The 144179-nt window shown below is 37.3% G+C and overlaps 3 protein-coding genes across 3 annotated transcripts in view; 1 reads left to right on the plus strand and 2 right to left on the minus strand.

Moving 5' to 3' along the window:
- LOC149844986 (AT-hook motif nuclear-localized protein 20-like) overlaps window positions 1-5898 on the plus strand; it is a 9462-nt gene extending 3564 nt beyond the window's left edge. The window contains exon 4 of the mRNA XM_089986708.1: window positions 5716-5898. Coding sequence (XP_089842834.1) covers window positions 5716-5898 — 183 coding nt within the window. The remainder of the gene's footprint in view (window positions 1-5715) is intronic.
- Window positions 5899-52413: 46515 nt separating this feature from the next.
- Window positions 52414-113096, minus strand: LOC149844987 (Methyltransferase family protein). Its single transcript, XM_089997410.1, has 7 exons — window positions 112782-113096; window positions 80219-80328; window positions 65450-65658; window positions 65237-65370; window positions 53804-53906; window positions 53471-53613; window positions 52414-53238 (listed from the first exon to the last, which is right to left on the minus strand). Exons 1-7 carry the CDS (start codon window positions 113031-113033, stop codon window positions 53140-53142), a joined length of 1050 nt encoding a protein of 349 aa, XP_089853536.1. The 5' UTR covers window positions 113034-113096; the 3' UTR covers window positions 52414-53139.
- Window positions 113097-122714: 9618 nt separating this feature from the next.
- LOC149844988 (ethylene receptor 2-like) lies at window positions 122715-126555 on the minus strand. The gene is made up of 2 exons (XM_089997411.1): window positions 124737-126555; window positions 122715-123566 (listed from the first exon to the last, which is right to left on the minus strand). Exons 1-2 carry the CDS (start codon window positions 126504-126506, stop codon window positions 123027-123029), a joined length of 2310 nt encoding a protein of 769 aa, XP_089853537.1. The 5' UTR covers window positions 126507-126555; the 3' UTR covers window positions 122715-123026.
- Window positions 126556-144179: the final 17624 nt, after the last annotated feature.

Below are 144179 nucleotides of genomic sequence, written 5' to 3' on the forward strand. Positions count from 1 at the left end.
TAAATGTGATCTATAGGTTTTGTTTAGTGGGAAACAGCTTTTGGATCGCCCAAATCTGACCTGTATACAAGTTTTTCCTGTGATCCAAAATCAATGGCTATGAAGGTACCAGTTTTTCCCGGCTCATAAAATCATGTTTTTTCATTGAAAAAACATGATCCAAGAGTCGATTACCACTAAATCGATCATGTTAAACACATCTAATGTTTCAGATCTATCATAAAACACTTAAAACCTATATGACAGAATGGGGCAGAACGAGAAATGGGGTCTAATATGTTCAGTTCTCTTACTAAAATGCATAGATAACTTTTCAACATTAATAAACTCGTGCCTATAAGGGATTTGCACACCTAGATAGGTGAGTCAGCTTAAGGCCTTCAAGTTGGAGGAGGCCTAGGCCGAGACTTCGATACCTGGGTGAGCATCCTTTGCCACAAGTCCAAAGCCAAATAGGAAACCATCCCAGTGGGCAGGGGGGGCATCCAAACCATAATGTTGGTTTCTTTACATTGAATAAAAATAAATAAAAAGAGCAACATAAACTTGATAAATTTGAGGATTTATATATAGCTTTATACGAAATTGGCTTCTAAAAAGCATGACTAATATGAAAATTACCTTGGTGCAAATTAATTGTTTTCTATTACTTTTGAAACCTTATGAAAAGCTATCACATCCTCGAGTTATTTACATTCTAGACTTTACACTGCATTTTTGCTTGGTGGAATTGAAGGTTGATTTCCATAGTTTTGTTAAATTTGTTTTTATCCACTCCATGCTCTACAAAAGATGAGGAAAGGGCGTCCTTGAATAATTCCTACTGATTTTATTTAATTATAAACTTCCAATTCACGACTCTGGGATGACACCTCCAGTTCCACGAAGCAGACATTCTTAGTAGAGTATACAATGTAGTGAACATATATAATCTTTTAACTATTTAATTTAAATCGAGAAACCTTCAGCCTTCTTACTGGCATTGTCTCAAAGAATGTTAGCTGGTCAATAACGTAACTAGCACAAAGGCTCCATTGATAAATGTAGAAGTTACTGATCAGCTTTTTCTGTTGCGCTCATTTCCTCTACATTGCATATAACTGTCGTGATTTGATTATCCATAACTTCTTACCAATCACCACACACAGTACAAACGAAGACACACACATGTATGTGGTTGTGATTGATAAGTTATGGATAATCAATTCAGACAGTTATAAATGTGTGTGTGTAGAGAGAGATTCACAAAAAAATTAAATTCATGAGCTGCGGGACCTACTTATGGCATTGGATTAGGTCTAGTTTATATGCAAATATAAAAAAAAAAGGTGAATAAGCATCCAATTATGTCATTATTGAGAGAGAGTATTCTTTGTTTCATCCGTACGGTGACAATACATTGTCATTAGAGAACGTGGTAGTTCTAGTTATTTCGACCTCCAAGTATCTATGTTCCAGAAAGAAAAAAAAGATCACAATACATTGTTATTTTGCTTATCTATTGTTGTCAGAGAACGTGGTAGTACTAGTTATTTCGATCTCGAAGTATCTATGTTCCAGAAAGAAAAAAAAAAGATCAATAAATCTCTTCTGCCGATATTGATATATGGGAATTCACTTTCAAACAAGAAAAGATAAATGTGAATTAAGAAAAAAAGCATCCAAATATTATGCCGATCATCTTTCTGCTATTTGGAAGTGATTTTTATGTTGCCCTGTGGTCTGCAATTGCGAGCTCTCTCTCTCTCTCTCTCTCTCTCTCTCTCTCTCTCTCTCTCTCTCTCTCTCTGACATGCATGTGTGCAGGGTTCGTATGTGTTTGCTGCGAAAAAGTTTTTTTTGCAAGTAACCTGAGAGTAATTTCTTGAACGATTATTGTTAATATTATGCCTGTTTTGAAAAGAAAAAAAAAACAGACTCTCTTGTAGCGTGCGTATAGTTGAGTGGCCATCTTTTATTATTCCATGAGAACTAATGGCACGTCAACAAGAGCATCACTCTTCTTGGTAGGGTGTTTGGGAAGAAAATATGAAATGACGTATGAATATTATTTTTTCATCATATTTTATCTTAAAGCACTTGGTATTGGATTCATATAATATGCTTTAGCATGATTTTCTTATATAAAAAAAAAAGAACACCTCAGCAAGATAGAATCCTGGGTGATTACAGGATTCTCGAATCAAGTAAAATGCTGGAGCTTACAATTCTTCCACAAGCAACCTGTTGTGCTTAATTAAGTTAGCTGCTGTCTGACGATGGCCACTGATGGGTGAAGATCATAACATATTGTATATAACGGATCATTGGTTATATTTTTTTGAATGAGGATCATTTGTTATATTCAATCCCCACCACAAACCTCACTTGAGAATCGTGCATCTCACTTGGAAACTCTGAATGTGGGGCCTACGCAGGTCTCTATTATCAAGTGAGATGAACCGACTCGATTCATTATAGCCGACAAAGCATGTTTATACAATATGACCTGATCTGGCCTTGCATCATTAGACAAGGATGGTTTCAAATTAACCTGACTGTCTTTAGCATTCCGGGCTTGTTAGGCAATTAAAAGCCTAAAACCAACCAATTTTTTTTAATGCCATTGTGACCACCATAAAACCAAAAACATGCGGAAGCAGATCAGGTCATGCTGAAAATGAGCGTTTTTGCTCATGCGGACATCGTGGCCGTCTGTTTGCATTTTGGATGAATGCCACGTGGTTTTGTTGACTTTTGAGCTTTTTAAAATGCAAATCGGATGGCCACGATGTCAGCATGAGCAAAAACGCTCATTTTCAGCATGACCTGATTTGCTTCCAAAACATGCACCCATAAAGGCTTCATTCATCCAGTAGGGCTGACTCGTGAAGGTCACCAGGTTGAAAGAGCATCATGAGTTTGAAGCCTTGTGTGCCCTTTGCCCAGGCGCAGAGACCTAGCCGTGCTGGCTCAGCCTGCCATACTTATGGTCGCTGTCCATGTTGGCATAAAACTCTGAGGGCTTATCCCTCAACAGCATAGAGTCGCCAAGCTTCGGCTTCTGCAGGGGATGACACCCATAGAATTTGAACCTAGACTGCCCGTCAAACGGTCTAGGTCCCATCCCACTACGCCAAACCCCTTGGGTCTATGCAATCCTTGGTAGGCAAGAAAAAAAACTGAGTTTTTTACACCAATAAGCTCACAAGTAGGGATGGCAGTGGACCGGGAGATAACGGGGCCCCACCCAGCCTCACCCCGTTTGGACCGGGGATGAAGGGCATGAAACGGAGATGGAGGCGGGGATGAAGGTTAAAATCTATCCTCGTGCAGGGATGGACTTACGCTTTCCCCCGCCCTGCCCCATCCCTGTCTCAATCCCCACCCCGCCCAGTCCCCAATCCTTCAAAGGATGACTATAGACAAAGGTGAAACGGGCCCCGCCTCGCCTCACTCACATTTGGACCGGGGATAGAGGACATGAAACGGGGATGGAGGTGGGGGTGGAGGTTAAAATCCATTCCCGTGTGGGGATGGAGGCGGGGATTGTGGTTCGGATTTTGAAATGGGGCGGGGGTGGAGATCTTGTCCCTTGCCCCCGCCCCGGTCCACTGCCATCCCTACTCACAAGTGAGCGAGGTGGTTTTTTCTAGTTATCAACAAAAGAGAAAAAAACAAAAAACAAAACAAAAGCATGCAATGGTGGTGGCAACAAATGCATTGGTTTCACTCATCCCGGCACAAAAGTCATTCCTATCTTCATACCCCTCATTGAGCTTAGTTGTTTTGATCAAATTGGACTATAAAGATGTGATCTAAATCATTCATTTAGTGAAGATCAATATTTAAATGGCTGAAATCTGACTTGTGTTCAGGATTTTTTGGCTACTTAAAAATTAATGATTGATAAAACACAAAATTTTGTGATTTAAAACGTCATATTTTTTGTGAAAGGAATACCATCCAAGGGTCGATTCTTATTAAATCGATTGTGCTGAATCCATCTAAAGGGTCAGATTTGATCAAAACAACCTGCATTATACAATTTAAGAGGGTTATGGGGAAGGGGGATGATATAGGGGATGACTGGAACCGACCAAGTGTTGTTACGACCATGTTACCAATATTGGATCTGGATAGGCATAGATTAGTTCTGATAAATCAAATGGGGAAAGCTAGTCATTAGCTAAAAGTCAAAAAAAAAAAAAAAACAAAAGTTACTTCTCCTTGAGATAATAAATAAAAATTTTAGTAGTGCCTGGGAATGAGGAAAAACAGCATAAAGGCCCAACTTCACGTGAAGCCACATGGACTAAGCTTCTTAACCCTAATATTTAACCAGTAAAATAACCCACCATTGGTAATGGCCCAATGTGGACGGACCCCTTGGGTGCAATTATTACCACTTTAACATTAAAATATCCATAATCTTACATCACATTAACGAGTCACCTATATGTTACATTACTCTAATGCTTCTTTAGGTCCCTAGTGTTTATCTTTGATTGACATAATTGGCACTTTTGATAGATTCTAAAGCATATATAGAGGCCGTGAAGAGTGAGAAAAGTATGATGCCAAGGTTCCTTGGCCTGAGTGCATATTCCACTAAAGCAAGCTCCCATACAAAACTAGCAAAGGGATGGATGATTTTGGCCTCTTATGACGACAGCTACTCCTCTATTCATCATTGGAATACTGGGGCAGCAGCAGGAAGACCACCAAAAACAATAATAATAATAGTAAATGCCATTATCACCAACATAACCATTCATACTTGTAAAGGGCAGAGGGAATTTTTTCAATAAATAAATATAGTAAATACACTGATTATGAGGCAAGCAATACCAACCCCCCCCCCCCCCCCCCAATATGTATCTAAATCAGACTCTTAAAAGCCATATAACACATTAAGCGACTGCTTAGAATGGACATTTTAACGTTTCTACTTCTTTCCATCTCAGTTTACGTTGCCTCTTCCAAGGTATTCAATCTTCTTAAAGCCACAAATAGGAAAAAGAGCCAAAGAATCATATAGACTCTTGAAATAAATAGAAAAAATTATATGAAGATATACTGAAAATGTTTGTCTCAAAAAGATCTATAAGCCCACACGGGCTTCTCTCATTTGGTAGGGGTGTCTCGTGAACATCATAAAGTTGATAGAACGTTACAAATTTAAAACCCACTAAGGTGTCCTTTGCCAAGGTTGAAGATGGGTATACTCCCAAAGTGGACCTCAAAGGTTTTACCAACCCAAGGCCTACCAATATGCCATTGGTGGGGTTTCTCTTAACCTAGCTTAAAAAAAACAAAGACAATTATAAAGAGCTAGATTTGGGATGTCTTTCTCAAATAGATGTGTGTTATGTTGTAAGGCAGGAGAGGACCACAATCACCTATTTTTCTCTTAGATCTGTGATGCAATCAATATGGCGTGTTATATGCAGTAAATTTGGAAAGAGGAGGGTGCCTCGTACCTCAGTTCAAGAGTTATCTTGGCATTTTTTCGTTAATTAAGTTTCAGCATGTGTGATTGCAAAAGTGCTGGAACTCTGTATTTCATAAAGTTTTTTGACAGGTATGAAAAATACAGAATGCTATCCTTTCATGATGATGACATGTTTCCCAAAGAGAGAATTCTCCATGTTATTTGGAGTGCGTGTGCGGATCAGATGATGTATTTGGAAGGACTTCCGAAAATGTTCTCAACCATCAAACATTTTGTGCTAGACGGCCCAGCGTGTCCCTTTGGTGCAACCTGTTGGACAACAGATTACTTTCTGGTATGCGATCTCCAGCTTTGGTGATGTTAGATTGCTGGTCTTTGCTGCATTAGATTTCCAGCAGTTTCTAGTTGTCCAACCGGTTGCACCAAAGGGACACACGCTGGGCCTTCTAGCACAAAAAGTTTGATGATTGAAAACATTTTCGGAGGTCTTTCTAAACACATCATCTGATCCGCATACGCACTTCAAATAACATGCATAATTCTCTTTGGGGAACATGTCATCATTATGAAGGATAGCATTCTGTATTTTTCATACCTGCCAAAATACTATATGGAATACAGAGTTCCAGCACTTTTGCAATCATACATGCTGAAACTTAACGAAAAAATGCCAAGATAACTCATGAACAACTGAAGTACGAGGCACCCTCCTCTTTCCTGGTGGAGGTAAAGTGCACCATGTTTTTCTTGAGCTGGATTATGGGTCTAAGGTGTCTCTCATCTCCAACAACCCTCATTGGTGTTCCCCGATCAGCTTGTAGAGGCCATGGTGGAAGTGCAGCTATTTCACTTAGGTTCTAGATTGTGGTGTGCACAGCAAATGAAAGAGGAAAGAAGAAGGAGAGATTTTTGATAAATGGCCTGTTTCAGAGGAGATTTCGTTGATGAAATTATCGATCTCTATCTTCGCAGAGGCAAAAGATGGGTTACTTATCCTTCTTTGAGTAGTTGTTACCCAACTATAATCTTCCCATTGAATTCTCAAACATGCTAGGAATCCAATGTGTTGTGGGGCCCACCACTATCTTAGTGATTCTAATTCAATGACCCACTACCTAAGCGAGTTATTAGATTCTTAGCGCACTACTCTAGATCATTGGATCTAATACCTAGATCCATATTTTAGATTCACTACTTGGATCTAACTTTGGATCCAACATATGGATTTCATGTGTGAGACCCAATGATCACACTATATCTATACCAAGATCTAACATCTCTTAATTGGTCATATAGGGTGAACGTCCACATTATATCATAACTCGTGCATTATTTATCATACTCCTTTCGCATAATTATATAGGTTTTGCCATGAGATCATGAGGTTTTACATACACTAGTTCAATTTCTCCTTCATGATATATTTCTATCATGAGATTATTCATAAACTAGGTTATTTTTCCATCATATCATAATTTTGATCATAACCCTTAATATGCAATAATTTATTTCAAGTATTCACCATTTACTACATACTGAGCTATGTAGTCCATAATTTTAAAGAAAAAAGTGAATACATTATAATGTGGGTCTCATATAGCTATAGAGTTCTTTTAGCCCTTTCATGATCATACCATAGGACATCATCATATTCACATATACACTAATAGAGTACTATAAAATTTATTAATTCATGAATCCATGATTTGCCAAACATAGTAAATATTTTCACTATCCATGTGCATTATCACATCTTTATCATTACCTAATCATTTTAGATCAGTATATCCAGATCCAAATAGTCATAAATGTGACTGATTAATACCATGTTGCATTTTATGTATAATCTTGTAAAGCATAAAAAATATCTCTTCATGCATTCATACAAGCATTATTTATTATGATTATTTATCATTGTATACAAATAAATGTTCATACATGCATATGCAAAAATTATAATTCAGCTCCCACTATTTTAATGTATTGCATTAATGCAATATTTGCATTAAGACATGACATCATAAGGTTTTACATACACTAGCTGGACTTTTCCTTCATGATATATCACTATCATGAGGATATTCACATAATAGGTTGATTTTTCATGTTGAAGTAAAGCATAAACCCCCATATCCAGATCTATATCCAATGAGAGTTATTTTATTACTATTTGGATATGCCAAACATAATAAGCCAATTTATAAGCTTTAATCAAACCACAGGCTTGCGAATATTTAAATTTAGATCTATTATCGAATCCACTCAAAAAATCTAGATCCAAATCTATTGAATTTGTATAAGACCATATCCAAATGCGACTTAAGATATTCGCATCAAGTCCAACATGATCCATATTAGAATTCAAATTATAAAACCATAGATCATAAAATATTTGACCATAATCCAAATCCATATCTTTATGTTCTAAATTCAAATGGATTCTGACCACATATCCAACATCATACTTATCTAGATCTAACCGGGTCAAACTAGGACCCATATAAAATATATGTCATTATTAGGTCCAAATATTTGGCATGATACTATCCAAATTCAACATAAAACCTGAATCAAATATCGATCCATACAATATGTTAGACAATATATTTTTTAGATTTGTCTCTGGATCAAATCTGGATCCATATCCCATATCTTGACATTATACTTATCTGAATCTAATCATAAACTGGATATCCCATATCCAAAAATTATACTATCTGGATACAACATTAGATCCATTCAATAAGAGACTATTCATACATCAAATCATAACTGGGTAGATATCATATTATTAACTTTGAGTCAAAACCTATTCTAAACTATCTGTTCATTTTATTTTTTTTTTCTTTCCCCTTTTTTTTCTTTTCTTTCCTTTTTCCTTTTTCATTTTTTTTTACCGTCTCCCGTAAAATGGAGAGACCATTAGAGTTTCTCCCTTTTACGAAAGGGGGAAACTTACAGAAGAAAATGGGAAGGTGGGGCGATCGCCAACACCACCTTTGTCGAGGTTCCTACAACCACCGATAGTGGGTTTCGACATAACCGCCATTGTGATTTTTGGTTGGTGGGCCTCAGGCAACTCCGAAACTGTCGGTTTTGGCATAACTGCTCGACGGGGGGTCGCCACCACCGTCTGTCACCAGCAGCTCTACTGATTTTCATAGAAACATCACCACATCCTGATCATCAGTTGATGGTTGAGCCGCCTATGACAATGGAGTTGGCGACCACCACCCTCCGCTAGATCTTGATCACGTCCCTTGCCTAGGCCGAGCCACCTTCAGACCTTGACCCTCTAGATCTCTTCTTTTGCCTCCACTGCAACTGCACGTCCATGAAGTTTTGCTGTTGTCGGACGGTGATGGTGCTCGATTAACAAGTTGTGAGGTGCTAGAGTGGCACCACTTGCGAGCTCAGACCGCCCCTCTCCTCCACCATCGTGGCTTGGGTCTTTGTCGGTCATCTAGAAATGGATTGCTGCCATAGGAATCTCTTCCATCCGTGACACTGGCATGAGCTCTAAGGAGAGGGACCGCATGCGGTGCTTGGGTTTTTCGGTAATGAGAGTTGAGTCGACCTCGAGCACCACTGCATACACCATAACCTGGCTTTGATACCACTGTTAGGTTCTGGATCATGGTGTGCATAATAAAGGAGAGAGAAAAGAAGAATGAGATAATTTTGATAAACAACCTGCTTTAGGGGGGATTTCCTCGATAGAATTATTGAGCTCTACCTCTGCAAAGGCAAGAGCTGGGTTACTTATCCTCCCCTGGGTAGCCGTTACCCAACTATAATCATCTCATTGGATTCCAAAACATGCTTGGAATCCAATGTGTTGTGGGGCCCATCACTATCTTAGTGATTCTAATTCAATAACCTACTACATAAGTGAGTTATTGGATTCTTGGCCCACTACTCTGGATTATTGGATCTAATACTGAGATTCATATTTCAGATCCACTACCTAGATCTAACTCTTGATCCAACATATGAGTTTCATGTGTGAGACCCAATGGTCACACTGGATCCGTACCAGGATCCAACAATTTCATCATTTGCTGAAGCTTTTTATTTTGTTTTTTCTTTTCTTTTATGAGCCCTTATGCCGCTTAGTTATACATTTTTGCTTTTGTGCAAGCATAATTCTTTATTTTGGAAGGATATGCCATTGGATTGGCTACCTCCCTTAGGTGAATCGATGTAAATTAAACTCTTTATTTTGCTTATTTAATCGAAGCAATGCTACCATGTTTTCATTAAAAAACTATAAAGAGCTAGATCCACCATGGAGCCAATCAATAACTATAAGGTATTAAGAAATTTACATTAGTTTATTTGAAGAATAACCATTGACAACCAAAAAAATTTAGGTTCCCAACCAAAACACATGTTGGTCTCAACACATTAGAGTCACTGGGATGACTCACCCGAAATGAGATGATTTGTTCACATGCCAAAGACCTTGGATGTGAACTTGAAGTATTTTTGTTTGCAAGAAGCGAAATACTTCATAAATGGCATCCTTTGTGTAAGTTGACGAATTATTCCAGACATAAATTCCATCAAAAATATTTTTTAAGAGCTGAGAGAAGCTTTTTCACAAGAAGCTCAAGACATTTCAAACTAGCTTGCTTTTCCAAGATGTTTCGACACATTTTCAACCACAATTCATTTTTTTGCCATATTTTTCCTACAAAACAACATCTTCTAAATATTTGTATAAAAAATTAGAGGTTTTAATCTTTCCAACCAAGCAAAAAACACTTCAATCCAATATCAGAGTGAAGAGATATAATAAAAACACATTCATTTTTCTAAAAAATAGTTTTAAAAAGTAGGGTATACTTCAAGTATATTTTTAACCAACCAAACAACAAAATTTAGATTTACACCTAAAAAAGGATTTTATAAAAGAGGATGTTATCTTTTCAATGCATCAAACCATACTATCTTATGCACAATTTGTAAGGTATGCCCAAAACACCAACCTTGTTGAAACCAAGGGTTCATGACCCCAGCCCCCTTATTTTTGATCCTTGGTGCATTTTAAGAGTTGGAGGGGCTTCAAAAACCTATAAATACCCACCCCCTCATCTCCATTTTCAATCATCTTCACTCATTCTCTTTTTGAGTGCTTTTCATTATAGTTTTTTTAAGGTTTTTTTTTTGGGGGGGGGGGGGGGGGTCATCAGTTGGGTTTCCAAACCTCTCTCTCTCTCTCTCTCTCTCTCTCTCTCTCTCTCTCTCTCTCTCTCTCTCTCTCTCTCTCTCTCTCTCTCTCTCTCTCTCTCTCTCTCTCTTCCATCCTTTTGCTTGAAGTGGCACCCAAGCTTGAATCATGCAACCTATGCATACTTTGCATCCACAAAGGGGCATCAAGTTAAACACTAAATGCTTCAATTTTCATTAAAATCCTTGCTTTTTTGAATTTTTTTCCTTAAGATTTTGCCTTTCATGGAATCTTTATTCCAAGAAACCCTTTTTTTTGGAATATTTATTTCAAGAATTATCTTTCTTATAAGAAAGTTCTTTATCTCTTAAGAAATTCTTTGATTAGAAGTCCAAAAATTCTATTAAAATCATGTTGGATCGAGACCGAGCTGCAATTATGCTACCAGATCGCCATCAAGAAGGAGCTAGGGTTTTTCAAGAAACCGAATTAAGTTTTCTTTCCTCTCTTTTTCATTTATATTTCTTATATTTTTAATATTTTCTATATTTCTTGAGAATCTTGATTAAACATTTGTTTTCCCTAACACATAAATACATATTTCTTGTTTCCGATATTGATTGGGTGGGTCCACCATCCATGCTTATCCCATATGTAAACTAAGAAATTAAAGTTCAAGAAAGGATTTTCTTAGGTAAAGATCTCAACCTTGATCGAGTTACACCTTGTCACTTGAGAGGGAACGACTTGATCTCGTATTAAGCAAACATATTTCATTACCTTTTAAATGGAAGTGAGTTTTCAAAAATATTTTACATTTTTTTTCCTAAACACTTTCAATTTTTCCTTGGTGGATTTTCCCATCAACAATAACCTTTTGAACAATTAGAAGTACCCATTTACCATATGAAGTAAGATCACCCTATAGTCTCATGTATGAAAAACAAGCCGAACAGCTCATCATTTGGCTTGGCTCAGCTTGTGAAAAGCTCAGCTTGGTTCAAAAATTGAGCTTGACGAGCCAAATTACAAGCCAACTCATTTAGGTAAATGAGCCAAGCATGAACATGATAAGCTCGGCTCGACACATATAGGCTCATTTTACATATTACATACTTATATATTTTATATAATATATAGTGTGTGTTTTATATATTATCAAGCTTAAAAAATACTTAAAATAATTATTTTTAAAGAAAAAGAGTTGTCTCTTGATCAGCTCATGAAGCTGGGCTAGTAACGGGCAGGGGATCGGCTTGACTCATAATGAGCTCACGAGCTGAGCTCGAGCTGGGGTGCACCCTTAATGAGTCGAGCCCGAACAGCCCAAGCTCAGCTCCTTTACCAGCCCTAGTCTCATGCATTGACCACCAAGAGTACAAATCAGTGCCAAAGCATTTATTTTCTCATTAATTATCTTTTTTTCTTGCCTAAGTAAAAAAAAAAAACATCTTATATAAGCTATTTGATCAAACAATAGTTAATTAATGAACTAGTCTTAACTTGACCCACCTATGGATAAAGTAATGAGATGCAAAGATCCATCAAGCTAGCCAAAAACAAACAAAGAGGGAAAAGACATTATCTGCAATAAAAACAAAAGACGATATGACATTGGAACTTCATTAGTCGTCATCTTAACGCCACCATCACCAGTTTGCCTGCCATTCGCTTCTTAAGAACAATCTAGCTAGTTTCATCTTTCATGGCCCCAATAATAGACACAATCAACTTTATGGTTTAAAAATATTTGATAATATGTGGACATTTTTTTTACTTTGTGTGAACCCTTGTAAGATCTTAGTAAATCAAATTTAATTACGATTTTATCAATCAAGTGAGTTTTTTCCATATTATCCCAATAGTAACGATCTCTTGACTAGCTCATATGAGCTTGTTGGAGCCACATTCAACGCAATGGAAGTCTTTCTCCAAAATTACCTCCATCTTTTTATCTTTCAGAAAAAGACTGAGTTTTTCAAGAAATCATGGCAGCATAAAATATGGTGATTTCATGTTTCACTTCCAAGTCACCTTATAAATCACGTCATATCTATTACATATATAAATTAACTACTGCCTTCTTATGTTAGTTGTGATTAAAATAAAAATAATGGACAATGAAATAGATGGCACTAACTTTTGGCATAATATCATAACTGGCCTTGAACTAGAAAAATATGATACATCTAGCCAATTTACCTTTTTCTTGTTGCCCTTTTGTTGTTTGAAAAATCAGGTGCCTCAGTCGAATTCATGGTACTTGATTTTTTCTAACGAGGTGTTTGATCTTTTTAGGTGAGAACTTAATAGCACTTAATTTTTTGATCAAAGAGCCTGATTTTTCTTGTGAGAGCTTAGAAAAGTGGTTTTGAACAAGATAACTATTTTTTCAAGTTTCAAAAAGGAAAAACCACAAAAAAAAATCATATTTTCTAATTTGCAAACAATCTTGGTATTGTGCCCAAAAGCTAGTGTCATCTATGTCTTTATCAGTAAAAATAATCTTGACATTTTTGTTAGTATACTAATCTATTATATAATACAACATAAGTGATGCTGATTCCTTCCAAATCTGTATTTGTTTATAATTCCTAAGATGTTCCTGATTAATAAATATACAAGTAATTAAAAAATAGCAATTAACAAGGGATTTGCCTTCTTGGGTGGGGGGGGGGGGGGGGGGGGGGAGGGAGACCATGGTTCAAAACTCATAAACATTCTTTGCCCTAAGGTTAAGCTTGGATGTACTCACCCGTGAGTAGGGGGGAGACCTCAAGGGTTTTATCAACTAGACATCTGTCTACTGGAATCTAAAGATAAAATGTGGGCAAGGAAATTGGGTGATGAGATTTGATAAGGTGTGCAAGGACCAACTGAACATGGCAGCTATAAAAAGCAAACATCGCCAGTAGCTAGTTTTGCCACTGATGCAAAAGTGTCATAAGAATCCAACCCCTTTTTCTGTGTGTACCTAGAGGTGGGCAATATGCCAGGCGGCCTGGCCCAACCTTCCACCGGCCGTGCCGTTTAGGCGTATGGGTGGGCCGTGGACTGGAGTTTTCCCAATGGAACGGCCCAGTCCGGGCTGGTCAATTAGCGGGCCAGGCCGGCGCATTGCCCACCCCAGTGTACCTTTTAGCCACTACCCGTGATAGTCTTATTTGACTTGTACTTGATTTTCAAAACCCATTTTGATCAAATGGCTTTCTTTCTTGGAAGTAACTCCATGATGGCCCAAGTGTTGTTATTTTCGAAAGCCTTAATTTCACATTCCATTTCTCATCACCCATGGTAAATAAATAATCTTTAGGTTTATCATGAGAAGAAATAGATATAAGAAAGGATTGTTGTTCCTTTGAAAATTGTAAAAAAGAACGATAATGATCACAAAGAAGGAAAGACGTGCCTCTTGAATTGGAAGGTGATGTATGCGTGTATAGGCATTCATAATCCTTTAAATATGTGGGCATGGATTTAAGCTGAGTCAACCTTCAAAGATTTTCTCTATTTTCAACAAACTCAAAACTAGGTTCAACTTTGGAGGAAGAGAATTGTTGTTATTTGGTTCAAAATATACTCTTTGGAACCAAGGTTTTTCACAAAATAACCTTTTCTTTTGCTTAGTTGTTAGATAAAAGCTTTTGGAGGGAAAAGCCTATTTTATGAAAAAATGTTTAGTCCCATATTAATCAATGTTGGAAAACTCCATGAGTTTAAAATGAGAAGAGTTGCCTTACAGGGCAAGACCCTCAAAGGGGCATTAGATCTTGAGCTTGTCATATCATTTTGAATATTAATATTGATATTAATTTAATCTTGATTTGATTTATCTTTTCACCACTCTTTTTGGATAATTTTGTACCTCATTAATAGGTTTGTTGCTTGACCAAGATAGTGCGAAATTCCTTTGTGACTTGCAAAATTCTTTTGTGCCTTGCAAATTTCCTTTTTGCGACCTTATTAGAGGGCAACACCTAGCTTTAATGGCTAGCCTCAACGTGTCCAAGAATATTGGGACATTAGTAGGCACAAGCAGTCCATTGAAGGTAACTGTTTGAGCCATTATGGGTGCATGTTACCCGTTTAGATCTTAATGGGTGCATGTAACCCGTTTAGACCTTAATGAGCCTTTATGGACCCATGCATTATGGGTCTATATAAACCCCAACCACTTGTTTATGTACCTAAAAGGATTATATGCATATGTTGATAAACTTTATTTTTTTAAGGTGGTCTAGACACTTACTAAACAATTCTTGGTTTAAACCCCTTTTTGGTTATGTTTGGATCTTAACCCATATTCAAATTTGTGGATCCAAGTATGGTTTTAGATCTATATTTGTGAATTAGATCAACTTTTTTATTAATTTTGGCTATTTTGATAAATGAATGGTATGAGAGAATTATTTGGGTATGGATATATGGATGCTTTTATCTTATTGTGTATAGATGATATTCTTATTATTATTGAGAGAGACCTTTATTTCATATTTCAAGAGTTCTTTGATGTGTATATCTAAAGTTTCTCTTAAATGATAGGATGATTAACTTAAGAGTTCTTTGATGCAAATATCCAAAGTTTCTCTTGAATGATATATGACATGGTGGCTTCTTCTTTAACCCACCAATATAGATCTTAATGAGGCTCTCATATGCTTATATGCTAATCCAAAAGAAAATAAGATATTTATTTATTTCTTGAAAATGGCTCATGATCCTAGTATTGGTTTTTCATGAATCTCGATGTTTCTTGTGTTGTAAATTATTATTATTATTATTATTATTATTATTATTATATATTATTTGTTTATGATAACTCTTTGGCCTATTGTGAATTGAAATGAGATTGTTTGAGAGACACATATAACATGTGCATGCATTGAAACATGATATGACTTAAACTGTGCACATGCATTGAAACATAAGATGACTTAATTGGGCATATGCATGTATTGAAACATAAAATGATTTATTGCGATGATCCAATTTCAATTTATATCAAAGATCAAGAATGATATATTGTTTCATGTTTTATATTTTATGTTTTATGTTTCATGTGTTACTCTCATTTTTTGGTAAGCTGGTTAGTGCTGATTGGGTGTGCCAATTCAGATTATATTCATGTGACATTATACCCGATGACATACTAATGGTAGACATATGCAAAAATAAATTTTTTATTCAAAAAAGGGTGAAACATAAATTTGAATCTTTAATTTATTGTTACATGTACAAATTACACTTTATTGTGGGGGTAGACATAGTCTTTATGAAGACTATTGTGAATCCAAATAATGGCAATATGGGCATGAGATATATGTACATGTCTTACCCTTTGAGTTTTGTATCATGTATTCATTGCGGCGAATCTGCCCATCTATTTATTGTGTATGGTTTATAAGTTAAACCTATTCTTGATGTTTTGAGAGAACTAATTATTGAAGATTAGTATGACTTTGTGAAATCTAATTTAAATATTAAGTTGATGATGTTTGGCTTTCACATTTAATTTGAGAAATATGTTTATTGTTGACATAAGATCCTTAGATGCCTAGAAACATTAGTATGTTATGATTATTTATTGAATCTTTATCAAGCATGGATTTGTGTGAGACATCATAGACAAAGTTGTAAAATAATTTCTCAGTTATAATTGGTTTATTTTTTGCTGGGTCGTTAAACGAGTTAAATGAGATTTGTCATACACTCCAACTCATGAAGGTAAGAATTGATTTGATAATATTTATAATTGATTTTTATATCTACCATGCTTGAAATTCAAAAGGGATCTTAATGTTCATATACTTTTTTAAAAGGAGAAATCTTTTAAAAATTATTTTATGAATTGTTAAAACCTAAAGATCGATAATTTATTGATCTTGGGAATAAGTTTTTTAACCTTGAGATATCCACTATATTTATATAGTGATGAATTTGAGAATGGTTCCTATTAGGCAATTACATATCATTTGAAAAAATGAGTTTTGTATCTTAAAAAGACAAACTTTATAAAAAATATATTTCATGATCCTAGCATGCTATACTTGAATTTTAATATATTTCATATAGGTGATATGTTGTTTATAAGCAATACGATGGATTGCAATGTGGCTTATCATAAAATTTTCATGTTATGAGATCAATTTAATGTATGCTCTTATAACTGTTTTATTGAAAAGCTTCAGAAAAAAGTCTAATCCTTAATGTATGGTGTGGTCCTAATGTTGTTTTACACTATAAGATATTGGTACCAGCTAAAGTGTGAGATGTTCAAGTATCTTGGACATCTAAATACATGGTGACAACCTACTCTATTCTATGAATTCAATTGAGGGTACTAGTCTTTGTTAGTATGAAAGTCGTATTTTATATAGTTCAATATAAAGGTGAAAGCAAGGAGTAATGTTTGTTGATTAAGAAAAGATTGTGCAAAAAACTAGGCAGATCGATGAATAAAAGACCTTTCATAAAACAATTTAAGTACATATGAAGGAATGAAATTAAAACTCACTAAAGAGATTACCTATGATGGAAACCTAACTGAGTGACTCAGGTCGCCTGAGTTCTTGGTTCAATGGAAAGAACAAGTCACTGGAGTAATTGGGTAAACACTATTATATATGTGAAGATAAAGAGTACCTCCATGTCCCATTCTGAATTAAATGCTCAAAAAATCTATGACATTAGAATGAGTCTCTTACCTCTTAATGAGATCTGTAAGCCAGATTGGCTAAGGTTGTTGAAACATGTTTTCACTTTTGACATACTCACCTATATCAGTATGAAGGTGTGGGTTGTCTTCTATGAGATGGAGGTTGTCTTTAGAGCACTTATGAAATGGGATACTATATAAGACCCTAAATAAATATAGCCTTTACATATTGATGATACATATAGTTACTTGAAAGAAGTATGCGTGTGAATAGGCATGAGAAATCCACATTAGGGACTAAGTTCAAAGTTGTTAGCTACTTAGTTTATGAGACTATCTGAATCTTGTTCACACTAAGTGTATGTTCAAACCTAAAGGTACCTTCATTTATGTATATGAGTTTCACGAACAACTTCGCCTTTTCCTTCTATCCTATATTTTGACTCACATAGGGGATTGTTGCTATTAGGTTCAAAATATAGCTCTTTAGAACCAAGGTTTTTGGCAAAATAACCTTTTATTTTGCCTAATTGTTTGAGATAAGCTTTTGGAGGGAAAAACCTACTTTATGAAAAATGTTTAGCCTCGTATTGATCATTGTTGGAAAACTCCATGAGTTTAAAATGAGGAGAGTTGTCTTAGAGGGCAAGGCCCTCAGTGGCATTAGATCTTGGGCTTGTCATATCACTTTGAATATTGATATTGATTTGGACTTAGGTTTGGATTTGGATTTGACTTTGGATTTGGATTTGACTTTGGATTTGGATTTGGATTCAGATTCGGTTTTGTTTAAGTCTCGGTCCTGAACTTTAATTTGGATTCGGCTCAGTCTGGTTTGGTTCAATTTTTACTGCTCTTTTTGGATAATTTTGTACCTTGTTAAAATCTTTGTTGCTTGACCAAGATAGTGTGAATTTCTTTTGTAACTTGCAAAATTCTTTCGTAAGTTGTGAACTTCCTTTGTGACTTACAAAATTTCTTTGTGACTTGTGAATTTCTTTTGTGACCTGCAAAATTCCTTTGTGACTTGTGAACTTCCTATGATTTGTGAAATTCTTTTGTGGCTTGTGAATTTCCTTTTTGCAACCATACTAGAGGGTGATACCTAGCCTGTTGAGGGTAACCGTTTGGGCCATTATGGGTGCATGCTACCTATTTAGATCCTAATGGGTGCATGCAACCCATTTGGATCTTAATGGGCCTTTATGGACCCATGCATACTGCGTCTATATAAACCCCAGCTACCATAAGTCAAATGATTAGCGAACTTCCTCTTCATGTGCTCTCTCTCTTCTCCTCTCTCTTTTTTTTTTGTTTTTTCTATGAGTTCTCTTCTTCTCCTTCTCCTCTCCCCGTCACTATGAAGCTCTTCAGGGTAGCTATGTCACGGAGGCTAACCTACCCAGTGCTAAGGGTGGATAGTATAGCATGATAAGGTGCATGTTTGGTTGTATCCCAAAAGCGAAGTTGTGTACAACCTTACTACACTTGGTTTCATTCCCAGTAGGGCCAATGTCACTTTTAAGACAACGCCATTGTTGCGCACCTCCATGCATCATTCTCACTTATTAGAGCAGAAACTTTCAGATCTCCTATAATAGTTGCCATACAAATCATGCAAAAATTTTCTAACAAGAAATACAAGACTCTTTAAAAGGAAGAAACCTGACATTCAAAATGTGCTATTAGCGATATACTTTGATATATTTCACTCTGCTCATGTGGTTTGGCCGAATGAATATATTTTGTGGTTGGGAGCTTTACTGTTGGGGCCCTTTGTTAATGTAGCCGTGGTGGCTACCTCCTTTATGTAAATTCTTGTAACCTAAGACAAATCCTCTTCGTCTATATTGATTCTTTCATTAATAAATTTATTCATCTTCTAAAAAAAACTATTTGATTAGATTCATAATTTTCGTTTGTCCAGGTCTGGTTGGACTCCATACTAACTATAACTTGATTTGGATTTGGATCCTCAATAGTGGGACTTGGATTTGATTATTCAATAAATAGAAATGGGTAGAATAAAATCATACAAACCCTGATCAATATTGGATTGAAAAGTAATTTTTTTTTATGAAAAATCACATCTCGACTTACAAATATTGATTGGGTTTCGAGATCAAAGTCTTTAGATCCATTTGACCAAAGGGATATCCATCAAACAGTTACTTATGAGCACGATTATCAAAATTATGTATAGTGGATATTGTGGGTGTAGCATAAACACCCAAAAACTCTCAAGTGTTTATACTTTGGTTTGGAACCATACAAAATATCACCAGGCATTTTCCCAATTTTCTCATCTAGAATAGATGTAAAGAACCAATTAATCAAGTATGCTACAATGATAATGCATCATCTCTAAAATTTAATAGGAAAATTGCCTTGAAATTGCAAAGCTCTCGCAACTTCAGGCAAGTGCCTGTGCTTGCACTCAACAATATCATTTTATTAGGGTGTTGAAACACAACTATACTGGTGTAAAATGATGTTTTTATGCAAGAAGGGTTGGATGTCATTAGAGAAGAATTTTGGATCCTTTGATGTAACACTTTCAACTTGCAAATGAAACTGTGTTTTGATCATCATGTCCAAATTTCACAAAAAAACCCTTTTGTGATTTAAAATGCATAAGGAAAACCCATGAGGCATGACCGCAGTGATGGATGATGTGGGATAATCACCCCAAATATTGAAATGCACCAATTCAAATAGGTTTAACAAATGAGATTTACTATAAGGAAAAGGCAAGCGAGTTTGCTTTGCTAGTGGATAGATTTCACTGTGACACCTGAGAAACAATTGAATCATCAGTTTGAGACAAGGCCTTAAAACATTGAGTTGAATGCATCCAATGTATTGCATTAGAAAATGCTAACCAATATAAATACAAAGTGTTATCATCCTTTGAATATAGGATTTGATAACAACTAAATAGGAAAGAAAATCTTGTACAACATTTACAAAAAATATAGCAAGATAAAACAGGCCAAGGAATTTTGTTGAGTGAAAAAGCCGTATTCAATTGACATGCTATATGGATTTTTATTGGGCTAATTGTCCATTCACAAGGCCATCCACTGCAAGATATTGGTATTTCTTGGATCAAGTTCCATTATTGGAAAACCAAGAAGCAATCCATTGTATCTAAATTATCAACTGAGATAGAGTACGATTTATGGTTGCTGCTATCAGTGAAGCCACATCGTTAAAATACTTATCAATGATTTTGGTCTTCAACACCCCCAACCAATCATGATCAATCGAGCTTGATTGCAATTTTATCCAGAAAAAATTGCAGCAAGGGATCAATTTTACAAAATGTGTCTAGTAAGCATCAACAAACCGATATACTTATGAAGGCACATGGGTGAGGCCAATTCAATTTCTTCGTTGGCAAGTTCGACATGATTGACCCAAGGGGGGTTGACATAGTGGGGTGGGGCCTTGGCTGCTAGACGGGCAGTCAAGGTTCGATTCTCATCGTTGTTATCCCTCTACACAAGACAACATGTAGCATAGGCCCCGGACGCAGGGGTCCTAGGCTCGAAGTTTTATGTTGTCGGCATGATGACCGTAGGTGTGGCAGGTTGAGCCAGCACGATCAGGTCTTCATGCTGGGTGAGATTTCTTCGAGTTATAAATCCAAAAAAAGAAAAGTTTGACATGATTAACCTACATGCTTTAACTTGAGGGAGAGTATTAGTGTCACGAGCCTAATTCTTCAATAGGTCAGTGCAATGCAACTTCCTTACCGTTGCAAGCCTTCTGATTGCTTGCTTACATCAGCAAAAACTTTGATAACTGAAAGTGCAAGAAAGAGAGAGAATAGAGAGGGAGAGAAATCACAATCAATTGAAAGCAATCACAATGAGGGTGAACAAAAGAAAGCTCTTCGCATTTACATTCATTCATATTTTTGCCCAAAGGCTCGTTACTGTTCAGATCTACGGGCTGACCCTTCAGGGTATTTATCAACCTGAACCAAAGTACATGGGTGGCCCAGAAAAAGTTGCAAGTGACTCGACACTTTACATCAAGACTCAACTAAAGCAAAATAGACTCTAGGCACAACTGTACAAAGTAGGTTATAGGAAAACAAGCTCCCCCCTTCAAGTCATGCATCGCCCGCAGTGCCATCTGCTTTGTGGTAGGCCCTGAATTTGTCCAGATAGCGGCTCTTCATCTGTAATGCTTGCTCCCACGTCAGCTTCGTTGTCTCCTCCAACTACACCAAATACTTCTTTGCTTCGCCCAAGTAATTAACCTTGTGGCAAAGGATCTTGTTGAGATGCTTCTTGGCCCATTGTGCTGTCGGGGCCCTCTACAGGATAGGAGTGCATTGTGACACACTACATTCTGTATCCCCCTTGCCTGCATGGAACGGTTTTAGGTTGCACATGTAGAACACTTGGTGCACCTTGAAGTTTGGGGGCAGGTCCAGATTTTACCGTAGGTTGCCTACTTTCTTGGTGATGGTGAATGATCCCTCGTACTTCCTGATCAGTCTATGGTGCCATCCACAAAAGATGTATGTGTGATTCGGGTAAAGTTTCACCAACATCTGGTCCCCAACACGGAACCCAGCAGGACAACAGTGCTTGTCTGCCCACTTCTTAATCCTCTTGGTCGCTTTGTGCAGAAACGCCTTCTTCAGCTCGATTTGCTTATGCCAATCTCAAACAAACAGATAGGCAAAGGATGGCCTTCCCTTCTCCTACATGGTTAGAGTGTGTGGGGTTAGTGATTGTTGTCATATGGCTATCTCAAACAGGATATGGCATGAAGACTCGCTCTTCTGAAGATTATAATAGAATTGGGTCACATCTAGGAGCTTTACCCAGTTCTTATGATTGGCGCTAACAAAGTTCCTGAAGCATTGCTCTAATAGTCTGTTGATGCACTATGTCTACCCATCGGTTTGTGGGTGAAAACTTGTTGAAAATAGCAGATTGAAGCTGAGTAGCTGAAACACTTCATGCCAGAATTTTCCCGTGAAGCGAGCATCATGATCGCTCATAATGCTTTTTGGTACACCCCAGTGCTTCACCACATGCTTGACAAATAGCTCTGTCGTCTTCTCTACAGCGCACTCTTTGGAAGCAAGGATGAAGGTGGTGTATTTAGATAAATAGTCCACCAACACCAGGATGCAGTTAAATCCATCTACCTTCGGCAAGCTAACAATAAAGTCTATGAAAATGCTTTCTCAAAGACATTCTAGGATAGATAGAGGCTCAAGGAGGCCGACAGTCTTCTGGTTGGTCCTCTTATCTTACTGGCAGATGGGGCACATTCGCACATACCCCTTCACATCATCTCTCATTTGCAACCAATAGTAACCATGCTCAAGGAGTACTAAGGTCCATTCCTAACCTGGATGACCTGCCCATAAAGTATCATGGCACTCCTTAAGTAATTCACGATGAAGGCTTCCCCACTGTGGCACAAAGATGCGTCCCCTTTTAGTCACGAAGAGGTCGTCCCGTAGCCAGAATCATCGAGTCTTTCCTACCTGCGCTAGAGAGATAAGGTATTGCACTATCGTGTCCTATTGCATTCATTAACGAATGTGGTCTAGCAATGCGCCCTCCAAGTGAACTTTGGAAGGCTCTGCCTGCACAACTGTCAGTTCTACCTTGCAACTCAAGGCATCATCAACAACATTAGTCTTCCCTACCTTATACTCCAAAGCGAAGTCAAACTCAGCTAGAAATATTTGCCATCGAGCTTGCTTGGGTGCCAGCTTCTTCTGCATCTAGAAATGGCCTGTGGCGATGTTCTTCATCTTGATGATGAACTAAGCACCCAGAAGATAGTGTCGCCAGGTCCTGAGGCAGTGCACGATGGATGTCATTTCACGCTCATGCATTGTGTAGTGCCTTTCTGCATCCTTTAGCTTCTGGCTCTTATAGGCAATTGAATGACCAATAACTCTGTTGATGGTAAAGTCTGAGACGTCTATATAAACTTCAAAGGGTCTGGAGTGGTCTGACAACCACAACACTGGTTCCCTCACCAGGACCTTCTTCAAGCTGTCAAAGGCATCTTGGCAGGCTTCTGTCCAGAGTCACACCTGATTCTACTTTAGCAAATCTGTGAGGGGCGCATCAATGAGGAAGTATCCTTCGATGAATCACCGATAATAGTTGGCCAAGTCAAAGAATAATTGTAACTCTAGCACTTTGGTTGGCAGATTCCATTCCTAAATGGCTCTTATATTATGCTCGTCCATGCACATCAAACCACGCCCCACGACGTGGCCAAGGAAGTTGACTTCCTCCTGGCTGAAGAGACTTCTCTCGCTTGACATAGAGGTCATTCTCCTTCAATACCTAAAACATTGTTCGCAAGTGCTCGACATGTTCCTCGATGCTGCTGTTGTAAATCACGATATCGTCGAGATAGACGACCACATACTTGTCTAAGTAAGGGTAGAAGATAGTGTTCATCAATGACGTGAATATAGTTAAAGCATTAGTCAACCTAAATGGCATCATTAGGAATTCATAGACACCATAGCGAGTGACATGAGTCATTTTAGGCTCATCACCGTCAGCAATCTTCACTTGCCAGTAATCTGATTGTAGATCTAGCTTTGAAAAGACACTGGCACCGCCTTGCTGGTCGAACAAGTCTGCTATCAGTGGCAACATATACTTATTTTTCATTGTGACCTTGTTCAATGCATGGTAGTCCACACATAGTTGTTTAGAGCCATCATGCTTCATCTTGAAGAGTACTGGGGTACCAAAGGGTGCTTTAGAATGACGAATAATGCCCGCCTCCAACATCTTGTCTGGCTGTCTGCGCAGCTCCTTTAATTCAGTCGGCCTCATGCGATAAGGGACCATGACAGGTGGCTTTGATCCAGGGGTCAACTCTAACTTGTGGTTGATCTCGCATCTCAGCGGTAGATGCTTCGGCAGTTCTGGGGGCATCACTCCCCGAAACTCAACCAATAGTGGAGCAAGGGTTGGCAGCACTGCTGTTTTCACCTTCCATTCTTTGGTGCACACATAGACTAGGAATATCGGATCTCTATGCTTGACACTCTTCTTCAATTGCATAGCAGATAGCATTAAAGACTTACCTCCAAGAGTAAGACATTGCACCGTGTGTGAAAAGTTTAGCCCCATGATTGTCAAGGAGTTGAATTTCAGCAACAGCATCACATTCTAGCTGCAAAAAAACTCTATGCCTAAAATCATTTTGAAGTCGTCTAGGGACACCACTGAGAAGTTGGTTTTGCTGGCCCAACTCCCATTTTAGATAACCACATCCCTTACTTCACCAAGGATTGACTTGGCCTCAGAGTTCACCGTCTTGATGGTCCTTTGCTTTGGCCTAGGCTTCAAGCCCAACTGCTCTGGCTCTTCTCACAAAATGAAGTTATGCGTGGCCCTGGAGTCTACCATTGTCGTAGTAGACTTCGCATTCGCAATGACTTCCAGATACATGAGCTCTTTGCTAATCAGCATATTCTCGGCTACGTAACTTTTAGCTGCGTTGATCATCTGCATGGCTTCTATCCTTGGTTGCACGACCTCGACATCACTACTCTTCGCCTGCATTGTATTGGCTTGCCCGTCATCTTTCACAAGACGCTTTGGACATTTCCTGGCAATATGTCTCTCGCCATAGAACCAACAAGTCACAATCGTCCATTTGTTATCGTTATTGTTGTGGTTTTTATAATTCTACTTCTTGTCAGAATGGTGCTCGATCGATGACTCACCTTTATTGTCGCATCGATCCTCCTTCTTGCCTCTATGGTCCAACTTTTTCTCAACCTTAGTTGATGGAGTGAAGGACTTGCGTTGTGTATCCACTAGTCGCTTGACCGTCACATACGCATCTTCCAAAGTCTGAGGATTGCTCCTTTCCATTTCAGATTGTACCCAAGACTGTATCCCCACAATAAACCAGTTGAGTTTGTCTTCATCTGGCATATTAGGTACGTCTAACATGAGCTTCTGAAACGTCCTGATGTAGTCTTACAAGATTATAGTGTGCTTGAGTTCTGCCACCATCTGATAAGCTTGTCATTGTGCATTTCTTAGCATAAAGTGGTTTTGTAGCTCACTTTTGAAGGCTTCAAAGGTATCAATCACGCAGTGGCCCCTTTCCATGTCGCTACACTTCCATCTCCATCAGGCTATAACATCTCCATCGAGTAGAGCTGTTGTTGCCTTCACCCTGAGGTCTTCGACCAATACATTTTGAATGTCCACGTAGTCTTTCACCTGGAATAGAAAGTTTTCTATGGCCTTGCTATCTCTTGAACCATTGAATTTAGCTGACCTCGGCACATCTATCTTTGATGGCCTATCATCATTTTCTCCATTAAGGGTAACTGTTTGTTGTAGAGTGTGATTCTTCAACTGAAGCTCCTCAACTTCAGACGGAAAAGTGGTCATTGTCGTAGTCAGCGAAGTGACTTGTCCAATCAGCATGTTTACCTGCTCTCACAAGCTTGTCACCTTGTCGTCCAGTCCTCCGAATGACTCAACTATGTGTGAAATTGCTTCCTCGTGCGAAGTCACATCTGCCACCAGTCTGTTGACGGTCGCGACCATCTGCTCAAGGCCCCAAGGTGAACCTATGTCCTTGGCCTCGGCAACTGCTTTTCCTTTGGTGCTCTGCAAGTAGTAACAATACTCCATGATGTCTTGCTCACAAATTGCAGCTTGTCGATGCATCTCTCAACACCGACTTCTAAGTCCCTTCTCCAGCTCGAGAACGGGTTTTGGTACCACCTATCACGGGCCTAATTCTTTAATACGCCAGCACGGCATGACAGTCCTTCCTTACTACTGCAAGTCTTTCGATCAATCGCTTGCAGTAGCGAAAACTTTGATAACTGAAAGTGCAAGAAAGCGAAAAAATAGAGAGGAAGAGAAATCATAATCACTTGAAACCAATCACAACGAGAGTGAACAAAAGAAAGCTCTTCGCATTTATATTCATTCACATTTTTGCCCAAAGGCTCATTACAGTTCAGATCTATGGGCTGACCCTTCAAGGTATTTATCAACCTGAACCAAAGTACATGGGTGGCTCAGAGAAAGTTGCAAGTGACTCGAGACTTTACATCAAGACTCAACCAAAGCAAAACAGTCTCTAGACACAACTTTACAAAGTAGGTCGCAGAGGAACAATTAGAATCTAAAGCTAAAATGTAAGCAAGGAGATCGATGATGAGATTTGATAAGGTGTGCAAGGCATGAGATAAGAAGAATGTCGACAATCAAGGGGGGAGAATCTAGGTAGTTTTATCTTTCTTGCTACATTTTTCCGTAAATGTTGTTCTATAATATTTTCTTTCCTATTGAGTTGTTATCAGATCCTACATACAAGGGATGATAAGACATTGTATTATACATTGGCTGTAACCTTTTCTAATGCAATACGTTAGATACATTCAACACAGGTTTCTGTTACTTTACACTGTCAATGTGCAGTTGATGATTGGGAGGTTTTCCCTTGGCCTAGCAAAGAAAAAGAAAAAAAACTATGCCTAGCCCCACAAGATCCATCCAATGGCCTTCTCAACAAATTGGGGCTGGATGGTTAGGTTGTACTAACATAATTGATGGGTCTTGTGTTCAAATCTAAGTGAGGCTTACCCCTCATGTGGGCTATCAAAAAAAGAAAGAATATAGTCACCAAATCTAATTTTTTTAGTCTAAGGTCAGAACCACATGGATGATCCAAACTTACTTCCAACAAGTGTAGTTGATCTGGGCTTAGATTCATCTCATATGGGCCTGATCATCCTGGATACACTTGAGCCCTACCTTGGTCTAGCCCAAACACAATCAAGTCCTACCAAATTCCAACCTTGTTAGCATCCTAGTTTCCATCAGACTTGGCGTAAATCATCCTCTTAATGACTCAAAAACTTGTTTTGTAACCAAGGGATGTGTCATGCTACACTGGTCTGGTTCCAACACGAAGCAAGATCAGTTCCACATGGGTCAGCCCATAAAAGCTTGGAGATGTACTAAACCCATATGTGACCCTAACAAACATACTCTTAAGAGGGAAACAAAACTAGAATGGTAAAGGCCCTTGACCTGTTGGTTTTACGGCTATACAAAACATATCAACTATAGGAAGTTACAAACATAAGGAAAACATGATACAAGAATTAAGGCACATCTTGCCTGCTTGGGATGACCTCTTGCCTTCATTTGTTGAAGTCTTTGATTGGACCATACCAGCATTGGATGGATCCTGAAAATGAATCTGCTTGGGGAAAACGATTTGTGAGAGCATCAAACACTTGATCTTTGGAGGATATGAAAGGAGCTAATTTTTGTTTACCGGATCGCAAACAAAATGGACAGCAAGATAGAGAGCACCTTTGTTGTCACACTTAAGTGTGAGAGATTGACTAGGGGTAAATCTAAGTTCTTGCCAGATTAAATCTAAAGCAGCACAAGCTACATATTTATATTCAACTTCAGTATTGGACCACCAACAAATAACATTGGATCCAAGATAAATAATGAAACTGTCAGTAAACTTGTGATAATTTAGGCAACCAGCCCAGTCAACATTGAAATAGGCACACAACTCAAGAGATGTTTTCTTGATCATAAGACCATAGTGAATGATGTGTTTTAAGTACCTAAGGACCCATTTAACGGCTGCTCAGTGTTCTTTCATGGGTTGATGCAAGAATTGATTTACCTTGTTAACAACAAATTAAGCAATGCACCAAGGGTGCTTCAATAAAGAGTAACATAAAAAAAATGGATCTCCTTAATACTTTGATAGCTTAACATGTTGACTCATTGGAGTGGACACTGGTTTGGCATCTTCCATAATCACACATTTAAGAACATTGAATATGTAGTTCTGTTGCATCAATAGGAGACCTGAATACTAAGGAATGGGTTTGATGCTCAAAAAATAATGTAGCTGCCCAAGATTCTTTATAGAGAGGGCCGATCCAAATTCCGAAAAGAGTTAAGAGCTTGTGATGAATTACTAGTGAGAATAAGACCATTCACATAAACTAACAAATATATATAACTTGTGATCTGAAAGATAAATAATGGCGTATTTGATTTGGATCCATGAAAGCCTTGATCAATTAGGTAGTTGCTAAATCTTTGGTACCAAATTCAAGGAACTTGTTTATGACCATAAATGGCACAATTGAGCATGTAAACATGATTTGAAAAATGTTCATTTATGAAGCCAGGTAGTTGTCCATGTAGACTTGTTTGAAAATAAAAAATCATTTAAAAAGATATTATTGATGTCACATGCCTATTTCCTTCAATGGGCCAGCGCGACACGATGGTCCTTCCTTACCACCGCAAGCCTACTTGTCAGCTTGCTTGCCAGTCACGGAAGCTTGTAATCAGAGTGCAAGAAAGCAAGAGAGAATAGATGGAGAAGAATTGCAATCACAACGAGGGTGAACAAAAGAAAGCTCAACGCATTTAATTCATTTACAATTTTGCCCGAGGGCTATTACAGTTCAAGCATACGGGTTACCCCTTCGGGGTATTGATTCACCTTAACCGAACAGCTTACATCAAACTCAACAAAAGCAAAACAGACTCTAAGCACAACTTTATAATGTAAGTCACAAGGGAACATGCTCCCCCCTTCAAATCATGCCTCGACGCCATTTGTTTCATGGTAAGCCCTGACTTCAGCTGGGTAGCGATTGTTCATTCGGAATGCAGGCTCCCATGTTGGTTTCGTTGTTTCCTCCCACTGCACTAGATATTTCTTTGTTTCGCCCAAGTAGTTGACCTTGTGACGAAGGATCTTACTGAGGCGCTTCTCGGTCTGTTGTTCTGCGATGGCCCTCTGCATGATGGGAGCGCTTTGTGGAATGCCTCGTTCTGGATCTCCATTATCTAGATGGAACTGCTTGAGGTTGCACACGTGGAACACTAGGTGCAACTTGAAGTCTGGGAGCAACTCCAGCTTATACGCCAGCTTTCCCACCTTCTTTGTGATGGTGAAGGGTCCTTCATACTTTCTGAGCAGTCTGCGATGTCGTCCGCGGAAGATGCATGTGCGCCCAGGATATAACTTCACCAACACTTGGTCCCCAACTTGGAACCCAGCGGGTCGACAATGCTTGTCCGCCCACTTCTTAATTCTCTTTGACGCCTTGTGTAAGAATGCCTTTGTCAACTAATTCTGCTCGTGTCAGTCGCGAACAAACTGACAGGCGAAGAATGACCTTCCTTTTTCTTGTGCGGCAAGAATGTGTGGGGTCAGTGGCTGTTGCCTCATAGCTATATCAAATGGGTTGTGGCCTAAAGACTCGCTCTTTTGCAGATTATAACAAAATTGTGTCACGTCAAGGAGCTTCACCCAATTTTTTTGATTGGCACTAACAAAGTGCCTAAGGTACTGCTCAAGTATCCTGTTGATGCGCTCTGCCTGCCCATTTGTCTACGGATGGAAGCTTATTGAAAACATCAAATCAGAGCCAAGTAACTGAAATACTTCATGGCAGAACTTGTTCGTGAAGCGAGCATCACAATCACTCACAATGCTCTTTGGTATGCCCCAATGCTTCACCACATGCTTTACGAACAACTCTACAGGGCACTTTTTAGAAGCTGGGATGAAAGTAGCATACTTTGAGAAACGATCCACCACAACCAAAATAGAACTGATGCCATCTACCTTTGGTAAACTAGCAATGAAGTGCATGGAGATGCTATCCCAAGGACGTTCTGGAATTAGCAGAGGCTTAAGGAGACCAACAGTCTTCTGGTTTGTCCCATTATTTTGTTGGCAGTTGAGGCATGTCCGCACATACCCCTCAACGTCGTCCCTCATCTACGGCCAATAGTAGCCGCGCTCAAGGAGTGTTAAGGTCGGCTCCTGACCAGGATGGTCAGCCCATAGTGTATCATGGCACTCTTTAAGCAGTTCTCGGTGGAGGTTTCTCCACCGCAGCATGAAGATGCGTCTCCCTTTTATCATGAGGAGGCCATCCTGTAGCCAAAATTGTTCAGTCTTCCCTGCCTGCGCCAGAGAAACAAGGTGTTATGCTGTCGGATTCTGCTGCGTTCCTTCGCGTATGCGACTCAACAATGTGCCCTCCAAATGCACTTCAAAAGGCTCCACACGCGTAGCTACCAGTTCAGCCCTGCGGCTCAGGGCATCCGCAACAACATTAGTCTTTTCAACCTTGTACTCCAAGGCAAAGTCGAACTCAGCCAAAAACATCTGCCACCAAGCTTGTTTAGGCGTCAGCTTCTTCTGTGTCTGAAAGTAGCTCATGGCCACATTGTCCATCTTGACGACGAACTCGGCACCCAGAAGGTAGTGCCGCCAGGTCGTAAGGCAATATACAATGGCGGTCATCTCATGTTCATGCACCGTGTAACACCTCTCTGCATCCTTCAGCTTCCGATTCTCATATGCAATCGGATGACCCTTCTGCATAATAACTCCGCCAATGGCAAAGTCTGAGGCGTCTGTATGGACCTCAAAGGGTTTTGAGTGATCAGGTAGTCGCAACACTGGCTCCCTCATTAAGGCTTTCTTTAAGCCATCAAAGTCATCTTGGCACGCTCCTGTCCAGAGTCATACCCGATTCTTCTTTAACAAATCTGTGAGGAGCGCAACAATAAGAGAATAACCTTCGATGAAACACCGATAATAATTTGCCAAACCAAGGAATGACCGCAATTCTGGCACTTTGCTTGGTGAAATCCATTATTGGATGACCCTTATCTTCTGCTCATCTATACGCAGCACATCATGCCCCACAACGTGGCCAAGGAAGCTGATCTCCTCCTGTCAGAAGAGACACTTCTCTTGTTTGACACAGAGGTCAATCTCCTTCAGCACCTGAAACACTGTTCACAAGTGCTTGACATGTTTCTCCATGTTGCTGTTGTAGATCACGATATCATCCAGGTAGACTACCACGAACTTGTCTAAGGGTAGAAGATCTGGTTCATTAAAGTCGTGAACGTGGCTGGAGCATTTGTCAACCCGAATGGCATTACTAAAAATTCATAAGTACCATAGCGAGTGATGCTCTTTGGCTCATCATCTTCAGCAATCCTCATCTGTCAGTAACTTGATCGCAGATCTAACTTGAAAAAGATACGGGCACTACCTAGCTGACCGAACAAGTCTGTTATCAATGGCAATGGGTATTTGTTCTTCACCGTGACCTTGTTCAAAGCACGGTAATCCACACATAACTATTTGGAGCCGTCATGTTTTATCTGAAAAAGAATCGGGGCACTAAATGGGGCTTTCGATGGATGAAAAATGTCTGCATCCAACATCTTGTCTAACTGTCTATGCAACTGCTTCAACTCAGTTGGCCCCATGCAGTATGGAACCATTGTGGGAGGCTTCGCTCCTGGGGTCAACTCAATCTTATGGTCGACCTCATGTCTTGGTGGAAGACGCTTTGGCAATTCCGGAGGTATCACCCCCCGAAACTTCTTCAACAGTGAGGCTAGGGTCGGTGGCACTGCTGCTTCTACCTTCCCTTCTTCTGTTCACATAGCAACTAAGAATATATGCTCCCCATGCTTGACACCCTTTTTCAGCTGCATCGCCGATAACACTAAAGACTTGCCTTTTTTGCGTAAGGCACTACATTGTGTGGGACAGGTTTGGGTGCGGTCAACCCGCACCCAGAGTTTTATTTATCCAAAACAGACTCGATCAACTTTGACCAAGTCCATTTTGGACCATTAAAAAATTGTGACCCTTTTTTTATGTCGATAAAATAAGAAGGAAGAAGAAGAAAGCGAAAGAGGAAGAGGAAGAAGAAGAAGAAAGAAGAAGAAGAAAAAAGAAAGCGGAGAAGGAAGAAGAGGAAGAGGAGGAGAAGGAAGAGGAGAGAAAAGAAGACAAAAGAAGAAGAGAAGTAGAAGGAGAAGAGAGAGAGAGAGAGCATATCAGTCAACGTGTTAAACTTTGACAGCATCATAACATTCTGGCTTCGCAGAAACTTCATACTCAAAATCATCTTGAAATCGTCCAGGGGCACCATAGAGAAGTTGGTTTGCCGATCCAACTCCCCACTTGGATAGCCACATCACCAAGAATGGGCTTGGCCTCAGAGTTTACCGTTTTGATGGTCCTCTGCTTTGGCCCAGGCTTCAAGCCCAACCACTCTGCCTCTTCCTGCGAGACAAAGTTATGTGTGGCTCCGGAGTCTACCATAGTTGAAGTAGACTTTTCATTCGTAATGACTTCGAGATATATCAGTTCTTTGCTAACCTACATATTCTCAACTATACAACTTCTAGTTGTGTTGATCAACCGCATGACTCTCATCCGCGGTTGCATGGTCTCAGTGTCACTGCATTCAATATCACTACATTCTTTCTGCATTGTATTGGCTTGCCCGTCGTCTTTTATGAGGTGCTTGGGGCACTATCTGGTGATATGTCTATCACCACAGAACCAGCATGTCACAATTATACCCTTGTTGTTGTTGTTATGCTTTGTGTAGTTCTGTTTCTTGTCGGATTGATGGTGTGTCGATGCCTCACCTTTATTGTCACACCGCTCATCTTTCTTTCTTATGTGGTCAGGCTTCTTCCCGACTTTGGTTGATGGGGTGAAAGACTTGCACTGAGTGTCAACTAAGCACTCGGCCACCACATATGCATCTTCTAAAATACGGGGGTTGCTCATTTCCACTTCAGACTGTGCCCATGGCTGAAGTCCCATAATGAACCAGTTGAGCTTATCCTTTTCTAGCATGTTAGGCAACTCCAGCATAAGCTTTTAGAACATTCTGACATAGTCTTGTAACAAACCAGTATGTTTAAGCTCATGAACCATTCGATACGCATGCCTCTGCGCATTTCTCGGTATAAAGTAGTTGTGCAGCTCTATTTTGAAATCGTCAAAAGTGTCTATCACGCATTGACCCCTTTCCATGTTGTTGCGCTTTTGCCTCCACCAAGCGATAGCATCCCCATCCAATAATGATGTTGCAGCCTTAATCCGAAGATCTTCAAGCGTCACATTTTGAATATCCAAGTAGTCTTCTACTTGAAACAAAAAGTTCTCAATGGCTTTGCTGTCTCGAGAACCATTGAACTTTGTGGGTTTTGGCACATCAATCCTTGATGGCCTCTCATCATTTTTGTCATTTAGGATCACTGACCATTGTAATGTACGGTTTTTCAACTGAAGCTCCCCTACTTCAGTCTGTAAGTCAGCCACTATTGTCGTTAATGAAGTGATTTGCCCCATCTGTAAGTTCATCTTCTCTTGCAAGCTCGCCACCATATCATTCAGTCCACCGAATGAATCAATTGTGCGCAAAATCGCTTCCTTGTGCGAAGTCACGTCTTTCACCAGTTTGTTGATAGTTGCAGCCATCTCTTCTTGGCCCTGAGGTGAACCCATCTCCTCAGCTTCGGCAACTGTCTTGCCTTTGGTGTTGCGCAGATTTTGATAAGGCGTCACGATGTCTTGCTCACAAATCGCAGTCTGTTGGCGTGTCTATCGACACCGACTCCGGAGTCCCTTCCTTAGCATGAGAACGAGATCTGGTACCACTTGTCACGGGCATATTTCTTTCAATGGGCCAGCGTGGCGCGATGGTCTTTCCTTACCACCACAAGCCTACTTGTCAGCTCATTTGTCAGTCGCGGAAGCTTGTAATCAGAGAGCAAGAGAGAATAGAGGGAGAAGAATTGCAATCACAAGAAGCAATCATAACGTGGGTGAACAAAAGAAAGCTCAACGCATTTAATTCATTCACAATTTTGTCTGCGGGCTATTACAGTTCAAGCATACGGGCTGCCCCTTCGGGGTATTGATTCACTTGAATCGGACAACTTACATCAGACTCAACAAAAGCAAAATAGACTCTAAGCACAACTTTACAATGTAAGTCGCAAGGGAACAATTGAAATCCAGTTGATAAATGGGTTACCCTTATGCAACAACAATAGTCAAAACTACCTGTATCGTAGGGAAGCAGATCAGGTCATGCTGAACATGAGCGTTTTTGCTCATGCCGACATCGTGGCCGTCTGTTTGCATTTTTGGATGAATGCCATGTGGTTTTGTTGACTTTTGAGCTTTTTAAAGTGCAAATCGAATGGCCACGATGTCGGCATGAGCAAAAAATGCTCATGTTCAGCATGACCTGATCTGCTTTCCTATTGTAGTGGGTTTTATCACCCAGCTGAAGGTCTTAAAGAAGTCCACCCCTTAAAACCCTTTGGCTACCAACCGTGGTTTGAGCCATCAACATGATGGATATTTGCCCACTGTGTTATGGTTGGATTTTTTGGGTACTAACGCCAATGTCTGATGCTGTTGAAGCGTTTAAAATTCTTTGAGGCTTGGGAAAAGGTCGTAGGTTCAATTTCAAGTAGGTTGGTGTTGAGGCAAAGAAAAGAAATAGAATGACGGGTTGATATGAATGCCTTAGGTTTGAGAGTTCCGGTAAGAGACTGTGGTCATATGATGAACATGACCGGGTGGGAGGGGTGCCACGATATTTGGTTCAGGTGATGATGTATTGGAGTGGTTGGAAGAAATAGTTAGGCCAGGTGTCTTGGCAGTTTGATCATGGGACAGTCAACAGGTTGGATCTATAGTAGACATTTCAGCTTCGGGTGGTGAGCTAGTGGCCATGGGAACTGGATCTGAAATTGACAAGTTTGGATCTGGTTCTGGTGGAGGCAGAACTATGGGAGATGGGCGTGAATTAGGATCAGGTGAAGGCAGCACTGTGGGAGAAGTGGGTAAACCCCAGGTTGGTAAATCCGTTGGGATGGATGTAGGATATTCAACCCTAGGAAGATGATTCATTAAACACATGGCATGATATATAGGTTCTTTGAGTTTTAGGATCAAGGCAAATGTATCTCTTGTGGTGTGACCCATATCCTACTAAAATACAAGGCTTGATTTTAGGTTGGAATTTGGTATCGTTATAGGAGGTTAACCACGAATAGCATGTGGACCCAAAAACTCGAAAGTTGATTATATTTAGGTAGCCGATTGAATATGATTTCAAATGGTGACCACTTCAAAACAAGAGTTGGCGACCTGTTTGACATACACAACCGCACTTAAAGCATCAACCCGAAATTGTGGTGGTAGATGGGCTCCATTGAGATGAAATTGTGGTGGTAGGTAATATGTTTTGTACAATTGGTCTCATAATCTTGTTCACACACACACGTGTGTGTGTATATATATATATATATATATATATATATATATATATATATATATATATATATATATATATATATATATATATATATATATATATATATATATATATATATATATATATATATATATATATATATATATATATTGGTCTTTTCTTACGGTGGACCAGTGTTGAGGCTTAGCGAGGCACTCTACTAAAAACTAAGGCTCGGTGTAAAGCGTAAGCCTAAAAAAAATTCAAAACTTAAAAAAAAACTATAAAAAATATCTAAAAATATAAATAAATAAATAAATACTTTATTGATGAAGCAACAACTAATAAGAAATAGAAAATCTCAAATAAATACTAAAACTAATTACATAATATGTAATATCCAAAATACCCCTAATGGGTTTCACTTATTTCATATATATATATATATATATATATATATATATATATATATATACTTTTAACATTTAACAACAACAACCTCTATGTTGACTGCAAGATCTATCTTCTGTTCTTTTGTTTTTTCTTGCATGTGATTGGACTGCATGCAATTCATGAATCACAATTTCATAAATTGGCCTTCTTCTTCTTCTTCTTTCATGCCTCAGTCTGGCGCCTTGAGGCGCAGAGGGCCTCGCCTCAAGGCGAGGCATGCCTTTTTCGCCTCAAGGTGTGCTTTTAACAACAATGATAGTGACACAGACCAAATCCAATATGAATAGAATTATGAGGCACTAATTTCAAATCTATTTTTTAGAGTACCATAGAGGTAGCTTGGGTTGGTGAACAAGTTTAACAAAATAAACCGAGGGTTTTCATGCCTGGCACATTATTGTGGTGAGCATAACTGAGCTCAAAGGTCATGGCAAGCCCAAGTTAAATGAGCCAACTTCGCACGGGTTCATTTACAAAAAAGATGCATTATATAAATTATAAATCATAAAATTTGAACTATAAACCTACTAAACCAGGTCGAAAGTGGCACATTTACAAAATAAAATGCATCATTTCAAAGCTGTAAGCAAAGAATTAGAACTCCACACTTATTATTTGCAAGGCAAACACTTTTACCATTTACCCTCTAGGATATAAAATTTATGTAAAATATACGAAAAATGATCGTACTGTACGGCAAAATGATGCATTTTTTAAAAAACCCTATAATTTTAAAAAAATTGCTTGATATCCAAAAATGCAAATGTTCGATATTAAAATGATCAGTTTAACCTTTACATAGTGAATTTTATTCAGATATGCAAATTTTCTTTTAAATATATGCCCAAGTATTGCATTCAAGATCTGTAATAGACTTTGTCGACCTAGAAAATAAAGAATTCTAAAAAAATAAAAAAATTAGACAGAAATACATTTTCAATGATACTTGATTTGCTGAAAAATGAAGAATGGGCACTGAGATACAACACCGACAACATTCTTAAAATAGGAGATGCATAGGCGCAGCTATGCCAATCTCAATTATTTTATGCTATTTTTTGGCTACCTATGTTAGAAATTCAGAAAAATAATAAAAATGATAGATTTGGACATTCGCTTTTCAATGCTATCAAATTCACCTAATCTGATGAGCGGTTAAGAAGAAACATCCTTTGAAAGATGGATTGTTGAGTTGTTCCAATCTGCAGAGTATGTTTCTATTTCAGATTTAGAACTAAAAAAAAGGAATCCCAAAGGGGTTTTCGATTTTGACTCAAAACAAAAAAGTTATAGGCCTATGTCTTAGCTTTTTAGTGACTATAAAAACATAGATTTTTGATGTTAGATCAAAGATATACAGATCTTAGAACATAGAATATTCTGCAAAAGAATATGAATACATGAATTTTCTTCTAAATATCTGTGAATTTTCTCCTATATATATAATTTTATTCTCAAATATAAAATATTTCTCCTAAATATGTGTTCTCTTAAATATATGTGAATTTCATCCTAAACATGTAAATTTTCTCCTATATATGCAATTTTTCTTTCGCATATTTGAAAGAAAATTTGCATATTTAAAAGGAAATTTGTATGTTATTTAAGAGAAAATTCATATATATTTAAGAGAAAATTCACATATTTAAGAAAAAATTTGTATATTGAGGATGAAATTTTTATATTTGAGAGTAAAATTGCATATATAGGAAGAAATTTGCATTTATTTAAGAGAAAATTAGCATATGTAGGAGAAAAATTACATATTTAAGAGAAAAATCATATTTTTAAGAGGACATTTTCATATTTAAGAGTAAAATTGCATATATAGAAGGAAATTCATGTATATTTAGAAGAAAATTCACATATGTGCATATTTTCTATAAAAAAAATTTTATTCTCATAATTGTATCTCTCTAATTCGACATCAAAAACCTATGTTTTTATAGTCATTGAAAAGTTGAGACATAGGCTTATAACTTTCTTATTTTTAGTCAAAACCGCAAACTCATCTAGGGTTCTTGTTTTTTAGTTCCAAAATTGGAATAGAAACATATTTTGTTAAAACAACCGAACAATCTATCTTTCAGAAAATGTTTCTGTTCATTATATCAATGTGATCTTGGTGGGTTGGAAAGCTAATGCCTTCTTTTGTCTATGTACATTTTATTGTTTTTCTAAATTTTTGGCACAGATAGTCAAAAAATAGTATAGAATAATCGGGATTGGCGTAAATGTGCTTGTTCATTTTCTTTTGTAGGAATGTTGTTGGGGATGTATCTCATCATCGTATATTCGTTGTTTTCTAGTGAATTAGGTAGTCAAAAAAAAATTCGTTCTAGTTTCTTTTCTTTTCTTTTCTTTTCTTTTCTTTTCTTTTCTTTTCTTTTCTTTTCTTTTCTTTTTTGAAATCCTTCATTTTTTTGGTAAAAAATCAGTGACAAAGTTTGTCACAAATATTGGATGCAATACTTGGGGCACATATTTAGGAGAAAATTTGCATATGTGAAAAAAAATCACTGTGTGAAGGTTAAAATAGTAATTTTAATGTCAGACATTTGTGGTTTTGGATATTGGGTTAATTTTCAAAAATTCTAGGGTTATTCAGGAAACCCATCATTTTTGTCGTATAGTACAATCATTTTTCGTAAAATATATTTGTTACTACCTAATCAGCCTATATATAAGTCAAGCGATCTGAAAACCCGCTTTCTGTATTCAGGTTGATCACTAGTTCAAATAAGTTCTTTCAAACTGAACACAAACCGAGCCACAAGCTGCTTGTCTCATTTTCCAGCCTTACATACAGGTTGATCAATCTTGGGGACATAGATGAGAGATCCCACTTATTCAAACAAAGCTCCATGCATACTCATTGGCCCAATTAAGAACTAACCTACCTGGGTCAAATTAATCTAGGTCTGAGTTGATAAATCTGGCGAGAACTTTTGTCCAACTTAAATTAAGTTAAGAAACTATCTAAACGTTCTTTGATCCATATTGATCCAATCCAGTCAAACTGAAGTGTGCTTTAATTTGATCCATGTTACACTAGACGGAACTGTTTATGATGCGTACTGAGCTAAGCTAGGCTGTTCATCTTGGACCCCAATTGGTTTGTGGGGAAATCAAATTTGGACACAATCAAGTCTAGTTTAGGCACAAGTGGAACCAGGATGGACAATGTGGTTTAGGCTTGAAACATACATGTGTCAGACTCTGATTGGATCTGTATAGATTAATACAATATTAGGTTGGAACGAACTGGTTTGGGGTGGACCAAAGTGTGAAAGTTTGGGCCAGGAGGATCTGCAATGGTTTGTGGGAAATCTAATTTGGACACAATCAAGTCTAGATTAGGCACAAGTGGACCCAGGATGGACAATGTGGGTTAGGCTTGAAACATACATGTCAGACTCTGATTGGATGTGGATAGATTAATACAAGATTAGGTTGGAACGAACTGGTTTGGGATGGACCAATGTGTGTGAAAGTTTGGGCCAGGAGGATCTGCAATGGTTTGTGGGAAATCTAATTTGGACACAATCAAGTCTAGATTAGGCACAAGTGGACCCAGGATGGACAATGTGGGTTAGGCTTGAAACATACATATGTCAGACTCTGATTGGATGTGGATAGATTAATACAAGATTAGGATGGAACGGACTGGTTTGGGATGGACCAAAGTGTGAAAGTTTGGGCCAGGAGGATCTGCATTGGTTCCATGTAGGAGGCTCAATTAGTTCTTAATTGAGATGAATAAGCTTTAGTTTAGTTAGTATTTGGACTAGATCAGACACATCTAGCGACCAAATGCACTTAAGCCAACAGGTCGGAGCCATATGCAGCCGAGGTTGGAGATTTACATGGATTGGATAAGGGGTGGATCATGCTTGATTAAAATCTGAATCCGAATTGTAGTCAATACATATGAGACCAAATTTATGTGACATCTTCTGTAAAAGAATTAAGGGAACAAGCTTCTAACACAAAAAGTACAAAAGTGTACCGATCTAAACATAAATCCAACAAAAATTGTGTGATTCAAGTCCTATCTGTATCCTAACATTGTCCCACTAAGCAAATCCAAATCTGATCCAAATACAAAGTTTGCTTCCTACTTTACGGCCCATATAAAAAAATAAAGCATTGGATTAAGATAGGATGTCCCCGATCCTTTTGCACCCTCAGCTTAGGTGATTCCAAGTATGAAGGCATTGCCGCCAAATTGAAGTACAAAATAGAGATTGATCAAGAAGAACACTATATCCCAAATTCAGCCCCAAGGGGTTTGGTGCAGTAGGATGGGCCTAGGCTGCGATCAAGGTTATAACCCCAAGAGCGACAGCCCTTTGCGTTATAGCCAAAGCAAGGTGACTCCCTGGGGGTGAGGGTGTCCCACGATTTTACGCCACCGGAGAAGCGACCCTAGGTTAGCAGGCATTGACCAGCACAACCAGGTCTCTTACTCCAATGGTGGTTTCTCAGTTCCTCAAATGGAGAGAAAAAGAAAGGTATGGCCTAAATTGGTTACATTAGGTGTTTGTCACTTTTATCTCACATGCGGAGATTGACAACTACCAATACTCAACGGGGTGAGCATCATGGGTTTGTGATCAATAATCCAGGTGAAGCCTCTTTTTAGGTGAAGTTGATCACCTCATGGTGGTAATGAGCATTTAAGTAAGTTTGATTCTTTATCGGATCATAAAAGCCTATTTCTCATGATCTCTTCTTTTTATTTGGGATCTAACATCAATTGTAATGATTCCACGGGTCATAGAAATGTATAAGTTATGGCTAAAAAAGATTACAAATTATAGATAATTATCAAGTTTCAAACCTTACCATCTTTCCCTGTTGCATGACAACAATATCTTTTGGCCTTAGTGAGTTTGAAATCTTTACATGTCAAAAAGCACCGATTTTGTTCTCTTTTATCTCTCCTATAAAGTTGGTAATTCTTTCAAGAATGTCAAAAGGTTAGGCATATCATATGAAAGATGGCAGGGCCTGTATACCACCATCTGTCTTTATAGACCTGCACTTAACTAACCTTCAAAGTCGGTTGGTGGAATCTATCTGTCAGTATGACTTAAAATATGAATGGGGATATGTTCTTAGACGTAGTGGGAGGTGGGGGGGGCATTAATAAGGAAAGCCAGCTGCTTATCTTTGATTGACCCGGTTTGTTTGTTTGATACCTGATGATGACATTATTAATTTTTTAAATAGTCACTTTGGCACTAACAGACCACTCAAATAAAATATATATGACAGTATTAAGCAAGGTTATCAAACTAAAAAGTGGAAGCGAGAAACGATACGGAAAGCGGTAGCCAGAAAGCGAGGCATTTTACAATTTATAGGAAGCGAAAGGCGAAGTATCAATTTGAAAACCAAATAGAAATAAAAAATGAAGCAATATGATAACTGAATAGAAATCCAACAAGAATCAAATAAAAATTAAAATAAAATTAATTATTCTTATATTTCATGATTTTTCAATAAAAGAGTTAATTTTTTGTTAAAATCTAACAATAATGGTTACCAATTTAGAGAAAGTACATGAGAGTGAGTGGAAGCATGAGAATAAATACATAAAAAACATGAGAAAGGCTTATAAAAAACATAGATCATGCATGTGGAAAGCATAAAAAAGCTTGAGGAAATCAAGATTCTCATAAAATTTTGGAAGTGAGGAGTATCGTGCTTTCAAAGGGCACTTTGAAAGTGCTGCGTGTTTGATTGGAGACATAGGTCTGAGATGCAGCACGGCTTTACTATATTATTTTAATTCCTTGTATGTGCTCCTCATTCCTCATCTCAGATAACAGTTTGGCACGCAAAGTCGAGATGTGGATCAGTTTATTAAAAAAATAAAAATAAGATCTTTAAAGCACACATCTTTTCACTAGGAAATCTAACAGGTTGGTAGCCATAACAATTGAGAATTTCTTTAATTCTTATTTTCCAGTCACTGCCAAGTCTGCCAAACCAAGTTACTGGGTTTCTTTAGTACATCAAAGCATGGTTTTAGTAGGTTGTACTTGAGGCTTTAAGGGCACCTTTGAAAGTGAGAATGGTAAGGAAAATGTGAGTGAAAAAAGAAAAGGTTCAGATTTTTTCATTTGTTCCATACAAGAGAAAATTATCCACGTTTGGGGATGGAGAATTTTTTTATATGAAAAGCTACCCTCTCTATTCAATTTTCACATCACAAGCAAAATAAATTTTTATGTGTAAAAATTCTTGTATAAGAACTTCTCACGTGGCCCCAAGGGTTTTGGGGCAGTGGAAGGGGCCTTAGCCCCTAAACAGGTGGTCAGGGTTTCATTCCCTTGAGCATCAGCCCTTTGCATTAATGAGGGTAAGGGATAAGCCCTTGCTCAACCGAAGTTTAGTGACTTCCTAGGGACAAAGGGTGCACTACTGTCACGACAATAATCGTAAGTGCAGCAGACTTAGCCAGCACTACTGGGTCTTTAATCCTGAGGGTGGTTTCCCAATCCTGTATGAAAAAAAAAAAAAAACTTCTCAAGTTAATTTGTCCTCTTATATGAGATTTTTTGTCACTTCCAAAAGTGGCCTAAAGGTTTAGGCCTTTAACGCCTCTTGGCCTCACCTCTTTTAAGGGCTTGAGCCTCTTTGGCAGGTAAAGAGGTGCATGCCTCTTTACTAAAAAGGAATTTTTATTGAAAGTCATGGTATATATATGTATCCTACTTATTTTAAATTTTAATTAAAAATAAAGTTTTTCCAAATATATAAAACATCTTAGGTGGTGAAAAAAAGCTTACACACTAAACTTAAGATTAGAAAAGAAAATAGAGACACTAAAATAGGTCTACAACAGAACTGTAGAGGAAAAGAAAAAATAAAAGGAGACAGGAAGTTTTTCTCCTCCTTGAACCTAGAACTAACTTTTTATTCAAAATAGTCCTTAATTATTTCATTTTCTTTCTAAGTACATCCCATGTTATGTGTGTGTGTGCATGCGTGTATACAGATGATCCTTTCCCAATATGATTATAGAGAATTGTGCACCCATTTAACTTTATAACCTTACATGATTAAAGAAAATAGGAAATAAATTAGAGAATAAAAATACAAAAGATGAGAACAACTGCAAAAGTGGACAATGAATTAGAATCTAATGTTGTTTGAATTACTATTTGCTTTTGTAATAATGTATCGAAAAATGATTGTACTGTATGGAAAATATGACCTATTTTAAAGAATGCCATGCAATTTTTGTTATTTCTTTGATGTCCAAAATCGTAAATACCTAACTTCACTATGACCTTTTTAACTCTCACATGTGTGAAACTGGTGAACTTCACACGATATATCACTATGCTCCTCAGTTAATGCAAACAACCACTTAAAAGAAGTTTTACACATTTTTTCTTGCGGATATCACATAAGTCACATAAAATTTATGTGCGAACTTTCTGTTAATCTAGAACTTTGTAATATCGCACATAAAAGTTCACACATATGTCATGAAGTTGGCAAATAATTTTATGTGCAAACTTAGTTCAAACTTCGAAACATTGCATATATTTCATGAAGTTAGCAAATAATTTATGTATGAATGTCGTGAGTATGAAAACTGAAACACCGCCACCCAAAGTTTTTAGGGTTTTTTGTGATCTCCAACCAGTAGTCCCCCAGCTTCCCTACAGTGACTATTCCGTCAGGGCTTCATCCTCAAGTATTCTGGAATCTTCGACATTGTTTTTTTTCTAGTAAGCACATATTTAACTATTGAACTAGTTTTTTTTAAACAATTTTTTTGAAAAACGATTTAACGATGACATGTGGATTTTATTTGTATATGTTTATTTGTGTTTGGTTGTTGTTGATCTTTTTTGTGTGTTTTCATATGTTTACCGTTTAGGGTTTATTATGTTTATGGTTACATATATATGTGTGTGTGTGTGTGTGTGAGAATGTCCTTTTTCTACATGCTAGTTTCTTAAGATAAATGATATATGTTGTGTGTTTGTTATAGGATTAAAATATATTATAATCATCCTACTTTCTGAAGATCTATATTGATCTCCAAAAGTAGTAGTTATAAAAAAATTATAGATTTGATATGTTGTGTTTTTGTTATAGGGTTAAAATATACTACTATAGCAATGATCACCCTACTTTCTGAAGATCTATATTGGTCTCTAAAAGCAGTAGTTACAAGGAATTTGTAGCTTTGATGTCTCTTAAAACCAGGTACGTGGAAGAGTCAATTACTCATCGATATAGAAGAGATGCCAAATTAGATGGCCAACATTTATGGATAGATGTCTTGGATGATGACGATGTAAAATTCACATTATTTAGTATTGATGTTTACGTAGTTGCTCGCAAAATTGAAGAAAAAGTCATTGATTTGGGAGTTGAACAAGAAGCGATTAATGAATGGAATGATGGGGATCCTTTGGAAAACATACATCTCTCTCAAGCACCATCGATCGAGCCCAGTCCTTTGAAAATTTTGGATCTTTGATGTGCAGGCAATGAAGAATAAACAATTGGTATTTGTGCACAATCAAAAGATCACTGCAGAGGATGGAGGACCATGTGAGCAAGTTAGTGTCAGTGAAAAAGCTAGGTACAAGTTTTAATTTATGATTGAGATATATGCACAATTATTGTATTTTTGGCATATATGCTTAATCTTGAATATTGAAAATGCAAGAATGTTGAATGATTGGATGGTTTGAAAGCAATAGATATGATGAATCTCAACTTAGTGTGTGCAATTGAATAGTCAATTAGTAGTGGTAGTGGAGAATCAGATGATATTGATAATGATTGTTATACCATATTGATGGGAGAAGATAAAGACATGCATGATTGGCATTTGAGAAGTTGAAGCCTTAGTATGCTATAGAAGTTATATAAATATTTGTTGGCATAAAAATTGTTTTATATTTTTACACTAACGAGACATTGAATAGTTTTTTGTTCAATGAATTCTCATACAATGAAGAGCAATTGAAAATCATTGAAGTGAAGACATCTCATTTATATGCGCAATTGCATAATGAACCACTTAATGATTATAAAAAAATTCAGTGGCTAACAACAAGCTCAAACGATTGAAAAAATGCTATCGACAAAAGGTTCAATGATTTCCAGCATTGTCGCTAGTTTCTAAAAGCACATGTCATCATAAAAATTTATAAAATAAAATTTTTAAAGAGCTGCAATAACAGAGTCATTGTCATATGCACGAGACCAAACCCACATACCATAGTTGTTTGCCTATGGAAGATCCATTGCACAAAGGTGTGTAGAGCAAAGTTCTTTCAAGTGAAGAAGTATCAAAGCAAGCATATATGTGGCGGATCACTGGGCAACCTTGTAGTAAAAATGTGTCTTCCAAGTAGATTTTAGATGTTATTCATAAACGTATGCATGATAACTCGAAGATAGAGAAATCATGAATAACATTAGTCACGAGGAAGGAGTGGAGGTCACTTACAAACAAGTATAGCATGGACGAAAACAGACTAAGGAGGCGCTTTATGGATCATTTAAAGAGTCCTTCAAGATGTTTTTTATCTATTTAGATCATTTGATGAAGGTTAATCTAGGATCGCTAGGGTACATTCAAACTAATCAGAAAAATTGATTTTAGTATATATTTTTATCCTTCTATCCAAGTATTGATGTGTTTTTTAAAGGATGCCCTCTAGTTTTTATAGTCAATGACACTTTTCTAAAAAGAAGATACGTCAGTATATTGTTGTCGGCCCATGATATTGATCATTTTGGTGAGATGTTTCTGGTAGCATTTGCAGTTGTTGATAAGGAATTGAAAGATTCATGGGTATAGTTTTTGAAGCATGTAAAGGAATAACTCATACACTGTAATGAATATAAAGAGATATTAGAGTTTATAATTATCTCTAATAGGCATGAAGGTTATTTGTAAAAAGACTCCAATTGGCCTACAACAAGGGCATGAAAAAAGGAATGGCACTATCGAAGACCTTTTTCCTTACCCCATATTTCTTTATGAGTTAGAAAAGCAAGCTTTCTGTCATTTTTATGCTAATTAATTCAAACTAAATAGTATATGACATTTCTTTCACAATAAATGATCACAACTATAGGGCAGCAAGAAGGGACAACTACGTGCTTGGAGAGGAACGACTTGCCATATCAATTCTTTGATGTTAACAAGGTATTCGTTCGACAACTTTGCATAATTTCATAATACACAATGACCTTAAACTATATTTATGTTGCAAGTCTTAATTTCTACCAACTGGGACAAATACCACTGGGTCATATGGGAAATGAACATGCATGAGAAAGTGTTCAAGTTGTACAATTTCATGGGTCCACATACCGTGCAAATATTAACATCATACAACTGGTATATTTTTTTTGTATGTTATTTGTTATTGCTCTATGTTGCACATTAACTCGCTTGTATGTTATGCACTTTTTACATGTTACAATTTTTGCTTCACCATTTGGCGTGAACTATTACAACGATTTGACAATTGAGGTCATGAAAGGTATTGCTCAACAGAAAAGTGGGTAATTTCTTTTCATATCTATTAACTTCTATCATGTGGTGTTCATGACTTTGTATGTGACTGTTATATGATTGATTGTGGTATATTCATCATCATGTACATGAAGTATATATCCAAAAACTAGGCATTGAGCTTGAAGTAGGTACGTGTTTATATGTCATGTTGTCTTCACTTCTTTAGAATGTAATCTATAGTTAATTGTTTTCTAATAATTTTTTTCTTATAAAACTGTGATAGAGTCTTGCCGGCGTATAATAAAATTATATCACATGAAGAAGAAGGATGAGATACCATAATAAAGCGAAGATGGTATGGCCAGTGAGGTACCGCAACAGAACAAAGATGATATGGAAAGTGAGGTATCGACTGATGAGGTTGTAGACGCTAAACTATATACACTTATGTTGTTATTTTGAATTGACAATAAAGAATTGCAATTTGTATGAATTCAATGTTAGAACACAGTCTGTAAATTTCATAATTGATTTTTCATGAATTTAAATTTGATAAGATCTGTAATTTAAATATGTTAATATATATTCACAATTCTGATGATATGTTATATAAATATGTTCTGTAAATATGTTGCATGTTCTATAAATTCTGAGTAGTTTTGTTTCTATATTATGAGCTTTGATTCTAAAAAATGAAATCTGTAATAAATTTATGTTAAATCAGGAAGTTCGTAACAAATATATATGAAAACAAGAAGTTCATGACAAATTTATTGTGAATAAAAAAAAGTCTGCAACAAAAAATATGCAAAAATAGGAAGTCTGCAAACAAATATATGTGAATTTAGGAAGTCCACAAACAAATTTGTTGTAAATAAAATGAAGTTCATAACGTATATTTTATTTGTAGATTTGTTCTATTCGCAACAAATTTGTCTGTGGACTTTTTTTTATAGCAAAATGGATTTGAATACGTTATAAAAGAGACAGGATTGCTGAACAAACCCAAATTGTCGAAAGACTCGACTCACCATTTGGCACTCAACTTAATTCATATTATGCAACCAAATGTTCGTCCTCGCAATATCATTTGTCCTCTCAACCATATCAACATTCTCTTCCTCCACTTTCTCATCTTCAAAGTGGCACCACTTTACCTATAGAATCTCAAATAATTTATGGTTAGTCATATATCACATTATATTTCAAAAAGTAAGAAAAATTGTCAACAAAACTTATATCTATCATGCTCGACTTGCGCAATAATTTTCTAAATTGGCCACATGACATGTGATGACCCATCAATCTTCCATCGGTCATCTCTTCACCACATGATAAACAAAATATTGCAACACATAAAAATTTATATATAGAATCATGCAATGAAGGCCTTGGAGTGATTACGTGCTCTCATATTCAAACCTACAAGGATAATACACAGTATAATAATCAACAATTTAAAATAATGATTGATTAATATGCAAAAATAAATACCTCCAACAACACCATCTCTAGCATGTTTTTTTTTCAAGTCTTCGCGTTATTCAAACTTGCATATGAGTGTGCAAGGTTGCTCCCCATACATATTGATCGATGCAATCTAAGTCTTGCTAAAATTGCATGTATGGTACATAGATCGACTTTCCACCAATGTTGATAAATAAGCATATCCTAAAATAGTAGAGCAAGATTACTCTCACTTCATTCTCCACCCTACTACCAACCTTCCCTCCCACAACATAGTCCATGACAACTTAATACTTTATCTGTGGAATGCATCCTCCTTCACTGCGAAATGAATATCACATAAATGTTTGAAATCTCCATACCAATGTCCATTCACTGGCTCCCCATGACACTTCAATATGGCGATTCATACTACGTCCAACAACATGATGATCATCTTAAAATCTTTGAAATAGAATGTATTGGTTGTTGGATTTCAGAACTGCACAACGGCCTCTAAAAAGGGGTAACTGATGTTCCATAGTGTGATCTCAAAGAATTATTGAAAATGCATCCTATATAGCAACTTCTTTTCTTCATCTGTTAGTCTTATGCTCCACTGGTGTGCTTAGAACCAGTAGAACCATTGAAAGTGGGATAATGGATCTTTTGAATCTTTTGGTTATAAATCATGTAATCACAATTAATTTTATATGAATCTGTCAAATAAATTATTTTACGGAATATATATAGCAGTTTACATATTGTACTAAAAGAATCAAACTAGTTATCCTAACATGTTTCACACATACATGAATCAATAAGAAAATAATAGCTCATGATTCACACACACACACACACACACACACACACACACACACACATATATATATATATATATATTATTTTAAACATTGAATCAAACTAAAAGATAAATATATAATTGATACACATCTAGAAGCATTAGACCTTGTTTTTTGCTGCAACATTTTCTTTGAAGCTTGTACTTTCTCCTCTGTGATTGGATGCTCTGACACGTGTAGTTGTTCTCCCTTGTGATCGCTTAGTGCATTTTCCATCTTAATTTGATCATCTCCCTCAGCATTCAAAATAGCCACATGACCCTGAGATATATCTACTTTTTGAAACTCAACCTTGGGTTTCTCATCATCCACTTAGTGAGGTACCTTTATCCTTATCTCTCCAGTGCCATGACAGTTGGCAGCATCTCTAGCCTTATCTATCTGAGCATTTAGGTCTGCAACAACATCAGAGAGAGCCAATAAGCCACTCTTCTTTACTGAGTGACCCTCCCACTCTTTAGATACTTCCAGGATAGAAGACAAGATTGTAGCCACAAACCCTTCAACTTTTTTCTATACATTTTTTCTTAGATATGGGCATTGTGAAACGGCTAGCTGTTATTTGGCCAACTTGCTTTTTATTTCTTGTTGAGTGTTTGAATGCAGTTTTCTGAGTTTACAAAGGGTGAATTTTGCATAGAAAATGTCGAACACCCAAGCTCTTGGCATTGGATGTGGCTCCCTCTCTATCTACGAGTCAAACAAGCTCCTTGTTTTATAGTACCATTCATGAGCCAATTCATATTTTTTTTGTTAGACAGTAGAAGATAATCTGGGTGTGGACCCCTCTGACATAGTTCTCTAAGTTTGCATATTGTATTAAATAAATTAAGAATTTTCTATAATACCAAAGCATGAAATATAGGTAAACAGACATGCAATAAGTATATGCAGATAAAAAACCCAAATTGTTAAGGAAACAAAAAAAAAACCATTGTTCCAATATACCATGTTTATTGTACAAGATCTGCAAAATATAAACAAGAAGTCTGGAGTATAGAATAGAAGCATATAAATCATTGAAACAAATGAAAACAATTTGTATTTAAAAAATATAACTAGTTTAGCAATTAAATATGTGTTTACTAGAAAAAAAATACTATAAAAGATTCTGAAATACTTGAGGATAAAGTCTCGTCAGAATAGTTGCTGAAAAAGTCATTGTTGAAAAGCAAGTTGGGGACGACTGTTTGGGGACAGGAGGTAACCCTAAAAAAATTTGTGAAAAGATTCTAGGTTGCGGTATTTAAATTTCTATACTCACGACGTTCGCACATAAATTATGCGCGAACTTTGTGAAATATGTGTGAACTCAGTAAAATATGTGCAATGATCCAAAGTTTGAGCAAAGTTCACACATAAATTATTTGTGAACTTTGTCAAATATGTGTGATGTTCTAAAATTATTTGCAAACTTTGTGACATATATGTGATATTCTGAAGTTTGTACATAAATTTTATGTGACCTTCGTGATGTTCGCAAGAAAAAACATGTGAAACCCGTTTTAAATGGTTGTTTGCATTACCCCAAGAGCAGAGCGATATATCACTCAATGTTTGCCAGTTTTGCATATGTGAGGGTTAAAAAGGTCATAGTGAAATTTGTTACTTGCGATTTTGGACATCAAAAGAATAGCAAAAATGGCAGGGCATTTTTGAAAATAGGTCAAGTTTTCGTACCGGTCAATTTTTTATAATTTATTCATGTTTTATAGATAAAACAATATTTTTATATGTTTAGATTTTCAATATTTTCAACTTTTTAGGCCATAAAGCACAATGAAGCTTATATCGTATTTTTTATTTCTGAAAACCTATGTCACAAAGATATGGATAGGACTCAACAAGTAATGTTGTTTGATGTGCAAGTTTGGGTTTTTCTTTTGGAAAATAGAACACTCATAAATTTTCTTATTTTTAATATTGAAAAATGTTTTCATTGAAATGATATAAAAAAAGTATATAAAATTATTAAAATGTAATAAAAAAATAATATCCTTGCATACCAGTGACCCTCAGCATGTTTGGTCGTGTCCCTAGCGACATACAGTCAAAATGGTGTGTCCCTATCACAGCTCAAAACCCTCATTATTGTAACTCTAATGGCATGCAGCCAAAATTGAATGTCCTAGTTACACCAATCACATACTTCGAATCATCTACCAATCAAATATACTTTTCAGAAACTCCGAGTATTGGTTTTCATAGCTAGGAATCATCTACCAATCACATTGTTCAGCATGTGGGCCTATGAAGGAAAGGTTTCTGAGTAGACCTCCATAAGATCAAAGCACAGATTAATTTTTATGCTAGTAGTGCACGAGGAGGCCCCTTTTGCGATCTTCCAGGTGATGACAATTATAAATTTAATTCAGGCTCTGTTTGGGAGCTGGCAGTCGGAGGTAGTTAGGTAGGTAACTAAGAAATCCACAAATGCTGGGAATTTAGCATTTCCAAGTCACTTGTTTGGGAGCACCTTAAAATTTCCGGCCAAGGATTTAACATGTCCATTCTCAGCTGTTTGGAAAGGGTCTGGATTTTGCTGTTGCCTCCTCAGCTACGGGTTCCCAAACAGATGTTCTCATCATGGTATTTGTGGATTTGGACTTTGGACTACGTTTTGGATCAAATGTGGTCTAATGTTGACATAAAAGTGAGCTTGGTTTACCAAAAATTCTCAGTCTGAATGTGTTCTTAAACAATTCAGAGTAGTTTTTATATGGGTTTTCAAAATTTTCATAATAAATCTTCAAAGTTTAAAAAACATCGCCAATATTTGTAACTCTGCTAAACCCAATCAAAGATGTTTTGGATCAGGTTCGCTTCAACTCATTGGATTGTTCAACCAGCATGATGGCCTGACCAACATGAACATGAATAAACAGACACAGAACATGAATAATCAACAAATTAACCCACACACAATAAGTGAGATTCTCCTCATTATTACATTTACAGAAGACAAAAATCAATTAAAATACCAAATAAAATGAGAAGGGGAAATAATAAATCACTGCCATCTTCATTTGCAGCAAAAAAGGTCAATAAATGAATAGAACATCTTTTGTCATTTATGCAGGAGAGAAAAAACTGTATTTTGTGAGGGGTGAAAGCCAAAATATTTTTGTTTGTTGAAAAATAACAGCAAAGTCCCTAAAAAGCAAAATAAATCTTCTTTTTCACCCTTTATGGATGCGATCTTTAGCTAGTGAATAAAAGTTAAGGACATTTTATTTGAGTAAATCATGATCACCTGATTGGCTTGAGGTCAAGGTGCATCTTTGTGACGACGAAAATCCCATGCAGTAAGTGAACTAACCAAAAAGTTGACTGGTGTTAAACTGTTAATAAGTTACTTTTAACACCAAAAGGGAAAATTGTATTTTGCATATTTAAGGACATAATAATAGTGCCATGTTTTTTAGAGTAGCATGCCAAATGCAAAGTTCATGAGATCCAACTTTCCTAGTAGAGCTCGACATGCTGGTATTCCCAAGCCTATTTAAGGACATAATAATAGGCTTTTGGAGTACTCGAATGCCTAACAATGATTGGAGCTTTTGGAGTATTTAAATGCTTAAAAATGACTGGAGTAATCAATGATTTTGTTCAGAGTGTGAAGTCACAAAGAAAAAGAAAAGCAATATGCAGTTGGGAAAAGGAAAAAACAGAAAGCAATATCCAAGTTCCAAAAGGATAAAAGTATCAATAGATAGCTCAATCTTTATGTTGAAACCTGATGTAATAATATTCATGTTCGTGGAAACAAAAACCATAGAGATGCAAATTTGGAAAAAATCATGACGTGCTAGAAACTATCCTGAGAACTTACATGAATACAAACAGGATAAGAAAATACAAAAAATCGAAAACATGAATATCCCAAAAGGAAAAAAACTTAAATCTCTCTCTATCTCTCTGTCTCATCAAAAGTGTGACAATTATGAATGTAGTGTACAGCAGAAATTGAGTTACAATTCTCCAGTCTCTCTATCTCTCTGTCTCATCAAAAGTGTGACATTGATCGCTGACACCACAGGTTGCATCATAAAGTACAGATTACCAAGATATGATCTCGGGTAAGGCTTAAAATATGAAGACCGTAGATCCAATAAGCCAAATTGGTCAGCTTGTCAACTTTGATTTCTTCATATGGTGTTCTAAGAGATGCTAAGCATATATGAAACATTTGTCATGGCTGAAGTTTTGCCCTTGCAATGAATGTTGTCCTTGCAAGAATGTCCAGCCAGCCTACCAATCACAAAGATATGCTCCATTCACCAACCAAACGTTTCCTTTACAAGATATCTCATAAGAATATAAAGTGCATCTTATAACAATTTGGAGAATGGCCTCATGTATTTGGAAGATATCAGCCCAACATCCATTGTAAAGCTTATCAAATTCTTCATTCTTTTTGTTGGTCCAACACTTCAAAAATTCCTCATTCAAACTGGTTTCTGAAACTTTCCATGGATCCAAACTCTTGGCATGATCTTGCCGTTTCGCCGGTTTAGCAATCTGACACAGCAGAACTCAAGCTCCAACTGTGTGGAATGAACAAATAAGCCCACGTGATGACTAAAAAATAAATAAATAGCTCTATTTCGACTTGGTTCTAGGATATGAGCACAAAGAATAAAGGGATCAAAAGGCTCAGTGGTTGCTGACTCCCAAAGTCAAATCAGACAACAAAACTTCTTTTCTCATCATATTTAGCAATTCATCCTGTGAAAAAAAAATGCCAAATGACTTCAAAAGATCTGTATAGAAAGATACCACAATGAATCCAGCATCAGAGAATAGCTCCTTTGCTTGTTCAAGAGAGAAGAAATATGAGAGAGTCCCATCAGCCCTCATATATGAACGATATCCAACTCTTTGAATTGGTAGAAATCTGAGCATAGTCATATCATAAAGGCCTGAAAACAAAAAATGAATTTCTAAATTGCTACTTTGCAAAGTAGAGGAAAAAGAAGGGATAAAAACAAGTTTATTCATTTTCCAGAAATTGATTGTCAAGAAAGCTGATCATGTGAATCCCCTTATAATAAAAGACAACAATTTCATACAAATTTTCCAGTACAGTTTTCATAGTTTGGGCTAACATACCATAGTCCCTGAAAAAGAGCAGTCCCCCAGGCTTTAGAGCTGAGAAACATTCCTTGATAACAAATGGCATTCGTTGGAATGGGATGGATGACAAAGTGAATATCTAAAAACAACAATGAAAAAAAAAGGCATTTATCTATTTAACATTTCAACACAAATATTAAAAACTGAATTCATTGTAACTAGATTAGATAACTGAAAATGAACAGAAAACAGAGACCAAATTCACATTTAGATAGCTATTCAAACAAAGAACAGCAGATTGCCAGATCCTAGAATGAAAGCAAGAAGACTTTTTGGCTTGGATCATGATCTGCAGCCAGTTATAGTGTGATACTGTCACTAAATAAATATTCTGTATGCACACAGATCAGTTCACAGTTAAAATGCAAGTGCCAAATGCGCAGATGCAGTTGCTTCCATACAATCTTTTTCATTGAAATCTTCTATGGAAAGTTGTGTCAATAACATTAAGTGATTGTCCTTCACAGGGTTACAAAGAATTAAAAATGAAAACAACAAATGAAGTAGCAAAGAATGTCGCATTACCCAACAATCATTGCAGTGTTAAATAATCAGTGCAATCAATCCAGTTATCACAAAATTTTGGTTCAGCACCCCACTTGATGGATAAGAAAGCTAGAGGAAGCTCATTGATATTAACATAACCATAGAATGTTCATGCAATATATTAGCCCTTTATAATGTTTTATTTACTTATTTTCAATTGTCTTCTATTGTTTATGAGAATTTCATCCGCAATCACATAGTTTACACCATGGTTGCCAGTTGAGGAAGCGGGAGCGGGAAGCGATACGGGAAGCGGAAAGCGTGGCACTTTCAAAATTTTAGGAAGCGGGAAGCGTGGGACGACTTAAAAGCGAATCAAGAATCGTCTCGGAAGCGACCTAGGAAGTGAGGAGGAAGCAAGGGGAAAGCAAAAAAAATAAAAATAAAAATAAAAATAAAAATAAATAAAGGGGGGAAGCGTGGGGGAAGCACATTTCCTATAAATGGGAAGTGTGTTTCCCATAAAAGAGAAACGCGCTTCCCATAAATGGGAAGCGCACTTCCCAAAAAAATGCCGCTTCCCAGAGCGTTTCAGAAGCGCGACGTTTAGCGCTTCCGAAACGTGCTTCGGGGAAGCGCACTTCCCCACTAGGCTAGGCGCTTCTGGTAACTCTGCTTTACACATCAATTTCTTAGGATATTCTAATGCAGCTTGACCATACACCAGGGCTCATATCCTTCGTCCAAAGCACTGAATGAACCTGAACCACAGGTCATTCAAGTCCATGACAAGCATATTTGAGTTAGAGTTGGTTGGATGAAGTAGAATGTGTATTAGTTATGGTGTAATATTATGCTTTAGTTTCATGAAAAATCACATTTCTAGATATGTGAATGCAACTTTTTAAAGGAACACAGCATAACTATCCGGGTATTCAACAATTCTGCACACTGCAACCTTATTATCAAATTTGTTCCGAGACTTTTGTCAACATGCACATAACAGGTACACCCATATGCTTTCAGGACATCATAATCAAGATAAATGTGGGTATGGGTACGGAGGGTACAACACAGCAAATCCAAAAAATGTGGGTATGGGTATATATATATATATATAGAAAATAAATTCAAAATAAACTGAATATAATATATTATATACTGGAAATATATATTATATACTGAAAATATAATATAGGACACACAAAATGGCATGTCCAGTACCCGTACCCGTGTCGACATGGGTATGCCACCTAAAGTGGCGTGTCCTGGTAACATAGATGTAGGGAGATAAGAGAATGGAAATTGGAGGGAAATTTTGGAGCTTGATAGGAAATTCAAGAGGAACGGCTGGATAGGTAGGGATAATGGATGGCTAGGACGGGATCTTGAGTGAGATGAGTGGCTTAAGTGAAGTACATTCATCTAAATCCAGATGTTTCTAGTGTTTAAGAGCCCAATTTTCTTGTTAGAGTAGGGGGCATTAGAGAACTCTATGTGAGAACTCTGAAATAAAACTTCTATTAGATCAAGAATATCTCAACTACAAGAACCTTCACCTATTCATAGTGAGGCCAAGTACAAAAGGATGAATCTTACTATCTCCTGCTTAGATTGAATCCATAAGCAAAAAAAGTAGGTATGGACCAAAGTATAAGAGACCCAAGCCCACTGCATGAGACGTCCCAGAGGAAAGTGTGCTCATATCATTCCAACCTCCATAATTTTGGCTTTGTTCTAAAGGCAAGGGTAGGCCTCCCATGGTAATACCCGAAAGGCATGAGTAGAGCAATGGAATTCTGTCCTAAAAATTTGCCAGCTTTGTTTCAACTTTTTGAGCTATCCAGGAATTTGAATTTGATGATTCAAAAAGTGAAACTCAATTTTAGGATGTGAAGAACTTGTATCTAAATTTACAGAATTTTCTGGCACAGGAATTGATCGGTACAAGCTGATCTTTCCCGGTGCTTCTACAGGAAATTTTTTGCAACAACAATGCTGAACTCCATTTCAAGTGTGTGCATGCTGGAATCCAGTGATCTACTGTCAGAATCTGATGCCTCATGTAGAATAGGAGATGTCTAGAAGTGATCTATGAAATAGTAGCTCAATCTGACCTCTAGAGAGGAAAGAGCACTCCGGGTTACACACGATCTCACTATAGAATTCTAATTGGCTGAATTTGACAATATCACCAAAAATAGCTTCTATGAACAAATTTTCAATGGTTCAACTCTCAATTCTTTCAATCTCAGCTATAGATGATTCACATCAAACTCCCAGAGGTTCAGATCTTCAATAATCATGACCAAAGTGGCGAATTATCTGAATTTTCTCCAAACAATACACGTCTTCATGGATTTGTTTGATCTATCTCAATTCCAATCAGATCGACCTCAATCAGCCAAATTCTACTGAATTTCTCACGAATCTTCTGATGCTACTCACTTCTAATGGCCAATCTACTATCCGATCTCAAATTCAACATGAATTACACCGTTAGAATGCAGAAACTCCTTAATAGCTGCTCCCTAAGGTGCCGATCTACTTATTTGATGTTAGATTTTCTTTAATTCTTCATGATCTAGCCTGTTTTGATGTGTTTCATCTTTGATCCGATTGATCTGATTTGAATTTTGAAAAAGCTGCAGTTGACTTCATCAGATCTTGTCGAACCTCTACTCGATCATATGCCAGAATTGTTGTCGGAGATTACTGGTCCTCGTGTCCACTGGCAGATCTGGTTCTTCTCTTTATTTTTCCTTTTTTTGGTAATTTTGATCAAATGACAGATCTAACAACTCTGATACCAAATGATGGTGAAACACTATACTAGGGAGATGAGAGAATGTAAATGGGAGGGAAATTTTGGAGATTGATAGGAAATTCAAGGGATCAGCTAGATAGGCAGGGATAATGGGCTGCTAGCATGGGATCTTGAGTGAGATGAATGGCTTAGGTGAAGTTTATTCTCCTATACTCCAGATGTTTCTAGAGTTCAAGAGTCCACTTCCCTTGTTAGAGGTAGGGAACCTCCCATTAGAGAAATCTATAAGAGAACTCACAAATGAAACTTCTATTAGATCAATGATATCTCAACTATAAAAGCCTTCACCTATTTATAATGAGGACATATACAACAGGATGGATCTTACTATCTCCTACTTAGATCCAATCCATAAGCAAAACAAGTATGGACCAAAGTATAAGAGACCCAAGCCCACTACATGAGATGGCTGTAATGAAACTAGCGGAAGCCCAACAATGCAAAGCACTCATTAAATGAGGAGCCAAGAACACAAGCACTTAAAGTGCATACCTAACCCACTAAGGGGTAAAGAGCCAAAACGGCAAAAACAAACATTATTGAAGAAGAGCAGAAGTGGGTGAAAAACCCATACAATGTAAGAGGAAGAGCCCTCTTTTTATAGAGGAGAAAAAGGTAGAGAGAGGGACCACATAGGGGCTCCCTTCTAGTCGTTGGGAGCCCCAACGGTCATATTAATGACCATTGGGGCCCCAACGACTAGAAGGTGGGGCCCCTAGTGGTCCTATTACAATGATAAAAAAAGAAAAGGAGAAAAGGAAAAGAAAAACCTAAAAATAAAAAGTACATGAGGAATTACAAAAATACCCCTATCGGGTATTTGAATTATATATATATATATACATATTTTAACACGCCTCAAACTTTACGGGGAGAAGACCGAAAGTTTGCCAAGGAGAAACAAAAAACACGGAGTTGGAAGCGCTTTGGTGAAGAAATCCGCCAACTGATATTCTGAAGTAACATATGGTAGTGTGATTGTTCCTTTGAGAAATTCATCTCGAACATAGTGACAATCCATTTCAATATGCTTGGTACGCTCGTGGAATGTATGGTTGCTTGCGATGTAAATTGTGTTCTTGTTATCACAACACATCTTGGTGGAGGAAGAAATGAGGACGCCCATATCACAGAGGAGACTTCTAAGCCACCCAATTTTCATAGTTGTCATCACCATGGCTCGATATTCAGGTTCAGTGGATGATAAGAGGGACTTTTTGTTGCTTCTTACATCTCCACGAAATAAGAGATTCACCTAAAAAAATGCAAAAACCAGTAGTTGAGATACGATCATTGGGATTATGGCAGCAATCCCATCAGCAATTGGATACTTGTATGAATGAATATTCGGTTTATGGCTCACCATCATCTGAGAATCGTCCCCACGAGTGTCACAAAGATTTTCAAATATGTGTGGGGGCTAATATCGTTCATAGTGAAGAAAATCAAGGTCCAGAGGAGTAGACTTTTATGACAAATAGTGGACAGGACAAAAGATAAAACCATATACCTCAGACCTCCAAATTGAGCATGACCTTGAGTCCATTGAACTCGTGGACGATGAATGGTAACCACAGATCAGTCTGGTTGAAGACGTAAAACTTAGCGCTTTATGGGAGGCAGCTCATACTAATGTTGTAATATTAGTAATTTTTCTGTTTTTCTTTTTGGGTCATGTATATGGAAGTCAGATCATGTATGCATTGCATATTTATTATTGTAAAGTTATTATGAGTTGCGAGTAGTGATACAGGTTGGAATCTCTTCAGGGGCCAGTACAGTGTAGCAACAGGTGAGATTCCATAGCACGGATCAGATGACATTTATCGCTTCCCTTGTGTCTCAATTGTTTCTTAGTGTGCATTCATTCAGTTGCATCTAAGCATAGGGGAGTGTTGTTGAGGACATTGTCATTCATGCAAGGGGTATGGTGTAGTTTGCACACCCAAATTTTTTTTTTCAGTCCATGTATCTGCAATGATGAAAACCCATAAAAATTAGGCTTTTAAAGGAGTTTTAAACCTTATATGAATGCTTTACATAATCTAACATTTTAGAGAATTTTTAAGCCCCACGAAAAAAATATTTTTTGACACTAATCTAGAAAAATGTGGTCAGTTATGTAGATTTCAAAGAAATGATGGTAGATGCATGTTAGAGTTTATTTTGAATCACAAGTATGATTACACACAGCTTTATTTTTGAAAAACTAAGCAAATGAACAACATAAAAAATAAGAGTTGAAAAAGAAAAAAGAGCATATGTTTAGTTATTCGATATCTTCGTATTCCCTAATAGTTGGGCTCAGACACAAGTTGAAGTGTTTGCTTCCCATGTCGAAAAGGATAACGAAGGAAATCACATCTTTGTTTAAGTCAGTATCTGTGTCCTATTTGGTTCGAGCAAGTAGAGCCTAAGGAGTGTTTACACCTGGTTCCCTAAAGCCATCTGGTTTGAGAGTCACCGACGCGAAAGCTCGTTACATAGACTTTATAGAGAGACTAAGAGATATTGACATTACATATGACAAGAAGAAAGTTATACGTAAAACAAAAAAAACAGGTCTAGTGACTCGAGCAATTAAGTTCGATGGATACTTTGAATCTGGTGCCCTAAGGTCGTCTGACCTGAGAGTCATTGAACCAAAGCTCATTACACGAGTCACGAAAATTGAAAATTTGATATAGTGCTAAAAAAAAAAGAATAAATGTAGAATATTGAAAAAAAATAAAAAAGAAAGAAAATCAAGATCATATAGACAGTTCACTGCTTAGGAATAATTTTAGGAAACCTATGCAGAAAACATATAAACGAGGATAAATAAGCAATGACGTGTGTATATTTGATTTTCAGAGAATAAAACATAAATGGTCGCAATTTTTATAAAAGTAAAGGAAAAAGTTTTTCTCCTATGGTGGCACGTAAAGACTCTAAATATGTTTTGAAAGTGTAATGATATAAAATATTTGTTTGGACAAACTCTTTAATTGCTTAATGCTTCTTGAAGTTGAATCTTTATGTATACATGACAGAGATGTTTGTAGGTAGCATCACTGCAAACCCTCACGAGACCTTACTCGTCCACTGGGGCAATCAAGGGGTTTAAAAGGCTTGTTGCATACGTTAAATGCAACTGTGATTCCTACGAAAGTGAGTTAGGTTTGATTTGTATGTTTTGTTTTGTTTTGTTTTTGTTAAGGACTAGTTTGCTAGAGGACTAGCAAACTACAAGCACGAGGGAATTTGATCATGCATAATTTTTATGCAAATTATAGTTATTTCATGTGCATGATTATATGTGAAACAATGTTAAATACTCATGTTTAATAGAGTTTTGGCATGACACTTTGTATTTTTCAAAAAGAGAAAAATTATGCAAAGTGAACCCATTTGAGTGTTTTTGGAAATTTAATTTTTTTTAACAGCCTTTTTTAAAATAGTTTTTTAAAAAAGGGTGTCTTTTGAATTAATTAAAAAATGGAGTTTTTTTTAGAAAAAATTCTTAAGAGGCTTTAACCCTAGTTTTTTTTATAAATAGTCTAATTAGAGAAGAGAGGGGTGTCTTCCACATTGGGATTCATGCCCCCCTCCTACTCTCTCCCTCTCTCCTCTCTCTCTCTCTCATCTCTCCCTTCTCCCTCTTCTCCAGTCGGTTCCCTACCCCTCTTTCTTCTTCTTTCTTCTTCTTCTTCTTCTTCTTCTTCTTTTCCTCGTCAACGGAGGGTGGTGGTACACGTGCGATCTCAACAGAGGACTGTTCTTCTTAATCTCTCCGTCGAAAGTGACCACGAGGTACATTTCTTCTCCCCCTTCTCATTACTTTTCTACATAGTAAATAATTTTTTTAGTTTAGCATGCATAAAAATTCATCTTTCAAATATTGCATATAGGGTAGTTTGATTCTTATCTTATTTTCTGCACTTAGATTAGAAGTAAATCAGATTCATTGCATCTTGCTGTCTTTTTATTTTTTGGGGGGTTAGTGTAGTTGAATTTGTTTTAGAGGATACGCGGTATCGGTCCAATCAGAGGCCATTAAACAGCGTGATCAATCTGAACCAGCGTGCTCACGCACGCGTGCTCAGATCTAATTTGATGTTCTCTGATCTGATCTGATTCTTGAGTGACCACATCAGATCAGCGGGTCTGCATGAAAAAAAAAGGGGAACTTTAATTTTTTTTTTGTTAAGACAGCTCCAGCCCCAAACTGTTTTGATCAGAATCCTTGTACACGCTGATTGATCTTTAGATCACGCAAGCAACGTGAATCCTTAACTGCTGAAGCACGTGAATCTGTTAAAAATCACGCATCGCTGCATGATTAACAGGCCGTGCGTGTATCGACACGTGTGTCCTCTCTTTCATATTTTATTTTAGTGATTTACTGCAGCATCGCATTGCATGGTAGTTAGAATTTTTTCATCTGATCAGATCACGACATCTAACCAGTTATCATAATCTGATTTGTGCACAGTCCAATGTGACTGCCATCAATAAGCTGTTAGTTAGGTTCTGCATTTTTTTTTTATCATTCGCTTAGTTTAAAATATTTTTTTGTTGGTTTCTTTTGTCAGTAGTGCCATACTTTGTTTAGACCAAAATTATTTCATGATTAGGCTGTTAGCAATTGGTTAATTAGATTCTTTTGACTGTTTTTGTAGTTAGTTAGTTGGTTTAGTATTTCATTTAGTTAATTAGACTCTATTGTTCTTTGATACCTAATTAATTAATTAGATATGTTTAATAATCTTGATAGTTTTAATTGCTTTTATTTCTAGTAACTAACATTTATTCTTTTTTAGAGATCGTGTGTGTGTTTGTGTTTTTGTGTTGTCTTGCAGGTGGGTTAACTTTGGAGGATAGAAGCGCGATAGCGCAGGGCCGTGCACGTTTTACAGGAATGCTAGATCACGAAAAAAAAAATAAGCCACGCAATTTTTACTTTTCTTTATTTTATTTTTTTTAGGGTCAGAGAGGCATTTATTTTAATCTGGATTGTAATAAGATCTCTTTATTTTTGGAAACCTCCGCAAAGGGTAACTCATTTCAGTTATTTAATTATTTTTATTCAAGGCAATAAAGATTGTAATTGTGTGGGGTACAAAAGTTGTTAAACATGTTCTTTGTGTTCGACTCGGACTTCACTACCAGTGTGAGCCGAAAATCGAAATTTTGTTCACAGTTTACACAAGCGGTTTTCATTGAAAACCTATGTCACATGGGTGCGGGCGCGGGTGCGGGTGTGGGTGCGGGTGCGGGTGCGGGGATTCGGCACTTCCAAAAAACCCGGGTGCGGGGGTGCGGCAGGGGCAAAAATGTAAATATATATATATAAGGGGTCGGGGTCGGGTTTTTTCAAATTTTACACGATAGCACAAGCAAGGCTACCACCATCATTGAAAAGTCAGGAGCTGACAGCAGCTGACAGCTGTTGTCAGCAGATTGTCAGCAGATTTTTTTTTGTATATACAGCTGCACGATAGCACAAGCAAAGCTACCACCATCATTGAAAAGTCAGCAGCTGTCACAGCTGCTGTCAGTTTTTTTTTATATACAGCTGCACGATAGCACAAGCAAGGCTACCACCATCATTGAAAAGTCAGGAGCTGACAGCAGCTGACAACTGCTGTCAGCAGATTTTTTTTTTAAAAAAAAATTCGCAGGGGCAATTTTAAAAAAAAAATAAAAAAAAGGACATAAATGATCCTGGGTGCGGTCAACGCACCCAGGATCGGGTTGACCGCACCCGGTGCGGCACCCGCGTCGAGTCGCGTCGACGCGGGTGCGGCACCCTGCTAGCCGAATCCCTGTGACATAGTTGAAAACCCTTTTAAAAATACTTTCTCAAAAAGTTGCACCATAAACTACAGAAAGTATGTCTATGAATTTGGATTAAGAAAATGCCCAAAACTTTGTCCTTTGAAACCGTTTAGGACGGTTTATGAGATAACATTGTTTAGGAGTGATTACTATATATATGTATGTATGTATGGAGCAAGCCAATAGAATCGGCAAACTATCTCCAGCAAGATGCATTGCACGAGCACTAAAACTAGTTGACCAGTTTTGATCAGTGGAACTGGTTAACTAAATCTAGCTGGCATAAAACTTTTTCTAACAGGTTGGTCATGAGAGGGGATAAAAGAAAAGAGAGAGAGAGAGAGAGAGGGAGAGGATTGCCCGGGGTAAATAGAGGAACCATGGTGAAGAGGTGAATTGAAGTTGGGGTGAGTTGGGTGAGGGGGATAAGTGTTGAAAAATGAAACATTTTGAAAATTACATGGAAAGATTTCATTTTTCACATCTTTGACAAAATCTTCTCACTTTTTTCCTTTTTCAAATGTAGCCTAAATGTAACACAAATGTCCTATGTAGTGTTGTTGAAAATGCACCTTAAGGAGCAAAAAGCATGCCTCACCTCAAGGCTAGGGCCTTTTTGCCTTGAAGTGCAAGCTCAATGTGCAACGATGGTCGTCTCGTGATGAGGTGAGGCGCACACCTCATTTTGGCATGGTCAAATGAGGTCAAAACCCTCATTTGACCCAAAATCCATTTGAAAAAAATGAGAAACAAAAGAGGGGCCTCATGTTAGGGCACCCCCCTTCATCTCCTCCCCTCTTTTCCTCCTCACCCTCCTCTTCACCATCCCAGCCACCATTGGTGGCAACCACTACCAGCAGCGGATCTCTCTCTCTCTTACTCAGGTATGTACTCTCTCTCTCTGTTTTCTTCTCTTCTTTTTCTTCTTCTTCTTCCCTCTTTTCTTCTTCTTCTTCCCTCCTTCCTTTGTTCTTCTTTCTTCCCTCTTCCTCCTCCTCCTACTCATTATTCTTCTTATTCTTGATGACTGTAGCCAGTACATACTCTGGTAATGACCATTCTTTTCTTTGCTTTTCTTTTTCATTTACCTCGTGTTTTTTGCTTAGTAGTGTCCATATTTCTCTTGGCTTCTAGCTGTCCCCTTAGTTGCAATGTTATGGCAGATGTGTGAGGCCTTTTGTCCTATACTTTGTGCATCTTTTCTTTCAATGTTGTTATTGATTTGCAATATATATATTGATTTCCTGCCTAATGTCATCTGTTTTCTGGCTTGATGGTTCATTTAGTGCTATTGGTGATTTGTGAATGTCCACTGCAGGTAGTAGCAATCTGATATAATAACTAAGAATGTATTTTTCCTTGCTTGGAACCAAAGAATGATTAGGTAGCTTCCCCGATCATTAAGTTGCAATATCAAAACTAAGAATTCCAAATCACTATAAATAAAAACATTGAATGATAAAACTAAGTTGAAATTGAATCGTAATGCAATTGATGACAGATTTTAAAAGAAAAAGAACACAAATGAAAACAAAACAAGTAATCAAGATCATAAAAGAATTAGATAAAATTAATGACACAATGTTGACTGTGTCCCACATTGTTTTGACTGTGCCCATGAAGTGTCCTAGTGTGCCCAAGTATCGTGTGACATGTGATATGCATCCTAAGTGAAGTGTCTTGTGACATAGTATTTAATTTAGTGGAACTGAAGAAAGGAGCCACTTATGTTACCCTTAGTTTTTAGCTTTTTAATAGGTACACAATAAAAAATTGCAAATTTTTGGAAAATTGTAAACTAGAATAGTTATGCAAGTTTCATTAAGTACATACATGACTATTAACTAAATGAATGAATTGTTGGTTCTAGGATCACCTTGTCCACTGATAAAGTTTCTAATTGTATCACCATATACCTCCATGGTAAAAGAAAATAGAAGTTTTTCTGCCATAAGTGTGACTTTTATCTCTTCCCCACTAGTTCTTCCTCTTCATATCTCTCCCCAATCCTCTCTTCTACCTCTTTTCTTCATATTTACCACATAAAACAGTTGGCTCACAATAAAAATAAATAAGATCAGGGATACATCCATAACAAATCTATGTTTTCTGCATTTTAAATTTCAGCCATAAACTAGCCCTAGATTGCACTTGGAAGAATATACACTTAACTGACCAAGAAAATAAGGTAGTGCAAAAAAATAGAAAATTAACCATACAAATCAAACTTGCAACTAGTCACACGTCCATGGAAATAAATGGCTGAATTCCCTTACAAGGGTAACAAAGTCAACTCCACCAATGCAACCTGGAGATTCATCTGAGCAAGCACACTTAATTGTGCTAGTCCTATCATGTTCTTCAGGCTCTTGGAATCTGTCCATGCATGATCCTGGACCACCCATGTTTCCTGTCAACGATCAATTCCACAAATCTATTTGATGAATAATGCCAGTCTGATGTAAATTAAAAGATATAAACTGAGGGACCTGTAAAGAATGCAGATTGTTTTATGTGATGGCCTTCTAGGTATGAATCAAAGATCAACCAACAAGGGAATCCATCCAGAGAAAAGTCACACAAGAATGGATGGAACTGGTTGTCAGCAGAAATATCATCTGAAGACTCTACCATCTCTCTTGCTCTTTGTAGTGCTAATAGGCTACAGTCACAAGCGTAGACTATGATCTTCCTTGCACTGCACACCAAGAAGTTTTTTAGAAAGTGAACACAGTAACTTGAAAGGTAGCAATAAACAATCTGCAAATAAGAGCAAGTAGTTATAGAATGCTCAACAAACTGTCAAGCAGAAGTCATAATTAATTTAAGCAAACCATGGAAAATGGAGAAAATAATGACCATCCAGCCTGGCCTACAACTGTAAAGCACAAAATAATTTTTCATAAAATAAAACTATAATGTCCAGAGGTAACTCAAAGAATGTCTTGGTAGAGACAGATTCCATACTATTAACATCAAGCTACAAAGAGAAAAATGGAATCTTTAAAATTATAACTATTTCAGCTTGGTTGACTTAAAAATTAAAATACATGATATGAAGCTAGTTCATGTAGACCTGCTAATATGAAATAATACTCCAAAAGGGAAATGATCGAAATAATTGGAAACATCGCACTCAGTATTCAAACTTGCCCTATACTGGTATCCTATGTTGTGATATACATGCAAAATTGAAACAGAAGAAATATTTTTCAAATTGAAAACATAAAAGATGAGGGATATTCTTAAGAGAATCATATCCAAGAAGCCTTTCTAAAAGGGAAAGATATCAGGGAGAGCATTTTTCTTGCTCACAAAATTGTGGATTCTATTGTTAGTTCTCGTACCCATGATTTATGTATGAAGCTTGTCTTATCGAAGGCGTATGACAGAGTTTTCTGGAATTTTTTGGAGAGATTGTTACTTCTTTTGGGATTTCATGAAACTTGGGAGCATAGGGTCAATGAAATGCTAGGAAAAAAGTTTGTTAGTACCCAGCGCATTAGACAGGGGGACCCCATCTTCCCTTATCTCTTTTGGGTGGTAATGGACATTTATCTCCCGGGCATTAGACAGGGGGACCCCATCTCCCCTTATCTCTTTTTGGTGGTATTGGACATTTATCTCTTAGTATTTCTAATAATCAATTGGAAGCTATCTCCTTCCCGAAGCAGCACCACCAGATCTCGCATATGTTTTTCGAGGATGTACTTTTATTTTGCAAGTCGGACACTACTCAACTTTCTAACATGAAGAAGGCTTTGGATGAATTTGAAAGTGCAGCAGGTATGAAGATTAATTATAATAAATCAGTAGTCATTCCTTTGAATGTGCAGCAATCTTACCTTCCTCCTATTTCAAACATTCTTGGGTGGCAATTTAATGATTTTCCTATTCAGTATTTGGGTCTTCCACTGTGTTGGCAAGTTGGACTCAAATACTTGTGAGCAAGTGGTGTCTAAGGTGAAAAAGTGTATTGAGTGTTGGAAGTCTAAGCTATTATTGTATTTAGGTTGTATTCTTTTGATTCAAAATACTCCTAGCAGCAGACCGATATTTTGGCTCCTGTCATTCCGGTTACCTAAGAAAATTATTAATATGTTGGAAACCTTGTTTTGTAAGTTTTTATGGCAGCATAGTGAGGCAGGTAGAAGATGCACTTGATTTCTTGGGACGCCCTTTGTAAACCTAAGTTGGAGGGAAGAGTAGGCATTTGCAAGATTGAAGAGGTCAATAGAGCCTGCCTAGCTAAGCTTGCTTTAGATATTTACTACAAGCTTGGTTGTCAAAGGCGGCACCTAGGTGACCTAGGCACAGCCCCACCACCTGGGCGACCAAGTTTGGGCGGTGGGGCCCTATTTTAGCGCCTAGGCTTAAGCCTAGATCAGCCCATTTTTTTTGTGGGGTTGACCAAAGGGCCGTATAAAAGGGCAAAAGAGGCCCTAATTTCCCCCTTTTCCCCTTTGTGCACTCTCTCCTCTCTCAGGTTTTTGCAAGAAGAAGAGGACCAAGGTACGGCCTCTCTCTCCCGTTCTCACTGTCTCGTGTTTTGCAAGAAGAAGAAGTGGACCAAGGTACTCTCTCTCTCTCTCATTCCTCTTTTCTTTTCCTTACCTTTTCATTTTTTTATCTTCTTCTTCCTGTTTTTCCTTCCTCTTCTTTTTTTTCCTTCTTCTTGTTAATTATATGGTATTCAGTTATATTATATATATTATATACACATATAATATATATTGTATTTCAGAATATATAATATTGTATTTCAGCATATGATATATTATATATATTGCATTTATATATAATATATCTGTGTATGTACTATAATTTATGTATAATCTGTTTGTAATTTAATATAATTTGTTTATATATAATACTGTATCTATGTAATGTAATTTATAATATAAATAATATGTTTGACCTATTCTGAGTTATATTTCTTAGCTAATTTTGTGGTTGACTGGTTTCGATGTTATGTTTGTGAGTTATATTTTCGGTTGACTGTTTCGCAGTTATGTTTGTGCCTTTGTGAGTTATATTTCTGAGTTATATATCGGTGTATGTACTTCATATATGATTTGTTTTAGTGTTCTTTTACAGAATTCACACTTCACATGCACTCAGAGTCCACACACATAGATGTTGATGAGCAGTTGCACACACACACACACACACACACACACACACACACACACACACACACACACACACACACATATATATATATATATATATATATATTGTGTAAATATATATAATTATATATTAACCTATGTAACACGGACTCTTCTAACAGGGCACCGCACCTGCGTCGCACCCATGTGGGTGTGGCACTTGGACATGGCTTCCTTTGTCAGGTGAAGTCAACCACACTGAGGTCCATTTGTCTAAAATTAGATTCAGTTAACCCTAACCAAGACCAGTCACCCCAGCACTGAAGTTTTTTTAAAGTGTCGCATCGCCACATTCGCACCTGTATCCGCGCCCCCATCCGCACTCGCACCTATGTGACATAGATATTAACATACCATAAACATATATTATAAATTTATAATATTTTGTGTTTGTGTGTTTCATATATATATATATATATATATATGTGTGTGTGTGTGTGTGTGTGTGTGTGTGTGTGTAATTCATATATAATTTATTTGACTGTTTTTTAGTTATATTTTTTGTTGATTGTTTAGTGTTTATAAGTTATGTATACATTGTATAGTTTACGTACTTGTAATTTTTTGTAATATTATCATATTATAACTTATAAGCTAAGTCACAGGGACTCAGCAAAGCAGGTGCTGCACCCGCGTCAATGCGACGTGGGTGCCCGTGCGGGTGCAGCACCGGATGTGTTCAACACGATCCTGGGTGCGGTCAATGCACCCAGGGTCATTTTGGTCCAATTTTTCGGACGTTAAAAAAAACGATGAAAAAGGAGGGTTAGGCAAAAAATTTTGCCCTAATCTCCTCTCCCGCGCAGCTCAGCTTGAGTCCTCCGAACGCCTCTGCCTGACGCCACCTCCTCCTCTCCCTCGTCGCAGGTACCCTCTAGCTCCCTCTCTTTCTCTCTCTCTCTTGTGTCAACAATGGAAGGGTCGGGGCCCCCTGCTCCCTCTCATGTTGGGTCGGCAGGGGAGGGGTTGAGCCCCCCCTCTCGCTCTCTTGTTGGGTCGGCAGGGGAGGGACCGACCCCCCATGGTCCCTTTGATTTCGGCAAGGGAGAGGCTCGACCCCTCCCTGTTTTCCGCAGGGGAAGGAACGAACCCCCCACCCTGCTCACATTGATTTCAGGGGAGGGGGGGTCGATCCCCCCTTCTCGCTCTCTTGTTGGGTCGGCAGGGGAGGGGCCGAGCCCGTCCCCCCCTCTCGCTCTCTTGTTGGGTCGGCAGGCAAGGGGCTGAGGCTCCCCTGCTCCCTCTGTTTTCGGCAGGGGAGGGGGGCGAGCCCCCCTCTCGCTCTCTTGTTGGGTCGGCAGGGGAGGGTCCAAGCCCCCCTGCTCCCTTTGTTTTCGACATGGGAGGGGTCGAGCCCCCCCCCCCCCCCCCCTTCGCTCTCTTATTGGGTCGGCAGGGAAGGGGCTGCTGCATGCTCCCTATGTTTTCGGCAGGGGAGGGGTCGAGCCCCCTTCCCTGCTCCCTCTTATTTCAGGGGAGGGGCTGAGTCCCTCCCTGTTTTTGGCAGGGGATATATATATATATATATATATATATATATATATATATATATATATATATATATATATATATATCAAGATAATGTTTGTAGAATTGATTTAAAATTTTGAATGTATTTTTTTTTGTGTTTTCAGGATAAAAATGACGGATAAAGGGAAAGGACTTGCGTCATCCTCATCCCAACATTTGAGTTTTGCTGCTAGTTTTGCTAATAGTTGTAGTGGGACTGATGAGGTGGGGCCACTATGGATACATGTAGATAAACTTGCAAAAACTGAAGAAGGAGGTGGTGGAAACAAGAGATTTTGATGCAAGCTCTGTGAAAGAGAATTTATTGGGTCTTACACAAGAATGAAGGCTCATTTGTTGAAGATATCAGGACATGGCATTTCAAAATGTAGAAAAGTTGATGAGGCAATGCGAAGACAATACAAGAAAATACAAAAAGAATATGAGAAGAGAAAGACAATGACCGATTCTTGCGCAGTTAGTGTGTCATTTGCAAGCCACCAAGAAGATGCTGAAAAAAAAAAGTCAATGTAGGAGGTAGAGGAACGATACAAGCAGCATTCAATACATATGGAAGAGAAGAATTAGATAAAAAAGTTGGAAAGTATTTTTATTCTAGTTCACTCTCATTTAATGCGGCTAGAAATCCTTATTGAAAGAATTTAGTAACATCATTGGCAAATTGTAATTTGAGTGGCTATGTGCCTCCAAGCTCAGAAAAAATATGAACCACTTCTTGCAGAAGAGAGGGCAAATGTGGAGAAGTTGTTGGAGATTAAAAAATATTCATGGAAGCAAAATGGAGTTTCTATTATGTCTGATGGATGGACAAATATTCAAAGGCGTCTACTAATCAATTTCATTGTTTCTTCGCTTAGTGGCCCAGTATTCTTGAAAGTAGTTGACGCATCTGGAGAATATAAAAATGCAGAGTATTTGAAGGGGTTGTTTATAGAAGTCATAAAAGAAGTGGGTGATCAGAATGTTGTACAAATTATTACAGACAACGCTCCGGTTTGTAAAAGTGCAGCATTGAGTTTGAAAAGTGACTACCCTCATATTTTTTGGACTCCCTGTGTAGCACACAGCTTAAATCTGACCTTAAAGAGCATATGCAACCCCAAATGAGAAGAAAATTTACAAGCATATGTTTTATGTTCATTGATTGAAGATTTAGAAAGAAATGTCAAAAGCATTAAAAATTTTGTTGTTAACCACCATCGTTCTAATGCTATATTTAATAGGCATTCTGACTTGAAATTTTTGAAGGTCGCTGAAATACGTTTTGCGTCCATCATTGTGATGGTGAGGAGGATTAAAAAAGTGAAGAATGCTTTTGTTAGCATGGTGACTGATGAAAATTGGACATTTTATCGTGTTGATGATGATGTCAAGGATCAAGAAATTAAGAAATTCATTGTTGACGATGAGTTTTGAGACAAAGTAGTATACTTTCTTCAATTTACCCAACCTATTTGGGAAATGTTGAGAGAAATTGATAAGGATGAGCTCATACTTTACAGAGTTTATGAAATGTGGGATAATATGATTGAAAAAATACAAGTTGTTTTTAAGCATGAAGAAAAAAATCCTGCATTGGATGATTCAGAATTTTTTAACCATATTCATTCAATTTTAGTCAGAAGATGAGATAAGAGCAACACTCCTTTGCATTGCATGGCACATTCGCTTAATCCAAAATATTATGCAAAAAAGTGGCAAGCAGGTGGTATTGGTCGTGTCCCTCCAAATCTAGACCCAGAGGTATCAAGACATAGAAATATGTGTATGATAAGACTTTTTCCTGAAGCATATCTTGTAAATCAAGTCACACAAGAGTTTGAAAAATTTTCATCTTCGAGATTATATGGACCAGCATTATTTGCGAGAGAGGAGGATAACATAGATCCTATCACATGGTGGTCAACATTTGGATCAAAAACACCTCTTCTCCAACGTCTTGCATTACGATTTCTATCGCAACCTGCTAGTTCATCTTGTTATGAAAGAAATTGGAGCACATATTCTCAAATCCACAACGTGAAGAGAAACAAACTCACAAGCAAGTGTGCAGAGGATTTAGTATATGTTCATTCAAATATTCGACTACTTTCGCGAACTAATGATGAATACAGGTACTAATTTGCTCTCTTAGTTATTTGATTATTTATTTTTTAATTTTTCATTTAAATATACTTTTATTGTATTTAACATTTTCAAATTAGGTTTGTAACGCAGACAAGGAACATCCAAATTTTGGGATGTAAACCCAGAAGAGTGTGACTTCGATGGAGACCATGATTTCAACATGACAAACATGGCTTCATCTGAGCCCAGTCTTCCTTCTAATGATGAAGAAGAAAATTATTAAGATCCATTACTTTTGGTATGTAATTTTGTTCTTTTCTGCTTCACTTATTTGATAGATATTTAGGTTGATTTATGTAATTGCTTTATTTGATTGATATTTAGGTTGATATATTGTATGCATGATGAATGATATTATGACAATATTAACTGTTAAAACTTCAAAATTATATAATATATATATATATATTTATATTTTTGCCCTGCCGCACCCCCACACCCTAGGTTTTTTAAAGTGCTGCACCCCCGCACCCGCACCCGCACCCGCACCCATGTGACTTAGCTTATAAGCTATATCACATAGGTGTGACTGCGGGTGCGAGTGCGGCAATGCGTCACTTTAAAAAAACTTGGGTGCGGGGAGGGTATTGTTAAGATTAATGTAATATAATATATATATATACATATATATTGTGTAATATATATATGTATATTATGTACATATTGTAATAATATATATAATATACATAATATATAAAATAATATATTATATATTATAAATATATATAATATATATGGGACTCAAGTCAAAGCTAGTTTGACTTTCTCCCAATGGCTAGAACACTAGCCGTTGGGAGCTAGTCAAAGCACTCGATGGCTAGAATTCTAGCCGTTGAGAACTCTCTCTCATTCTTTAATGAGATAGGACTTCCCCTCTCTATTCTACTTCTTCTCTCCTTTACTTTTCTCTATAAAAGGATATGAGTGTGCCTTGTAAAGTGAGAGAGTAATGTGTAGTATTAGGTATTTTATGTGTTTTGAGAGTTATGTAGTGAGGAACTTATGTAATTTTTTCTTTTGTATCTCTAGTGTCCATTATGACTAGAGTTATTCAATGTAATTTTTCTTTGTCCATTATGAATAAAATTGTTCATTCACTTTTTCATGTAACATTTTAGCTCTCATGTTTTTATCAAGATGTTTTATGTTCTTGGAGACCGTCATGGAGTGTGTTGGGATTCATGTTATTTCAAGACATGGTACTATAACCTTGGCATCATAGTCTTAGAAAGGATTTGTATGTATGAATAGTATGGACTCAAGGATTTCGCATTTTGGTATGTATCTTTGTCTTTCTACCTTTATATGTATGGTAGGTGGTTTTTCTAAATGGGTTATGTTAATATTACATGTTTTCTTTTGAAATTAGAATACGTAGAGATTGTTATCTTTTGATATATGAAATATGTTTTTAAATTATGAATATGTAGTGAAAATTTATATTTTTGCAAAGATATGTGATTTCTTAAAATCTTATGTATGTTCATGTTTTTCAAAATAATAAATTTTATGTTTGAAAGTTCTTTAATGTATGTGTATACATGGACTACCTTGGGATTGTTAATATATTGTAATGTTTCTTTAGGTTATTTTTTAATTATGAGACCAAGATATTATGCTCTCATAGAGGTCTTTTCTATCAGTATATGAATGTCTTATTTCATGAGTGATATAGCTCTATCATTAGGGGTGGCAATTTCTGACACGACCCGCCAACCCGCCTCTTAGGCGGGTTCGGGTTGGGCTTAAGCCAACCCGTTTAATAAACGGGTCGACCCGCGTAACCCGTTTATTAAACAGGTCGGGTTCGGGTTGGGGGTATGCCAACCCGCCAACCCGACCCACCAACCCGACCCGTCAACCCGCCAACCCGACCCGTCAACCCATCAACCCGACCCGTCAACCTGACCCGCGAACCTGAGAACCCGTTTACCCGATCCAACCCATTTATTAAATGGGTTGGCGGGTCATGTCGGGTTACCCGTTTATTAAACGGGTCGGGTTCGTGTTTGCCACAACCGACCCGTTTAATAAACGGGTCGGGTTCGGGTTGAGGTATGCTGACCCACCAACCCGTCGGGTCGACCCGCCAACCCGACATGATTGCCACCCCTATCTATCATTATACAAGTTATTAAGATTATTTTCAAAATTAATGACTTTGTGAAATCACATGGTATATGCCTCAAGTAATTTTTATGAGTATTAAGCATGGCTTATACTCGAATGCATATTTTAAAATATTAAATGTGTTTCTCTTAGTGGATTATTGCGCTTATGCTTCCTCTTGAGCATTGTTAAAACTTATTTTTCTTTTTAGTCTTTAGTAGATTTTATGTGTTTTTTGTCCATTGGTGATTTATTGATTTGAAAACTTGTGCACTCTTGCAACTCCTAGTGGTTTCTTTGTTATGCTTCAATATTTTTCTTAGAAATTTCATATTTGTTGTATGACGTATATGGGTTCATGATTAGAGATCATTAGGTATGTTATTTCTATATGTAGATCTTTATGAATTTCTACATGTTTGCTTTCAATTGTCTCTTAGTAGACTTATGATTTAGCTCTAACCTCTTACCATATGTGCTCTTGTCTCTTTAATGAGACTTATTGTTCTTTTGTATGTAATGTGCTTAGTGCACTTCTTTATTGTTGGTAGATTTATGATTTTTTCTCTATGTAGAGTGCCTATATTGGGCATGACTCGTTAAAATTTGTGAAAATTACCATAAGATATCATGTATTGCATAAAATTGCATCAATTGAAATATTATTGTACATATGATTGCACAAATTTTTATGCTAAGGTTGTTATCTAACTTTATTAGATTTGAAACTTGTCTTTTCAAATCGGATATTTGATATGAACTCACCTATTTAGAAAATGAATTATGTAAGTATATATTGTCTTTTTATGACATTTGAATTGTCCATCACAGAATTTTATATGATGCATCATTTCTCTTGGCCTTGTTGTAGGGTCAGGGTTAGCCGTTGAGGTGAGTTATGTGTGAACCTCAAATCATCTTTTAAATCTGCAATTATCAAAGTTTATGTGTCGTGTTGACACAAGTCTTGGATCTAAATTGATAGTTGATTGGCCTCTAAATCTATATATGCTTTTGTTGATTCAGAGATGTTTGTTGAGGTGAGTTGTGTTGTGTGCACCTCATTTTATGTCAGTTTAAGATTATCAAATTATGGTTTGGCTCTAACTGACAGTTGTTTGATCTCTGGATCTGAGAGTGTTGTATCACTTATTTGTTGTATGGCCATTGTTATTATAGATGCTTATAAGTCTGCTTATCTGTGATGGCTATCTATTTTTTGAAATATGGTTAAAATTGATAATATTATTGATCACATAATTGTGTTTTCATTATAAGTTTTCTTACCTCGAGTGTCTTTGTAATATTGTGTGTTTTTCTATAATATTAAATTATGAAACTTCATAAAATTTGGCTAAGTGTTTCGTAAAGTCGATACAAATCTATGATTTTAGGTGAAGTCAGCTGAGTCTGGGCTTAGCACAGGACCCATTGACAAGACCCAAATGAGCCAATTAAGATTTGGTAAGACTTTTTATTTTTTTACCTTTAAAATCGAGCAAAATTCAAGTTAAATTCAGTTGAATTTAGAGGCAAAATTCAAGTAATATATCATTAGATGCGTCTCAAAATTTTGAAATCATTAATATTTTGTTTTTCTGAATTCGGGCTACGGTTGGCCCAAAATGGCATTTTTTCAAAAATGACCCGCCTCGATGTGACCGATTTTGGATTGGATCAGATTGGATCTGATCTGTATTATCCAAGTTAATATGGATCCGGACCCAGTCCAAGACCCATATTAATTAGGATCTGGTCCAAGTTGAGTTTCATATGGATATTGGATATGGATTTGGATCTTGAATACAAATCCAAATCCAAAATCCAATTCCAACCAATTTAAAGTTTTAAATTCAATATAAAAGTTTAATTGAATGAAATTTAAATTTAAAAAGACTCCCAGAGGGGTGAGACACCCTCTAGAACTTTTTAAAATTTTATTATTTAATAAATAATTAATTCTTAATTAATTATTAATAATTATTTAATTCCAAAATTTATCTTGGATATGGCAGTTACCTATTAAAGAGGAGATTCTAGAGGGAGCGTCACCCTCTAAAAAGATCCAAAAATAATTCAAATAATAAAAAATAAAATACTAGATAAAAGTGGTTAAAGAGAGAAAGAGAGAGTTCTACACTTGTAGAACTCTATCCTCAATCAAAATTGGACTCTAGAGGGGCGTCACCCTCTAGAGTAGTCCATCCTCTACTTAAGGCTCAAAAAAAAAAGGTGAAAGAAAAAAAGAGAGGAAAAGAATAAAAAAGAGGGAGAGAGAAAATTGTGGGAGAGGAGAGAGAAAGGGAAAAGAGAGAAGAAAAAGATAGGATAAGAAAAAGGAGAGGATCTCCTCTCTTTCCGATCATCCGACGTATTTTTCCGTGTTCAAACGAAGGGATGGATTTCTCTCCAAGTCTTTACGGGAAAGAATGCGTAAAAATCTAATTTATGTAATGGTTTGAGAAAGAAAGGAAATCTGGTTGCAAAAAAACATAGATTTAGGCATAGGTAGTGTCTATTTTATCAGATTTATGTATGTATATATATGTAGATCGATTTCCCTACTTGCGCAAATCTGAAAATATATGTAAATATATTTTCAGATTTGTCTATACCCATGGTTTTAACTCTTTTTCACGAAGAATTTGTATATAATGAAAGAAGCATGTAAATAGATTTTTTTCCAGTACCTCAGTTATGTAGATGGGCATGAAATCTGTTATTACCGAGTGTATATATATATACATGTGCGCAGATTTATTTTATGAAGGACGATTTCCTCTTTGTATTAAAACCTGATTTTTTTCTCTTTGTATACCTACCGTTTTTTTTTCTGTATATGCATAGCATGAATACAAAATGGTGTAATGCACATGTTCTTAAGTTCAAATCTGCTCGACTATACATATGGGCAGATCTAGGCAGATCTGTCAATTTTTACAGAGGTGCATATCTGGTCCAGATCTGATGATTTTTAAATTGTTATCAAACTGTGCGTAAATCGTTATATTCTTTGTATGCTTCGTCATGCTAATTCATTGTACTGGAAGGATAAACCATCTGATTGGCTACCTGTTATAGGGGACCATTTGTAATTGTTTTTTGTTATTATGATAAATAGAATTTAGGGAAACCCCCCAGTGTTTACTCCTCAAAAAAAATGAATATAAAATTTTATAAAAAAAAGATTTTAAAGTTTATATCTATATCACACGGACACTTCACTTAGCATATGTATCCCATGTTGACAAGACACGACACTCGGATACTCCAGGATGCTTCATAAACACAGTCAAACAAGTGCTGGACAAAGTCCACATTGTGTTGTAAACTTTATAAATTTCTTTATATAATCTTAATTACTTACTCTGTATTCACTTTCATTCTTTTTCTTTTAAAATTTGTCATCTGTTACATCACATATTAATTTCAACTTTAGTTTTATTGTTTTTAATTATAGTGATTCATAATTGTTGTTTATACACATCTATGTAGTCAAAAGCCCCAAGTAGTCTGCCTAGCCGGTCAGGCATAAGTAAAATGCCTAGGCTTTGCAATTCCTAAGTGGGTATCTTAAAAGGTACCAATTTTGCCGACTAGGCACCGACTAAGGCACCTAGTCAGCGACTAAGTTGCCTCCACCTAGGCACGAGGGCAGTTTAGCCATTTATTATTCTTATATATATTGTTATTTTTTGTATATATATAATTATATATACATGTGTGTGTTTGTGTGATTTGTTCTGTGAAGTCGTGAAAACATGCTTAGTTATTATATATATATATATATATATATATATATATGTGTGTGTGTGTGTGTGTGTGCTACTTTGCTTTTGGGATTTTTTTTGTGAAACATTGAAAGCATACACAGTTAATTTTAATTTATTATGTTTTTTATATATGTGTGTGTTTGTTTCTGATGAATTTTTCTATAAAATCCTAAAAGCATGTTTGGTATTATGAATTATGTAATATGTTATTTATATATGTATGTGTTATTGTGCTTCTGTGAAATGTTGAAAGCATATTTTGTTTTGATTATAATGAATATGTTATGAATAATTAAAATATATATGTGTGTACAAATTTATATATATATATATGTATATTCTGGTTATGTATATTAATATATTTTGTGAAAGCATGTGTAATTTTGTACTTGTGTAATGAAAACATCTTATTAGTAAAAGAATTAAACATATTTTTATGTATATTTTGTGCATTTTTTTATATTTTAATTGGGGTACCGACTAGTGCGATAGTGATGGATAAGCTTACGAGACCAATTCAAGAAAATGTACCGTGGTGTATGTTGTTTGCTGATGATATTGTTTTGATTGATGAGTCTAGAGCTGGGGTTAATGCTAAGTTAGAATTATGGAGACAGACATTGGAAGCTAGAGGTTTTAAGTTGAGTAAGAGTAAGACTGAATATATGGAATGTCGGTTTAGTAAGCAACGAAGTAGTGATGGGAGTCTAGTGAAGCTTGGTGAGCAAGAAATACCGGTGAATGATTATTTCAAATATTTGGAATCCATCATTCAAAAGTATGGAGAAATTGATGGAGATGTAAATCATAAGATAAAGGTTGGGTGGATGAAATGGAAAAGTGCAACTGGAGTGTTGTGCGATCGTAGAATGCCATTGCGGTTGAAGGGAAAGTTTTATAGGACGACTATTAGACCCGCTTTACTATATGAACCAAAATGAATTTCTTTTTTGGTTCATATCGCTGACCCCAATTGTTTTGGGATGAAGGCGTAGTTGTTGTTGTTGTTGTTGTTGTTGTTGTGGGGTACCGACTAGTCCTGCTTAGTCTTTGACTAGTCTTTTTAGGGGTCTACCGACTAGGCACTGCTTAGTGCTTTTGGCTACATAGATACACACGCACAAACATTTATGTGTATGCGACCATGCCCTCCTATCATAATTCTTCAGAATTACCGTATCGTACCAAGCGTATCCACATTGTGTTCCGTGCCGGCATTCATATCCATGTGACAGATTCAGATTGAGATGTTATAGATAGTAGAGACGGGAAAGAACAAAAGAGAAGAAAGAAAATAGGCGGTTAAGATAGAGAACATGGTCAAAATAAACACATTAAAGTGGATGATGGGAGAAACAAGCATAGTATCAAGAAGAATTTTATTAAATAAAGTTTAAAAATAAACCAGCTAAAGAGAAGGAAGAAAAGGACAGTTGAGCTGGTTTATATATGAAGAGGTAAAACTAAACCATATAGATTGAGCAAACTAAGGAAGCACCGATTGAATTGTTTACCAGAGATATGAATAAATAAATAGACCTTACATAGGCAAAGAATGAAGAGATTTAACCAATAAGGCCTACTCTATAGATAACAAGACTTGATGATATGCATATATACATGTAGAAATGTCTCTGTGTGCGTGTGTAGACAGATAGACCACCTTAAAGCATCAGTTCATGAGAAAAGGAAGTGCTGTTTTCATAGGGGTCGTTTGTGGTACCTGCTCATTCATGTTAAAGGATTTTCGTAAAATAGTTTGTATTAGTACTTAAGTAGAGTACAGTCAAAGTCATAATAGTCAACTCTGTCCAGATTTAGTTCTTTGGTCTTAAATGTAAATTATTTATGTTCTAGGGGCATCTTAATCATGTAAAAAAATTTAAAAGAGTGGTTGACCCTTATATTAACTTTGTATGAACCCTAAAGAAGCTAATGAAGTTCTCTTGTATTCCTCTCACTGGTCTCTTAGGCTTCTTCATCTTGTATACATAATCCAAAGATGTGGAATAAGCTGGGATATTGGTTAGTGCTCCACAATGAAATTTTTCCATCTTATTCGTATTTTCTGGATAATTGGACAACCCCCAGATGTCAACTTTTTATTTTTTCCTTATTATCTTCTCAACTTTTAATCTCATGCATGCACACATACACACATCTAAATCTTTTGAAACTCCCATTTCTTTTATTTTTATTTTATTAATCTTTCCCTCATTTTAAGCTCCAAGTGTATTTTCAATGGTTAGGCCTATGATATTCAAAATTGTAGAAATCCCCATTAACAGCATCTATATTCAATTTTTTCCACCTATTTAACGCTAAGTTCTCCATAAGATTAAGTATAGAAATCTAAAGATCCTCTAAAATAAGATATGCCATTTCCTTTGATGCATGAAAGAGAAAACAACAAATTTTATCCTTTTAAAAGAAAGGTATTCCAAGAACTCCAAAGGTTTCTAACTTCTCAACTGGAAATGAAAACAATAAAAAACAACCATTAAAATGGAAAAAGTAACCACTAGAGATTCTAAGGTGAAACCATTACCGTAATATGGGAAGCACAGTACTTCCATTCCCACATCCGACCTCTAAAACTTTAGAATAATCGCATGCACTCAGCAACTCAGGAAATTCCTTCAGCAAATACCTCCTCTCCTGCAAGCATACAAAATTCTAGACTCAGGAAAGAGAAAACACTGTTTGCTAAGATGGTTAGATAATAAAATCAGTTCATTGGACAAAAAAGACAATTGCATGGTGGTCTGCATCATTCTAGTAAGGAAATTGTCATGGAATGTAGCATTTCTAAAATGGGGACATATGTAATGCCATTACTACTTTTGGATGGGCTAATGAAAATTTCAAGACTAATAATAAAGCTGATGATCTAACAACAGAATTTATTAACTACATGAATTTGAGTAGAGTGTACTGTAACTACTAACTAGAATAAAAGCTAAAATGGGCACCGCATGGCTGTGTTTAAAAAAATGTGGGTATGTGCATTGCAAAATTAAAAAAAAGAATAGGAAAGAAAAAGACAGAAAAAGGGAACTTTAAAACTTTTTATTAAACTAAATTTTTATTATCTGGATGAAACTAGATGAAGCAACATTTTGTGGGATCTTTAGAACTTTTTTTTAGACTAAAATTTTATGATCTGGATGAAACTAGATGAAACTGACAAACATAGAAAAGTAGAGAATAAGGAGAGAGAGAGAGAGAGAGTCATGCAGCAAAGTCCAAAACCCTCTATTGTTTCTATTGGAGTTGGATATCCCATCTTATTGAGTATTTATAGAAAAAGATTACAGCAGTTATTCCCTTTTTGGGAAGTTACATAACTGATTAGGATACACAACAGGTTGTAATAATCTCTCAAGGATTCAAAATACAATGCCTACTAGGGCAAGAGCACAATCACAACCCACACAGCCGTACTCACAAGAGCCACAAGAGCACACTCATAATATTAAAATAAATATTTTATTAAGCTTAAAATGCATAAAACATGCATGTTAGATAAAAGGGGTACACCCCACATATATACAAAAGAGAGAGACTAGCTAGCCATTAGGATGGTTTAACGGCTAGCAGGCGTAAAGTCTAAAATGCCCATAAGGGCAATACAAAAGACAAAAAAATGTGGAAATAATAAAAAACAAAAAGTACAAAGAAAACCTAAAATACATCCTAAAAATAAAGAAAAATATGATATACAGATACCTTTGTTGTCAAAGGTGGCGACCTAGGCGCAGCCCCACCGCATGGGAGATTGAGCTTGGGCGGTGGGGCCCTATTTTACCGCCTAGGCTTAAAGGCTTGTTTTTTTATGGACTGATTTTCCATCTCCTATTGCAGAGTTAAGGAATCCACAAAATGAGTGGCTGCAACAGTGCTTGTGGACTGCAGTGAAATTCCACTAGAGAGGGGGTGAATAGTGAAATATGATTATGATCGATAAAATAAAATAATTGAGCAATAAGGCACAACACAGAAGTTATACTGGTTCGGTCAATATCCAGACCTACATCCAGTCCCCAAGCGAACCACTTGAGATTTCCACTATAACATCCGAGTCACCAGATAAATAGTACAACACCCTCTTCCCAAGAGGTCTTCTTCTCTCAACAGAGAAGGGGCACACCCACTTCCCAAGAGGTCTTCTTCTCTCAACAGAGAAGGGCAACACCCTCTTTCACAGAGGTCTACTTCTTTAAACAAAGAATGAATACAGTGGATAAACAGAGTTACAATACTTCCTATAGAACCTTCAGAATGATATGAATGCACGAATGAAGGATTCTAAGAATGTTCTGTTTGTCACTCAGAGGATACTCTTTGTCAAAGAGCTGGACTTGACTTTTTCTCTTTTCTTTCTTTTTCTTTTTCTCTTTCTTTTTCAAGGCTCTCTTTTCAAATCACGAATAGAAAATTTTTCTCTTTGTAAGCTCACACGTCTATTTCGTTCCTCTTTTTTGAATAGTTTATGTGTGTGTGTTTATATAGCTTATAAAAAGTAGTCGTTACATTTTGGAATTGTAACTTTTTGAAATGTGAAATGTTAGGTCATTTCAAAAACATCTTTTAGAGAAGTTCGAGAATGCCTTTTTCCATAAAGGTGAAATAGAGGGTACACTAGTCGTTGTAATATTTTCAGGTAATACATATTTTATGTAAAAAGTCTATTTCTTACAATAGTACATTTTAACGTTCGGTTGTAGTTTTGTCTTTATTCTAATTAATGATTTGAGGTACATCAGTACTTCTTTACTTTAAATGAGTGTAAGTACTATGAGTGCTTTGAGATATTTATTTGTGCATAGTCATGTCAAGTGTATTCTTTATGTAGTGTATTTCAAAGTCTCCAGAGAGAATGAGGACCAAAAGGAAGGTCGACATTCTTTGGGAAGGATATTTAGAAAGGATTTGTTACAGAAGGCATTTAATGCTTTGTAGAGAGAATGATGACTTCAAGTAAGTCGACATTCTATGGTTATAAAAAAGTAACTAGAGTCCTTTTAAAACCATATTTTATTTGTTTTTCTTATGTGTAGCCGATTTATGTTTTTGTCTTCTTCTTGTATTTAAGAAACATTTCATTAGAGAAGATAACTAAAGTCTTTTCAAAAACATATTTTATTTGTTTTTCATATGTAGCCGATTTTATGTTTTTGTCTTTTTCGTACATTCGTTTTTTCATGTTGTCTTGTATATAGTGTAAGGTACAATGATAAAATGTCTTTTTCATAAAAGGTTGTAAGAAGGTACAATTATTATATGACAAAATGTCTTTTTCATAAAAGGTTGTAAGAAGGTACAATTATTATATGACAAAATGTCTTTTTCATAAAAGGTTGTATGAAGGTACACTTATTGGTTTTCAAAAAAGAAGCTTTTTGAAACTATCGTATACTTTTATGATATAGTATGTATGAATGAGTATGTAATATGCAAAATGCAAGTTCCTGAAGGTTCTGTTACATATGACTCTAAAGAAGAAAAAAAAATCTTCATCTTGAGGTAGCCGATTTCTTCATTTGAGCTTTAGGAAAGCATGGCTCATCAAGCTTTTTTCTTCAAGGAGTATGATTGCACCATAGTTGTATTTGAACTTGAAGTCTCCATCCTTATTGGGTGAGATATCCTTGCATCAAATACTCGTTAGATTTAAGGCAAAACATATTCAGTCATAATATAACATTATTTCAAGAGAACATATTATCATATTATATAAAATCAAATGAGACAGTGTATCATATTATGTGACATCAAAACCGAGTTTCTCAACATTCTCCCCATTTTTGATGATGACAAAATATGCTCCCCCTGTCAAAACGACATTATGCATAGAAATAATAATATGATAAAAAAAATAAAATAATGTTTAAAGAGAGAATATTTCTCCAATAATTGGAGACAGGTTTTTTCCCCCTTTGTCATGGACAAAAAGGAGGGATCAGAGTAAAAAAAATATTACAGACCGAAAGTATAAAAGTAATTTAAAAGTTATTACAGATAAAAAAAATGAGTTTATCTCGAAGGTGGAGAAGGTGAATGTGGTCGGTTGGCACGATTCCGCTTGCGAGTCTGCTGCAACAGAGCTTGATTACGAAGGATTCGATCCTGAGTTTGCTCGATATCCATCATAGCAGAAAAGTAATTGAAGGAGGATATTGGATCTGCTTCATCAGAGTCGGGCATGTGCAGGGACCTTAGATTGAAGGTGGTACCATCGAGGACTTGAGAGGGACGGAGGATGACTTCGTTGTGAAGTGGTACTTGGAAGTATTTGAGAATGGGAGTTACGAAACACCCAAAAAGAAGAGGCTCAAATTTCTGATAACGAATAAAGAGGTCGAAAAGAATGGATGACCAATTTATCGGAAGAGACGAAAAGATTGCGTAGATAAGAAGAGAGATTTTTCGAGGAACTAATCCCTGGCGGGGGCGCTTGGGATAGATATTGTGGAGAAGAATCTGGGCAAGTAGCTGAGCATGAGGTTGGAGATTCCTCATGTGCCACGGAAGTTGGTAGCAGTTGGTGCAGAGAAGTATTTTTCGAAGTACCGATCGGTCGATTTGTACTATGGTATTAAGGTCGGTACCGGTGGTAGGTAGGTTTAGAATTCTACCTAGGTCGGAAGCATCGAAAATCATCAGCTGTCCTCGGACTTTGCTGGTGATTGAGGTCTGTTCATGATCAGTAGAGAAGTTGGTATAAAACAGTCGGACTAGTTCGGGATAATAGGCAGCTGGGGATGAAGATCCTATTAGAGGTTTGAGTTCAGGGAGATAGGTGTCTAAGTCGAAGAGCATGAAGTCGTCAAAGTTGATCATTTTACCTTCATGAATGGGGCGAGAGCATAGTGAGTTGTAAGTGTGAAACAAATCTGGATACCTTAGATCGGCTGTTGTAATCACATTGTTGGAGGAAGAAGAGGCCATTGCAAGAGTTTGTAACAAAAAAGAACTAAGGAGAGCGAGTTTGAACCGAGAGAAAGTTTGTATAAGGATAGAAAAGTTCGAATGGAATGGTAAGAGATGAACCAATTGATTTAAATAGAAAGAAGAAAATAATTGTTGAATGACATTGGAAGTGAGTAATTTTTAGATTTTAGTCAAATAAGGAAATCCGTGAGTAGTAAGTTAAGAGACTTGTGAATGACAAATCAAATCAATGTTTGAGGATAGTGTATTATATTAGATTGAGGAGGACATAGTTATTGAAAAATATAGATTTTACTATGGATGAGTTTATCGACTAGTGAGGGAAACCATTAATAGAGTATGGGGTGTCATGTTGAATAAAAAATGATTGATCTTGAAAATAATGGCCTAATAAAACAAACTTGTTACTCTATGTGGAGGGATTCTAAATTCGTGAATGGAGAAAAAAAGATGATGTGGATATCTAGAAATGAGAGAAAGATGATAAAGGACAATATTTACTTGATTTAGATATGACATAAAGTAAAGTTAGAATAAAGGTTTGCTTGGAGACAAGACTTTAAAGGTTCTCGATTTTAGAGGGATATACAATAAGAGAGAGGCAAGGTCACGGATGGAAAGAAAGGTCATAGGGTGATCGTGTACTTTGAAAGATATGACATTTTAAAGAAAAGAGTGCTTTTTTTTTTAAATGTTTCATGATTAATATTTGTAATTTTTATGAGTATTCGTGGATATGAGGACACATTTTGACTTTGACTAGTGGTAAGAGAAATGATGAGACAAGAAGGAGAAAAATATATAAGAATTGAAATAAGAATAGACATGTAGGAGTCGGATTCAAAAAAGTATAATAAAAAAACGTATTCGAGAGATGAAATGAGGAGACAAAGAAATATTTATGAATGAAGAGTAATAAATGTGAGTTGTCATAGAGAGAAGTGAAATGACATATATGGATTTTTGTGAAGGATAAAGAAGTAATAAAAAAGATTGATGAAAGACATGAAGTTATGATTGATATGAATTATTATTTATATTCTTAAAGAAACTCGACAAGGTCAAGTTTTAAATAAGAGTAGACAAAAACGGAGGCTTAATTTGTATACAAAAGAGATGATAAGAGATAGTTTGTTGGGCTATGATATAATAGATGATATAGTAAAAAAAATTACGTGTGAATATATCAACTAGATCTTTTAAAGGAACTAAATAGTCATTTGATTTTAACTAATGAAGAGTATGAGTTCTCATAAACTAAGTAGGACCATTTATCGTAAGAAAAGTTTTTATAAAAGGACAAAAATAATAAAGGAGTTGAGTGATGTGAACATTGTTATGATGACTTTTAATATGATTAGTTTTTATGGATATGAGAGAAAGGAGATAGGACAAGGAGTTATAATGGATGTGTACTTGAAAGATGACAAGTTAAATGACATAAAGAATGAGCCTTATAAGAATACGTGAATATGGAAACTTAGTTTGACTAACTAAAAAAGATAAGAAGGAAAGCAATTTAAAATAAGATTTAAACAAGACTTATAAGAAGTATTATAATATGTGTGATTAATTTATAAGTCACTTAGTTTGCATATTCCTAGTTCTCTTCTAATTCGTGTCAAGTCTTCATGTTTTAATGGTTTAGTGAATATGTCTGCTAATTGTTGATTAGTGGGTATGAATTCTAATTTAGTTATGTTGTTTAAGACTTGTTCTCTTAAGAAGTGGTGTCTTATTTGAATGTGCTTAGTTCGTGAGTGTAAAATAGGATTCTTAGATAGGTTTATCGCACTCGTATTATCACAGAAAATAGTTGTATTTTCAAAATTTAAACCAAAATCTTTTAAAGTTTGTTTCATCCAGATGACTTGAGTACAAGCTAGGCTAGCAGCAATGTATTCGGCTTCAGTAGTAGATAATGATACACAGTTTTGTTTCTTACTGAACCATGATACTAGTGAGTGCCCTAGCATGTGACATGTTCCACTTGTGCTTTTTCTGTCAGATTTACTTCCAGCAAAGTCAGCATTGCTGTATGAGATTAGATCAAATGTAGAGGATTTTGAATAGAATAATCCAAAATCAACTGTGTCTTTTAAATATCTCATTATTCTTTTTACAGCTTTAAGATGTGATTCTTTTGGATTTGACTGAAATCTAGCACACAAGCAAACACTAAACATTATATCTGGACGGCTAGCAGTTAAATAAAGAAGTGATCCTATCATACCTCGGTATACCTTTGTATCAACAGACTTACCATCTTCATCTTTGTCCAATACAGTAGTGGTGCTCATAGGAGTAGATTTTGAAGCAGTTGAGTTCATGTTGAACATCTTCAGAAGTTCACGAGCATACTTAGATTGATTGATGAAAACTCCATCCTTGGTTTGCTTAATATGCAGTCCAAGAAAGTAGGTGAGTTCTCCCATCATACTCATTTCGAATTCATTCTGCATGGACTTAGAAAAATCTTCACAGAGAGTACTGTTAGAAAATCCAAAGATGATGTCGTCGACATAAATTTGAACAATTAGGGTATGATTATTCACTACTTTGACAAATAGTGTAGAATCTGCTTTGCCAACAGAAAAACCAGTTTTTAATAAAAAGGTTTTAAGTCTTTCGTACCAAGCACGAGGTGCTTGTTTTAAACCATATAAAGCACGTTTGAGTTTAAAAACATGATCTGGGTATTGTTCATTTTCAAATCCTGGAGGTAGTTTTACATAGACTTCTTCATTTATAAAACCATTTAAGAAAGCACTTTCAACATCCATTTGAAATAATTTGAAATCCATATAGCTTGCATATGCTAAGAGCATTCTAATAGATTCAAGTCTAGCAACAGGAGCAAATGTTTCATCAAAGTCAAAACCTTCCTCCTGGTTGTATCCTTGAGCTACTAGTCTGGCCTTGTTTCTTATAACATTACCTGTTTCGTCTAGCTTGTTTCTGAAGATCCATCTTGTCCCAACGATTGGATGATCCTTTAGTCTAGGTACAAGATCCCAAACGTCATTTCTTTGGAATTGATTCAGTTCTTCAGTCATGGCTAGCATCCAGAACTCATCAATGATGGCTTCATCAATCTTCTTTGGTTCAAGTTGAGAAATGAATGTCATGTTTGCAATCCGTTCTAGCTGAGCTCTAGTTTGAACCCCTTTTGTTAGTTCTCCCAAAATCTGCTTTTGAGGATGATCTTTGATATCGACAAAGGTTCTTTGGTGATCATCTTCATTAGACTTAGCTGTGTTATCTAAAAATAAATCTGTACTTTCAACATCATCATCATTAGTTTGTATATGAACAGATTGATCAATAGATTTACAAAAACTAACATGCATAGATTCTTCAATAGTATTATGACTCTTATTGAAAACTCTGTATGCTTTACTATGACTTGAATATCCTAAGAATATGCCTTCAACAGATTTAGCATCAAACTTATCCAGGCTATCTTTTGTGTTTAGGATAAATCATTTACATCCAAAGACTTTGAAATAGTCTATTCTTGGAGTTCTGTCATAGAATAGTTCATAGGGAGTTTTATTTAATAAGGGTCTAATGAGAACTCTATTTGTTATGTAGCATGCAGTATTAACAGCTTCTGCCCAAAAAGATTTTGCAAGATTATTGTGTTGGAGCATAGTCCTGGCAGATTCTTGAAGGGTTCTATTCTTTCTTTCTACTACACCATTTTGAGGTGCAGCTCTAGGAAAGACAAAGTTATGAGAAATACCATGCAAGTTACAAAAATTTTCGAAGAGTTCATTTTCAAATTCTCCTCCATGGTCACTACGAATTTTAACAATAGAACAAGATTTTTCGTTTTGTAATTTGTTACAAAAGATTTCAAACTGACAAAACGTGTCACTTTTGTTTTTCAAAAATATTACCCAAGTAAATCTTGAGTAATCATCTACAATGACAAAAGCATATCTATTATGATTAAGGCTAGCTACCCTAGAAGGACCAAAAAGGTCCAGGTGGAGAAGCTCTAAAGGTCTTTTACTTGAAATGACATTTTTTGATTTGAAAGAAGATTTTGACAATTTTCCTAATTGACATGCATCACAAAAATAATCCTTTTTAAAAGATATGTTGGGTAACCCACGTACTAACTTATCTTTAGCTAGTTTAGACATGTATTTAGAATTGACATGGCCCATTCTCATGTGCCATAGATGTTGAGTGTCATTATTAGCTATGAGGCAATGTTCTGTGATGTTTTCTAGGTATAGTTCATATATATTATTCTTTCTTATACCTTTTAAGATGATGTTTTCATTGGTGTCAGCTATGAGGCATGCATCATGATTAAAGCTAACATTATAACCTGTGTCACACATTTGACTGATACTTAGTAGGTTATGTTTTAAGCCTTTAACAAGGAGAACGTCTTTGATAAGAGGTTTGTCTATGTTACCAATATTTCCAATACCAATTATCAAACCTTTGTTGTTATCTCCAAAGGTGACGGTTACTCCTTCTTTATGATGAAGAACATCAAAAAGGTCTGGATGTCCTGTCATGTGCTTTGAACATCCACTATCTAGTATCCATCTGTTCTTCTTCTTTGGAGCCTGCAAAACATTAAGTAAATCTCATTTTTGGTACCCAATCGGGTCCTTTTTTGTTAGACTTTGGAACCCATATCCATTTGGATTTGGGTTTGTCTATCTCTTTAAAGGAGTTAAAAAGATTATCATTATAATATTCCTTATTTGGTTCAGATGAACTTTTCACAAACGTGGTCTTTTGATTTATACAAGAAGGTTTTTTGAAATAAGAATAGCCAATACCATTCTTGTAAAAAGAGACCTTCTGAGAGGATAAGAGTTTATCCAAGTTCTTTTTACCTTTAGTAAACTTGAAAACCGTTTTCATGAGGTTTTCAGTTTTACTTTTTAGCTCTGAAATTTCTACTTGCATATTTTTAGTTTTGGAGCTAGTAGAAGAAATTTCAAATATAAGCATAAGATTTTTCTTTTTCAACTCGGAATTTTCACTGCTGAGTTTTTCATTCTCTTGAGAAAGCTTTAAATTTTCAGATTTTAAAACTTTATTTTTGAAACTTAATTTTCTAGATTCTTCAAATAATTCTTGAAAAGCATCGAGAAGTTCTTCAAAGGAAAAATCAGAGATTTCACTTACCGCACTTTCGTTTGCCATGAAGCACATATTTGCAGTTTCGGCTTCATCATCACTTGATTCTTCACTAGTGGATGGTTCTGAATCATCCCATTGAGCATGCAGAGCCTTTTTCTTGAAGAACCTCTTCTTTGGTTCCTCAGTTTTGGACTTTCTTTTTAGAAGGGGACAGTCACGTTTTAAGTGGCCTGGCTTATTACACTGAAAGCACATGGGATCTTCTTTAAGATCTTTTCTTTCCTTGTGCCTGTTTGGAAGCCGGTTCCTTCTCATGAAGCGCTGGAATTTTCTGGTAAGTAGCGCAATTTCTGATTCTTTATCTGAGTCTTCATTCTCAGATAGGGCTGGGAAAGCTAGAGTTTTCTTTACTGGTTGTTCTTCTTCCCTTCTTTCTTTCATGTGGACTTCATAGGCCATAAGATTGCCTATTAAGTCGTCCAATGTAAGTTTAGATAAATCTTGAGCTTCTTCAATAGCAGTAGTCTTTTTCTCCCAATCAGTTGTGAGAGATCTCAAGATTTTCTTCACCTTTTCAGTCTGGGAATATGTTACACCCAGAGATTTCAGATCATTGGTGATGTTGGTGAATCTGGTAAACATCTCTGTGATGGGTTCATCTTTGTTCATTTTGAACAACTCATATTTTCTAACAAGAGATGATATTTTGACTTCTTTAACTTTGTTGGTTCCTTCATGAATAACCTCCAAAGAATGCCAAATGTCATATGCAGATTCACATATAGATATTCTGTTGAATTCATTCTGATCAATGGCACAATATAAGGCATTCATAGCCTTTGCATTTAGGTTTGCCATTTTCTTTTCTTCATCAGACCATAAGTTATAGTCTGCAGATGGAGATGTGTATGGATGCTCAACAATTTTCCATACAGCAAAGTCTATGGATTTGAGAAAGATAGTCATTCTGCACTTCCAATATCTATAGTTGGAGCCATTGAAGAAAGGAGGACGAGATGCGTGTTGACCTTCAATATCACGAGCATAAGAGGTAGATGTCATTTGTGCTGGAAGACTTGTTACGTCGAAACCAACAAACCTGCTCTGATACCAAATGAAATTCCACTAGAGATATGATTATGATCGATAAAATAAAATAATTGAGCAATAAGGCACAACACATAAAACACAGAAGTTATACTGGTTCGGTCAATATCCAGACCTACATCCAGTCCCCAAGCGAACCACTTGAGATTTCCACTATAACATCCGAGTCACCGGATAAATAGTACAACACCCTCTTCCCAAGAGGTCTTCTTCTCTCAATAGAGAAGGGGCACACCCTCTTCCCAAGAGGTCTTCTTCTCTCAACAGAGAAGGGCAACACCCTCTTTCACAGAGGTCTACTTCTTTAAACAAAGAAGGAATACAGTGGATAAACAGAGTTACAATACTTCTTATAGAACCTTCAGAATGATATGAATGCACGAATGAAGGATTCTAAGAATGTTCTGTTTGTCACTCAGAGGATACTCTTTGTCAAAGAGCTGGACTTGACTTTTTCTCTTTTCTTTCTTTTTCTTTTTCTTTTTCTCTTTCTTTTTCAAGGTTCTCTTTTCAAATCACGAATAGAAAATTTTTCTCTTTGTAAGCTCACACGTCTATTTCGTTCCTCTTTTTTGAATAGTTTATGTGTGTGTGTTTATATAGCTTATAAAAAGTAGTCGTTACATTTTGGAATTGTAACTTTTTGAAATGTGAAATGTTAGGTCATTTCAAAAACATCTTTTAGAGAAGTTCGAGAATGCCTTTTTCCATAAAGGTGAAATAGAGGGTACACTAGTCGTTGTAATATTTTCAGGTAATACATATTTTATGTAAAAAGTCTATTTCTTACAATAGTACATTTTAACGTTCGGTTGTAGTTTTGTCTTTATTCTAATTAATGATTTGAGGTACATCAGTACTTCTTTACTTTAAATGAGTGTAAGTACTATGAGTGCTTTGAGATATTTATTTGTGCATAGTCATGTCAAGTGTATTCTTTATGTAGTGTATTTCAAAGTCTCCAGAGAGAATGAGGACCAAAAGGAAGGTCGACATTCTTTGGGAAGGATATTTAGAAAGGATTTGTTACAGAAGGCATTTAATGCTTTGTAGAGAGAATGATGACTTCAAGTAAGTCGACATTCTATGGTTATAAAAAAGTAACTAGAGTCCTTTTAAAACCATATTTTATTTGTTTTTCTTATGTGTAGCCGATTTATGTTTTTGTCTTCTTCTTGTATTTAAGAAACATTTCATTAGAGAAGATAACTAAAGTCTTTTCAAAAACATATTTTATTTGTTTTTCATATGTAGCCGATTTTATGTTTTTGTCTTTTTCCTACATTCCTTTTTTTATGTTGTCTTGTATATAGTGTAAGGTACAATGATAAAATGTCTTTTTCATAAAAGGTTGTAAGAAGATACAATTATTATATGACAAAATGTCTTTTTCATAAAAGGTTGTAAGAAGGTACACTTATTGGTTTTCAAAAAAGAAGCTTTTTGAAACTATCATATACTTTTATGATATAGTATGTATGAATGAGTATGTAATATGCAAAATGCAAGTTCCTGAAGGTTCTGTTACATATGACTCTAAAGAAGAAAAAAAATCTTCATCTTGAGGTAGCCGATTTCTTCATTTGAGCTTTAGGAAAGCATGGCTCATCAAGCTTTTTTCTTCAAGGAGTATGATTGCACCATAGTTGTATTTGAACTTGAAGTCTCCATCCTTATTGGGTGAGATATCCTTGCATCAAATACTCGTTAGATTTAAGGCAAAACATATTCAGTCATAATATAACATTATTTCAAGAGAACATATTATCATATTATATAAAATCAAATGAGACAGTGTATCATATTATGTGACATCAAAACCGAGTTTCTCAACATGCAGATGAAGATCGTGTGCACTGGCTACAGGTCCAATAAAGAGTTGTTGTGACAGTTTATTGTAGGTGTATGCTACCTTGATAGTGTGACACGGCTGTGAGCATCTGCAGTTGCTTGCTGATCTGCTAAGCAACTGTGGTTGCACGCTGCAGGCAGTGATGCACTTGTTGCAGCGCACAGCTGACGGACAGCATGTGGTCGCCCCCATGACTATCGTATTGCTGCTCCTTCAACTGAATATGTTTATGCAGCAATGAACCGAGATTTGCTGCAGTCGCTTGGCAATAGATTTGCCCTTCACTACGATCACTTTGATGCCACCTATCATTGGAAACTCAACACCTGGTGATGTAGCTGAGCACGTGTTAGAGGAAGGACTCCTGTTATTTCCCTCTTCAATTTGCTGGAATTCATCTAAAACTTCATTAGGGAGTACTAAGGCAATGGGGCTTAGTTCTCCAAACGAAATTTGGTCCACACTTGCAGAAGACAGCTCTTCTAAGTTTATACGCAAGATGTCAATGGTGTTTTCCTTGACATCTGAACTCAAGCCTTCTGTTGTCGGGCTAGTTTCAACTTTTTCAGAAAAGGCTGACCCAGAGGTAGCCGAGAACTGAATCGCAGAAACAGAGCGAGCATTTCGGGTTTTGTCTGTTCCCGAGGATAAACAAACGGACTTTGGTACCTATCGCTTGACGGAAGATGCTCAAAAGTGGTGGGACACAACCCGAACCATCCACTTTGCCAGGATAGATACTATTCCATGGGAAGATTTCAAGCGGACATTTTTAGAGACATATTTCCCCCAGTACGCTCGTGACCAGAAGCATCAAGAGTTCTTGAAGCTTACTCAAGGAAATATGAATTTGGTAGAATACACTACCAAATTTCGGACCTTGGAGCGTTATTGCCCAAATTTGTTCGCGAATGATAAAGTCAGAGCAACTAGGTATGTCCGCGGACTCAAGGACGGATTACGACCACGAGTGATGATTAATCTGTCGTCCACCCTCGCACAAGCCATTGAAGTGGCTACTATGCTGAACGAAGAATAGGAGCGATCAAGGAAGGGTCAAAATGACACACCGGGGAAGCAGGGAGCCGGTGCGCAGCAGCACCACGGTGGCAAGAAGTACCAGCCACCTCACAAGAAGCAGAGGTACAATGGTGGTAATCGTCCTCCGCAGCAACAGGGACAAAATCGGGTGTGCCAAAAGTGCAACCGGTTCCACTACGGACAACCTTGCCCCAGAGACACCGGTGCATGTCTCTATTGTGGAAAGATGGGTCATTATGCCCGTCAGTGCCACAAGAAGATGGCGGATATGCAGAAACAGAATGCCGGAGGAGGGCAGCAGCAACAACCATCTCAGCAGCAGCAAGCACCGCAGCAAAATGCACAGAAGAGGGTGCCTGGACGCGTATATGCCACCACTGTGGAGGAGTTGGAGAAAGGAAATCTGGTACAAGGTACGGTATTTGTCAATGGCTATGTTGCACTCGTTCTATTTGACTGTGGTGCTAAACATTCGTTCATATCTATAGAGTTTGCAAAACTACTGAAAGCACATACTGAATCCCTGAAACATGCATTAGACGTGTATAATCCGATAGGATATAATTCGATATGTGTAAACTACATCCCTGATGTAATAATTGTACTTGAAGGGCAGAACTTACCTGCTGACCTAATCTTGCTCGATATGACTGAATATGATGTCATATTGGGGATGGATTGGTTATATGAACATTATGTCAATGTTCTTTGTCGCCAAGGGAAAGTGGTTTTGTCCCGACCAGGATTGTCAAAGGTTGAGTTTCGACTCTCCAGACCTACGGTGAAGGGCCGAATTGTATCGGTATTAAAGGTTCAGAAGTATATGCGGCAAGGGTGCCGAGCATTCCTAGTAAATGTATTCTCCTGCGAGTCGAAGGTCACACCATTAGGAGAATTTGAAGTGGTTCGTGAATTCCCAGAGGTGTTTCCGGATGAGTTGCCTGGACTACCTCCACAGCGTGAGGTGGATTTTCATATCGAGTTGGTGCCTGGGACGGCACCGATCTCGAAAGCGCCTTATCGTATGGCCCCAGTAGAGTTGGAGGAGCTGAAGAAACAACTTCAGGAGTTAATGGAGCAAGGCTTCATTAGACCGAGCGTGTCACCATGGGAAGCACCAGTTCTTTTTGTGAAGAAGAAAGATGGTTCTATGAGGTTGTGTATAGACTATCGGATGTTGAATCAAGCGATCGTCAAAAATAAGTATCCCCTACCTTGCATTGAAGACTTGTTCGATCAATTGCAAAAGGCTAAGGTGTTTTCAAAAATCGATCTTAGATCCGGGTATCACCAACTTCGGATCAAGGACGATGATATTCCCAAGACAGCCTTCAGAACAAGGTACGATCACTACGAGTTCGTAGTTATGCCATTCGGACTGACAAATGCTCCTGCCGCATTCATGGATTTGATGAATCGGGTATTCAGAGCGTACTTGGATACCTTTGTGATTGTCTTTATTGATGATATACTTATATACTCAGAAAGCATAGAGCAACATCGAGACTATTTGAGGATTGTATTGGGGACTCTCAAGGAACACCAGTTGTTCGCCAAATTCTCCAAGTGCGAATTCTGGCTCGAGAAGGTCATGTTCTTGGGCCATGTCATATCGCGAGACGGAGTCGCTGTGGACCCGGCTAAGGTTGAAGTTGTATTAAATTGGGGTCAACCGAAGAATATCGGTGATATCAGGAGTTTTCTAGGATTAGCAGGCTATTATAAAAGATTCATTCAGGACTTTTCACGGATTGCCATGCTCATGACCAAGCTGCTGAGGAAAGAAATTAAGTTCGAATAGACGGATAAGTGCAAGGAGAGTTTCCAAATCTTAAAGAAGAAGCTTACCACCGCACCAGTGTTGGCTTTACCTTCAAGTCATGGTGGGTTCGTGGTCTACTCAGACGCATCAGGTACGGGGTTGGGATGTGTTTTAATGCAGAATGGTAAGGTAATAGTGTATGTCTCTCGCCAATTAAAGATTCATGAACGAAACTATCCAACTCATGATCTCGAATTGGCAGCCGTAGTGTTTGCTTTAAAAATATGACGACATTACCTGTATGGGGAACAATTTGAGGTATTTACTGATCACAAAAGTCTCAAGTACCTGTTCTCTCAGAAAGAGTTGAATATACGACAACGACGATGGTTGGAGTTTATAAAGGATTACGACTTTACCATTTCCTATCACCCGGGAAAGGCAAATGTGGTAGCTGACTCTCTCAGTCGCAAAGTTGGTTGCAGTTTGTCCAGTCTATTGACAAAATGGTGGAATTTGGTGGAGGAATTCATTGATTGAAAACCGTTCGCAGATGTCGTGGGAAGTATCAAGTTATCTAATTTATCTGCCCAACCGGAGATCCTTACAAAGATTATTGAAGGTCAGAAGGAGGATCCTCAGTATGAGAAACTGAAGTCACTAGCCCAACAAGAAAATTCACAGTTCTCACTCAAAGAGGATGGCAGCATCTGGATGCAAAAGCGACTTTGGGTCCCTAGTGATCCCAAGTTGAAAGAAGAACTATTGGATGAAGCACATAAGTCCAAATACACCATACACCCGGGGAGCACAAAAATGATTAAAGATTTACAACGAGGGTATTGGTGGAATGGAATGAAGCGTGAGGTCGCAAGTTATGTCTCGAAGTGTTTCACTTGTCAGCAAGTCAAGGTAAAACATCAGAAGCCTAGCGGAATGATGCAACAAATGGAGATTCCACAGTGGAAATGGGAAGAAATCACCATGGACTTCGTGGTGGGTTTGCCCAAAACACGGAAACAACATGACGCTATATGGGTAATAGTGGATTGACTGACCAAATCGGCTCACTTTCTACCCATACGAATAAATTAATCCCTCGAGAGCTTAGCAGACTTATACATCAGAGAGATTGTTAGACTGCATGGAGTACCAGTCTCTATTATATCAGATCGAGATCCTCGATTTACTTCTCGGTTTTGGGGTCAGTTGCAACAGGCCTTGGGTACGAAACTGAAGCTGAGTACCGCTTTTCATCCCCAGACTGACGAACAATCAGAGAGGACTATCCAGACACTAAAATATATGTTGCGAGCATGTATGCTGGATTGGAAAGGTGAGTGGGACAAGCATGTTGTTTTAGCCGAATAAGATTACAATAATAGTTACCATGCGAGTATCGGCATGACTCCTTTCGAAGCTCTGTACGGAAGAACCTGTAGATCACTTGTGTATTGGGATGAAATTGGTGAACGGTCGGTAGAATCACCAATCGTGTTACAACATTATACCCAACAGATCAAGATGATAAGAGATAGACTGCTCATAGCCCAGAGTCGACAAAAGAGTTATGCAGATCAGAGGCGCAGGGAGCTCACTTTTGATGTGGGGGATCGGGTCTTTGTGAAGGTATCACCCACCAAAAGTGTGTTTCGTTTTGGTAAGAAAGGAAAATTGAGTCCCAGATATGTCGGACCTTTTGAGATTTTGGAACGGATTGGAGAAATGGCCTATCGTATAGCTCTACCTCCCCAGTATGCTCAGATACATAACGTATTCCATGTATCTATGTTAAGAAAATATCTTCAAGATCTGTCACATGTCATCCCGTATGAGGACGTAGATATAAGGGAAGACCTAACAATGGAAGAAAAAACAGTAGAGATATTGGAATGAAGCGAGCGAGTCTTGAGATCAAAGACCATTCCTCTCGTCAAGGTGAGATGGCAACACCATGGTATTGATGAAAGCACGTGGGAACCGAAGGCTAATATGCGGGAGAAGTACCCCAATCTTTTCGAGTAAGCACCTACAGGTAAATTTCGAGGACGAAATTCTTTTTAGGAGGAAAGGATGTAATAACCGCAAATTTTATGTAGTTACCTAGAAACTTTGTGTATATATATATTTTTTAATTAGCGTGATTTGAGCCTAGGATCCGTTACCCGGATCCAAAAGAAAAATATATATGGGTATTAAAGTATAATAGTAAATAAACTTGTTGAATCCATCGTTGGACCCAAGTGGATCCAACCCATGGATCCACTGTTATTCACGTGACCCGGATCCAAATTGCTACCGGATCCAGCGTCGCGGTTCAGAACCGGACCCGGCCCCGGCCCACACCCTGCAAAAGGAAATGAGATGGGGGTTAAAAAGGGCAACCTGATATGGGTTGCCCGATAAAAATAAGAAAGGGGAAAACCCTCCCCCGATAAATCGCAGGTTAGGGTTCTTTTGAACCCTAACACATTGAGAGTGGGGGAGATGGGGGAGGGAAACCGCAGCCGCCGGGGGGGGGGAAGCTTCCTTCCTTTTCGGAAGGCCACCCTCCTACAAAGGGGGACCCCCGAACTCCTCTTCCATCCCTCTCTCGCTATTCCTTTTTCCTCTCTCACCCTCCTCTACCTCTCTATCCTTCAGATCGCCCTCCGAGCTCCGGCCTGCAGCCTGAAGCCCTTGCCAGGAGAAGCCGACCTCTCCTCTACTGGTGGTGCTGTCAACGCCGACCTTCCCTCGTGGTTGTCGGAACCTCTTCGCCGGAAAATGGTAGGAGCACTGTACCTATTCTTTCGGATATGTTATGATGCTCGTTTGTGTGTGGGAGTTCACAAAAAAAAAAAAAAGGGTTATGATTTTCCATTAGAAGGTTCGGTATGCTATTTCGAAAGGGGGGGTTCCTGATTTCTGATAAGGGGATGATTTTCGGATGTCTGATAAGGGGATTTTCGGACCTTTGTTAAAAGGCTTATACTACTAAAAAACCCAAATCCCTGATTTGGGGGTTTTACGAATTTCGGATAGGGGCAGATGCCTGCGTTCGTGAAAACCGTGAAGTCCCTGTTTTATTTCCACGAGTTGTTGTCATCTATGCCCAACGGAATACTTGTCTCTAAAATCTCCATTTCTGGCTCGATTCTTTTCCTTTCTGTATCTTAACTATGAGAATGGTACATCAGGTTGCAGTTTCATCTAACTAGATTCATGCTGTCATACGTGGAACCAGCCCAACTCTGGGTGGCTGGATCCGATAAGTGAAAGTCTATATTCATTTCTTTGGAAAAAAAAAGGGAAAAAAGAAAAGAAAATATACTTAAATAGGTTAGCCACGCCCTTAGTATGATAAGTTTGAATGTCCATTTTTATTCTGTTAAATCGTTGCAAATTTTTTTGGTTATGTGTAACTGAATTAACAGGTAGGAAGTTTTAAATTTTTACATTAGTATATGACATGTAATATGCAGCCTGTCTGAGTTGTCTATGTTAGATGAATGGGGATCAAGAGGGTTGGTGTTTTATGTTTCTGGAAAATTCCCTGTAACAGAATTGATACTTCTGGTAATGTCATGCAAAAGAGTCGATGCTTGATCCGTAATCACCAATGTATGTCATGTTTGTAGTGTGGTTGCTTATTGACCAGAGGCCATCCACAATGGAATGTTACCTGCTTAATTAGCAATTATATATTAGATCAAATCACCATACTTCATTGTGTATTTTCCTTGGTCGGGCAGATTGAATTATCAAGGGTTAGACTTATACTTTGGAATATGTCAACTGATTAGGACCTAATGGTAGCCAGTGGACTGATGGGTCCAGTTTATGAAAGGAAAAAAAACATTGAACCAATAGTGAAATCAAGCAGGGTTTTATCTGTGTGCTGGCAGGCACATTACATGTGTATACTACTCAGGTATTATCTAAGCTTAGGCTGTGTGCTGAAAATTTATTTTTCTGCAACATGTATGTGATTGTTTCTAGTTGCGAGTTACATTATGTCAGGCACATACAGGGGTTGTGATTATGTCATAGTTCATACTTATTATGTTTAACCTTGGTTAGTGACCAGCATGTAAATAAATATCTGTGAATACATGTTCAGTTCAGGGTTGGTATAAGTATATGTCTGGAGTTGTTGGGAACTCTGCTTAATGTGCAATATGGGTTGAATACCCGATACGAGTAATTGAATTGTTAGCTTGTGTGCTATGGAAATAAAATTATTGAAAACTTAATATTAAAGGTTGAGTGTCTGACCGGTTTAAAGGTACCAGAGCACTCTGAGTGGGTGGTGTAATGAATATGAAAAAAAAAATGAATGTATGTGTACCTTGGCAAAATAACTAAGGGTGGGAACTTACTGCTATGGTAGTAGGAGGTAGATGGGAGAACACCCTCATACTTCGAGAAAATAATTAAATAAAAAGATAAACCCACTCAGTTTCGGGCTTACCTTGGAGAGGGTAGGTGGTACAAAACTTCGGGGATATGTGTTTATTGTTCGAGCGTAAAGCGACTCGTTGGTCCCAGTCCTCGGAGTTGGGGGACCCGGACTACCAATATGTCCTAGGTGGTAGCTCTTTGTTCTTCTGCAGAAGTTAGGGATGCATCATGTTTTGGTTTTGGCCTTTGGGAGTTTCTCTCGATCACTGGCCGCTCCCTTGGTATTTCAGTCACAGTTAGAATGTTCGGGTTAATAAAACAACTTTGAATAATATACCCCCGAACGTTCTCTTCTGTGATGGTTGCCTCGACCCGTGTGTACCCGCGGGATCAAAAAAGATAAACATCAATTAGAATATTTTAGGTATCACAGTGAGTGGAGTTCTAGGGAGACATGTTTATATATTTTTTCAGCATGTTCTGAGCTTGTGATGAAATGAAATCCTGAAATGTGTAGATATGAGATAATTAAATTCATATTGTGTTTGCTACATGAATGTTATGCATGACTGTTATTATTGTTGCAGAATATGCTTTAATTGCTTAATGCCTTGTTTAATTGTTGTCTTTGCATAAAATGCTTTAATTGCTTAATTATAATTGTTGCATCATCTGTTTGCCTGCTTAAATATATGTCTGTTACTGCTGTTACATAATCTTCTTTGTGCGATTCTTAATAGGCTGAAAATTCACACACGACAACCACATCACATACTAGATTCATGATATACCTGCATTAAGAGTACAGTTTTTTCCTACTTAGACGTGGTAGTCTAATTCCTATAATTTTTATCATTTTCAGGCAAAGAGTAGTTATATGAGCGACGCGGGATGAGGCGTTGACCAAGACTTGATCTACTCGTTCACTGGCGGTCCTACTTTCTTTCAGATTGGAATCTTTGTTTTGAGACTCATAATGTGAAAACTCTGATGTTGGATTTTATTATTATTGAAATAAAAATAAATGGTGTTGTTTGCTTTTACCTTTCTGTATCGTTCTGAAATGCTTAACCCTGGAATTATTAGTTGTTTCCGCTCTATATAAAAAAAAAATCTCAAAAATCTGGGTTAAAATTTCGGGGCGTTACAGTCCCACTCTTGCACACTAGGGAGTAGGTGCTCCAGCCTCCCACGTTTCGGCTATTGCAAGGGCCTCCGTCCACCATGGGAACAAGCTTCGGGTTCAGCACATAACGAGCAAGGGAAGGCTCACTTTGGGGGTCTTGTGCACAGTCATCTATAGACTGGAACCTCGGGTTCCCCACTGCACACAGGGGCATGTCCTTGAGCATGGCAGAGTTGCTGCCACCACTGTTGCAGCAATATGCCACAGGCTGGTTGAATGCCGGATGTGCTCTCAGCCTAAGGTGCCAAGCTGCAGCGTCGGTGATGGTGACGGTGGCAGTGACACCATGGATGGGGTCACCTTGTTGCGCAACTCTGATGCTTTAGTCTAATTCCCTAGCATTGATGATGGTGATGCCAGAGAAGGCAACACCGTTGGTGGCTGATATGCCGGTAGGATATTTGACTCCTGTGAGCCGTCGTGCAGGGATTGGGGCCTCCAAAGGCCACTGCCGCAGGTGGACTGCGAGCGTTCCATGCGCACAGAAACCGCACATGCACCAGAAGACTGCGCTTTGTTCGCATTGGTGACAAATGCAAGAGTCCTCTTGCCAGGTTGATCAATGCCCTGCAACATCCAGGTAGATTCGCACATCAGAAAATCGACATGCTCATCGTGAATGCCACCACCATGGTTAGCGGGTCAGAGTTGTTGTGCGTCCTGGATGTTCATTTGGAGTTGCTGCAGCAAACTCGACATTTGTTGAAAGCTGGCCATGTGGTTTTCAACACCACAATGTTTGCTGGTGGTCCTTTATTTGGCAAACTAGTTTGAGATTTTGAGATTCATAATCGGAGTTTGATTCGAAAAAATAGAGGAATGAAGAATTGTTCGCTCTGATACCACTTTGATGTGTGCTTGGGACTAGGGTACAGAATTTTGAGCTTGGGGTAGGCTCGGTTAGGTCAAGACAAGTCCAATGGGCTAACTCAGGTAGACTGGGTCTGGGTTTCTAACGGGTTCAAGGAGAAAATTCAGAACTCCCAATCAGTGCCACAAAAAATTCTCAAATTTTAATAGATGATTTTGGACACCCTGAACTAGGTCCGGTTAAAATTTCAAAGTTATACGACAAGGGAACCGAGAAATGTGATTTTTGGAAGTTCAGGGAATTCAAGATAGGACTGATTGGTTGGGTTTTGGGACAGACAAACCCGAATTGAAAAATAGAGTTCTTCGTACAGAGAGCTCTATAAATCATGAAATTCAGAGGGCTAAAACTAGACAACCTAAAGAATACTGAGTCCAAATTGCAAATTGAGATTCCTCATTGTTTGGGCTGGGTGAATTTTAGAAGTCTGATGAAATTCAGGGTTCATCAGAATTCAGGTTTGGGCTGAAGTCAGTTGGGTAGGTTCTAACTAAGATTTGGGTCAAGGGAATGGCTTGGTTGATTTACTGGCTATGTCACACAGACTCTTCTAACAGGGCACCGCACCTGTGTCGCACCTGCACCCAGGCGGGTGCGACACTTGGACACAGCTTCCTTTGTGTTAGGTGAAGTCAACCACACTGAGGTCCATTTCTATCTAAAAGTAGATTCAGTTAACCCTAATCAAGTTCATTTTTATCTATATTATATATATAAATACATAAATGCACACAAATACACGTAGTGCTAACTTAAAACTGTTAAAAAAATTATATTTATATATATATATATATATATCCTCCCCGCACCCAAGTTATTATAAAGTGCCTCACCCGTACTTGCACCCGCACCCGCACCTATGTGACATAGCTTACTGGGTTTAGGATGAATCAGGTAGGGTCTTCTACAACAGCTAGGTCGATTGCACCACAAGATCAGCTTGGGGAAGTGAGGACCACCGGTATGTATGGATCTTGGCAGCAGCCTTAGTCCACTTAGTGAACTAGACCTACTAGAGGTCAGTATACCAAGGTAAGAGAGAGGCACGAGCCCTCAAGAGAGAAGAGGGGCAGAGAGAGCCCAAGAGAGAAAGAGACGTACTTAGAGAGAGAGAGAGAGGTGAGATTCAGGAAGAGAATTAGAGAAAAGATTTCAATTTTTTTCATTTGATATTTCAAACCAAGAAACTATTAGAATATGGATCAGATATGGATCCATTGAAGGATCCATATCACATGTATATTTATGTATTTTGTATTACTAATGCAGGGCAGTTTTGTCCATGCAAAAGAAGTTGTAACCCTATTAAACTTAACAGCAGAATAGAGAGATTAGTGTGGCGGCCGATTCTTAACAGGTACCCGAGTTATCTTTCTTCTTTTTCTCTTCTCATTTCTCAATCCTTGCAGCAGTTTTCACATGGTATCAGAGCATCGACCCCTCTGGGAATAAAAAGGGCCTTCATCGGGACCGAGAAAAGCTGTGTTCCCCTTCTCATCAAAGTTGTGTTCTCCAACTTCGTGTCTTCCAGTTTGTCTCACGCAAGGCTGCTGACTGAATAAAGCTGCACTTGGTTTTCTTGGTTTTCTAGCCATCAAGTTTGTCTCATCTGAATAAAGCTGCACCCTTGTCTTCTAGCCATCAGGTTTTACTCATTTATTTCTTGTCTCATCTGAATAAGTCTGCACCCTCTTTCTTCTTGTCAGGTTTTATTCTTCTTGCCTCATCATTTCTGTCTCATCTGAATAAAGCTGCCCTGGAACAGTTTCGATTCCTCATCTCACGTGACATACCTGGTAAAGTCTGGTCACACAAGTCCCTTTTATTTTTTATTTTTTTTTTGGTCTACACAACTCAACTCTGGTCACTTAAACACCCTGGTCACGTGAACACCTCCTGTTCACGTCATTCGTGTTTTTTTTTTCCCTGTTTTCACATCTTCTTGGTCCACGCAACTCATTGATTGAGTCTGATCTGAACCCTATACAGATTTGCTCAAGCACGCAGCAATAGAGTCTTTACATTCCTTTTCTTTTATCCATTGTTATCTATCATTGTTTGCATTTCTCATTGATTGAGTCAGATCTGAACCCTACGCAGATTTGCTGACTTAAAGTTGTTTTCCTCTTTCTTGATTCTCCATTACTCTGTCGTGACTAGTGACATAATCTCCTTTGTGTGCCGGGCCCTACCACAAAACAGTTCTCTATCATAAGTTTGCAAATGGACAATTCAGTCAGCTCGGGGCTTTCCTCCAATTTTCTTGGACAGCTAGTTTCTGAAAAATTGAATACCAATAATTATTTGACCTGGAAACGTCAAATCACTCCCTTCATCCGAAGCCAAGATCTTTCAGGCCACTTGGATGGCTCTACTCCAATGCCTCCAAAATTTATTCCACAAGAAGCAAAAGAAGATGGAAACTTACCAAACATTGTTCGTGATCCTACTTTTGTTACTTGGATGAAGCGCGATCAAGCTCTCGTCGCGTACATTACTTCTACACTGACACAAGAAGTACTTGTTTCTATTCCTGATGATTGTACAGCTAAAGAATTGTGGGAGAATCTAGCTCAGACTTATGCTCAAATATCAGAGGCTAAGGTGTTGTTTCTCAAGCGCGAATTCCAACTTTTAAAAAAAGGGACAATGACTATTATTGAGTTCTTAAATCAAGTCAAAAGCATCACAGATCAACTAGCCATTGTTGGATATCCAGTGTCCGATAAAGAAAAAGTGCAGCATGGGATCAGAGTATCATGTCCTTGTGACTTCCTTATTGTGCTTGCCTATGTTACCTAGTTTTGAAGATTTGCGTGCTAAACTGTTCCAGTATGAGATGTCCTTGAAAAGCATTTCTGATGCTTCAACAGAGCAATCGTCTATGCATGATGTTCTTGCCACCGGGATGACTGCTGATCGTACACGAGGAGGGCGTGGCAACAGAGGTAGGGGAGTACAAATCCAAGGTGGACGTGGGTTGCTACCTACACCAAATGTCACTCCCAGTCTGACAAGGAATGTTCCCACGTGTTACCAGTGCAACAAACGTGGCCACATCAAAGCCAATTGTTGGTTCAATCCTCAGAATCCTCAAAATCGCAATAGAATACAAAACAATCGAAATGTTGCTACATCAGGATCTGTGGGTACCTTTCGTGTCAGTGATGATGCTAAGGATCTTCTCTTGTCAGCTATGGCTAACTTGAACCTGAAGCAGAATGATGATGGAATATGGTATGTCGACTCTGGGGCAGTTGCTCATGTCACTGGCAATGCAGGTAAGTTCTATACCTTGATCCCTTATTTTGGAAAATCTAATATTGTAACTGGAGATGGAACTCACCACTCTATCTCAAACGTAGGCAACGTCTTCATTCCTTTGTCTGAATCTTTGTCCATTCCTTTATCTGATGTTGTGCATGCACCAAATATAAAGAAAAATATAGTCTCTGTTTCCAAGCTTGTTGATTCTAGCAATTCATCTGTTGAATTTACTCCTACTTCTGTCTTTATCAAGGATCTTCAAACGAAGAAGACGTTCGCTAAAGGAGAGCGACGTGGAAACATGTATATCTTTAATGAAGATCCAGCCTCCAATGTTCTGAAGCCTTCAAACTCCGATCACGTCTCTAGAAGTGTTTTAAGTATATCTCAATGTAATAAGCCAGAAATTTGGCATTCTCGTCTTGGTCATTGTAGTCAAGTCTTTATTGAAAAATTAGTGTCCAATGGATTTCTTCCAGAGTCTGTTCCACCTTCGTTGAAGAATAAGATGTGTTCCAGTTGTCAGGTTTGCAAAAGTCATGTACTTCTCTTTCATCAAATAAATAAAAGAGCCTCCATGCCTTTTGAGATAATATGTTCTGATGTTTGGGGCCCAGCCCCCAATCCTTCTTCTTCTGGAAGTAAATATTACGTATCTTTTATTGACAACTTTTCTCGCTTTACCTGGATATTCTTTATGAAACACAAATCAGAGGTTTCCCTTATCTTTCGTCATTTTCATGCCTACGTTAATACCCAATTCTCTCAAAATATTCAAATTCTCCAATGTGATGGGGGTGGTGAGTATTCCTCCAAAGAATTTTTAGATTTTCTTCAAGATAATGGGATACATCGTAGAGTTTCTTGCCCATACACTCCACAGCAAAATGGAGTTGTTGAGCGTAAACATAGACATATTGTGGAGAGTGCAATGAGCATGATGCATGGCTCTAACGTGCCCATTAGTCTTTGGACAGAAGCTTTTCATACTGCCACTCATGTGATAAATCGTCTCCCTATGCCTATTCTTGAGAATCAGTCCCCTTATTATGTTCTCTTTGGAGTACATCCAGATTATGATGAGTTACGAGTTTTTGGCTGCATGTGTTATGTACATATTGATAAATCCGTGAGAACTAAATTTCAGGACAAAGCTTCTATATGCCAATTTGTAGGTTATGCAGATGAACACAAGGGATGCAGGTGCTATGACCCTGCCAACAAGAAGATCAGAATCTCTAGAAATGTTATTTTTGATGAAAATAGTTTTCTGAAAAATAAAGCAGATCATGATTATGAACATATTGACGCATCTGTCAATTGGTATGATCCATGGCTAAGTGCTGAACTCATCTCACATGCTGCAGAACATACTATTTTGGCTCCTGGAAGCATAAACGATGAGATAGTTTCAGATGAGGCATCAGGAACAGAATGTCAAAGATATAAAGGAAATGTCTATACCAGGAGGCCCAGAGAACAAACTGATGTACCTACAGAAGGACAGGTGGCATTGTCCAGTAACAAAGAGGGACCAAGAAGATCAGGCAGGATAAGGCACCCCATTGAGAAATGGATGAGTTATGATAACTTCTCTATGGATTTTCAGCTTTTTCTATCCAAGATTGAAAAACACGAGGAACCACTTGGATTTCGTCAAGCTATTCAATCCAACAAATGGATTGAAGCAATGAATGAGGAAATTGAGGCACTTCATGAGTGTCAAACATGGGAGATAGTTGGTCGTCCCCCAGATAAAAATGTTGTTGGTTCAAAATGGGTATATAAGATTAAATATAAACCTGATGGTAGCATTGAACGATACAAGGCACGTCTTGTTGCCAAAGGTTTCACTCAAGAATACGGTCAAGATTATGATGAGACATTTAGCCCAGTAGTGAAAATGGGAACCATTCGTATTATTCTTGGCCTGGCCATTGAACATGGGTGGACTCTTAGTCAGCTTGATGTTAAAAATGCATTCCTTCACGGGGATTTAAAGGAAGAGGTCTACATGGAGCAACCTCAAGGCTATGCAGAGGGAGACCCAAAAGAATATGTATGCAAATTGAGCAGAGCTTTGTATGGCTTAAAGCAAGCCTCCAGGTCGTGGTTTGAAAGCTTCTCCTTAGAGATTCAGAACCACGGTTTCCTCCGCTCCCAACTAGATCATTCGCTATTTATATACAGAGATGGATCCAATATAGTTTTCTTACTTATATATGTTGATGATATCGTGATCACTGGTAATGCTCCCGACCATATTAGACGAATTAAAGATTTGCTGAGTATGCGATTCAGGATGAAAGATCTTGGAGAACTGAGATATTTCCTTGGTGTAGAGGTGGACAGACAGGATGGAAAAATGTCATTAACCCAACACAAATATACTCTTGATCTTCTTACCAAAGCAGGAATGATAGATTGCAAACCTCTACCTACACCTAGTGTTGTCAGTCAAAAGCTCAGTATTTGTGATGGTGAGTTATACCATGATGCAAGCAAGTATCGCAGTTTAGTGGGCATGTTACAGTATCTTACTTTTACTAGACCAGACATTGTATATTCTGTAAACCAGGTATCCCAATTCATGCATGAGCCAAAGACTGGTCACATGGATGTTGTTAAACGTATTCTTCGTTACCTAAAAGGCACAGTAGGTGATGGACTCACATATGTACAATCTTCATGGGGGACACCGAAACATGACATAGTGGCTTACACAGATGCAGACTGGGCAGGGGACCCAGATGAGAGAAGGTCTGTTTCAGGATACTGTGTTTTTATCGGAAGAAATCTAGCCTCATGGAGTAGCAGGAAACAGAAGGTTGTGGCACGATCTAGTACAGAGGCAGAGTATAGATCTATGGCAGCTACCACAGCAGAAGTGACCTGGATTAGACATCTACTTACAGAGATGGGAGAGAATATCTCAAGTTCGACTCTTATGTGTGATAATAGAAGTGTTATACAAATTGCGTTCAATCCTGTTCATCACAGTCGGACTAAGCATATTGAGATTGATCAGCATTTCATCAGACAAAAGATAGCAGACAAAGAGATTGAACCAGTTTATGTGACTTCAGAAGACCAAGTCGCCGATATGTTCACAAAAGGCCTCACAAGTAATCGTTTTTGGTATCTGAAGAACAAGTTGCACATGGTTCAATCCCATGCACAACTTGAGGGAGGGTATTAGAATATGGATCAGATATAGATCCATTGAAGGATCCATATCACATGTATATTTATGTATTTTGTATTACTAATGCAGGGCAGTTTTGTCCATGCAAAAGAAGTTGTAACCCTATTAAACTTAACAGCAGAATAGAGAGATTAGTGTGGCGGCCGATTCTTAACAGGTACCCGAGTTATCTTTCTTCTTTTTCTCTTCTCATTTCTCAATCCTTGCAACAGTTTTCACAGAAACAAGGCCTATATATAGGCCAAGAGGGCTTCATGAAGCCTTACACAATTCCAAAACACACTTTAAATTCAAACCTAAATCTAGATAAAACATAAATTGACTAAAGCTAATTCTAGTTAAGCCTTAGTTCACTAGTCTATTTCTGAACCCCCCAGAAATAGACCGGTCCTTGGTCTTTTTTCTCCATTCTTAGAACCTTCATATACTCACTTTCACATCCTTCCACAGAGATCCAGAAATAGGGGAGGATGCCCCCCAGGGTGGGTCCAACCAGGATCCTTCCCTATTCTTAGCATTCCTATTTTAGGGACTCCAAAAATAGGATCCTCTACTTTTAGGTTCACCAGAAATAGGCCTAGACTAAATATAGCTTTTCTCATTTTAGGATCTCCAAAAATAGACCTAGGCCAAGAATAAGGTTCTCCACATTTGGCCAAGTCCAGAAATAAAGTAGGACGTCCCCCAGGGTGGGCCCCACAAGCCACCTATTTTGGATCGAATGGATTTTGGATAAAGGTTAAATCGGTCAGCATCAACATGCATTATAAATTTGTTTAATGCATATACTGTCTAATCACATGCATGTCTAAGACAAATATTTATTTACATTTCATCTTTCAAAATAGGCAGCTCTCCACTATGCTCAATCAAACCAAGAATGAAAATCTTGAAGCATTGGTCGCCACAATAAGAAAATATAATTTAAGAAAATAATCTAAAAGTGAAAATCTAATTGCTAGATATCCTCCACCTAGCATTGGTTGGCACAATAATGTATTAAAAACTTTTTCAACTGTCACTGAGCAACATCAAGTATAAAAGAAAATCAGTCGGAGAAAGATAAAATGACCCTACAATAAGATGATTAAATAAAATAGTTGTAATTGTTCAAACGTGTTCACCTTCTACCTAATAGGCATGTGAATTAATCACACAACCTTCACTCCCTTCATAAATTCCTTCAGCAAAGCTAAATATCATCATATCACTTTGCTTGAATGTAGGGCAAAAATAACGATCCATCATGTTCCATTGGATCCATTTATAGGGAAAAACCTACATCTCATGGGAGCTAGACAACAGAATGATCTATATATATGGTTAACATCAAGGAGATGACTGGAAATTGCATGTTCAAGACAAATTTTCTAGGGGACATAACTTCCAACATGTGATTTCCATGATCCAATAAGTGTTGCTAGGGTATAATTGGAAGATAGAATTTTCAAATATACTATACTTTTAAGAAATGCAATTCCCTAAACTGATGATTCATGTAAAGGAGTAGGAGTGGTATACAGTGAACTTAACTGACTGGAAGATGAAGGAATGGGACTGCATATGGAGCTATAAGAAAGATACAGTGGAACCAGCATGAGACGTTCAAATGTTTTTATCGATGGGTTCAAGCAAAGCCCTCAATAAAGGAACTAGCATGGGCTTATAACAATTTTATGATTCTCCATTATTCTTTGCCATCAGATATGTTTACTACATTCCTTATTGTTGAATCAGAAAACTGCATTTTTCTAATTTCTTTGCACTCGCATCACTTAGAAAGGCATTTTATGCAATTATATTTTTACTAGTGCTAATAGATACATACCTAAGAATGAATAAGGCCAGGATAAATTATTTCAACAAGAAAGCAAAGAAAACTGCAACTTGTAATCTAGAACCATTAGCAAGAATAACATGAACCAAGACTGACCCATAGGCTGTTGAATGAATCAAAGTACTCGAGCAGCTTCTAAGGGGTAAACATAGGGTACATTACAGGAACTTTTACACATTTGTTTAAAAAAAAAAGAAGAATGATAAGAGGAAGAATTCCCAACCATGAGTTGAAATGGACCGGCAACATTCACAAAGTGAACCATGACTCCTCATTGTTATGTGCATCAATTTTTAAATAAAGGCACACCTGCATTAGAAATCATCTCAAAAGAACAGGGGAAACCACTAATTATAAGACATAACATATCCATGCTCTTTTGTTGTGCTCATTATCAAGAACCCAATGTCACCATAGCCAATGATTTATGAGTCCAATATTTAGAAAAGGAACAATCAATACTCCCCTTGTTTGAATAAAATAAGATCTACATATTCCTACTCTCCCTATGAACCTCTTTTATGTAGGATCTTCATTAAAAGATCCTGGTTGCTGTGTTACTTTTTGTCTAACTGAATGCCTAGTTCTAAAACTGAAGCCAATATGGGAACTTAATTGTAGATACATGGAAAAGGGTCTTGACAATTTCAGTAACCTATATATGAATATTTCCATCCATTGACCTCATTCTCTTTGAAATATGAAAGGTGGTCAACTGAGTACCTTTGATAGGTCATGTAGACTCCTTAAATTATGTAAAGTATGCCAACTATCATTGGCTCCTCATACTAATTTTTATTAAAATTATTTTGGGCTGAAGATTATCACTGTCTTAGTAAGGATGAGTAAGAAAATAATTCAGTTCATGCATCTGTCATAATCCTCATAGTCAAGTCATCACAACTCCAAGGTTGTGTGCATGATTGGTCATAAATACAGGTCTTAGGATATATGAAGAGCATTTAGTCTTGATTCAATCAATCCCTTTCAATCCTCACATCATCACTTTCCTCATAATGAGCTTAATGAAGATAAATTTCCCAGATTTTCTTTTTTAAGACCTGAACTTGACTAGCCTTTCACCAGGGCAAGAAGCTTTATACCAACATCTTCATTCCCATTAGTCATACAATACCCATGCTGCAAGTTGCAAGTCTTTGTCATCTCAAATTCCTTCATATATTGCCAATAGTCTTGGTCATCAAAAGAAGAACAGGAAGACCGCTTTGGAGGACTACTATGCGGTGATATGCGAGAATGCATTTCCTCACTTGAGGATTAGTTTGGACCCTTGAAAACTGCAAGTTTGGTGTTTAAAGGGAACATATATCCCTGCAGCACGCATTGGTGGTTGTTTTTCGCTGCGAGAATCATGAAAGTCTTGGAATTAGGGCCGGAGGCACACCAGTCATGAGAACGAAGATGGCAAGATTGTCGTACGGGTGATGATGACCCGCTTGTGCATGGGACTGCACTGTGGTTAAGAATGCTCGGCTGTTGAAGAAACGGAAGATTGTTGTTGAAGTAACTTGAGGTGCATTGAGGAATGGGACTCAGCATGTTGAAGGTTGTGGCGATGTCGGATTGAAACCAAGACAAGTTGAGAAGAATAAAGGAAGAGAAAACCAAAAAAAAGTGAAAAGAGAAACTAACAATTTGAAGAGAAGATTGTTCTTACCTACACCAACTACACCAACATTGTTGAGGACGACAATGGCTTGGGTGGGAGAGAATGTCCCAGACTAAGCTTATTGGAATGTGGCAAGCACGGTTTTGAGCTCCATTGAGTGAAAAATGCATCGAGTGTAATAGCATGGCATGCGATGGACAATGGTATAGTCGTTGATGTGACGGTGTGCAGCGGCATAGACTTAGAGCATTGCTCAATGTTGTTTTTGGAGACTTAGTTAAGTATCTCTTCAATTGGAAGCGTTTGGTATGCCCCGGTATGTGCAGGTTAAGGCTAATTCTCCAGGAATCACCTTAGGTATTCCCAAGCGAGCATGGTGACTCGGAGCTAGGTGAGCAATCTGGATAGTGTTGCTCAATAAGACGTTCAGCTAGCAATTGGTGGCCAGGGTGGGTGGTCAAAGAAATAACCTTACCCGTCCTTTAACATATCTGCAAGGCCTTCCTGGGTTATGCTTTCAGGAGGTCGCATTGCAGCCTGAGAAGTGCAACGTCAAAGTTCAAAAACCAAGGTCTCTAAAAAAAAACTAAAATGGCAAACAAGTTTTCACAGGATCACGTGAAACGAGAAGCAGGATACTACAGGGAAATGAATCGGGAAACATTTGGGATGTGTAGATTTTTACTATTTTAAAATTTAAATGATTAATTAGACAAGTTAAACTCAAGTGGGTGTCTCTCATTGACCCCAAAGATTGACACCCATGTCCTGAATCAATCAGTCAGTCCGAGATATAGCCAAAAAACAGAAAAGGGACCAGAAAAACAAAATGCAACCATAGAATAAAATGCTACATACATAGGAACGAGAAGACAATAAAGCAAAGAAGATGAAGTGGTACCTTGAAAAATCTTCCCATCGAATGACGATTGTGAAATCTTTTCCATGCTTCTGAACTAGCATCCATGGAAGATGGCGATGATGGTGTCGAAGAAGATGCCGATGATGATGATGGTGGTGGTGGTAGGTTTGCTTGTTCAGATTCTTGGAAGGGAAGAAGATGGTATTGAAGGGAAACGTCCTTCTCGACTTCAGCTCTGTGGTCGTCCCAATCGAAGTCATGGCAATAGTAGAGCGTGTCTCCTCCGTCCATCCCTCTCGAACTCAGGCTTTTCGGTGACCTGAATCTTCAAAACTCATTTTTGACAGGCCCGAGTTCGCGTCGGACTTGGGCAATATGCTGTTGGGTTCAGTCTCCCTATTTCGGAATTTATTATCTGAGATCTAAAAGCTACCTTACATTGTTGAAATCCCGACTCGATCTATACTTAGCAACCCTAGCCTAACTAAGCCAATTTAGCCTAGTGTAAGACTAAATCTCCTAACTCACTTTTCAAAGCCGGCGCCTAGATGGAGTGCTACACGTGTTTCATCGTGCTTGTCACCATCGTAGGAAAGAGCTACCTGACGTGAGATTTGATTTTTTGTGTTTATTTTATTTATTTCATTAGTTTATTAGTGTAACAGTTTTTTTTTATATATATATTTTTTTTGTGTTTTGTACATTTTTTTTTTATAGTTTTGGTGGTGGCTCACACCATCAAGTTTTTTTTTTTTAGGACCTCACTAATGAAGTATGAGTACTCTTCTACATTGAAGATTTTAAGCTCTCGGTAGAGCTGATCTCTGCTCGACGAAAGAGGAAAGGTGCATAACTTGAAGAGAAGATTCAATTTTTTTTTTTTAAAAACATTTTTTTGAATAAATCTTTTTTTTTTCAAAATCTGGGGATCTACAAAATGATGATCCACTAGTCTAGACTTCAAAATCAATATCTTCAAGATTTTTACCATTGTGAGGGTAATATGTTTTATTCTATTTTTGGATATTGGATCCACTCCAATTCAAAATCTAAGTCTACTTTATTTTTTGTCTAACCCTTCCCTATTGTTAGAGCCATATCTCTCTACTAATAAATCTCCTCATGTTCCAACATTCATTGGAAAAAAGACAACCAGATCTACAATTATCGTTTTCACGAATATGGATTTTGCCTCTAAGGCCTCCGAAAATGTACAAAAATCAACAAAACAACCAAATTTTTGTCTATTTTTTACATACCGATTTTGGTTTCTTAGTCGGTATCTCCACACTCTAATATAGAAAATCAATGTTTTTATTGCCGTTAGAAATCTAAAATACAGATCTAAAAGTCCTCTATTTAGAGTCAAAATAAAAAACCCTTCTAAGGTCCTTATTTTTGGGTTACAATACCAGGGCATAAATTTAGCCTAAAGACGGTAGCCATCGGACAATTTAAATGGCACCCAAATTGGAAAGAACCAAGTTGTCAAACAAGTCTGACATGACAATTCATACTGGTTAATTAATTTTGATGGAGTTGAGTTACATGATCCAATTAATGCCATGTATTTGAAAAAAAATTATTGCTAGATTGGATGTCCTTTGAAAGACTTTGCAAAATATTCCTTTTTGTCTTATGTAAATGTGTCATTTAGAAAGATGGGCAAAAATAAAATCGTGAAGACCCGAAATCTCGATAGAAAGGTCATCCTAAAGAGAAAAGAGTGGTGATAAAGTAGAGTTTCTTGAATCATTGCAGCTTAACTAGGGATTTCTAGAAACAAATCATGGGAATTCATAACTAAATATCCCAGGTTCTGGATATAAGAGTATATAGGACTTTCTCTATAAGCATAAGTTCAGGCTTAAGTCACCTTCTCCTTGGCCTTGCTTCTCAACTTTCTTTAGTTGGTCTCAAGGAATCTCTAATCACTAATCTTAGGTGAATCTCATCTATTTGCCAAACCAAGTGAGACATGAATAAGGCAAAAAATGGGTTAAGTGTTTAAAAAAAGTATGTATTCAAAGTGAGAAAAAACATTATCGATCTGGCGACAACAGACAACAACAAAGGGTACTCCGACAACAGCAGACGACAACAAAGGGTGCTCTAGCGGCAGCAGACGACGACAAATGGTGTGTCGTCAATTGAAGATCCTGTTACAGCAGATGGTGCATCGCCAAAGGGTGATCTAGAACGTTTAGGGTGACATATTGCGAGGAGCTCCTGTTAAAACAGAGGGGTTTACTCCTTAGGGCAAAAATGTTGATGATTTTAATCCTTTCTGGCGGGAGGACATTTTTGTTCTTCACTTAAAATATCATTTTATGGCACTAATGGCAGGAAAGGGTTCTTGAGTCTACAAACGCACAAGACTCTGATGCTAAGTGATGCTGACACACATGGGGAAATGAGCCCGACATGCTTACATATGTGGCGCTTATTCAGACCCGAGAACACGCACCTGCGTGTTCCGGGAGGCAAGATATAACCTGCTTCGTAGATATAGGGATGGGTCGACACCAGTCCACCGGCACACCAAAAGGACAACTGACCATCCCCACGCGTAGATAGGGGTGAAAATGGGTCGGCCTTGGTTAGGATCCAGGTAGAACCACATATAACACAAATTTTTGGGTATCAGGTATGGATTTGGGTCTAATCGGATCCCATAATAAGAGAAACCATACCTGAACCCGATAAGAACTACATGAACTGGACGGGTCATACTTGGTAAAATAATATTTTTTATCATTTTTGGTAAAAACATTTTTAAGGTTTTGATGGTTTTGATAAAGAAAGTTGATCTGAGCATGTATGATGGATTATTTAATGTTTAGCATGATTAAACAACACGTTATTAGATAAAGAATTCATGTTTTCATGATTATTTAGAGTTTCTTATGATTCTTGCATAGATATAATCATATTTGAGATATTTCTTGAAGGTTTTATGATTCTTAGATGATGTATATTATTATTTTTGCAAGATTAGCATGAATATGAGCAAATATGTATTGTATAATGATGTAAATATGTTTAGAGTATAAAAAATTATGATTGTATGGATTTTTACCTTGAATCTTGTTCTTGCTTAATGGATCTTACATGAGTTTGAATCTTGTTTTTCTGTTCTTATTTTTTATCCCAAATTATTTTAAACAAAATTTGATATCTCCATAAAAATAAAGTTAATAAATTAAAAAAAAGGACTTTCAAAAACCCTTTTCCATGTTTCATTCTCGAGGTGTTTCTCTCTCTCTCTCTCTCTCTCTCTATATATATATATATATATATATATATATATATATATATAAGTTGATTTTGTTACCAAACCATTATAAGTGGGTACATTCCCACCCTGACCCGCTGAAACCCCCCTGGGTCAGGGTGCCGACGCTGACCCTCAGATAAGGTAAACTCCCGTACCCAGTGCCCTCTTTGAACTACCCGACGCTCCCTTTTCCCAAAGAAACCCTAAGCCCCTCCCTCTCTCTCTCTCTCTCTCTCTCTCCGCCCTCCCAGCGACACCACTATGGTGGCCCCTCTCCGCTGCGGCTGCTCTGTTCCGCTCCTGCCCACGCGACCCCATAGCCAAGCGGCCCAGGCCCCCACTATCTCTCTTTTTCTTTCTCGATTCCCCGGCTCCGCCCCTAGCACTGGCCCCTCTCCACTGCTCCGCCTCTGCCGCGACCTTGATTCCACGGCTTCGCCCCTGGCTGTGGCCCCACTCTCTACTTTTCTGCATCTGCTGCGGCCTCAGCTCCGCCCCTGACTGTGGTCCCCTATCCGCTGCTCTGCCCCTGGCTACAGCTAATCGATGCCGACAACATCTACATTGTCATCCATCTTGGTAAAAACGACTACCATTCTTGTTTTTTATTATGTAATATAAGATTTGACTTGGGTAATTTGTTTAGCACATTATGCAATAAGGGAAGACTGGGAGTTTGTGTTTTATGCCCAAGATGATGATGATGTTCTGAATCTTCCGATGGCGTGTGTTTCATCCAGATATCTAAGGTTTTGTTGCTTTTTCTCTGAGTTGTTCATGGGATTTTACTCTCTCTTGTATATGTGATTTTCAGGACATAGTGGTGCCCGAGCATCTGAATATGTTAAGCAAAATATTTTTAGTAATTTGATCCGGCATCCAGAGTTCATTACTAATACTAAATTAGCCATAGGTGATAACCTTCATAATCCCAATATACCAATTTGATTTTTTGTTAAAGAATGTATTAAGTTGTGTGTAATTATATTTCTTCTTCTACAACTGATGCATACAGCCAGACAAATTCAGAATTGCTCAAGACAGAGATTAGTAATAACATTGATGCAAGCTTCACAGCATCAACTGCTGTTCTTTTTGGTCATCGTCTGCTTATTGCAAATGTTGGCAACTCTCGTGCTATTATCTGCCGGGATGGAAATGGTATATGCTCAAATTAGGCTTATTCATGCATGCAAGATTTAAAACCTTGTACGTTCAGTCCATAGTCCATTTATGTATATTTGGTTTAGCTTTTTGCACTAGTAGAACCATCTTATTAGTCCATTTTTCACAAAAAAATATTTTATTTGATACCCATGGTTATATGTGCAACATCTTCATTATACTCAGATAGCTTTTGCCATTGTCTGCTTATTGCAAATGTTGTGACTCTCGTGCTGTTATCTTCCGGGATGAAAATGGTATATGCTCAAATTAGGCTTATTCATGCATGCAGGATTTAAAACCTTGCATGTTCAGTCTATTGCTGTATATTTGGTTTAGCTTTTTACACTAGTAGCACCATCTTATTAGTTAATTTTGCACAAAAAATAATTCATTTGATATCGGTGGTTATATGTGCAACATCTTCATTATAATCAGATAATAAACAATTACTGAAAATCATTCCCTGATTAGATGATAAATTCTAGGAGATATTCTGTGATTTAATCTCCTCTTTTTTACTAAGTTGGTTTTTGTTAATGACAAAATTGAGTGCTTTTTAGTGCACATGACAACAAAATTGAGTGTTTTTTAGTGCACATTTGTACCTAACTATAATGTTCTTTTATGTGCCTGGATCTTAAACCTATTCTGTTTGGCCATTTTGCCATGAAATTTGCACAGTGTCTCTCTCTCTCTCTCTCTATATATATATATATACATATACATGCACATTTGTGCTCACCCTAATTTGGATTTCTTGCTCCGCCTCTGCACTATACACTTGATTTATATAGTTCTAGTCTCCAAAAACGAATTAAACTAATTTTTGGATCATGTGCTAAAGTTGGCTCCAATATAAAGTTTTAGAGAATTCCTAAATCATTTATATTTTTATGAATTATGCAGCCTCTATGTGCGTCAAAGTCAAGAATGTCGCTCAGTCTACATTATAGATGTTCTAAGCATAGTTTCTTCCCTAGTAATCATACGTTGTCTAATGGTATTTTGTTAATGTTTTTTTAAAGTCATGAAACTTTGGGACATTATAGACCTCTGACTTTTTTACCACCTTGAAAATCTTTCTTTCCCATTGCAATGATATGATCCAATTTATTTTCTTAAACAAACCATTCACATCATATTTTTAGGGCTTTCTTAATCACACAATCATTTAATGAATGGTTTAGGATTGGGTGCACAGAGAACGATTGAGATCCTGCCATCCCTAAAATCATAATCATTATACCGACCCTTTGATCTCATTTTTACAAGTTTGATCGAGTCTGACCTAATAGATGGATTTAACAGTATTAGAAAGGAATCTATCTGACCTAATAGATAGGTTTGACATAGTCTATTAGAAAGGAATCAACCCTCTGGTCAATGTTTTTTTTTTCAAAAATGTGCTTTTAAATCATACAAATTTTAATATTTGTATGACTTTATTTTAATCGCCTCCTGCAGACCAGTTGGGTTCTGCAATTCAAAGGCTGAAAACATATTCATTAAATGAACCACTTGCAACAATGAGATTTCAGAGGTGGTATGAAAGGGTATGATATTAGGAATGACTGGATCCTGTTGGAGTCTGGTCTCTTCAGTAAAGTAGTGCTACCGATTTTTTTTTTTGAATGAAAACCTTATTCAGATCATAGCTTCAAGTGATGAGATATCACATGCAGCATTTACATAGCAACAGAAAACATCAAAGAAACATTGAAATAAAAACAAATCATATTCTTGACGGAACATAAAGCCACCCGCAGAGAGAGAGAGAGAGAGAGAGAGAGAGAGCTTGATTGGTATGACTTAATATACTTTAGATCGGGTACTTTCCATATAAAACCTGTGTTTTTTTCAATCGTAAGATTTTTTATGACGTGTTTTAAGCTCACATCATATCAAGATCCAAAACACGCTTCACTAACCTGATTGTGCAGATCATATACATAAAAGACTCGAGTCAGCTCTAATCAGTTCAAACTGTTCTTACATTTTGGGAGGGAGGAAAGTTGGGAGAGTTGACACAGTTGGCTTATTGGCTTCAGTGTAGCTAGAAAAGGATGGGTTACAGAGAGGAATTAAACAAACCAACAGTTCAATAGTCTTGGCAGATTTAATAATACATAGAGATGGTGTTTGGTATTCTTCTAACTACATCTAGGGCTGTTTAACGAGCCAAACAGCCGACCTTGGGCTGTTCGGGCTCTGCTCTTTAAGGGTGCACCCCAGCTTGAGCTCGTGAGCTCATCACAAGCCGAGCTGAGCTTGGCGAGCCAATCGTGAGCTGGCTCATTTACTTAAAAAAATATTTTAAGTATTTTTAATCATGATAATATATAAAATATTATATATATAATAAATATATAAAACACATAATATGTATATCATATATATAACATATAAGTATATAAAATGTAAAACGAGACTTTATGAGCTGAGCTTGCCATGTTCCTGTTCTGCTCATTTACCTAATTGAGTGTCTCATAGCTCGGCTTGCCAGGCTCAGGGGCGAGCTGCTCGTCTCATTTCCCAAACCTAACTAGATCATCTGAAATGTATATTTCATGCAAATTTAAAGAATAGAGCTCCGTCTCACTTAATATAATATATGTGAGGGAGAATCTTTGTTAGTGACTGTAGGCTGTGAAAGTCCACAAAAATGCTGTTGTGGTTGCTGGTATAATTCCACCCTATGTGATTCACTCCTTAGACATCTAAAAGATTGGTGAAACTATGCTTGCACTTCTCTCTCTCAACACTTTATATCAAATTAACAGCGTTCTTCTGATTCTGGTCCCTACGATATCTTCCAAGGCGTTGTAAGGCCCTTGAAGAGCCTCTGAAAATTGTTACCTGCAGATTTTGACTGTGGTCCTTCTAATGGCCAAAATAAAGGGGCCAAGGGCTGATCTTCAGTGGATGTATCTGTTATTTGCTTGTTTTCCCCAGCCTCTGCTTGGTGGGTGCGCCACAGCAACCACCCAATCATGACAAACATGTGTATAAGAAAAATACCTAATCTGATACATCTTTTCTACTAACATGTCTAAAGGTTTAAATTAAGCATAAAACACATGCAATTATGTTTTTTGCAAGTTAGTAACAAGGTCCTAACAAGCACCAATCTTGTACACCTTTTGAAAATGAAAAATGATCGTATTGTTATGCAAATATGGCACATTTCTTAAAATGCCCTATAATTTTCGTTATTCTCTTCATTGGCCAAAATTATAAATATTGGTGTTAAAAAAACCTTTTTATCCTTCATACATGCAATTTTCTAAATACATGCGAATTTCTTCTCAAATATATGACGGTTTTTTTAGAACAATTTTCATTCTCATATTTGCATCTCTATGACCTGATGTCGAAAACTTATGTTTTTATAATCATTGTAAAGCTGAGAATAGGCTTGTAACTTTTTTGTTGAAAACTTATGTTTTTATAATCATTGGAAAGCTGAAATAGAAGTATGCTCTGTAGACTGAAATTGGTGCAGTTATTCTTTTTTTGTTTGTCCTATGCTATTTTTTAGCTACATGTGCTAAAAATTGAGAAAAAGAAGAAGATAGAGATAGATCATTATGTTAGATTTTCAATGCCACCAAGATCACTTTGATATGATGAGTGGTTGGAGAAAAACATCATTTGAAAGATAGACTATTTGGTTGTTCTAATCTGCAAAATATGCTTCTGTTTCAGTTTTAGAGTTCAAAAAAGAAAACCTTAAAAGGGTTTTTGGCTCTTACTCAAAATAGAAAAGCTATAAGCCTATGACTCATCTTTTTAACAATTATAAAAATGCAGGTTTTCGACTTCGTAGTAGAGAGATACATACCTAAGAATATATACTGTTTCGTAGGAAATATATATACGATTTTCATATATTTTTTGTGATTTACTTTTAGCGATCTTCTCTTTATATATGCGATTTTTCTCCTAAACATGTGATTTTCGCATATATATATATATATATATATATATATATATATATATATATATATATATTCTCCTAAACATGCGATGTTCTCTTAAATATATGCGGTTTATCTTCTATGTATTTGATTTTTCCCTTAAACATGCGATGCCTTTCTAAATATATGTGATTTTTCTCTTAAATATATGTAATTTTTTTTATATGCGATTTTTTTTAAATGTGTGATTTTTCTTTTTATATGCGATTTTCTCTTATATATATGATTTTCATAAATGAAAAATCATATATATAAGAGGATCTCTCTCTCTCTCTCTATATATATATATATATTTAAGAGAAAAATCACATATACAGGAGAAACTCCGTATATATATTTAAGAGAAAAATATAGAAAATATATTCAAAAATCACATCTTTAAGAAGAAAATTACATATATAGGAGAAAAATCACATGTATTTAAGAGAAAATCATAGAAAATATTAAAAAAATTGCATATATATTTTTTGCTTCTTAGGTCTTTATATCTCTATGCTCCGATGTTGAAAACATGTGTTTTTACATTGTTGAAAAGCTGTGAAATAAGCCTATAACTTTGCTAGAGCCGAAAACCCTTTTAAAGTTTTCATTTTTGAGCTAAAAAATTAAAATAGATGTATGCTTTGCAGACTGAAACAACCAAACAATCTATCTTTCTGGAAACTTTTCTTCCCAATCATTCGTTAGATTAAGGTGATCTTAGTGGCGTTGGAAAGCTAACGACCAGATCTTATCTTTGTCTTTATTTTCATTTTTCTTGATTTTTCAACGTTAATTAAAAATAACATAAAATAGATAGAAAAGGTACAACCGTGCCTATTCCAATTGATAGAGTGCATTTTTATTCTAGTTTTGGAATGCAGAAACAGAAACCCCAAAATGGTTTTCTATTCTGATTCAGTAAAAAAAGTTATAGGCTTATGTGTCAGCTTTTCAATGATTGTAAAAGCATAAGTTTTCAACGTCTAAGGAATATATGTTATGCAAAAAAAGTCACATATTTGAGAAAAAAATTCTTATATACTTAAGAAAGCGTACATGTTAAGAGTAAAAAGGTATTTTTAAACAAAAAATATATAGTATTTTACTAAACACGTCATATTCACCGTACTGTACGGTCATTTTTCTTTTTGAAAACTTCAGCCCAATATTTTCTGTCATCTTAGGGAACTTTATTATATAACAAGTATATTTACTTTCTAAATAATTTGAAAGTTAACTTTCACCTTTTTTAGGGTACAAGTAGGACTTTGGACTGCAGTTGCAGCATTATCTTGGGTCGAAGCAGATTCAGTGTTCTGCCCAACTAAGGGGAGTCATGCAGTGTCAGCTCCATATTAAAGAAGGGGCCCAGTGTATTCCGCCCCTAAGCCCCGCTCCATATTAAAGAAGGAACTGAATCAGATGGCTATGAAACCGTAGGCCTCGGAACTTGGAACAAGATTGGAGTAAACAGGTAAGAAGTTCATGACAAAAAGAAGAATCCTTCACAAGAGACAAACACGGGAATTCTGACTCAGCTTGAGTCCACTATCTGAAATGAGCCAACTAAGTCATCAAAAGTATGCTGTAATTTTGCAACCAAAGATTACACAAGATGTGCTTACATTTAGATTCAATGATGTACTCAGCTTATAATTGATTCAACCTCAACAAAACAAACATATACATCACAAGCCTAGTTTTTCTTCGAAAGACCAAACTCTCTCTCTCTCTCTGCGATTGCTGAAATCCAGCAACCTGGAAACTAGAACTCTAGCTTTATTTTCTTTAGAGACTCAAAAAATTTCAAACTAATGAATCAGTAACTTAATCCAGTAAAACAGTGCGCTGAGTTGATGCAAACCAAACTCCATGTTGCACTCACACAATAGGACTTCCCCGCTGGACGATCCTTGAGAGCTCATTGCCCATGGCATCCAATAAGACTGGTTTCCATATAACACCATTCATTCCCACCTGCAGACACTTCGCCTGTATGCCATCGTCGGTGTTTGCAGTCAGTGCAACGACCAGTGGCCACATAACATTGGTTTTCCTGACCCTGCAAGCAACCTCAAGACCATCCATGCCCGGCAAGTGGATGTCCAATATCACCACTCGGAAAGGGTCCCAAGGGTCACTATGGCAGCCAAGAGCATTGAGGCAGTCTAAACCAGATGCCACAACCGAGACTCGGCAGCCCAATTTCTCTAGTATCAAGCGCGTGGCTGCACGGTTGGCAGCATCACCATCAGCAACAAGGACGTTCAGTCCTTTAAGGACAGAACGATTAAGATGTTCGGATGGTTCAGGCTCATGTAACAATAATGTAGATTGCTGGACTTGTAGCCTCAGCATAAGAGTCATTCTCTCAGCTAGGCCGCTTCTGTCTGAAACTAGCCAAATGTTACCCTGCATCATCTGCATGAGAACAACAGTATACAAAAATAACTATAGGGATATGCAGCAAAGAGTTAAGTATACAAATGAAATGTTCAATTTCCAATCTCAGATTGCCAAGAATGGGTAACATCTTGTTGTGGTAATCCAAAGATTGAAAATTAAATTAAATCCATCCAAAAAAATGGTATTGCTATTGCTTCGTCTTCAAGGCAATAGACATTGCAAGGTAAATACCACAATCCTGAGAGGATGATGGTGGCACTTTGTAGCATTCTCAAGGCACAGTATCATACAATGATAAATTAGATATACTTAACTACAAAATGCACAATGCTGATTGATAATTGTTTAAAATTTAAACCACAGGAAAAGCAAATTCATTGTAATAACAGAAATATGGACATTATTTCCGTCTCATAAGAAAGAATATTTAAGGATGGGGTAGTCAATCAATGATCATCATCACAGGATAAACAGAAAAACTGCAACTTTTGCATCACAGAAAGTGCTTCACAATAATAAGCATCAGCATTTTAAACAATGAAAATCAAGTTGAGGCAGACGGATTCATCTGACATCGTGACGAGTCATTAAACAATGTCAGTTAAGATGCCTAGTGACCATTGTTCCATGAAAAAGGAAAGAAAAGGACTGCAACTTTATATTACAGAAAATGCTACCATCTCATCAATGAAAATCACGACAAGCTGGTGTCATTCATGTAACATTATGGTAATAAGCAGAGATTCTTAGTATCAGATAACAATGGAAAAAGACACTCCTTGGCATCAGCATGCGCTCAACATTGAAACTTAAGGTAATTACAAAAGCAAATGATTTCAATATGGTTTTCCTTCTTTTTGTTGTCTTCTCTTTTCGAAGGTCAGTTTGATTATCTATTTCAGTGAAGAAATCCTCGTATTCAAAATCCTAACAGAATCTGAGATCTATCGAGAAAAAAGACAGACCAAAATGTTAAAACCAAATAGAACCATGATGATCAGTGCATATTATAATATCCAAATTATTTACATTCTTATCAGTAAATTGGACCATTAACATGCTTTCTCAGCACATAACCACAGAGGACAGTGGACATTTGAATTATGCTAGTTCACCCTAACCCACCCATTGAAAAAGAAGAGAAGGAAAGAAAGGAAGTAGTGCCAATGGTGAGGTAGGTCATACCTGAACAATCCTTTTACACATTGTGAATCCAAGCCCCTCACATGTCCCTTCCCCATTGCTCTTCCTTGTCAACCCACTTGTTTCAGAGGTTGATTCATCACTTACACAACTCTTATTCTTCAATTCAAATTTTACATACACATAACCATTGGAGAGCAACTCTGGCTTCCATGGCGACCACCTTGCTTCTTGGCTCAACCCACTCACATCCTCAACATAGGCATGAAACGAAATCAAGCCCCCTCCATGGCTGCAACTTAACATGTTCCCAACCATATGCAATATCACCTGAACAATGCGTTTATCGTCGCCAATCACCTGCTCTGGCAATGATCTTTCAACCTCAAACTCAAAATCAAAACCTCTGCAACAACACAGGCACTTTGCCAAGGCTGCCACTTCCTTGATCATGGGATGCAGCTGAAATGATTGCAGTTCCAGAGACAGCCTACTGTTATCAAGATTTGAAATCTCCATCACATCATTGATCAACTTGGAGAGGACGTTTCCTGTCTTTACCATTGTATCCACAATCAACCTCTGACTGGAATCGAGATTCTCACACTGAATCACCGACAGCAAGCCAGAGATGGTGTACATAGGTTTCCTCATACCATTACTCATCACCTTCTGAAATGAATTCCGTGCTTGGCTGGCCATCATGGCGTTGCTCCTGGCCAGTTGCAGTGCCCGATTTTGTGCCTCTAATTCCTCTCTGATCAATTGTGATTCCTCCAAAACTGCAGCATGAGAGAGAGCAACGGCTACCTGATCGGCAACAACCTCAACAATCTCCAACTCTTGGTCGCTCCAAATTTGTGAACATTCACCTGGAAGAACTAGAACAAGAATAGCATAACAAGCCTCTACCATTTCAGGGGTCCCTCCCTTGAAATTTGAAGCTCTCAACATTGGCATCCTGATGGCAGCAACCCCTCCCTCAGCCACCAAACCACAACTGCTTGCTGCTGCAAGTGGTGAATCAGGTGTAAGGATCTTTGCCCCCTTTGTTGCCTTTATATGCTCAATATCTGGATCGTTAATTGGAACAGAAAGCATTAAATTCCTCTTTTTGAACTCATACATCAAAACCATTTCTGTTTTCTGGGCATCTGGCATCCAAACCGCACAATTTTGAAGTATTAAAGTTTTTGATAGCTCAACAAGAGTGGTATGCAAAATGGTATGTCGATCGAGTGATTTCCTGATCTCCTGTGTGAGCATCCCCACATGCCAACTTGTTTCTTCCTGTTTCTTCATCATCCCCACCTCTCTGTCAAGCTCCCGAGCTTTCTGCTTGAGAAAAACTTCACGAACCTTCACTCTTAGGAGTTGCGGAATGAGGGTAACTAGGGTAATGGCAGTCACGCAAGACACCAGAGCAGTAAGGAATTTGAAAATAGCAAGTGCTAGCATGAGATGGAACGAGTGTGGGACATAGGTCCATACAGTCAGAAAGTGTGTCAAACCACAGAGAACTATGAATGCTCCAAACTGAACAATCACCCATTTAAATGGGAAAACATTTGAACAGCTTATGAAATACAGGAGTTCAAGAGGGATTGAGAAATATGCCAACGCGATGAGGAAATCACTCGCCTTCTGGCATTGCAAAATGCTCTCGACGCTCCAGAGACCATCATCTTCGCAATTGCAACCCCCATGGGAGACAGAAGCGGATAAAAGCATGGAATACATTAGCAGACGCCGTCCTAATGTTAACATTGTCTCAATGAGACAATTCCATGTCAGGAGGAAAGAACTGCACATATAATCCTTCCCTTCCCATCAGAATATTAATCCCTAAATATCAAAAACTCTGTAAACCAACAAACACAAAATACCATATTCAGAATTTGTCCCAATAGTAAAGAAAATCACAAGAACAAGAAGGGAAATCTCTGAAACAAATAAATCTAAAGGCAGCAAAGCGTGATTTTTCTAATCCTGCATTTCGTTTTATATGATATCAAATTTAATTTCATGGGTTCTTTCACCATCAGAACATACAACATGAAGTACACGCTCCACCATGACAAGCAACACAAACTGAAAAGGGAATCATATAATACTCCAACGCATTTGGAATCGCAGTTCATTCTTCTTTATTAATCTAGTAAAAATAGGTAGAACTCTCACACCCTTAAAGCCCAAAAAACCTAAAGACAATAAAACAAAATACCCAACGTCAGGGTACATACTGATGATTAGAGCCAAATGCTCAAAGCAAAGAAGGATTAAGTTAGTTCACTCTAATAATAATAGGAAAGTAATTAAGTTCCTAACTTCACACAAATACAAGATGGGTAATAGAACAACTTCTTACACTCAAAATCAAGTTCTCATTTCTGATAAAAGAGAGCCCCAACAAGCTCTTTCTGATGGTCAAAGACTTAAAATCTAAAGCCAAGAAGATAAAAAAAGAAAAAAACCAATCTAAAACTTAAAAACCATCCATATCAAGTCTCATGAGGAATCAATCCTGCCAGCTTCTCAATATCTAGCTCCCATATTTAAATGAGGAAAACAAAAATAAACCAAACCAGTCTCATTTTCATGATCAGAAAGATCTAAAAATAAGAAAAGAGAAACCAGTACGAAATCAAAGAGTACCAAAACCCTTTAAGATGGCTTCAGAACCTAAAAACGTAACCCTTTTTTTCCGGAAACAGAAAAAAGATACTGGAACTCCACTGAGCTGAAGCAAAACCTCCACAGATAAACACCAGGAGTAAAACCAATTTCAGAATTCATTCAACTGAAAGCCCAATGTAATCACACGGGAGATTAATCTCATTCCAAAACTGTGTCCAGGGTGGCAACCATATTTTGCTTTCCTACTTTTAAGCTGCAAAATTTAGACAAAAATAGGGCAAACAGTAAAGATCTTAATTAAAACCTCAAAAAGCAAAGCAGCACCTCCCCCAACAAAATCTTAGACCCCCAATACAGGAAACAGGAAGAACATCACATTCCTAAAACACAAGTTAGAAAGACCCAGATCCTAAATTTTAACAATCAATTCAAACTGAACCGCCCAACCCATAAACCAACTCAAAAAACGAGAAAAGAAAATAAAAAGAACAGGAAAACAAAAACGATCCCCAAAGGAAAAACAAGACGGAGTCACAAAAGATATGGGTCCTCTGAGAAGATGAAACCATGACAATCGGTGAGCAAGGACATACCAAAACGCACCTGCAAAACCACTTCTGAGATGGAAAAGCAGAAGCGATTAACCCCCCAAAATGAATACCTCAATAAACCATTCAGACCCATCCACTTGGCAAAGACACACACACAGGCACGAAAAAGAAGGAAAGAAAGCTCTAAAAATCTGAATCTTCAAGTGAAATCCGGTTAAACCAGGAAAACCCCCGCCGTTATTCGTTTGGGACAAGATTGAGCTGTCTCCTTTTCTCTCAGTTTGCAGTAAAGAATGAGAAGATCGAGGGAATTAAAAAACCAACTTCTCTCTCTCTAGAAATTCTCTTTCTCTCTCTAGAAAGTGTAGCAAGAAAAGAAAAATAAAAAAAAATGTGTTTTTCTCAATAGCAAGAAATTAATTACGGAACAAAAAAAGAAATCAATTACAGAACGGGCCGAAACTTTCAAGTGTTGTATTTAAACAATATTTTATTTTCACGGGTTCGCGTGTGTACTTGGGGAAAGAAAATGAAGAGAACCTGGACGCAGTTTTCAATTCATTGCCTTCCCCCTTTCTCACACTCCCCCACATCCGCCACCTTTGCTTCGCTCCTCCTCGGCAAAATGTTGTGATAATCTGTTGATTCGGTTCACTAGGTGAATCGGTTAATGAAGAAATCGTATCTCATGGAACCAATGTTGTGGGATCGGCCGATTCAGGTCTAATCGTCCTAAAGACGTTTCAAAAGGGGCCAATTCAACTGGTATTTTTTAATATTTTTTTAAAAAAAGGTTAAAAATTTTGAAACATTTTTTATTTTATTTTAATGACTCGTGTCATCCTGCGGTGAAAAATACTGATTTACACACGATTCGATTCAGAGATTTTTTGAGAAACTGAGTCACCTACATGGAACTGAATCGATGAACTTTTTACCATCAAATAATACTTGTCATTAAAAGATAAAACATATTAAAAGTATTAAAACTTTTTAACCATTAAAAAAACAAGAATTGAATCTGCCTCTTTTGAATCGTCTCTGGACTCATTTGCTCTGAATCGGCTTTAACAACATTTGCTATTTTGTTCGGTGTGGGCTTGGAGTTGGAGAATAACCTTTCTACCCTTTTGACCTATTTTAGTGAAAACTGAATGCACATTGTGCTCACATATCAATCCATGTATACCTGTACAGAGTGTTGGATTGATATGTGAGCACGAGGATTGGATTTACATGTTAAAAAAAAAGAAACTTTTTTTGTTTTCCTTTCTTCTCAAATAAAGTTTTTTTTTTTTACAAATATGACCCTATAGATATGTTGGTCATGATTGATTTACTATAAAATTAAGCACATACATCACATATGTACAGTCAAAACTTTAAAATAAAACAAAAGCCTCAAAAACTATTTAACACGTTTCATTTAGTATATTTTATTCGGCATATTTTCTTTCCTCTACTCACTTAGATGTTAATTCAGCTTTAAATTATTTATATTAATGTGAGTATAATTCAACTGATTAATATGACTGAAATACTAAAAAATGATAATAAAGTTGATAACATAATATTATTTTTTAAACTAAAAATCATTTTAACTTTTGAAAAAAAGTATGAAATACCCCTACGCGACCCAGGCAGGTGTGTGTTTTTAACAGTATATGCATGAATGACATTGAAAAGAACATATAATTTTAATTGAATTAATAATTGCCAGTCACCTCATAGAAGTACTGTCATTAGCATGATACTTTCATTATAATGGATGGATGGAGTAAAACAAGAAAGAGAAACTAAAAGAATCATGTGTTCAAAATTTAGGCCTTTGACACGATTTCCCTAACATAACTACAAAAGCTCCAGCACCAATGTAGGGAGATAAGATGATCTGCTCATGGTTGGCTCATTTCCAGTTCATAAAGAGCTTATTCAAACTGGTAAAATAAGTTAAGCAAACATGAACAGTAAGTGTTCGGCTTTGCTCGGCTTGTACAGTCATTAAGCAGTAAAAACAAAATATTATCTTAAATATACTTTATATCACATGATGGAGTGTAAAATAAATCGTCAGGTGTTTGGCTTGCAAGCAATAAGTTTAAAGTTTTAATCATATTGTTTTAGGCTTTAAAACAATGTATTTTCTATGTAATCTAGTTCGTTTGAGTTTGGTGTAGTTGATGTAGAGTTCGAATATAACTTATTACTTTCAGCTCTAAAAAACTGTATTTTTCTTTTATATGAGCCTGTTCGAACTCAGCTTGTTTTTGCTCGAGCTCATCCCGAGTTCAACTGAATTCAATTCTACTTGCCACAAAATTGAGCTGAGTTTGAACACTGCATGTGCAGTTTTAGTTCGACTTCTTGTTCAGCCTTATTATGTCCATTTTTTTTTAAATTTTTAACGTATAGATGTGTTTTATTGTCGAGTTAGTAGGGGCTAGCTTTTAAAATAATCTAATTCCCACATGTAAGCAAGTTTTTTTTAAGGGTTAAAAATCAACAATCCCACAATATTTTAAATTGAAAAGTATAAAATCATAGAGAGGAACATTTTTCACAGTTTTTTTGGCAAAGCCAACCCTACTGATGTGTGCAACATTGTCCAATTGCTAGGTATCCATACATGGATAATGTTTTTCAATACAAAATAAATTTTTTGAAGACTTGAATACCTACAACAATTTTTCCAACCGTTGATATTTGAGCTACTTGCATGTCATTATCGGACAATCCAAGTTGTACTTTGAAGTTGTTTAGGACGCTTTAGGAGACTTACTCGTTACTAGGGATGGCAGTGGACTGGGGCGGGGGACAGGGTCTCCACCCCCGCCCCGTCTCAAAAATTCAGCCTCCATCCCCGTGGCGGGGGGGGGGGGACTTTGGACCTCCACCCCCACCCTGTCTCAAACAAATTATCCTCGTCCTCGTCCCCGCCCCCGTCCCCGCCCCACCCCCTCCCCGTTCAGCCCCGTCCCCATCCCGCCCTGCCATGGATCTCACCACCACCCAAAATCCTCAACTTCTCCATCAAGCTCCCCGCCATAGGAATCACGATCATCTTCGTCGTCTGGCCGCCACTAGTCCTCTTCATCCTATGCAGAAAGTTTGTCGCGGTCGCGCTCTGCTTCTTCCATGGCAACTCCGTCTTCTCTCCTCTGCCAAGATTCATCACCCCCTTCGAAGTCCCCGTCATCATCGCTGTCGCGACGCTTCGATTGGGTTTCACGGCCTTCGACTGAGACGCAGAGAGGGCACCACGCTTTCTCCTGACCACGACCAAGGGGACGGGGTTCTCTGGCTTCAAGTGCTGCGAACCAGAGACAACCAATTTGGCACCGATGATGATGGTCGCCGATGGTGGGCAAAGAGAGAGGGTTGAGGGCCGACAAACCTCTGCAAACGATTTAGGGTTAGTATTAGGGTTAGTAAGTTAGTATATATTAACATGGTTTTTTTGTAATTTTATAGTTAGATTTAAATATTTTAGTAATTTTATTAACGAGGATGGGGCGGGGATGCGGCGAGGCGGGGGAAAGTGTGAGTCCATCACCGCACGGGGATGAAGTTTGACCTTCATCCCCGCCTTCATCCCCGTTTCATGCCCTTCATCCCCAGTCCAAACGGAGCGAGGCGGGGCTCCGCTTTCCCCCAGTCCACTGCCATCCCTACTCGTTACTTTGTCTCTCTCCACCATTCAAGTTATTTACAAAACTGTGCCCGAAATTTTTTTCATAATTCAATTCTTATCCAAAAAATTTGTTAATACTAGTGCAGACCTCATTTGTTTTATGGTTGACACAAATGATTCCTCATGATTAAGGAAAAAACAATTTATTCTTATGAGAGAGAGAGAGAGAGAGAGAGAGAGATTAATGGGATTAAAATGAGTGGTAAGAGAAACATGTTTAAAGAAAGTTAAACTGGTTGGTTGTGAGTTTATTGACGATAAGTACTATTTCTGCATCAGTGAGCTATATATTCCATTACTAGTCAGTTTATAATAACTCCAACTGTTGACGGTAAAAAAATTAATTAGAAGATCATTATTAAAATCACTTTGGCTATTAAAAAGTTTTAAAATTTGGGGGCTACCATTGGTTTATCACAGATAGGCACATAGGGCTAGATGGTCATGATCCCAACCCAGAGTTTTATCACTTTTGTTACTTGCTATACCCATTTTAAATTGTCTCAATTTAAGCTCTTTATAAAAAGAGAAAGTAAACATACTTTTCAATTATTAAAGAATTTCTTTAAGAAAAATTTAAAATGGAAAGTTTGAATAATTTTCAATTATTGAAACTGTAACACCCCAAGATTTTAAACCCAAAAACACAAAAGTTTTTTTATATATCAGCAAAAAACTTTTTAATTTTGATTGAAAAATTTAGGTGATCTGCATCTTATTACCATAGTTTTGCTTATCTTTTTCGGTTTTGGGTAAAGGACAATCATGTCGAGAGGGTGACCTCAACACCCTCAACCTGATATATCAAAATTTATTTTTAGCTGAAACAATCTCACTACCATCTCGCAACATTGATGGTAGCTATCTCATATCTTTGTGGTTGGAGAAACAACCCTTCATGCTTATCAAAATTTCACAGAGCCTAGTATACTGCTTACCCTCTCATTATAAAACAAAAAATTAATATGCACATATTTCATTATTAAATTCTCTTGACATATATGCTTAAATAAAATTAATCACTTACAAGATCAATGGCCTCTACAAGGTACAAGCACGTATGATTTTAAATTAACCAGTCACAAAGTTATCGACCACCACTTTGGGGCATCAACACATATAGATCCAATTGACCATACACAAAGTCAGGAGCCACCCATTTGGGCTCAAGCCCTTTCTAGATTTTATGAAAGAACAATTGCATAATATATTTTCATCATGGTCATTATGCAACACATACATATATTATTCAATATGCATTTTTATCATTCATCATGTTATAAGCATACACATCATGCTAACATATTTCATAAATCAAGATTTTTACAATTGTACTCATGCATTGAAAATCTGGCTTTTCATTCATACACAAACTTAAAACAAATATGATTACACAACAATTCATAAATATGCATAATAAAAAACCTGGACCACATACATACATACATTCATAAAAATTTTGAAATACACTCGTATGTACATGTTTGTAAAATCTAAAATACACATGTATGAATATGCTCGTAAAAATTGAACATATACGTGTATTTATTTGAAATACTCACTTATGTATATGTTCGAGACTTTATTAACACATGCATATTTTAACTCATAAAAATCCAATATATGCATAAATATATATCATAAAGAGTGAAACACAAACCGGTTTTTGAATATATATACATACATATATGTTTATAACTACACAAACCTAGCATGAAAGTACAAAAATTTCTATCAGAAAAAGAATATTGGTCAAGCAACCAAAGTCTACACATATATGCTAAGTCACCATAAACCTACCTCATAATGCGTATGATTTTATGAGAAGCAAAAAATCATAAAAACTATCCTTGGAGATTTTCCTTCGAAAGTCGCGACGTGGATCACACTTTGTCGATGATCCAAATATAGGCAAGGTCATGTGTGTTTGCCTCGAGTTTCATGTCTTGAGTATTATGGGTACAATATCACACTGTGATGTGGGTCCGATGATGACGATGGTGTAGGCGACAATGGCTAGGTGATCCAACAAAACACAAGCGAAGGATGAGGCAAACACACATGACCTCGCCTATATTTGGATCATCGGCAAAGTGTGATCCACGTCGCGACTTTCGAAGGAAAATCTCCAAGGATAGTTTTTATGATTTTTTGCTTCTCATAAAATCATACGCATTATGAGGTAGGTTTATGGTGACTTAGCATATATGTGTAGACTTTGGTTGCTTGACCAATAGTCTTTTTCTGATAGAAATACATCGAAAAGGTGTTGGACAAGTTCAGTATGAATAATGCAAAGCCAGTTGGTTCTCCTTTTGCAGGTCACTTTAAGCTGAACTCGGAGCAGTGTCCATCAAGTGACGAGGAGAAGGAGAAAATGAAGAAAGTTCCTTATGCTTCAGCAGTCAGAAGCTTGATGTACGCGATGGTATGTACGAGACCAGACATCGCATATGCAGTAGGTGTTGCTAGTAGATTCCTTGCAAATCCAGAAAAAGAGCATTGGGCAGCAGTAAAGTGGATCTTTAGATATCTCAGAAGGAGCTCCAAAGTTTGTTTAAGCTTTGGTGGTGGATCACCTGTCTTGACAGGTTACACAGATGCATATATGGCTGAAGATATTGATACGAGGAAGTCCACATCTGGTTTTGTTCTCACTTTTGCAGGGGGAGCTATGTCATGGCAGTCAAAATTGCAAAGGTTTATTACTTTGTCTACTACTGAGGCAGAGTACATTGCTCTTACAGAAGCTTGCAAAGAGATGTTATGGATGAAAAAATTCTTGATGGAGTTGAGTTTTGAGCAAGACAAGTACTTGGTGTACTGCGACAGTCAGAGTGCCATTCATCTCGCCAAGAATCCGAGTTTTCACTCAAAGTCAAAGCATATAGATATCATGTACCATTGGATCCGAGATGTGTTTGAGAAAAAATTGCTTCATCTTGCAAAGATCTCCACAAATGATAATGGTGCAGATATGCTGACAAAGGCCTTACTGATGGAGAAACAAAATACATGTCGGCAACCGGCCGACATGAACTTCAGTTGATTAGTTGAATTGGAGTATCCCCTTGGGCTGAAGGGGGAGATTGTTGGGTCCAGCCCTATCCCTCATTAATGGTGTGGGGAAGTGGAATAGCCACCCACTTCTCATTAATGTAGGAGAAGTTGAAGGGTCAGCCCTATCCCCTCATTAATGATGTGGGGAAGTGGAATAGTCACCCAACTCCCATTAATGCAGAAAGTTTAAGGGTTAAAACCCCTTCGGTTTCTGGAATGAGTCTAGAATGCTCACTTCTAGAAGGTTCATATCTAGAAGACTCTATGTCATCTATAAATAGAGGTGCATAGGCTGTGTGCTGGAGGTAGAAGGGTAGAGTGGTTGTGTGCAGTGTGCAGAGAGAGAAGAAGTAAAAGAGAGGGAGTAGAAAGAAGAAAAGGAAGGAAGAATGTTCGTCACCACGCATTGATCCTCAAAGAGAGGTGCTGGTTGTGGTGTGGGCTTTGACTCGGGTTGTGCACCCGAGAGGTAATCTTGTATTCATTTCTTTCTGTGATTTCTTTGTTGTTATTATCTTTAGCTTTGGGCAAGCTATTGGACGCTGTACTATCTACATTGTACTCTCTACTTTCATTATAGTGGATTATTCTCTCCGTGCTCCGTGGATGTAGGTCGTGTTGACCGAACCACGTAAACCCTTGTGTTGTGATTTGACTGTGCCTTTGTTAGATCCTATATTGCTTCCGCACATTTTTTGTTATGTTAATTTCTCTACAGGCCACTTATCCTGAAGTAAAACTGCATTAACTTGAAAACATCATATTTATGAGATATTCTGCAAATCTGTATTTCTCTTATTGGGACATAATCCTATGCATTTTGAATATGCAAACTACACTGTGCTTTTTAGATTGAGATATTTACAAAGCTTGATGTGGTGTTTCTGCAAATAGTATTTTTGATGGCAGTTCTCTGCAAGAAAGAAATCCTAAGAATATCCTGGAAGGATGACTGTACCAGGTTTGCAAATTATACCTTGCCAATTGCAAAATATCTCTTGCACTGTTATTTATAAATGCTTTTACTTTATCTATTCTTGTTTTTTCTAATTAGCTGATAAGTTACTGAAGATGTTGATTGCCTCACTCCTTGAGGGTTCTTCATGCTTTTCTAGTAAAAGTTTAGGTTTCATAAATTAATTTGTTTGGGTAAACAAATATTAGAAATTAACCAATACTTTCCCCCATGTTGTTGGTTAATTAGCTCTTAGTGAGAAAAAAAGGTTTGTGGCTATATATGGCTCTTCAAAGTTCAAGTATTCTTCTTGAAAATAGTGGTTGTCCATCTTGATATGTTTTGTTCGTTTTGATGGTTATATGTGTATATATATATATATATATATATATGACACTTTTGTTATCATAACATAACTTTGAAGGCTCTAAGTAAGGATCTCATCCGCACCTTCTTGGTTGTTATAACTATTGTCTTATATTCAGCTTTAGTGGATGATAACGACACTTAATTTTTTGTTTGGAAACATATACTCTAATATAAATGTTGTTTTATGCATAGGTATTCAGATAGAAAGAAGTATAGAATGGAAGGTTGGGACTGATACGAAGAACTGTCTATTATTTTGATGAATCTGATGCTACTGAAAATGAAACATTTATTTTATTTAGCAAGAAACTTCATGATATCAACCCATTATTTGGTAGACAAGAGATATGCATAGATGTGAAAGAGCCTCCAATACTTGAGCAAACTCCAATGAGGGATAACTATTCACCTTTAGATGATATAGCTGCTATACCTTAAGAAGCCTCGGGTTTCAATCAATGAAAGTGAGTTAAACAAGATCATGACCCTTGAAAGGGCTTTGGAACAGGTGACAAATTTTGTGATGCACTTGATAAGGATGCTGATTTACTTTGCAAGTACTCATCAAGAACATAGTCAAAGTTAAATCTTTTTTATGAAATAAAAATGACAGAAATCTTTTTATTCATCGATGATGATACTAAGGTTATATGGTTGATTGACAAATTAAGAGCACTTGGATCCTTTATATCAACAATACCCATGTTCCGAGTTCATTCCATATTTTGCATGTCTCAATTGATTCACGATTTTGTTATTGTTTCAGAACGCATTTGAGTGTAACCCTTTTTTTCAACTGCTTCTACTAGGTCATCTCTATGTGTGCACGAGAGAGAGACAGAGCTGAGTATCTGAATTGGATGTTAATGCATATTTGGATCTACATATTCATGAGATGAGTAGTGCACAGAAAAGCATTTTTCATGAGGCCCTTATTGATAATCAAGCTGGGGAATAAAACTCGTGGGATTGAGTGTGCTAATGCACCTGGATATTTCATAATGATTTTTATACAAATTATTAAATTTTTGTATTAGCATACAAGAAAAATTGCCGATGGCAGATCAGGTGCAATCACAGTGCGCAGTTTGAGTGTGCTAATGCACCTGGCTGCCCTCTATATGCTGTTGGGCTCTACAACTGACAGGCTCAATCAAAGGTGAAGGGCAATCAACTGCAACGTCATTCTCAAAGTGTGCAATGTGATTGCACCTGATCTGATGCATATTCTCTAGCAGCCAAACTAACATCCTAGTTTATTTACCGCTTGTCTGGTAGGAGCAGCTAGTGCAAGTCCCCTTGTGTTTGGGACGTTGCAGGTTTAAAACCCAATGGTATAGTTGTATAACTGGTAGGGGTCTTCCTAACCCCAGCTTGCCTTTCAAAAAAAAACATTCTAGTTTATTTGTATGCAAAAACTTTCATCTAATATCTCAGACTTGAATGATCACGGTCCTATCATCTCTCTCTCTCTCTCACATCACTGATCAAAAATAGGTGGACGGTTCTAGTATTGGATCCCTTACAATGTAGGTCCTCAAGAAATCCTAGACAAGGGTGGATTAAAAAGGGCATAAGGGATGGTTTTTTTCCCCTTTCTTTATTTTGTTTCACCTGAAGAAACCGTGTCTAGGCTCAAAGGCCTGGTCACGCTGGCTCAGCCTGCCATCCCTACGGTAGTTGACCCAAAGGCATAAAACTTCGAGGCCATGTCGTCGGCTTGCACAAGAAAGTGATACTCGCACGAATCAAACTTTGACCGTTCGTCTAACGGCCTAGGCCAAACCCTCTTGGGGTTAAGCTAGGGTTCTTTATGTGGCATATATATATATATATATATATATATATATATATATGGGCCTTTATACGCTATTGGCATCATTACCTACAAATGCCTCTTTTTTTTGTAAAACTAACCTTACAGATGTGATCTACATATTTGACTTAGTGGGAATTGACTTCTGAATCATCTGATTCAGACATGTAGGCACGATTCTATAAGGCTTCAAAAATCGATGGCCTACAATGCGAGATACTTTCCCGGGTCATAAAATCATGTTTTTCCTTCAAAAAAATATGATTCAAAATCTGGGGATCCTCTATTTTGAAGATACTGAATCTATCCATGAGGTTGGTTTGGATGAAAACAACTTGTTCATAGGAGATCCAAACTCAATTTTATGTAATGGCATCATAATAAATCATTACCCTATATATATAGTCACTAGAATATGAGAACTAACGTGTGAATCACAATTTCATGGATTTTTTTTCTCTTGAAACTAAGGATGTGATCTACATGCTCTTGAATCATCCAATTTTGATGCATAAAAAAGAAATTTTTAAGGCTTTAAAATCAATGGCTCATAATCTTCATAAATACTTAAGCATTCAAAAATTGTATATTTTCATAAAAAATACATGATCCAATGGTTGATTCCTAGCAAATTCACCATGTCAATTACATCCACATGGTTGGATTTGGAAAAAACAAGTGCTGGAAATGCCCATATTTCTAGTTCTCCTATTTCAGTTTTCATATTCTAGTGACTCTCTGTAACGCTCCCCCCATCGTGGGGGGGTTACGGAAGGAGATGGGGACAACACCCCTTCCTCTCCCATGAAGCAGATCGTGGGAGAGGAAGCAGGCTGCCCCCAGTTAATGCAGAAGGAGGGAGGGGGTAAGCGACCAACCCCCATGGCTATAAAAGCCATGGGGGGGCCTCCTCTCATTTCCCCATTTGATCACCAGAGGAGTAGAGAGGGAGCGTGTAGGGAGAATCGGGAGGAGGTGTTGCAACCATCGCCGGTCGCCGTCAGGTAAGCCTCTCTCTCTCTCTCTCATTGGTTGTCTGAATGCAGGGGGTCGCTGGCAACCTCACGGTTGCCGGCGAGTTGCAGCAAAACAGGGACAGGGAGAACCTTGTCCCTGCATTTTAATAGAGGAAGGAGAGTGATAGAGGGATTTTCCCTCTGCTGTTGTCACCCACTGATAACGAAAACAGGGAAGGGAGGACTGCCTGCCGCAAGGAGGCAGGAGGTCTGGCCGCTGCCCTCATCACCACAGGCATCGACCCATCTGCAGAGGTTGCAACAGTTCGACAACAATGATGTTGCCGGAACTGTTGTAGAAAAAAAATATATATATGCAGGGCCTGCAGACCGAGTCACCCACACAGCTCGGTTCGGGCATGACTCGGGCTGAGCCAGATCAGCGCAAACTGAGCCATGAGTGCTTTGGTAGACCGACTAGGTCTAGACAGACCTAGTCGGGGTCTGTTTTCTTGGTAACTCAGTCTGGGTGTGTCCAGACCAAGCCAAACAAAAGAAGAAAAAAACCGAGTCAGGAGGTGCATGTTGTGACAGACCGTCTCGGTCTATTCGGACCGAGTCGAGTCCGAATTAATTAGCAGATCGAGTCAAGTTTGTAATGTTAGACTGTTTCGGCCCAGACTAAAGGTGGACCCAATATGGGTCAGACCGATTAAGTCTAGACCGAGACAAATCGGATGTGTGTGCGATTGATTCATCGAGTACGGTGGAAAAATTGAAGTAGCGAAGACTCGATTTTTCCATTACAAATTGGATTCAGGTTTGGATCTCAGTTTGGACCCAAAGCTCAAGTTGCATTCGATTAGACAACCTGATTTAGATCCAGACAAACCCTTTTCAAGCAGGTTTGGATCAAGAATACCAAATCCATGATCCAAATCATAATTGAGTTGAGGACCTAAGTGGTCAAATTCTATTATGGATGTGGATCTTAAAGTAACATGAAGTAAAGATGACTTAGAAGTCATTGAAAGAGCAAAAAGACCATTTTGTCCTTGATACGCCTACAAAGCATACAAGGCATAACTAAGTGCTCCGAAGTTAGATCCATGTGATTCTCGAATCCATGGATTCTACTGCTTGGGTAGAGTCTATTAGTAGGGGGATGTGTAAACAAACTCTGAAAGAATGGAGTCAGAGTTTGACAATTAAGTTTAAGGGTGTTTTGGTAATTTTGATGATACAAGGTATTCGTTGTTTTCAGATCAAGGGTTGCATTTGAAATTTAAGTGTTTCAGGTAAGTGAACATTTGCAAATTCCTCCTTAGTTGATTAAAACACATGCTAATTAGTTTAGGCATCTTTATATATGATTCCATGTGCTTCAAGTATGCTAGTTTTGTTTATTGTAAAGAGACACTGTTTTGCATGCCTAGGAATCTATAAAGTTCAAGTGTGATGCTTAAACCTGATCATGCATATTTTCTGAGTTATGAAATAAAAGTGGCATGACATGATTGCATGTATGAGATTGATGTGTTATGTGAAAAATTGAGGGTAGAGTTTCAGAGTCTCAGGGTAGGTATTATCTTGGGAAATGTCACGCTTATGCCTTGGGAGGGGCATTGTAAGGGTCGTGAATTAATCTGTGGTGGGTCGTCATCCTTAACAGTTCAGACATGTAAACATGTGTTAAAAGTAATTAGTGAATATACATTAAGGATTGTATAACGCACTAAATTCAAGATGTGAATGTTGAGTAAAAGTTGTCTATAGGATAACCACCTGGTGTGTGATGGGAACTCTACTAGGAGGCATGGTCTAGGGTAATGTTGAGGTGTGTACCTCGTGAGTAACCTGAGAATATCTCAGCCGTTTCTAGGTGTCCCTTAGGAGTTAAAACATTGCCCACTAGACACATGTAGAACGTAGCATAAACCACAAAACCTTTGGGGCAGGTATAGCTCCTTGAGACACCTTGGGGGCAGGTATAACTCCTTGAGACACCTTGGGGGCAGGTATAGCCACCCTGGCTCTTCGGCTAGCTACCGTTTGAGTCCCTTCGCTCCCGGCTTGCAACCAGCAAGCTGCTGCAACACCTGTGTCCGTAGTCTGGGCCGGTTTGGACTACGTTGTTTGTGAGTGGTTCATAAGTCTGGCCAACATTGTAGACTCTGAGTTGTCTACATGAGTTGCTACGCCCGAAGAGGCTATGTCCGGAATAGCCGATTAGAGTAGAAGAGGTGTTTGAAAATGATAATAGAGATGCAGTAAAGGGGGTAAAACTCATAATTAACATATGTGCATAAGTAGCAAACTAAACTAAGACTAGGAGCTTAGAGCTCACTACAGTTGCAACGGTCATGTCTATTTGTAAATAGAATCTTACTGGGTTGTAGACTCACCCCCTTCTTTTTGTTGCAGCAGTAGGTTTAGGGATTGCTGCCATCACTCACAGGACTTAGTACGACTCTTCCACATCAGAAGTATGGTTTTCCTTTACTTTTTATTCTGCTTTTGTCTTTGGATGGTTATGATATTGTAAATGGATGTATGAACCTTCAAGTATTGAATAAAAGAAAAAAAATTCTGACACGATTTTGAGCTGTTTTTGAGATTATTGAGTAATTTCCCTCTGAGAACTAACGTCCACAAACCCGGGCTCGAGAGGCCCCGGATCGGGTCGTTACACTCTCTCTTTTATATATACGCGCATTAGAAATTATGGATATTACATGCTTGTAAATGTCATTAACTAGGTGATGGTAAAATTGGGCTGATCATCATTGCGTCCCCTAAATAAAATAGTTTCATTAGAGGACTATTGATACATATGCATGAAGTAATATTCTTAAGCTAGTTTTGTTAGTCAAATCAATTGAGTTATACGCCTTAACATGTCTCAAGTTTCCTATACACATTGATGGACCATAAGCTCATTCTTTTGGATTAGTGTTTTCATCAAATCCATATATAGTTGTATCAAATATTAACACGAGCCATCAACTTTGCAAGCATCAATCTTCCAGTGCGCTCAAATCCATATAAAGTACCTGGGGTTTTTCCTTGCTTCGGAGAGGCTTCCTCGTCATTAAATAAATAAATAAACATGAACAACGAACTTTGCAAAAGCATGAATGTTCCCGTGAGCTCATTATTTACAAAAAAAGAAAAGAAAATTATATGACACTTATATATATTATCAGTTTAGCAAGGAAATTTAAACCATCTTCACCTGTAAATTCTTTCTTATTCCCAAGGTAGAAACAATCCATTGAAATGTTGTGAACAAACAAATTAAAATGCAATACTAAATTTTTTATCAGGTTAATTGTAACAATGCAATTAATTGCAGATTTAATTATTAAGTATCTTTCTGTTAAAATATTTATTAGGTAATTACTTTATGAAACAATTATAAAGTTCCTTTTATATACTCATGCCAACTCTTCTGTAAAGTATACCATTACCTTTTTGATGCTCGTTACAAGAAACTAATGAGTAATGACCCAACCAACCTCTGTGAAAGTTTGTAGGTAATACATTACAATACTTGAAAGGTTCTGAAATATTTAATCCCCATAGGTCCTCATATTATATATGGACATGGTCAAATGAGCTTCTATTAGATTTTTTTTTTTAAATTTTATTCCCACATAGATTCCTGAGAAAATAATTAAACCATTATTATATTTTCATAACTTCCAATTTATCAGCTCTTTACGTAGGGCCCAGTGGTCTTGCCAACCCAAGATTGTTAGGTATATGTGGCACGCCATATATACCTCTCTGCTTCTTTAAGAATGTGAAAAGAAGAGGAAATAAAACAGGTAAAAAAAAAAACTACCAGTGCTGAAGAAGGAAGCAGAAAAACAAGATGGAAAACTCTTTTGACTCAGCTCACACGTAAGGAAGGATGGTCTCGTGGGGCCCACTCGGGGTTTTCCTTTGCTTGGGCGAGGGCTCCTCGTCATAAAAAAAAGAAAAACGTTTGGCTCAGCTTGACTCATGCTCTGACTGGGTTGATGCAGTGAACGACGAGGGACCCCACAAAACTTGATCGAGTAATATACATAGGAAAATGCGTAGCTACTACTTGATGGATAGGTGCTTAACCTGTGCGTAATCACACTGACCGTCCATTGCATACGCGTGATGAACGGTCAATGTGACAAAAGGGTAAAAATGCTAAAAAAAAACAGACTTTTTGCACCAAATAAGGCTTTGGGGTCGCTTTTGAAGCACCGCTAAATGGTCCATAGGGACACTTTGAAATTACTCTTTAGTGGCACTTCCAAAGTGCATCTAAAGCCCTTTTTCACACATTTTAGTCGCACACTAAAAGTGCCAGTAAAGGGTTTTCTACCATTTTTTTTTCACGCTGACCATCCATCAATGGACGGTCAACACGACACGCTTCAGCTTGGTTTTAGTCAATTGAGTTTTTAGCACAGACCCATTTCACTATATATATATATATATATATATATATATATATATATATATATATATATATATATATATATATATATATATATGGAGATTGTAGGGCCTTTTTTTTGTTAGGTCACAGTCGGACCCTCCAAAAATTATAGTTCTAAGTATTTTATGCTAGATCTGAACCCTTAGATGTATTTATCATTGCTTGTTTATTAAGAAACAAGCCTTGTTTTGAAATGATTTGATATAAAAATGCAAATATTTTATCATGAAATTTTAGTACAATATCAACTATTGATTTTTTTTACCTTTTTAAAATACACATACGAGCATAATGATGCTCAATCAAAATCATATTTTTTATTGAATAAATAATGATAAACATATTTAACCTAGTATGAAACACCTAAACCTATGATTTTTGGAGGCTCCTAACATGACAACCGAAAAAAGGGCAGCACAATCCCCATTCTCTCTTTTTGTCTCTCTCTCTATGTCTCCGTCTCTCTCTCTCTCTTTATATATATATATATATATATAAAAGGAACCTCCTTGTGAAAATGTAATATTTTATTTTTTTCATCTTTCAGATGCGATTTTACATATTAAGATTAGTGAAAACTGGCCTTTGGATCATGTTTGTATTAACATTTTATGAGGGATGAAAAGTCAATGACCCACAATATACCAAATTTTCAAACCTCAAAAAAATGCATTTTATGTCAAAAAACTATGATCCAAAGTTTAATTCCTACTATTTTTACCGTGCCGAACACACACATATATAGTCAATTGTAGGTACAATCCAGTTGGAATATCATGATGCAAGTCATTTTGATGCAATCTAACCTCAAAGATGCATTTAACATGGTCAATTTAGTGATAAAACGATCCTTGAATCATGTTTTTTAGGACAAAAAACATGTTTTTAGGACAAAAAACATGTTTTTAGGACACAGAAATCAGTGCATTTACAACTATGAATTTTTGCATTGCTGAAAAACTCTGTA

This window comes from Nuphar pumila, chromosome 2 (assembly GCF_984573655.1).
Source record: "Nuphar pumila chromosome 2, dmNupPumi1.hap1.1, whole genome shotgun sequence".
Classification (NCBI taxonomy): Eukaryota; Viridiplantae; Streptophyta; class Magnoliopsida; order Nymphaeales; family Nymphaeaceae; genus Nuphar; species Nuphar pumila.

Coding starts and splice junctions, on each gene's coding strand:
- LOC149844987 (XM_089997410.1), bottom strand. CDS start 113,033: ATGGACGGAGGAGACACGCTCTACTATTGCCATGACTTCGATTGGGAC. Junction 80,329..112,781: donor CGATGGGAAGATTTTTCAAG/GTACCACTTCAT, acceptor GTATGCTTGCAG/GAGAGGAGGTATTTGCTGAA. Junction 53,239..53,470: donor CTGATGCTGGATTCATTGTG/GTATCTTTCTAT, acceptor CATTCCACACAG/TTGGAGCTTGAGTTCTGCTG.
- LOC149844988 (XM_089997411.1), bottom strand. CDS start 126,506: ATGTGCAGTTCTTTCCTCCTGACATGGAATTGTCTCATTGAGACAATG. Junction 123,567..124,736: donor TGTGTAAAAGGATTGTTCAG/GTATGACCTACC, acceptor GTTCTCATGCAG/ATGATGCAGGGTAACATTTG.